The 144,179-nt window shown below is 42.6% G+C and overlaps 3 protein-coding genes across 3 annotated transcripts; 1 reads left to right on the forward strand and 2 right to left on the reverse strand.

The window, feature by feature from the left end:
* The first annotated feature begins 3,439 nt into the window (after nt 1-3,439).
* Nucleotides 3,440-64,853, forward strand: LOC147606868 (synaptotagmin-2-like). The gene is made up of 12 exons (XM_086791098.1): nt 3,440-3,648; nt 46,398-46,496; nt 46,579-46,629; nt 46,713-46,836; nt 53,347-53,465; nt 53,566-53,667; nt 53,777-53,851; nt 53,957-54,036; nt 54,181-54,424; nt 54,564-54,905; nt 54,982-55,116; nt 64,190-64,853. Exons 1-12 carry the CDS (start codon nt 3,538-3,540, stop codon nt 64,316-64,318), a joined length of 1,611 nt encoding a protein of 536 aa, XP_086647224.1. The 5' UTR covers nt 3,440-3,537; the 3' UTR covers nt 64,319-64,853.
* LOC147606869 (uncharacterized) lies at nt 39,842-40,859 on the reverse strand. Its single transcript, XM_086791146.1, has 2 exons — nt 40,574-40,859; nt 39,842-40,468 (listed from the first exon to the last, which is right to left on the reverse strand). The coding sequence occupies exons 1-2, from the start codon at nt 40,616-40,618 to the stop codon at nt 40,046-40,048; spliced, it is 468 nt and encodes a 155-aa protein (XP_086647272.1). The 5' UTR covers nt 40,619-40,859; the 3' UTR covers nt 39,842-40,045.
* A 19,863-nt stretch (nt 64,854-84,716) lies between the features above and the next one.
* On the reverse strand, nt 84,717-87,295 carry FBS4 (F-box family protein). Its single transcript, XM_086791108.1, has 4 exons — nt 86,314-87,295; nt 85,938-86,012; nt 85,700-85,809; nt 84,717-85,476 (listed from the first exon to the last, which is right to left on the reverse strand). The coding sequence occupies exons 1-4, from the start codon at nt 86,989-86,991 to the stop codon at nt 85,218-85,220; spliced, it is 1,122 nt and encodes a 373-aa protein (XP_086647234.1). The 5' UTR covers nt 86,992-87,295; the 3' UTR covers nt 84,717-85,217.
* Between the last annotated feature and the right edge of the window lie 56,884 nt (nt 87,296-144,179).

Below are 144,179 nucleotides of genomic sequence, written 5' to 3' on the forward strand. Positions count from 1 at the left end.
AACATCAACTTTGAGATATAGATATAAATACTCAATACCCTTGCCTTTAATTTCACTTTTCTCAATGTTCTCTTCTTCTCTCTAGGCCATTACTGCACATCAAATTTAGTATTATCCAAAATTGTAAAGGAGCTTTTGGCTATTCCTTCATCAAAATGTAGAGTGAAAGAATCTATGAATCTATATTCTACGATTTGAATGTGTGGTTTTGAATCTTCACATGATTGAAAGTTTTTGCCTTTATCACCCACCAACACCGTCCACTATTTCACATATGGACATGTGCCAATTTCTACGATTACGGCACAAAGTTCACAAAACAGAGTGAGAGATTTACTCTAGGATTGGCATGGTTTACACATTACATAGCATACTATGACTAGTTCACCTGAATAATAATTGGAATTTCACATATATAAACCAAACAGAGATAACAAAAATGATATTATGTTAAAAAATGGAAAGATCTACTATCATTTTTAAAATTAATATGAAGAATAAGCATCTCACCTTTAAAGGGGAAAAAATCAATGGCACGAAAACAAGAGAGGATCTCATTTGATCAAAATTAGTACATCAAAATTGAGCTTACTAAGTGTGTGTGTGTGTGTGTGTGTGTGAGAGAGAGAGAGAGAGAGAGAGAGAGAGAGAGAGAGAGAGAGAAATTCATGTCTCATTTATGTTGATGAGAGACAATACAATTTTAATGGGACATGGAAAGAGAAAAAATAAGTAAATGTGGTGACAAGACAAATTAAGGAAGAGCTTATTATCCATTTGGAAAGAGGAGGAAGGGAAAGGGCATGGATAAAGCCCCAAGTTTACCCAAGTTGCATGCCTTTTAAAATGTATACGATAAAATATGTATGCATATAGAAACTATCATGTGTAAACATCTACAAAAACTATAGCACTTGGTTTTGCATAAAAATATAACAAGTTCACGTGTATGCTAATCTTATCATTTTATATGCATGGAAATGGATCAATAAACTTGGAAATATAGCTAGTGTGCCTCCTATCCACTGTTATTGTGGGGATGTGAGAAAAAAGCAATAACTTTTACATACAAATAGTTTTTCAAAATGGAAAACATGAAATGAAAGTAGAATCTTAGAAAACGGAAAACATGAAATGAAAACAGAATCTTAGAAACTGTTTATTAGTTCACTTGAATAAGTAAAGGTAATGAAGATCATGTTAGTGCACTTTATGAGTTTATCATGGGCCTACAAGATTATATTTGCCACACTTGACATTTGACAACACCAAAAAGGCATTGATGTAAAATAGAACAACTAGAAAAATTCAAGAATTTTGACCTATTAGAATTTGACCCCACTACCTTTGTAGAACTAGTACATAGTGCTATGTAACACGATGAGAAAAGATGCTACTTAAAGATCCAAATTAAAGATCCAAGGGATTTCCACTTGTGTTCTTCGTTTGATGGGTTAATCTTTAAGGCATAAGCTTGAATTCATGAAAACCCTACTTTTACTTGTGTGCCATGCACGATCCATGATGATTTTGTTGAAGTGTACTCCTTGTAGTCACTAGCAATTAGGTTCACTCGTAAAGAGTTAAAGGGTTGTAAAGAGTTTTGAAAAAGGGGTTCATAAAGAGTTTTGAAAAAGGGGTTCATCACTTGTAAAGAGTTTTGAAAAAGGGGTTCATCACTATCAATGTTGAACGTTTGGAATTATGATGCGTGTTAAGGACGATGAGATGATGATCTAGTTTAACAAGGCATGCCGTGTTAAACTTGAATTCATGTAGTGCTAGAAACACACTATATTCTACAATGTTTACAAATGTTTACATTTTCTAAGCACCCTATGCTTCCAAATGTGTAAAGAATCACATGCTTCATTTTTTTAAGGGAATAGGTATTTCAATGTGATAGATGTCAGAAATTATTTTTTAATAAGAAATGGGTTGCTTAATGAAATCATAAATACATTCAAAAATGTCTTTTTTTAATCGATATGCATGATGCAACATTAATCACACTATACTATTATGTATACCTTGTAGTATTTTGGTATACATATGCCATTTTGATCTCTTGTGTAGATGCTCATGTGCATTGGCTATTGGCCAACGTTAATTGTTTTAAAAGAATTTCATGGAAAGGATGGGAAGTCAATATTTAAGAGTTAGTTGTATGAGTTTGAGTAGGGTACCTAAGAGGGCAAGTATTAGAACACCACATCCTTAAGGTTTAGTGGGTAAAGCTCATCTTTTTCAATGAGGAGGTTGTGGGTTCAAAGCCTCTTAGAGGACATCCCCTCTTGTAATAGGGAGATGTCGTGGCCTATATTAGGTGTCCCATGTAAAGCTTTTCTACCATCCAACCAAGAAAGAAAACTTTTAATGGCATTTTCATGAATGAAAAAGTTATTGGCACCATGCATCCTTTAATATTTTAAATTAAGGGGACTAGTGGGGTGAACTTGGCACCTATTTTGTTACTAGGTCTCTTACCCTGTATGGATCTCAATTCTCCTTTGTGTGGAGAAAGTTCGATGGGTTATGTAGTAGCTGTGGTATCATTTTATGCTGGTTGTTCGAGAATGTGAGATCTAAGCAATTGGTGGTGAGGGAGTGTGTTTTAGGGATCTAGGCTGTGCTATCATTTGATGCTAGTTGGAGAGCTGGTTTCACGTGTGTAGGTCATTCTAATGTGTTCATGACTCTTTTTAAGTGGGCTTAAGACTTCTATGTGATATTCTAGTGGTAGTACCTAGCTCCGTGTTGGAGGTTTTACAAAAGGTTTGAGAGTGAAAAAGCAAACATTTTGAAGCCATTCCAACAAGTTGACAAAACAAATGATATCTCTTTTGCAAAAACTTACGTGCACCTCATTTTTGGAAATTGGGAGAGTCAAGCAATCTCTCTCCTCTCTCTCTCTCTCCCCCCTCCCCATGTGCATGTGTGACCATCCACACAGACACACACACATATAAGAGAGAAGCATATGCAGCACAAGTGATTGCAAACGCATTATGAATGGCAAGAGAATGTGAAGTCTCTCTCTCTCTCTCTCTCTCTCTCTCTCTCTACACATGTACACACTCACACCGAGACGCATGCGTGGGTGGAAAATCTCTCTCTCTCTCTCTACTACCCACACTCAATACATGGTGGGAAAACTCCTCTCTCTCTCTCTCTTTTCAAGGCACACACACACACTAGTCAACAAGTTATCGTGTGCACTCACAACACACACACACACACACACACACACACACACACACACACTCTCTCACTCACATGAATTCTCTCTCTCTCTCTCTCACTCTCTCTCTCTCTCTCTCACACACACACACACACACACACACACACACACACGAGTCAACAAGTTATCTTTTACAAGGTCCTAGACTCTGTTGCACTTTTGTAGACAATCTAGAAACTAAAGGAAATCGCCAGCTGGCTAAACCGGGGTCCAAATTCACCTCGTTTTCTCATAAATCCATCGCTGCAAGGGGAGCATCTGTACTGCTGCATCACCATCGCTACCACTACCACCCCATGGGTTTCTTCAGCACCATCCTTGGCATCTTCGGCTTCGGTTTTGGCACAGCCATCGGCCTCATCATCGGCTATTTTCTCTTCATCTACTGGCAGCCTGCCGACGTCAAGGTGCGTTCCTTCCCATCATTTTCTTTGGTAGTTTTTGCTTTTCCTGCTTTTCTGGCAGAAGCTTCATCACATCAATAAGCCAGTTTTTGCATCAGCATCATTGCGTTCCAATTCACTGCAGAGTTTCTGCCGGGGGTGCAGCAAGGCGCCTCGCCGCCTGCTGTATCCTTTTTGTACGAACCGAAGGATCTACACTAGGTGCATGCCTGTGAAGGGATTTTCAGAATGTGGAGGCATTGGGCCTATGAGAGTGTCCGTCTTGGAGCAAGTCCAAAGAGCAGGACTGCAGCCATGACGGAGCTGCATAGGTGAGCAGGTTGGAGAGGTTTGGGAAGGGTGTCAGGCGCCCAAGGCTTGCCAGGTTTGGCACCCCTTGAAGGGATTAAAAATAGGCCAAAACCAACCTATGCTCTGACAGCAGGCCAACTAGCTTACTAATTGAAGGGGGGCTTTGTGCTTGTATAGAGAAAATATTAAGGCCATATCGCTCGACTTTTTCACCATTCATTCATGCAGAAGCCCTCTCAGCTCTCTAGAGCACATAACGGAGAGCTTGAAACAGCCTTGAAATTCTGCAAAGCACAGCAGATCTGCAGAGCTTGCAGACTACAGCAAATTTCAGCAACTTGCAGGAGGAGAAGAAAGTGCATTGCTGTGCTCTTGGCCTCTTAAGCACTGATAGAGTGCAGTGACGTAACATCAGAAACCTTTTTCCATCCTTTTTTTTTGTAACTTTTACACTCTCAAATCAATAAAGCAAACACTCCTCAGAGAGGAGGGGGCACCTTGGGGTCTCACTCCATTTCACCTACTTGTTAAGGGTATCTAAAATCAGGTCTATTTTACATGTTTGTATGTGTGCGTGCGTGTCTGCGTGCATGCATGTATGTACAGTAAGCAAGCATACATACTTTTTAGATAAATACATACTTGACACCTCCTTTTGAAGTGTGGATCCCTAATGACAAATTTTCTGCCGAGAACCCACCTTTTGCTGAACAATCCAATTCAACCCCAATAAGAGTCTAGAGTTCTCATGGGAGTTATGCAACAAATGATATAGCCCCCTTTTGGCATATGCTCTCAAATTTTGATTTGCAAAGAATTTGTAGCCTACAGGAAGCCTATTCTAACCCTTCATTATTCCCAAAACAAAGTTGGATCCCACAAAAGAAGTTTAAATACTCATGCACATGGTCATGCAGAGTGACTTTAGGATTCTCAAAATTATTGGAGCAAACTCCACAAAATAAGTTTAAATAGTCATGCAAGTGGTCACGCAGAGTGACTTCAAGATTCTCAAAATTATTGGAGTTAGCAACACATTCATGCCTTTGGGGTCAAGGGGCTAATCTCCACATGGTCTAAGGTTGCCATGATCTTCACCTAGTAATAATTCATCCTAGATGTCCAGTAATCTAGGAGTTTGGCTAGTGGATTGATACACCTATATAGCCTTAAATGTAGTCTAGATTGTTGACTATGGAGGATAGAATCATGGAGATAATCGGGGGGGGGGGGGGGGAGAAGGGGAGAATCAAGGAGCATAATCACCACCTAATCATGGATTAGGCTTGATGTAATCACATTGTATCCTCGCCTATTTAAGAGGCCTAAAATCAATGAAAAAAACACGCTTGTTGCGTCTTTCGTTTGCCTTCTCATTATATGACTAAGTGTTTATCTCTTTTCATTAGTAACTTCATTATTATATTACCATGAGCTTCTTCTCATGCTACGATCCACCATGAAACCCTAGCTTTCCAACATTTGGTATTAGAGCTTCTTAGCATCCTAGGCTAGGCAACATAGATGAATTAAGTCATTAGCTAATGAGTTATTAAATATCATTAATCACTCCCCTTAATACTATGTTTTTTTCTCCATTTTCTCACCTCTTTGCACCAACCAGCTCAAATATGGAGCTTCACTAGTTTCTATTGGAAACCAAGGTAATAGGCAGCTAGCCAAGACCTAGCTCCGCCATCTCACCAAGAGGTGACTCCATCCACTGCATGCTGAGATCCAAACAAATCCTCATTTTGTGTTAGTAGAGCTTAGTAGAGTAATTAGAGTTTTGCTGGTCGTGGGGGGGACTGTTGAGCTGGCTGACTCGGTCTGTTGCAGCCCGACATGTTTTCCTCTGCCTGCCGACTTGGTATGAGCTGGCCAACTGATGTTTTTCCCAGTCGTGAGCATATTGTTTGCTGTCGGCCTATTTTGGGTTGGTCGACCAGCAGTCTAGGGTGGTATAAATACCACCTTGCCCCCACACCCATAGTCACATGGGTCGGGGGACGGGAACGGGGACGGGGAAGGGTTTGGGGATGGAGAACGCCTGGAGGCAGGGAACGGGGATGGGGGGGTGGGACGGTACACAAAAAACGCATCCATATATCCATCAAATGTTAAGTATTTATATTACATTGGGGCTTGGGCAGCTTAGATGTGGGCCTGTGGTAGTGGCAAGAACTTGTGCTGCTGTGCAGTGACTGCACACTGCAGAGCAGAGATGGAGGAGAGGCTGAGAGCAAGTGTGCACAGGTGACGGTAGAGACGGAGGAAAGCACTCAGCAGAGATTTCTCACACAACAGCACAGACGGAGGAAAGCAGAGATGGAAGAGGAGAGACAGAGGAGAGCAAGTGTGCACACTGCACAGGTGACAGGTCACAGCAGAGACGGAGGAGTCTGGAGAGCACTCAACAGAGATCGATCGCACGACAACAGAGATGGAGGAGAGCAGAGATCGCTCGCACGACGGGCCTTTTTTTTAACAAAAAAATATAAAACGAGGCGAAGACAAAATATCCCATTTTTTTTTTCCTTCCCGTCTCCAAACAGAGCTGCGAGCTGTCCCACAAGATTAACACGTCCCCTGACAGGGGACGGCCGTCCTCTGGTGAGGGATGGGACATGGACGTCCCCCCTACAGAGGGACGCATCCCCGTGTGAAAGGGAGGCTGGAACGGCATTCCTCTGTCTCCCAAAGGCTTGGTCCCCTGTGACTATGCCCACACCTTGTTTTGTATCACTGTACTGGATCTTGTGTATAGAGCAGAGTTTATACAGCTTCTCTCTCTCTCTCTCTCTCTCTCTCTCTCTCTCTCTCTCTGCACCCATCACCTGCCCGGGCACATGGCACTCCTATGCATGCTCCCTCTTATCATATCCCCCATCAGCCACCCCTACCCCCACCAGCAGATCCCCATCCCACCACCTCCACCTTCTTCACAAAGGGCATGGTCCTCAAGGCCATTCGTAGAGTACGCAATGGGCGAGCCCAGGATCATGAGGGACTCACTGCCGAGTACCTCTTGCATGCCAATGATACTGTGGCGCCTCTACTAGCCTACATGTTCAATAGAGTCCTTTATGAAGGATTTCCACCCTCTTGGTCCACCAACACCATCACCCCCATCCTCAAAGCCGGAGATCCACTTGATCCTAATAATTATAGGACGATCATGATTGGCTGACATTGGCCAAACTCTATGGATCAGTGCTAGAGGCGGAGCTCAGTTCATTTGCAAAGAGCTAGGTGCCAGGAATGCAAAGCCTCAGGATAGGCTGGCTTTCGGAGGAGCTACTCTACCCTTGACCACATCTTCACCCTCCGTGCCATCATCGAGGAGGGTAGAGCCTTAGGACAGGCTGGCTTTCGGAGGAGCTACTCTACCCTTGACCACATCTTCACCCTCCGTGCCATCATCGAGGAGGGTAGAGCACAACATCAGAGGATTTACTGCTGCTTTGTGGATTTTCGCAAAGCTTTTGATATTGTACCCCGAGCTTGCCTCCTACACCGTCTACAGGAGATCAAAGTCCCATCTGACATGGTTTGGAGCATCATCGCCCTCTATGAGTCCGTCACTGGACGAGTGAGAGCCCCAGGAGGTACATCACATGAGATTTCCGGCACTATTGGTGTGAAACAGGGCTGCCTTCTATCACACACTCTTTTCGGCCTCTACATTGATGAGATCTCGAGCTTCATTGACGGATTAGGTGGGGCTGGTCCCACACTGGCAGGCATATTGATCCCCATACTACTTTATGTAGATGACATCGTCCTCCTCTCAGACTCAGCCGAGGGGCTTCAGAGAGAGTTGGATGCCTTACATGACTTTTGCACTTAGCGGGTCCTCTCTGTTAACCTTGGTTACTGGGAAAACCAAGGTAATGGTCTTCAATACCTTTCACCCCTTCACATCCAGATTGAGCTTCACATATAGAGGGGATCTTGTGGAGATTGTCTCATCTTATGTCTACCTTGGTGTCACTTTTAGTGGCCCACGCTTTACCATGGTTCCCGCAGCACATGCCAGAGGGACATGGGGATATGCAGCCTTGAGCGGCGGTGCTTCTAGGCACATTTCCAGGAGCCCAAGACGAAGGGCTGGCTTTTTGACACCCTCGTCACACCAGCCTTGACGTATGGAGCAGCCTTCTGGGGCCAGATTTATCCGATGAGGATTGGTAGCGAGTTGAGAGGCCCAGGTCATGATGTTCTCCCGTATGATCCGCAGCAAACCATCAGTTCCACACCAGATTACCCAGGCAGAGTTTGCTGCAGCCCCGATGGTAGTGGATGCACTCTTCCAGACAGTCACATACCTCCATCGCATTAGTCACATGGATCCCCACAGGTACCCGAGGCTTGCCCTGGAGTCCTCAAGATAGCTAGCACTTGAGGGCCACTTTGGAGTATGGTATGCACTAGTTTCCACTTGGTTCTCAGTATGTGGGCTCCGCATGGACCGCCTACCCTCCCCTTCAGTACAGTTTGGACTCCCCTTTTCTTCGACTGTCTCACGAGAATACCAAACGGGTTATCCGGTTAGATCTTCTCAGCCTCTACACCCACTGCACATGGATCACACCTCCGGAGCTCCCCACGAAGATGCACTTCTACAGAGATCACTGACGATGGATTCATCCAGCCGCCGGGCTACTTGAGTGTTAACATGTCCCATGCCATGCGGATTGCGATTGGCTAGATATGGGTTTCATCCCACCGCCTCAGAGTGGAGATAGGTAGAGCTAAGCGCATCTTCAAAGCCGGGAAGCTTATACGGAGACCCAGAGAGGAGAGAATCTGCCGATTAACGGAGGAGCATTACATATGCCGCCGCCCAGTATACTATGAGATCCGCGGGAGGTTTCACAGTCTATTTCGTGAGGGATTTGGTCCACTCTCTAGGATCATTGACTTCTAGGACCAGCGTTGCCTAGGCCTCTTCTTGCATGAGCTCCGCAGACACAAGGACTCCTTCTTGAGAGAGCTTCGGCCCCAGCCACCTCGCCAGCCAACCATCATGAGTTTCTTCTGGACCCAGGAGGTGGAGGACACCGATATAGTGGATCTTGTGGACCCTCCACGAGCTGCTGTGGACCTACCTCGCCCGAGAGGAGTTACGTCGGACCGAGCCTCCACACTCTAGCGTGCCCGACGCCCCCGGGACCCCCCCGTGGGCCACGATCACCTCATGAGCTCTAGATCTAGGATATGCTCCACCGCCATCGAGCTACCTTTCCACATGACATAGCTGAGGCAGACCTCTCGGCCATACTCATTAGCCCCATGCTTGATATTTTGGAGAGTGGTATACCATCTACTTGGAGCTGACGTTGCTCTCATGTTTCTACGTTCTTAGTATTCCATGATGAGTTTCCATGGACAGTTTTGTATCACCCAAGTGAGATAGCTATGTTTATGTTTTCTTTCTGTTTTATTTTCCATAGATATGCCATGGACATTATTGTATCATTTTGGTCTCATAGGCCCATTGGGTCTTTAGTAGACGCTTAATATATCTTTCTTTCTTTCTTTCTCTCTCTCTTCTGCGTTTTGTTCTCTATAGCAGTTGTCTCATATTTTTGATGTGCATTCCGACATGGTATCAGAGCCCCAGGTGGCTTGAAGCTTGGAGATAGTGGGAGCTTGAGGGTTTGCTGATTTGTGGTGCTGATTGGAGATTGCTTGGGCTGTTTGGGACTTTGAGATCGGGTAGAAGGCGGCCATTAGCGTTGGACAGCCACCTTGCATATTATTTGTAGCCTCTTCATTATTTTTTTTTCCACCCACCCTCTCTTCACAAGACCTTGTGAACCCTTGAGATGGCAAACTTTGCATGAGATGGTTGAGAAACACGTGAAGATCCCTACTCTCCCCACATTCCCGGTGGATTGAGTCTCCAAAGTTGGATGGGACCAACTACGGTATATGGAAGGTAATGATGGAGTCCTTCTTGGAGTCTTATGCACATCACAGGTGATTAATCATAATACATATCAAACATATGACAGTGGCAAGAGGGATTTGGCAACATTTGGCTTCTCTGTATAATAGGGTATCACCCATGAAGCGGATCTCCTTGGAAGTGCACATGTCACCATTTGGCCATCCAATTGGTCCACCCGTGCTTTCTCATCATGTATGTACATTGGACTGGTGTCCATGGCAGTTGTATGTGCAGGGGATTGATACCACTCATGTGATACTGTGGACTTGGCTTTCCGTTGAGACTTGTGCCTCTGTGTATATGCTCGGAAATGTTTGGTGGATTGGTGTTTCATTGGGTATGGTACCTCGTGTACTTGCCTGGAGCGCATCTATTTTGGTAGTCTCATGAATGGGGATTGTCCATACCAATGCTGCATTGCATAGCATCTTTATGTGCTTGCTTGCAATTGAAATTGCATGTTGTTTTCATGCTTGCTTGACCAATGTGTAGTTCCTGGTAAAAAATTATGACCAGCCCGGTGTTCACACACACTGATGTCCTGAGGTGGACAAAACCCAATGTCCACTGCCCAGACCTTATCCCCTTTGTACAAAGGGAGTATCCAACCATGTGTCCTCTCTAGTTTGCTCCACAAAGCACTTGCCTGCCACTTAGAGTGGCTCACTCCTCTTTCTAGAGGTAGGCGCCTCCTTCATGAGGGCATTTGGGCTGTATTTTCTGCACTTTCTCCTTCCCAACTCCATATCCAAGCTTGCTAAGGTGTTTCCCAAGCTTCCAAGAGCGTTTCTGGGTACTAATCACTCTCCTACACACTCCCAATGATTGAAATTCAGCAAAACAGCTCTCTTTCTTGTTGTAATTTTTGGTCTTTTTGTTGAAACTCCTAATTTCAGCCCTCCTTTCTCAAGTTGAACCATAGGGGAGGCTTTCCCAGGGTTCCCTTTATCCTCTTGAAGACTTTTATCCCGAAGAATTGCGACAAATTGAAGATTTCAACACTCCAAGCACTTCCATTGCGAAGACTTCCGCTCTCATCGACTCTACTTGCAATTGGTAAGCTTTTATGCTTAAGTAAGGAAGCAAGTAGCAAGAGGGAGAAACCGGATTACAAGATCACATACCTTGTGTAGTGTTCTCTTGTCCTACGTGCTCTCTTGCATATTGTTGCTACCATGTGTTGGTGGAATAATAGAGAGAAGATGATAGGGAACATGGGCACTTGAGAGGGTAGTGTGAGTTGCAAGTCTACACCGACAACCACTTGTTTGCAATACTATATTCATATGCATTGGCATGGAAATCTGGTCAGAAATGCCCATGACACTATGTACTTGATTCTCCCAAGATCAATATACTTTATTTGAGGAGGGGCCGGCCATTCCGGCTCATTGTGTGCCTCTTTGTCAATTCACCAAATTACTTCTTGTATTGAGCATGTGTCCATCAAATCTTAGTGTATTTAAGTGTATAGCACAATGAGGTCTTGCTACCGCATCCTGGCCGAAGCTGGCGCCTCCCAAAAGGTAAAGATGTTGTCCTGAATGCTCCGATCTTGGGCAAAACCTGTTTGAGTGTCGCGGATCAAGTCTGGGAGAGATGGCTGAAGTCGCTTGTTTTGGCCTTGGCCAAAATCTTATAGGCTGTCCCTAGAAGGGTGATGGGTTTCCATTGTCAGATGGCACTTGTGAGCATAATCTCATTGAAGGCACCACGAAGGCCACCTTCCATGAGGTCCCAATGGCAAAGAAAGAAAGAGACAGGAAGCTTGGGCATTTGCCCCTGGGTAATGCTGTCACCGCCTCCGCTAGCTCCTCTGAAGTGAAAGGGGTCAATAAGAAAGACCGAAGGGAGGGGGGAACCACCTCTCGTGTGCCTCCAAACTCTCGCGTGCATCCACCACATGTGGGGATAATGGGGCACCAGTGAGAAGAGATCGGAAGAATCCATGGCAATGGCTCTCACATCATGTGGGAGATCAGAAATAATAGCTCCATCCTGGCCACGCAGCCTGCGAATACCGTCTCTCCTCTTGTGGGGACCAGCTATCTCAAAGAAATCTCTAGTGACTTTGTCACTGGCTTGAGTCCATAATGAAGCCCTGGCATATGGTATCTATACTCCACCCTCATCTCCTCAATGGACCGAATCTCCCTGCGGCGGGTGGTAGCAATCTGACTCTCAATCCACGGACTGTCTGGGGAAGTCTTTTGAAGACGTTGTAAAGAGGCTAGGTCCCTCCTCAGACTCCTCTCCTGCTCCCGAAAACCCGGCAATCTACTCTGGGCTGCATCCTGTAAGAAAACATTGATCTCTCCCAGGCCATCATCCAAAGTGCCCACTGCAGAGCCTAGTCCCGCTCATATCTGCTCGATCCGATTGCAGATCTCGGGGTCCTGAATGAGGTTGTCTAGAATTGTGGAGCTCGCATGCCTGTCGTGCCTCCAAGGGTCCTCTAGGGACATAATAATTGGGGCATGATCTGAAAATGTAGTGCCTGCCAGAATACCAACCATGCCTCCATGACTGCAAGCCCACTCATCGATGTAAAACTTGTCTAGCCGAGAGAGGTTGGGGCCATTGCTCCGCCTATCCAATCGAGAGAAGCTAAGACTCCCAGGGCTATGCCCAAACTCTGGGAGATGCCAAGGGTCCTGTCCCCTAAGAATCAATATCATCTCCTCCCATGTAGAGTACTCCGCTCCTGTGACTGTGGCCGAGCCACCTCCAAGTCTGTCCTCTGTTGCCTCTATCATATTGAAGTCACTGCCCATGCACCAAAAATCAGCTTGGGGCAGGGCCTGTCGGATAGTGCTCCACAAGATAGCTCTACTTGCAACAGCATTTGGGGCATAAACGTTGAGGAAGCCAACTCTATGCTCACCAAGCAGAATGGTAACCCACTGGGCACGTCCTGGAACTATGACTCTTGATCCTGTCACAGACGGTAGAAGCTGCTCACTGACAGAGAGAGCCACTTCTCTCGGGCCGAAGGCTGGGAACCAAAAAGTATGACTCCTCCTTGGTAGAATCTTCCCGCAGCGGTGGGTGTGCCGCTTAGTAAAGTGATGCTCCTGGAGGAAAAGAATGTCTATAGGTCCCCCCACCATAGCTCGCTGAAGCTCTCCTCCTCTGAGGACGCCACGTCCCTGAAAGCACTGACGCCCCCCTAAACCCTGAATGTTCTATGAGACAATCCTCATATCAATCTCTGTGTGAGGTGGAACTATTGGTTGTCTTGGGTGCGGGTTTAGACGGGGAATAGTCACAATCTGTCCAGGTGCGAAGTCGCGCCAAGTGGGCGTGGATCCTGCCCTCCATGTACTACCACTTTGCCCGAGTGTGATAATATGCATACTTCGTGCTCCATCAGTCACAATGAAGATATCTATAAGAAGGGGGGAGGGGTACTGCACTAGTGGTATGTATAAACACAAAATGTAGCACCTCCAGGCCGGAGGTCACCATCTCCCCTCCCTGGTTTCTGTGGGCTGATCCGCCAAGCTCCATCCTGGCCAGAGGCCATAGATGAGTAAGAATGTTGGTGATGCGGAGATCCTGAAGATGGTGCGATAGCTCAATTGCTTGGCCCAAAATGGTAGTAGCCACCGACTGTGGATCCCACTCTGTCCCCGGGGCTGCACTCAAGGGGAAAGAGAAGATCATCGCGCCATTCTCTGGCATAGAGTGTCTGCAGCGAATAGGGGCTCCGGTCTCCTCAAATTGGTCTGTCCCTTCCGTCGGAAGACACCGGAAGAAACTATAAACCATAGGCAGTTCCAAGATTTTGGGGGGCCCGCCTGGGGACTCAGGTGGGAGAGCCCTCACGGGTGAGGCTGCAGTGGTCATCTCCACCAGCTCTGAGAAACGATGAATCAGGCGACGAATGGAACTCATCGGCTGTCTCCTCTTCGGATTAGGGGTTGCTGGGGGCCGATGAGAATTCTTTGGAGAGGCGGAAAAGAGGAGCGGGGGGGGGGGAGGGAGGAGGCAAGGGGGAGTGGGAAGGCGGAGGAGGAGGCTGCTGAGAGGTGTCCGTTGGAGAGGGACGCTGTCGGGGAAGGCTCGATGGGGAGAGGGTAGGGTCATTCGGCCCCACTGGGCACTAAGGGCTAGAAGAGGAGTCACGATGAGGAATCGACCCCGCCACATCGGAGGGGGGGGCTCGCCATGATTGGAGGGGGCCCGCCTTCTGCGGGCGGATGCTGTGATAAGTACTCGTAACGGTTCTTTGACAGAACCAAATCCTCTTGCATGTTGCCAGCCTGGCGTGCACGGCAGCGACGCTCAGTTCCGGTGCTCGGCGGGCGACCCGGGTGGGGGCCAACCGTCCGCCACTCTTCAGCTGCTGGGTCATCCATGGTCAGTACTTGGTGCTCTGTGGCCTGGGAACCTGCTCCTCCCTCGGCACCCTGGTGCGGATAGGAGCGGGAAGTAGGAGGGGGAACCATCGAGGGCGGTCTCCTAGATTGACGCTGAGGCAGGCTTTGGCCAGATGACGCATCTGCTTGCAAATGAAACATTGGCTTGGAAGGCCGCAATACTCCACTCTTTGCATAATGGGGTCGCCTTGGAGACTGGGGATAGGTATCATGTGAGGGGTGAGGCAACACAGATGCGGAGCGATGGAATCCGGTCTGTGCGTGCGAGGGCTGAGGCAGTGGTGGGGGGGGGGGATTCCATCACTCTCCCGATGGCACCACCAATCACTGGGAGAAGAGGAAGGTATTCCTTCACGAGGCTTGGAAAGTAGATTGTTACGGGAAAGCCTGAAACTCCAGCTAGAGGGTCAGATGCCGGGTCGAAGCCGTGCTACCACCGTGCAAAGAAGGCTTGGGCTGTACGCAATGCAACGGGGCTTAGTTGCATGACAAGATTAGACGCCGCTGGTGAATCGAAGTCAACCTGGTAGTAGCCACGCCCCAATGTATGAATATCTGCGATTTTTGTAGGCACACGTAGGAGGCTAGCCTGAAAGAGATCTCTAAGTTGGCCACGCGCGGGGCGGCTATCGACAATCTTGCAAAATAGAGTGGAGGCCTCTAGGGATGCAACAGTCGTAGCGAGAAGCTGTAGGTCTGCTTCAGATCCGCTTCAGAAAACGAAAGGCAGGTAACGGTAGCCTCGGTCTGGGGAGACCGAGCGGCTGCCATGGAGTCCTCTTGAGGGTGAAGACTAGAAGAGGCTGAAATTAGAGAAAAAGCCACAAGCTGAGGATGCTGTCGACGACAAAGAAAGAGAGGGGGCGACAAACGGGAGCAAAAAAGGGAGAACGCAAGGAAAAAGGGGGGGGCAGAAAGGCGGGGGGAGTTGCAGATAGGAACAGAGGGGGGGGACCAGGCGTTGTTGGTGGGCAAGATAGAGAGGAGGGAGGCGGAGTAGGTGGGAAGGAGCTAGGGTGCGAAGGCGGGGGGAGGGGTGCGTAGAAACGCTGGTGGGCAGGGGCATTGGAAGGCAGGGGGTGATGCAGGCGGGAGCAGGGGGTGATGGGAGGCGTAGGCAGCGAGGGTGGGCAAGACGGGCGATTGGAGGCGCAAGCGAAGGCGGAAGCAGGGGGCGGCGGGAGGCACAGGAGGCGAGGGTGGATGCGAGGGAGCAAGGCGACGAAGGATGAGGAGAGGGGGAGCGCAGGCAGCAACGACGGCCCGGGGGGGGGACTTCTTCCAGGCTACTACAAGCTCAAGGCTTCTACGATACAATGTTAATCGATGAAAGCAAGAACCTTAGAGGAATAACACAAAGAAATAAAGGAGTTGTGCGTGGTAGCTCTAATGTGAAGCATGTCAACAACAATATGCAGATCGGGAGTAGAGGGAAGAAGTGAAATGGTATCACAGAAAGATGAGAAAGTTTGGGGAAATTTGGCGAGAAGCCGATTAACGAAGTCTTCAGCACTAGCCTTGGTCTCCTGCTCCCTAAAGAGACCAACTGCTTCTGGATGGTAATGAACTCCGTGATGGAATCCATGATGTTGGCAGTGTTGGAGATGTTCAGGTTGGCAAGCTAATTCTCTAAGGTAGTCTTCTGAGTAGAGTTCTCTTTATGATACCTCCTTTGAATGGCATCCCACAATTCTTATGTGGTCTCATCATCATTGTCGTCAAATTGACGAGCAACAGACGGTTTAATGTTGAAGATGATGAACACATGTGCGCGAGCATTCTTATCAAGCCATGCATCAATCTCAGCTTGAGGAGAAGTTGCAGTTGGTTGGGCGTTGGCCCCAGTAACAATACCCCATAGCCAATGATACCGGAGTAAAGTCTTCATGTGCAAAGACCAATCAAGGTAGTCGGTCCCATCTAGGATGGATTCCTTGGGAAGTTGGGGAATAGATGAAGAGATGACAGTCGGTGTAGAAGCCATGGAATCCTCCTCTTGAATTTATAGTGGAAAGGCTGCAAGTAGGTACTGTCGGAATGCGCAGCGGAATATGACACACACAACTGAGAGCAAACACGTGCAGGACTCCACGCTGAACAGAGGCCCACGTAGAAGACAAACGCTAGCCTACAACAAACTGAATTGGGAGCGGAAGGAGAAAAAATGCAGACAAGAGAGTGGCTGGGTATGAACTCTGTATATACACAAGAATCCCGAATGAATGATACACCATGGCAAGGGGTGTGGGGGTCCATTTTTTATGGACTCTAGGCAGCAGTCGGCCTGCTCCAGAGGCAGCAGATAGGGACAAATCGCCACGACCAGCCCTCATAGACCAGTCGGCCAGCAAACTTGAGTCGGCCAGGTCTAACATGAAGTTGTGTACAGTCGGCCAGAAGAGATGCGCCTGCCAGCTCATGACTACCCCCCCAAGCCATGGAAAAATGGGAAAAATATGGGGAAAAATACGAGGAGTGAGGAAAAATGAGAGAACACCTACAAAGGGCGGGCACACCCACAATAGAGGCCCTGGTGTCTAAAGAAAGACAGGAGACGACTTCTAACACCCCCTCTCAGCTCCTGGTTGTGCAACCAACCACAGGGAGCTGGGGTGCCGCCTGAGCAAATCCTGAGATAGCGACTTCGTGAAGAGGTCCACCGTACTATCCTCCGTCGAACATAACTCTAGCAAGATGTCATCAACAACGATTTGTTCACGAACAAAGTGCCTTTGGATGACCATGGGTTCCTCCAGTGGAAGCCCAATCCTGCAATGCAACCTCTGCAGCCTCACCACCTCACAAGCAGCATCACAAGCAGCCCGGTACTCTGCCTCTGTCGATGACAAGGCAAAAGATGACTGCCTCTTACTGCTCCATAAAACTGCTCCTGGGCCTGAAGTAGATCTACTCGTGTCCGGATCTCCTCCCCAAACTGGGTCACTCCAACCGTGGAGTCGGACTCCATCAATCAATCCCCCTCCTGTGTAAAAGAGTCCATGATCCTTCGCATGCCGCAGAAACCAGAGGATACGCAATCCTGCCTCCCAAAGAGTCATCTGCAACCATGAGCTCAACTGCCTCATCAGGAAGCTCCCGTCCAATCTGGTGTCCATCAACCAAATCAATGAACCATTCTGCTTCTGAGTCAAAGAGGCATCACACTGCTCACAAGGATCAACACCTGTTACGGTGCAAAGCCAAGTCCTAGAAACCTGCTGAAGACCACGCAAGGCCTTCTGAAACCTACCCCCTTTGAATCCGGGACCACAAAGCCTGGAGTATGCACCTCCTTCTGCAAGTAATCAACTGCCACCTGCCTGGCTTTTCGAGAGGTCCCCGTGGAAAGAACATCCTTATCTACAGGAGTTTCTTTGTCCCGAATACTGCAAAACATCAGAGCATAAGTTAGCTTTTCAGTTTCCTCTTACTGACGAACACAAGAACCACCAATATCAGTACTGGAAAGTTCCTGCCAACTGCTGCCATCAACTGGCAAGCTATCCACCATCTGGTGCTGGAAAGCCTGCACCTACAGCGTATCCACACTTAAGTGGCCATTACCAGACTGCCACTCATCACAAACCTGAGGACCTAGGAGAGAGAGTGCTGAAAGCTTGTAAACTCCATTCTCCACTCCGCCTTCCCAAACCACCTGGCCTGTTGCTTTGTCTCGGAGAGCAACAAAATGCTCATCAAACTCCACCCGTACGCCAGTCTTGCAAACTTGATGCACTGACAACAGATGAGTGACGGAACATACAACACCCGGGAGGAATGCTTCCCCCCTTTGCCATCGGGAACTATCCCCAACCTGCCCTCACTGTGAACTGGAACAGTGGATGTATCCCTAGTAAGAATGTGACCAGAATACCTGTAGAGATCCTGCAAATTTGAACAGGAAGGAGTCATGTGCCTGGAAGCACCACTGTCTAGAATCCACTCCCGAGTATCCGTTGCGGAGAATCCTCCAACCTCTTCCCTGCCTGAAGAAAATGAAACATCGGTGTCTCGGTCTTCCGCTTAGGACACTGCCTCCAATAGTGGCCTTTCTTGCCACAATCATTACAGGTCCTCTCTGCCTTTAGTTTCTTGCGGTCAGCGACGGACTTCTTCTCACAAGACTTCTTCAATGAAGCCTTCCTTTGCCCGTGTTACGGCCTTTCGACCATTGGCTAGTTAAGGCCTCCAAACCTCCACCTTGAGGAGGGTTCGTGAATCGTTCCTCCTGGTCCAAGACCATGGGCACAAGCTCCTCCCACGTGATGTGCTGAGCCTACCACTAGTAATCAAAGACCAGTAAAATGTTAGTACTGAGAGGGCAAATGTGACAGCAACGTTATGGCCATGCCCTTTGACGATATCTCCTTCCCAGCCTTAAGAACTTCCTACTGAAGAGCCTGTAGCTCTGCATCATCAATGACTTTGCAGGGCTCATAACCTGCATCTGTACTTCCAAGGAAATCCTCTTCATGGGCAAATGCTGCCATATACCTCTGGCCAGCGTCATATGCTTTACATGATTGATTACCTGCGGTGTGCAGTTGAGGAAGATAAACGAACAAACCCTGGCGTTGACACGATCCCACATCTGTGCCTGTGCCTCCCGGTCCTTTTGGATCGACGGTAACTGCCCTTCCTCTACTTTCGGCCGTGGAACCCGAACAACGATGAAATGAGCGAGGTCGTAAGACTCCAGAACAGATTCCATCATAACCTTCCATATGCCGTAGTTGTTCCCGTCCAACTGACGGTCCACTGGGAACGTGGGGAGTGTAGGGATCTTCACATGCTTCTCAGCCATCTCAAGTAAATCTACTATTGTGGGGGGTGAACTTTGATCGTGTGAATGGGGAGGGTGAGTGGGAACAAAACCTGAAGACGAAGCTGCACTTGCTGCTCCCTACTTCGCCACGTCCCGAACGGCCCACAAGGGTCCCCAAACAGCACTAAAAACACGAAGAGTCCCGCTCCTCCGGGGGGTGAACTTGGTCTTCTGAAGGGAGGGTGGGTGGGAAACACAATGAAGATGAGGCTTGAACTGCTTACTCCTCGCTTTTCCACGTCCCGCACGGTCCACCGATGCCTTCGATCAGCACCAATCACAAACATTCCCGAATCTCCAAGTCTCCTGCAAGCTCTTCCAAAGTCTTCAAGGGCTTTAACAGTCCCACAAGCTCTCCACGTCTCCAAGATCTTCAAGCAGCCTTGTGCTCTGATACCATGTCGGAATGCGTAGTGGAATATGAGACACACAATTGAGAGCAAATACGTGCAGGACTCCACGCTGAACAGAGGCCCATGTAGAAGACAAACGCCAGCCTGCAACAAACTGAACTGGGAGCAGAAGGAGAAAAAATGCAGACAAGAGAGTGGCTGGGTATGAACTCTGTATATACACAAGAATCCCGAATGAATGATACACCATGGCAAGGGGTGTGGGGGTCCATTTTATATGGACCCCAGGCAGCAGTCGGCCTGCTCCAGAGGCAGCTGACAGGGACAAATCTCCACGACCAGCCCTCATAGACCAGTCGGCCAACAAACTTGAGTCGGCCAGGTCTAACATGAAGTCGTGTACAGTCGGCCAGAAGAGATGCGCCTGCCAGCTCATGATTGCCTCCCCAAGTCATGGAAAAATGGAAAAAATATGGGGAGTGAGGAAAAATGAGAAAACACCTACAAAGGGCGGGCACACCCACAACAGAGGCCCTGGTGTCTAAAGAAAGACAAGAGATGACTTCTAACAGGTACCTGGGGGCTGCCTACTCCTCCCTAGACACTAGGTGAGGTAAGAAAGATGTAGACTGTACTCCTACTAGAGATCAAGGCACATGGATGAAGACGGGAACGGACCTGATGCACGATGAAGTAAGGGAGGGAGAGGTTAATGGAGTAAGTGCACGGTGCTACCACTAGTCCGGCGTAGACACGGAATACAAAACACCAAAAAAAGAGAGGAGAATACAAAATGCTTTTTTTTTTGGAGAATACAAAACACATTTTTTTGGTGATTTGTGTTAAGCTGCAGGGAGAGAGGTTTGGGAAAAAAAAACGCTAGCTGATAGTCTTCTTGTGGAGCGTGAGAACTTGAGCGCTTTGATACCATGAGAGAATAGTCAAAGGCAGCAAGTGGAAGCAAAGAAGAGACTTGGAGCAACCAGCTCCAACACTTGAGCAAAAATGATGAATGAATTATATGGCAAAAAGCCTGTTCTTATATACATCATGAAGGAGCTAGTCGGCCGGCATAAAAACCCACAACTGAGGACAAAGTGCACGACTAGGAAAAACGCCTAATAAAAGGTGGGAAAAACACCCAAAAATAAAGTACCCATACTGAGAGAGGAGGTGCCAAATGAATTGAAATAGTCTTCCTCGCATTGTGGTGAGTCAATTCACCATAATACGAGGAGTCATAGGTTTTCAATTCACCATAACGTTTCTATCATGAAAAAACAAAGCAAGGAGTTCTGCAAGAATGAAACCAAAAGAACGAAATAACAAAAGAAGAAGGAAGCACAAAAGAGATAAAAATACCAGGAAAATGAATCGTATACAAACGTCGTAGGAGATGGAGATGAAGGAGGTTGTCGTTATCTTTGATGGAGATGGAGAAGGTTGGAGGTTTGTCTTTGTCGTTTGATACAGGACGATGAAGGAGGGTTAGAGGAGATAGTCGTTGATGGAGATGAAGGCCGTTGGTGGGGAGATAAATGAGAATACGACCGGATGGGTATCCTCAGCCCTCCCTGTAGAGGAGTCAAAACACAGTTTTTTTGTTTCCCTAATTTTTGTAATTTGTCCCTACGCCGGACTAGTGCTAGCATCGTGCACTTGCTCCATTAGCCTCTCCCTCCCTTACGTCATTGCGGATCGGCTTGGCTCCGGTCTTCACCCATGTGCATTGATCTCTGGAAGGAGTATAGTTCTACATCTCTCTTTCACCTCACCTAGCGTCTAGGGCAGCCCCCGGGTACCTACTTGTAGCCTTTCCATTGTAGATTCAAGAGGAGGATCCATGGCTTCAACACCAACTGGCATCTCTTGATCTATTTGCCTTTGTGTGGTAGCACCGTGCACTTGCTTCATTAGCCTCTCCCTCCCCTACTTCATTGTAGATCGGGTTGGCTTCCGTCTTCACCCATGTGTATTGATCTCCGGAAGGAGTATAGTTCTACATCTTTCTTTCATCTCACCTAGCATCTAGGGCAGCCCCTGGGTATCTACTTGTAGTCTTTCTGTTGTAGATTTAAGAGGAGGATCCATGGCTTCAACATCAACTCTCATCTCTTCATCTATTCCCCAACTTCCCAAGGAAACCATCCTAAATGGGACCAACTACCTTAATTGGTCTTTGTAGATTAAGACTTTACTCGTCGGCTATGGGGTATTGTTACTGGGGCCGACGCCCAGCCAAGTGCGACTTCTCCTCAGGTTGAGATTGATGCCTGGCTTGATAAGGATGCTCAGGCACATGCGTTTATCATCTTCAACATTAAACCATCTGTTGCTCGTCAATTTGATGACAATGAATATAAGAGCTTATGGAGTCAGATTTAGTGAGGACATTTCAAGCAACAAAGTAAGGATGCTAGTGGAGCTAACGATGAGTGAAAGGGAGGGAGGGGTTGAGTCAAGCTAAAGATGATGCCTTGATGAGGGAAGGACGTCTGCATTGTCAAATTTCTGGGCCTCAAATATATCCAATTTCAAAGTTTTAATTCCAGAACTTGCATACACTAGCATTTTGTGTAATTAATATTGACAACTTAGTTATAGCCTTTTTTTCCACCGGCATCCTTATAGGCTCTATATAGCCTTTTTCCACTAAGGATTCCAAGCCTAAGAAAACCCCTGCGGCGGAAAAGGCTCAAGCTGGCATTACTGGAGGCTATTTTCCTTTAGAGGAGCAAAGACAGTATCAGTCAGAAAACCGATGTTTTGTCTGTCATACCATTGGGCATGGTAAGAAGGATTGTCCAAAAAGGCAAGCGGAGCAAGCCTCCAAAGAGCCTTCTGCCACAGTTGCCGCAGTATCCCCTGCTTCTCCAGACCCGCTTGGTAGCACCAATGCAGTTCAGATCTTACCTTCTATGCATCCCATGCCATCTGTGGTACTTGCTGCTAAGTAGGAGGGTGAGGCAACAACCACACGGAAAAGCCTAATCCGAGCTTATGGCTCTGCCAAGGGCCGACAGTTCATAATTCTTTTTGACATGGGCAGTTCTGAGGACGCCATCTCTCCCCAGTTGGCTACCAACATGAGTTGTACCTTAGTGCCCTATCATTTGGAGGTAGACGGGTTTACGCCTAGTCTCCGCACCCACATATCTCAACAGGCACAACAGTTTTCTTTTCAAGTTCAAAAGGCCTGTGAGGATTATGTTATTAATCCTGCATATTGTGTACTAATTACTACTCAAGTAATTAACTTAGAACAAGAACCTTCAGGAGAACACTTGAGACAAGATTGAATTGACTTGTTGTTATTAAACTGAGTACAATGGGTCTCTTATATAGGAGATGAAGAGACACATTTGAAGAGGCATGTCCTTTGATGAAAGGACATGACCTTAGACGAAAGGGTACAACTTTTAGGCTAAGGGATGTGTCCAGTCGATGTAGAGGCACAACCATTCACTAAGGGATACAACCATTCGTCGAAGAGATGTGGCTATTCGATGAAGAGGTACATCCTTTGACGAAGAGTCGCAACCAGTCGAGGGTAGGGGTTCCCTTTGGCTGGTAACTCTTTGTATCTGCAACAGTAATTAGCAATGAAGAGAGAATCTGATATATAAACACGTCACAATCGTGACATTCCCTCCCATTTAAAATAAAACCCATGTGTCAAATGATAGACATCCGTTTGTCGAAGAACTCCTGAAGAAGGTTAGGGTACTGCTGCATTTCTTCATCTGTTTGCCAAGTGGAATCAGACTCATCCAAGTCCATCCACTTCACAAGAAATTCTGTAGTCAACTTTCTTCTTGTTTCCTCCTGTCTTACGTCAAGTATTACTTCTGGAACAAGGATAATATGGTCATCTTCAATTTCTGGTACATAAGAAGATAAGTTTGGAACAGGCGAATCTCCTTGAATATACTGTTTGAGCCAAGATATGTGAAAAGTCGGATGAATCTTTCCCCATGACGGTGGAAGTTCCAACTTATAACTGACAGTTGAATTTTTCTTAAGAATCTTGAAAGGCCCATAGAAGCGAGGTCGTAACTTTGGAAAAACTGACTTCACTGTTTTGTAGCGGTGAGGTGCCACATATAATAAGACCAAGTCTCCTTCTTGAAATTCTGCATGTCGACGATGCTTGTTGGCCTGTTTTTGATATTTTTGTTGCACATGGACCAATTTATCTCGAACTTGTACAAGCACATCTTGCATCTCCTGAACCAACTGATCTGCCAACGCCACTTTGTGTTGCAAAACAAAGTTTGTAGGCACAAGAGGAGTATGTCCATATGCTGCTTGAAATGGAGTTAATCCAATTGCTGAATGATGGGAATTATTATAAGCAAATTCCACGAGTGGTAAATAATCTTCCCATGATGCCAGACGGAATTGAATGTAATGTCGAATCATTTCTTCTAAAATCTGATTGACTCTTTCAGTCTGTCCATCTGTTTGAGGATGATAGGCTGAACTGAATAACAAATTCGTGCCAAGAGATTTGAACAAAGACGTCCAAAAATGTCCAGTGAACTTTGGATCTCTGTTAGAAATGATGGTCTTTGGTAAACCATGCAATTTGAAGACATGTTGCACGAATAATGACGCCACGTCTGGGGCTGAAGCAGCTTTCTTGCAAGGGATGAAATGTGCCATTTTGGAAAATCGATCAACCACCACAAGAATCTGAGCATTGCCTTTGGATGAACGAGGCAAGGTGGTGATAAAATCCATACTGATACTTTCCCATCTCTCATTGGGAACTGGCAATGGTTGAAGTAACCCTTGAGGAAGTTGTCGAGAGGCTTTCATTGTTTGACATGAATGACAAGCTTTGACAAATTTGATAACATCTTGCTGCATCTGAGGCCAGAAGTATGTAGCAGACAAAAGTCGATATGTCTTGTTGATACCAGGGTGAGCAGCATAAGGGACTTCATGATGTTCTTGAATAAGAATCTTCCGCAATGAAGTATTGTGAGGTACACAAATGCGGTCAGAGAAGAACAGCAACTCATCTATGATAATATAGGCTGCAAACAGGTTCATTTCTGCAGGACTGGGATTAGAAGATTTGAGAGCACGGAACGCATCTCCAAAATCTCTATCCGTCAAATATTCATTTTTGAAACAAGCAGGGATTTCCATTTGCACATCTGTGATGGCAAAATTAATGGCTCGAGGCATGCGACTTAAGGCATCTGCAACCACATTCTGAAGACCAGGAACATACTGAATAATCATGTGGAAATTAGCCAAGAATTCAACCCATCTGCCTTGTCGAGAGTTCATAACAGGCTGAGTGAAAATATACGTCAGAGATTGATGATCTGTACGTACAACTGAATCTGCTCCAAGAAGATAATGTCTCCATGTTCGATAAGCATGTACGATTGCCAAAAACTCCTTATCATACACAGGATACCTGCTTTGAATGGCTGAAAACTTTCTGCTGTCAAAAGCAATGACACGATCATTCTGCATCAGAACTCCACCAGAAGCACGATCGGAGGCATCTGTCATTACATCAAAGGGCTGAGTGGGATCTGCAATGGCCAAGCCCGGGGTTGTCGTCAAGGCATGCTTGAGATCATTGAAGGATTGCTCAGCTTCCGAAGACCACTGAAGTTTGTCCAGCTTTGTCAATTCTGTCAAAGGGGCAGCAATCTCCGAAAATGTATGCACCTTGTTGTGATAGAAGTTAGCAAGTCCCAAGAAAGATCGAACATCTGAAATGGTGAGGGGCAAAGGCCAATCCACAATCGCCTGAATCTTCTTAGGATCTACTGCAATCCCATTAGCAGAAATGCTGTGACCAAGATATTCCACATGGTTTTTGAAAAATTCGCTCTTCTTTTTGTTGATGTACAGCACATTGTTGCGTAGTACTTCAAAGACTATCTGTAAATGCTCTTTGTGATCGACCATAGATCGGCTAAAAACCAGAATATCATCAAGGTAAACGATCACGAACTTATCCAAGTATGGCCCAAAAATTTCATTCATCAGAGTCATGAAAGTGGCCGGGGCATTGGTTAACCCAAAAGGTATGACCAAGAATTCATAATGGCCATATTTTGTCCGAAAGGCTGTCTTGTATTCATCACCATTACGGATACGAATTTGATGATAGCCAGACTTTAAATCAATCTTGGAAAACACCTTAGCACCAAGCAGTTGGTCGAACAATTCATCGATGCGAGGTAAAGGAAATTTGTTCTTGATTGTCAGCTTGTTGAGAGCTCGGTAATCAATGCAAAGCCGCATTGATCCATCCTTCTTCTTGACAAGTAAAACCGGGGCTCCGAAGGGACTTTTGCTGGGACGGATGTGACCTTTGTCCAGCAACTCCTGTAATTGCTTTTGTATCTCCTGAGATTCAGAGTAAGAAACACGGTATGGAGCTCGGGTTGGAGGAGGTTGACCTGGGATAAGATCAATCGGGTGATCCACAGGACGACGAGGAGGCAATGTCGTCGGAAGATCATTCGGAAATAAATCCTGAAAAGGCCTGAAGAAGGGTTGCTCCAAGTAAGCAGTAGTTGATGACGAGGCTTGAGATTGCTCACTGGTTTCTGCTTCAATCTCTCGTAACATGACCAAGGATGTTGCACTGTCACGTTTGCGAACGAGACGTTTGACTTGCAGGGCAGAAACAATGGTGATGGGTTTGGCACTGAAAAGGCCATGAAGTTCCAGCTCTCGACCATTATGATATAATTGTATTGAATGGGAACGAAAGCTGATCACCGGATCATATCGATACAGCCAAGATTGTCCCAATATCATGTCATAATGTGACAACGGCATCACTGAAAAATTAAGGTGATCCTGGTAATCTTGAATCTGGAACTGGAGCTGTTGCACCTTTTGGTTACAATTAAGGAAGGAACCATCAGCAAGCTCCACTTGAAAAGCATCCACAAAATGTCGGGTTTGTAGGCGAAGCTTATGAACCAAAGAAGTGCCCACAAAATTAGTGGAACAGCCACTGTCCACCAGCACATTGATGGGATGGTCGCCAATGAAGCCAAGAAGACTAAGGACCTGTTTGGATAGATTCACCGGAGCAGGGTTGGTACTTTGGCCATTAAGCATCAGGGTACTGACAAACTCCGAAACGCGAACAGAACAAGCCATCTGTTTGTTCTTGTCTTTCACAGCAGGCGGGTCATGATCAGCATGGTGACAACTGTCCACCTGAGAATTGCGCCGAGTGTTGGAGGGTTTAGGACGCTGAGGGCATTCATACCACCGGTGATCGCCAGAACAAATTGTGCAGAGGCCTGGGCGACTAGGTTGGGATGAAGGGGCAGTTGATGAAGAGGTTTGCTGTCCTGAAGAGGGTTCTCGCTTGAAATTGCGCCGATCATTGTTGCGACGGTCCTGTCGAGACCGATCTCGGTTTCTGCTGCTGCCAGAGGATTCGGTCTGAGAGGATCCTGCATTTGACGCGGAAGTTTGCCCGGAAAATCGCGGCCGGAAGGACTGTTGTCCAGAATATGGTCGCCGAGAGTTGGGTTGTCCAGAATTAGGACGCTGGGGTTGGCTAGTCCCATTGGATCGATTTCGTTGGAAGGAACGGGCGTCGGAGGAAAAGTTCCTGGGAGGACGCCGGTAATCACTGATGCGCTCGACATACGAGATTGCTTCATCCAGGGTGGCAGGATTATACTTATGGACTTCGTCTTGGATTGTGGGTTCAAGCCCGTCAATGAAGCTGTGAAGCTGGTCAGAGGGGCTGAGTGTCTCTGTCTCCAGAGCCAATTTTTGAAACTCTGAGATGTACGCGGCCACGAAGCCAGTTTGACTCAGGCGGCGGAGAGAAGACCTGGCATGAAAATTCGCATTTGCAGGCTCAAAAGCCTTGCGAAGAGCACGCCGGAATTTATCCCACGTTGGAGTAGACTTGCCATCTGTAATCCTGCGTCGCCACCAGAGGAAGGCGGTATCCTTCAAGAGGGTACTGGCCAATGCTACTTTTTTGTTCTCGGGCAATTCAGTATTCGAGAAGTAAACCTCCATTTTGTAGAGCCAATGATCGATTAACCGCTTATCACGGCGGCCATTGTAGGGCTCAGGTAACTTGATGTCCATCTTCCGTGTTTGTGCTGTGGTCATTAATTTATATAAAAGTTTAAGTTCAGCATTGTCTACCTCGGCAGTCGGATCGGGCGGAGGTAAGGGATCGTCCTGCTGGCCCACCGAGGATGATGATGATGACTGTGGAGAATGCGAACGATGCGCTCGCTGGGACTTCCTGGATCCGTGTTGGTGCCGCTGCTGCATGTCTTCCATCTGGGATCTCATTGATGCCATTCCGTCGAAAAATGCCTTTTGCAAGTCCTCCATCTGCTGTTGGAGAGTAGTCATCAGCAAGGCTTCCATCTGAGGATCGGCGGGTGGCACGTTGTCGTGCGACGTCGACATCTGAAGCACTCAGAGAGAGTACTGTGGTGAAGCAGGAAAGGTCCACCCGAAATGGAGAATGGAAGGAACAGCTGCTGGAGAGGCAGTAATAGGGTCCTCGTATGCGAAGTCGGGATCTTCCACTTCGTCGGGATCGTCCTCCGAAGTTACTGCATTGGCTCCCTCCAAAGAACTGGGCACTGGAGATAATGGAGTATAGTCGGGGACGAAGATCTCGCAGTAAAATGTCACAGGAGGGCGCGTGGAGGAGACATTGCGTAAGCCATCCACACTGCACTCTGGAAGAAAGTGTGCCAACTGCGGGTACCGTGATAAAAAATACTCGAAGTGAGTAAGATGCAGTGGCTCGCAGGTGAGGAAAATGGTCCAAATCGCCCAAGTGTCGGGTTCGGTCACATGCGGGCTGCTGACATGAATGCGGTACACCTGAGAGGCCGGGGATGCTGGGATAGGAGAGGCTGAAAGACTTGGAATCCACCCAACATCGGCGGGTAGTGGCACTGAATCCGGAGTGAGGGCACGAGGAGGGCTGTGTTCGGGAAGAACAGCCTCGGGGATCTCGTCGATGTAACTCAGGTAAGAGATGTGCATGTCGGGTTCCTCCGGGAAGTTGTCCATGACGCATGCACGTAGGGGGCGAGAGCACACAAGATATGTGGTGTGGGCCAAGCCAGGAAAACCCACGAACAGCCAGGAAGAAGGGCGCCTATTCGCTGGAGAGACGAAGGCGAGTAAGAACTAGGCGACATCCTGACAGCCGGGTGGTGGTTTTCGAGTCGCCCACCGTAGCTATTCACACCAGAAAATCCCAAACGGGCGGCCAGCGCACGCCCAGCCGATTACGCACGTTTGTTTGGGTTTTTTTTTGAATTCCACGTGGCAGTACACTTATTAATGTTGTGTATTGGTGTTTTGTTTTTTTTTTTGAAGGTTGACGCTTCGAAGGCCGTCGCCGGGTGGAGGTGACGCTTCGTAAGCTGAATCGCCGCGTGGAGGTGACGCTTCGAAGGCTGATCGCCGAATGGGTCGCTGCGAACAGTGTTGAACCAGCATTCACTGCATATAGTAGCACACAAAGTAGGAGTGGAGGTGACGCTCAGCCACGCTCAGCATACTAGGGCGCCCGCTGGCAGCAACCAAGGCGAAGAGAGGGGGGCTCCATAGTCAGCAGCGAAGGGGGCAGTTCCTGCCATGTTGCGAACGCCACCGGCAGGGCATTCCGGAAATACTGCAGGGGGTCCCTCTCTGCTATACACACAACACGTGTATATGGGTGTGAGACCTTGTATACTTGTTTACATTACTACAAGCAAAGATTCACGCCAAGTCCACCATCGCTCTGCTTCTTCCATACAACACCGAAAGGAGAGGTGGATGAGGGAGTGCCGCGGAGAGGGTGAGGGCTTCACAACCCACGGGTAGGAAAAAATTTGCTCTGATACCACTGTGAGAATTATGTTATTAATCTTGCATATTGTGTACTAATTACTACTCAAGTAATTAACTTAGAACAAGAACCTTCAGGAGAACACTTGAGACAAGATTGAATTGACTTGTTGTTATTAAACTGAGTACAATGGGTCTCTTATATAGGAGATGAAGAGACACATTTGAAGAGGCATGTCCTTTGATGAAAGGACATGACCTTAGACGAAAGGGTACAACTTTTAGGCTAAGGGATGTGTCCAGTCGATGTAGAGGCACAACCATTCACTAAGGGATACAACCATTCGTCGAAGAGATGTGGCTATTCGATGAAGAGGTACATCCTTTGACGAAGAGTCGCAACCAGTCGAGGGTAGGGGTTCCCTTTGGCTGGTAACTCTTTGTATCTGCAACAGTAATCAGCAATGAAGAGAGAATCTGATATATAAACACGTCACAATCGTGACAAGGCCTCATTCCAGCGAGATTTCATTCTCCCCCCTCTATTGGGATGTGACATGATCTTAGGAATCTAGTGGTTTCGTCAGTATGAACCTATTCCCAATTGGGGGCAAGATACCTTTATTATCTCTAAAGGTTTTCCAGAGCCTGTCATGATTTGGGGGGATAGGAGCATTCTTGGCGTTCCTATGATTTCTCATCTCCAGGACCGACGAGCTATGTGCAAGGGAGCAGCAGGAGCATTGATTTATGCTCAGACAGCTTCTATCTCATCGATAACCGCTATCTCATCCTCTTCAGTCCCTCAGTTGGCAAATCTCCTTTCTCATTCAAACATTTTTAAGGATGATCTCCTACCCAGTATCCCACAGTTAGCAGAACCTCCTAGCAAGTTTCCCTCTTGTCTTTCCAAGACTTTCAAGGGCAAGCTAGAACAGCAGTCAGTTCTCAAACATTTGAAACCTATTCCTTATGGACACATTTTCACAGTCACCACAGACCACCAAGCACTTAAGTGGCTCCCGATGATGCCAAGTGCCCAGTGCACTAGACAAGGTCAGCTCTTCCAACAGGTTGGAGAAATGATCAAGTACATCCCTGGTCAGCATAACCCAGTAGTAGATGTTCTTAGTAGAAAGACCAGCATCCCGACCAGTGAGGAGTCTACCATTCTCAACATCTCTGGAAAAGACTTAGCAAGCATAGAAGATCAGTATGTCAATTCCGCAAAGTTTGGTACTCAACCCAGTTTGGCCCTCAATTTTGAGCCTGGCCATTATTCAGTTCACAGACAGCCTAGTAAGTTTAGACGAGATATCCACATCAAGAAAGGGGATAGGGTCTATCAGTGCATCATGAAACATAGATTGAAACAAGTGGGCAACCTTATCCCAAGCTTTCATTCCGTATTTTTGGCCCTTTTCCAATAGTCAAAAAGTTAAGTGATGTCTCCATGAAGTTAAAGCTGCCTACCAGTTGGACAATGCGTGATGTTTTCCATGTTTCTTGGCTAAAACCTATGTTGGTCCAGAAGTGTTTGACGTTTCAGATAAACAGCAGCCAGAGGTGGTAGACGAAGCAGAAGTTATTGAGCCCGAGCAAATCCTTCTTCATCGATGGAAGCATGGTTCCGGTCGACGGATACGTCAGTTCTATACGAAATTCCGAGATCGAGGTACCCATGAAGCTGTATGGTGGAAGAATACCCCCAGTTGTTGGTGGACTACTTGGAAGCCATGAACCTGCCGCCAAGCTAAGCAGGAGGGAATGTCACATGTACTTTGCACTCAGTGCATGGTGACAAACCGGCTCATCATCAGCAGTGCAACATTTGTACATTATTAAAACCCAGTAGGATGATATTTGTCGTATGCCGTGACCCCATTGTACATTCTCAGTCCTCCAGGATAAGTCAGGCACGAGCTACGTAGGTCATTTCTCAGCTTTAGCGGGTCAGTCAGTCAGTCGAGTCCCTTAACCCACTTGGAGAGAATCATTCATGCATGTAGAGTCGGTAGAAGCCTTAGGGTTTGCATCAGAAAGCACTCTGCTTTTTGCATAACATGCATTCATATGCTTATGCATCATTTAGAACATCACAAAAGCCTTAGGAAATTTACTAGGATTTATCTGGTATTTTTTCAATATTTTATGATATTTTATTAGCATTTAATGCCATTTATAAACATAAAGTTTATTAAATTATGACCAGCCAACTTGACCAACCCCTATCTAGTATAAATAGGCTTGCATAGGGCTTAGTTCTTTATTCAGTCTTCATCAGTGAGCTAGGCACCCTTCATCCTCAGCCTTAGGAGCATCCTCGCCTTCAACCCTAGACTAATCCAACACCATAGGAGCTTCTGCGTTTGCTTCTCCAGCCTTGAGAACCTGCGTTTTGCTTCAATCAGCCGTACAGCAGTACTTGTACATCAACGCAGCAGTCCAGTAGACATTCAGCAGCTCAGCAGTCCTTGCAGATCATAGGCGCAGCCGTTCAGCACTTCCACAGGTCCCAAAACAGCATATATCTCTGCGTTTCTGCATACATCACAGCCGCCTGCAGTTCAGTTCAGTCCAGCCCTGTGTTTACAGTTCCATAGCAGTCATACAATCTGCGTTTTAGTCCAGCATTAGTCCTACAACAGTATTCAGCCCTACAGACCTGCGTTTGTAGATTCCTAGCAGTTTCAGCCTTGATTCGTCAGTATCCAGCATTCAGTGCATCATCTAGACATACACCTGTCATCTGGTAAAGGTATTCTATCATTCACAAGCATTTACAGCATTCTAACATAGCTTAGAACAGTCCACCGCCTTCTTTTCTCAGCCTCAGGTGTGCAGCAGAGTGCATAGGCTCGAGATCAGTTCATTGAGGTGTTTCTACAGCCGTGTACAGTTCAGCCAGGCTTCCGATCCTCCGAGATCTTGCATTTGGCTTATCTACAGTCCACAGTCATTCTCTTTAAAGTAATAAAGCAAATACTATCTCGTTATCGGGATAGGGGGCCCTTTAGTGGGTAATTCGGGACCCAATCTGGTGTATAGTTCTCATATCTCTTTAAAGTTTGAAGTATTAAAATGGATTGCTAAACTCACGAAACTCGGGATACAGAAGACGGTGTGAGCATTTGTGTAACAGGATCCTCGAATACAAAGACTTCCGTTGCATATCACAGAGACACTAGAAGTATTAGAGTCATCATCATGTATATGATCATTGCTCGTCTTTGAAAACTTGGTCCTGGCTTGGGCTGTACCTTTGGTCTTGCAAACCTTAGCCAAATGAACCTGTTTTCTAAAAGAGTAGCAATGACACGGTTTTGTTTGTGGCATTGTAGCAAGTGCCTGATCTTGTCCACTAGAAGGGAACCTTACTTGCTCTTGAGAAACAAGAATAGATGCCTCCTCCAAGAGGGAACCCATATCCACGGCAATAGCACCCCTCTGCAAGCAAGCCTTTGTGCCAATGATGATTTGAACACTCCACAACCAATCTCCAACACTTCTCCAACAGAACGAGGTACAAGGAACAAACAGCCCCCTCCCAAAACTGAGAGAAAAAGGGGCTGGGCAGTAGCAAACAGTCCACCAAAACTTGCGAGAAAACACCCACAAAGGAGGTAGATCCATCGAAGAAGAGGCAGGCTGAAGATGCCACAAGTCTGTGACGCCAACATGCGAAGAAGAGGACCACCAACTGCTGTCTAGAGATCTGCTCCAAACGCCAACACCGTGTGAGCATAGGACCGACAGCCCCCTGTCAAGCGAAGGCAAGGCTGAAGCACACGGGAAGAAACACCTCCACTGCTGCCCAAGGCTGAAAACGCAGCTCACGCACTACCACCACCAATGGATGATGGAGATGATAGCATAGGCGGGAAAGAGTTGCTGCCACCACAAAAACGCAACCACCAAAGCTGAAGCATAGCACCCTAGAAGAAAACGTAGCCACCAATGTGAAAAATGCAGCCTTTAGGATGAAAACGCAGCAGCCAGTGGTGAGGAAAAAACGCAGCTGCCTGGAAATTTGCACAAAACGCAGCCCTCTGCTGCATATGTAGCAAAAATGCAAGCGTTCTTCTGCTCCCAAAACGCTGAACTTCTTGTAGTAAGGAAACTCACTGTAGCCGCCTTGAAGTGCCGGCCACCTAAGTGACTAATACCATGATAAAGTTGCTCAATGCAGAAGCAAAACATAGGAGAGGGGGAGAGCAAAGGAGAGAGAGAGACATGAGACAATGAACATCATGTTATGTAGCAAGAGGCTTTTACAATGGCAATATTAGCTAGCAAATGGTGTAGAACATGTGCTTGGCAAATAGGTTAGATGGATAACAAGTGAATATGGGAGGGCCCCTTTTATAGTGATGCAAGGGAGCTGGCTGACTGCCCACGACCTACTAAATAGGAAAAAAATGGATAAAACCTCATAAATAGGCAATACCCCAAATACACTGAGATGCACAATTTCTAACACTACTCACATGACCCATGACAAGTCCATTATGCATGATATTTGACCTAGCTCTTTTAAGGTGTCCATTGGCGATGCTTGCAACCTGGAGGCCTCTTGTGTGGGTAACGTGCGACTTACCTCTTCTCGTGGCCAACCTTCTACCTGAATGGGAGAGATAATTAGGGTTAGGTTTTCATGTGGGAGACATACACAGAGAGAACAAGGGAGAGAGAGAGAGAGAGAGAGTTGTGGGGATAAGTCAACTAATGATATTGAGTGTGTGACTCCCCTATCACACATGTATATTGCACTAGTACACATAGTGCACTTAGTAAATTAAAAGTACTAAGTGTACTATGTACTATAACTTATGGGCTTGTACACACTATAAGGGTGGGCATAATGCCTTTACCCCAACAACCTCCCACTTAAAGGCAAAGTGCCCTTAAATGAAGGAAAAGAAAAATCAGCATGTACATGATAATATACAAGGCCATATCAAGGTTGAAACTGGCCTCATCCAATGCCCATCAAGTGTCTGCAATGAGCAAACCGCTCCGGAGGCAAACTCTTTGTCAACAGATCAGCCGGGTTGTCATCCGTATGAATCTTAACAAGCTGAATTTGCTTGTTCTCTATCACCTCTCTGATGAAGTGATACTTCACATCCACATGCTTCGTCTTTGCATGAAAGACAGGGTTCTTTGCCAACTGGATGGCACTCTGACTGTCACAATGCAACAATGGAATATCCCCTGTATAACCCAAATCAACCACTAACCGAGATAGCCATAATGCCTCCTTGCAAGCCTCTGTGGCTGCAATATACTCGGCTTCTGTAGTAGATAAGGCAGTGCACTTCTGCATCCTGGATATCCATGACACAGCACCTCCTGTGAATGTAAACACATAACCGGTAGTAGACTTCCGGTTATCTGGATGACCGGCATAATCCGAATCCGTGTAACCATGCACTAATGCATCCTGTTTGCCAAAACAAATGCACATATCCTGTGTGCCCTTCAGGTATCTCATGGCACCTTTCACTGCTTCCCAATGCTTCTTGCCAGGGTTGGCCATGTATCTAGAAACCACTCCCACTGCAAATGCAATGTCCGGCCTAGTAGCAACCATGGCATACATGAGACTGCCACAAGCTGAAGCATACGGAATCTTGGCCATATCAGCCTTGCCACTATCTGACTGTGGGCTGTCCATGGCACTGAGTTTCACATATGGAGGCAAAGGAGTACTAGTCTTCTTCCCCCCGTCCATATTGAACCTTTGCAAAACTTTGCCAATGTATTCCTTCTGAGACAAATACAACACATGCTGATTTCTGTCCCGAAGTATCCCCATACCCAAAATGTGATTTGCATCACCCAAATCCTTCATATCAAAGGTTTGATGCAGCCTTTTCTTCAAGGTATCCATCTCCTTACGAGATCTCCCGGCAATCAACATATCATCAACATACAAGATGAGGATCAATAGACTGCCATCCAAAGCTTTCTTGGTGTATAAGCAATAATCTATGTCACTTCTCCTGAAATTTTGGGATTTCATGAATGTATCAAATTTATGATACCATTCCCTCGGTGCCTGTTTGAGCCCATAAAGACTCTTTTTCAGCTTGCATACAAGCTTCTCCTTTCCACTCACTGCATAACCCTCTGGCTGTTGCATATATATCTCCTCATGGAGATCACCGTGAAGAAAAGCAGTCTTCACATCCATCTGAATCAAGTCCAGATCATCATGCGCAACCAAAGCTAACACAGCTCTAAGTGTGGTCATTTTGACCACTGGAGAGAAGATCTCATTAAAGTCCACACCATATTCCTGCTTGAAGCCCTTAGCCACTAACCTGGCTTTGTATCGTGGCTTAGCATCTGGTGCAACTTTGAGCCTGTAAACCCACTTGCATGGCAAAACCTTCTTGCCTGCAGGCAAATGCACCAACTTCCATGTTCCATTTTTGTGCAGAGAATCCATCTCTGACTTCATAGCACGCTCCCATAGAGCCTTGTCTACCCTCTGTAAAGCCTCCTTATAACATGAGGGCTCCCCACAGTCAGTAAGCATCAAGTAGTCAACCCCTGGAACAAACCTGTCAGGGGCTTTGGAGGGTCTTGTGGACCTCCGTACCCAATGACCATCATTTGCAGGTTGCTGTCCAGCCTGCATATCACCTATTGGTGGCTCCTGTTCCATGCCATAAGGTTGAAAAATCATGCCCGGTATCTCCTCTAACTGTGGTATATCCATAGGGATATCTTTTGCCATCTCTGGCTGTCCATTTGGACCATTTTCAACACCATTTAAGGGCTGGTTTTCCTGCTGTAATGGCTGATTTACAGCCCTTGGTTGTTGTCCATGATGTCCATCATCATCAAAGATGACTCTGCTAGGCTCCTGTTGCCTTGCAGGCTCCTTATACATGCATGTTTCATAAAAAATGACATCATTGCTGCGTATAATCTTTCTATTCACGGGATCCCAAAGTCTATACCCCATTTCACCTCTGTCACCATATCCTAGGAATATGCATTTGTGAGACTTAGGATCAAGTTTGGTGCGCATTTCCCTGCGTATGTGCACGTACGCAACGCAACCAAACACTCTCAAGTGCTTGTATGACGGAGGCTTCCCTGTCCATACTTCCTCTGGCACTTTCTCACCAAGCCTCGTGTTAGGTGACCTGTTTATAAGATGAACGGCTGTCATAACAGCTTCAGCCCAAAAACCATGAGGTAATGCAGCATGTGACAACATAGAACGGACCTTCTCCTGAATGGTCCTGTTCATCCTCTCTGCTGTCCCGTTTTGTGGAGGATCATAAGGAGTAGAGAGCTCCCTCTTGATGCCTTCAGCATCACAAAAGTCCTGAAACTGTTTGGACATATACTCTCCACCATTGTCGGAACGCAAAGCCTTCAGTGTTTCGCCAGTTTGATTCTCAACATGAGCAACAAACTTCTGAAACACTGAGAATGTATCACTCTTCAAACGAAGAGGATAAACCCACATCTTGCGTGTGGCATCATCAATAAAAGACACAAAGTATTTTGCCCCTCCCAAAGAAAGCTGAGGCATCTCACATACATCTGTATGCACAAGCTCTAACTGAGCATCTTTCTGTCCAAGAGCTTTCTTGTGGGGGCACTGTAGTTGCCTACCATATATACAATGCTCACAAAACTGAAAACTTGAAAACTTTAGAGAAGGCAAGTAACCCAAACGAGACAATTGCTCCATTCCTTTGACACTCATGTGTCCCAACCGGCTATGCCACATAGAGATTTCCGGCAGCTCGGTTGCATTTACATTAGCATGGTGACAAACACCTGCATGCATGAAATAAAGAGTGTCCACCTTAGAGCCTCTGGCAACAACCAGTGAGCCCCAAGCTGTCTTCTCTTCACGAATGTTGAAAAGTAAAGTGTCTGACATAGACAACATGATAGTAGATCTTGCCAGCTCATCCTTATCTTCCCACTCTTTAGCAGTAAGAGAAGCGGGCATTACACCCCTTTCTTTGATAGGCTTGTGCTGCTTCTTCTGGAGCAACACATTATAGCACTGGGTTTGCCAAATATCATAGTTATGTGAGCCCTCAAGCTTTTTGATGTGAAGCAATGAAGAGCTCTCACATGTGGTTGCCATAGCAATATGCAACCTGTCAATGCCTGACTCCCTGCAAAATGTGCAAACACTGCACCAAAAGCACACAAAGTGCTCACAGTTGTTCTCCCAAGCTTTATCTCCCACTGCGGAAGCACAAATGCAACTCTACTCCCACTTTATGTGATGAAATCACCAAAATCTGGTTGCTGCAGATTTAGGACAGCACCTTAAATGTGCTCTGTTCCCCTTCCAAAGTATTGTACAGCAGTACTAAGTGCTCACCAATGATGTACCAAAACTGTACCGACAAGTACAACAGCTGAAATTGAGATTTTTGCTCTCTCAAATCAATGTGCAGCCATGCCAAAACTTGTACAAAGCTGTACCAAATCTGTACCAGCAAGTACAGCAGCAATAAATGCTCTCCTGGCTGTCCAAATGAGTGAAAATCAGACTTTTACAGTCCCCAACACTGCATACAACAGTCCCGAACATAAATTGGGCAAAAGCCCCTTGACTGCAAGCTGATTTCTGAGGATTAAGGCATAAAAGTCTTGCCTGCTGCTTTGCCGAGCTCAACAAGCATAAAATCTTGAAAAGCCCCTTGATTTAAGATCAATTGCTGATCATACATGGTACATTGACGCACATGAAGGCATCCAGAGTCTTCACAGTGCTTCCCCCTGGCCACATATATATCCAATACATGAAAGCCCCTTGATTTACAGGCACATTGATTGCTTGACATGCATCAACACATTGCCCGAAGCATCAAATACGAGTGCCTGCATGCAAATCAATCCAATCGGCACAAAAGCCCCCTGATTTGCACTGCAATTTGCTGCAATTTTGCCCGAATGTGCGATTTCTCACATCATACAGCATGTATGAATGCTTAATTGCACAAATACATCAAAAGTCCCAAATTTTGACATCCAAATTTCCTGCAAATTGATCTTGATTGTGACCAATGTCACCCAATTTTGCCAATTTTGCTCAAAATTTGAGCAATTTGGCACTTGACCTGCTCAATTGATGATTGTACTTGCTCAATTGCAAATTGGACATGCAAATTCCAAAAAATTGAAGCAAATACCTCAGGTAATTTGTGATTTTCTACAATTTGCAGGCTGAATGTATGATGTTGATGCTGTTGTAGAAAAGGGGGCGTCGATTTTTGCTGTTGATGCTGCTGTACACACTGACTGTGTGGATGTTGAAAGTACTGCTGATGCGCCTGCTGCTGCAGTTGTACGGATGGCTGGGCAGCCCTCTGCGCTGCCTGGTTCGGCAGTGTGGCTGCTGCTGGGCAGCCCACGTCTTCTGACTGCCTACGCCCAGCTGCTGTCACGGCTCACCGAGATGATGTGGAGCGAAGCGAATTTGCAAAGGGCCAACGCTACACGGCTCACCGAACGGGGACACGTAACGCCCACGCTCACCGCATTGCTGCCTTCGCCGTCTCTGCCTAGTAGCGCTACACGATTAGCGACCAACGCCTTGCGTGTTCGCTTGTTGTATTGACGCCCACCTGCCTAGGACTCAACTCGTCTAACGCCAGCAGCAGTTCTACACACGCAGCACTGCTGCCGTGTGTCTGGATGGCTACAAGCAGAGAAATCAGGGTACCAGCAGAGGCAAGGCGACCCTCAGATCAGAATTCAGCAGGACCAGAATTCAGCTCAGATCAGAATTCAGCATAACAGTACGACTGCTCCACTGCTGAGTTAAGCTTAAGGCTCTGATACCAGTTGAATGGGAGAGATAATTAGGGTTAGGTTTTCATGTGGGAGACATACACAGAGAGAACAAGGGAGAGAGAGAGAGAGAGAGTTGTGGGGATAAGTCAACTCATGATATTGAGTGTGTGACTCTCCTATCACACATGTATATTGCACTAGTACACAGTGTGCACTTAGTACATTAAAAGTACTAAGTGTACTATGTACTATAACTTATGGGCTTGTACACACTATAAGGGTGGGCATAATGCCTTTACCCCAACACTACCATCCAAGATGTGCTTTATGTTTCCAAGCTCTTTAGCAATCTACTCTCAATGTTTCGGATTGGAGAGAAAGGCTACGGTGTGTACTTTGACAGTTCCATTCTTGAGGTCCTTGACACTAGCACCTTGCATATTGTTGCCATAGGTGTACATGAAGGCGGTCTTTACAGGTTAAAGGACTTTGGTGGCTCTTTCAATGAGTCACAGTCTCATTTGTTACAACTTCTTCAAAGCTATCATACCTTGGTAGCTTAGGTGGATACAATGTTGTGGCATGCTCGCTACGTCAAGGTGGTAAGGTACGTAGTGTACGGTACGTTATCAGTACGTACGGAACGTACTTCTGTACGGAACAAATTTTAAGGTACGTAAACAGTACGTACCATTTGTAAACAGTCCTAGAAACCTGAATATTTTGTAGACATAGCAACCAAAATACTTAAAATAAAGAGACTGAACCTCATTACTTGAAGTTTAAATCAATTATCAGTTACCAAGCCCATTACACAATACCTCATGTTAACAGTCATAGTGATATAAGCAAGAACCATGAAAGTCATAGATAATAAAAGAGAGTACAAATATCATGTCTACAGCTGCCAGCACATGTCCTGGTCCACAAGTGCAAAAAGCAAAACAATGAAACACTACACAGTTGTCTAGACGCAAGAGTCTCAAATCTCATCATCAGATGAAGATGATGAGTCTTCTGAAGAGAGCATGCCTCCATCATTGATACCATTGCCCTCTTCATCGAACTCTGGCTCAGCAGCAACAAGCTCCAGTGCATCCTCATCATGTGCCTCGGGAATCTGAGTGTGAATGAGTTCGACAGCCTCATTTGCACGCCTCTGCTGGGTGCGACAAACTGGAAGCTTTCCCCTGCGAATGCTCTCTCGTCTCGCAGAGCCTGGATCTGGAGCTGCCGGGCGTAGAGGAATGCTGAGAGATCGTGCACGTGAGCGGGTCACACAACGATCCACGCTCTCAAGCTCTCTATGTAAAGCTCTCAAAATCTCCTCTTGCTCATCTCTAATCTGCCGATCCACAAGCTCCGGGCTGGGTTCATCTACCATTTTGAGTAGTGTTGGATCAACCTGTTTAAACATGCCACAAATTGCATATTGGACAATGGACATCCATTGAACTACAAAAAAATTTCTACTTCTAAGTTCTTATTGAGTCCAAATTTCAATGTATACCTGCTTCGGTGACCCCAAAGCATGGTAGCTTCGCACGAGCCTCATGTTAGCTCTGCAATACACCAACTTCTCTAATTGAGAAGTACTAAGGCGATTCTGAATCTTAGTGTGTATAAGGGAGTATGAGCTCCAGTTCCGCTCACATGCTCCAGCTGAGCAATCCTGTGCAAAAATGAGTGCAATGCGAGCAAATTTGTAAATCTTTCAATGCTAAAACATCAATCTTCATTTCCGAAGAGTATACTTTAGAGATTAATTACAAGTTACCTGAGATAGAACACGAAGAGCAACTTGTGAAAGGTTTGGAAGACCAACCCTTCCATAAGAGTGCCACCATGTCAAAGGGAATTTCATGGCTTCCTTCCTCAATGACACAGGTCTCGCAAATGAAGCACCAATACCACTCATGTAAGTGGTGAACTCTCTATCAATCTGAAGTTGCTCCTTCTCTGAGAACATCCTTCCCACATACTCTGACTGCTTCATGCTCAAAGCAGTATTATTCCATAGCTCTGGCGACCTGTAGAGAGGATGGAGCATGGCAGCCATCGCATGGATGGGACGGCTCATGAATGTCCACCGTTTGTCTACAATGTCCAGGATCTCACCTCGGCTGAAAATGAGAGATTGAACATACATGTCTTAGGTTATAGTGCTAAGAGAATCGAGAATCGAGAAGTCATAAAAATCAAAGAAAGAGGAAGAAATTAGAACTATTGCTTACCGTTGAGCAGTCATCATGGAGCACTGAGCAACATGGTCTTTCATTTGCATAAACAAATGAAAGACCAGCCCCAAAGTTGAGCCCTCCATGTCTGTAAGTTGGAGAAGGACATACACGGGCTTAAGTGCAACTGAAAGGCTATGAACTTGCTGCCAAAAATCATCATCCAGGATCCACCTCTGCAAGTATTTTGTAGGCTCATCCTCTGAATTATGCATCTGTCGCCACCTTGGATCCACAACTGTTGATGATAGTGAATCTCTTATCTTGTAGAGTCTATCCAAGACCAAGAACATGTAGGCAAACCTGGTCTTGGATGGTCTCACCATATCCAAAGGGCTATGGCTCCGAAAGATGGCAAGAGCCTGATGCTTCTTGCGGAAGAAGGTGGTGATCTTTACAGCGTCTGCAACAATGGGCTGCACCCAAACAAGCTTCCCAATGTCTTCCATAAGTAAATCAAGACAATGGGCAGCACATGGAGTCCACACTATATGTGGAAACTCTGCCTCGACCATTTGACCCATTGCCTTGCAGTTAGAGGCGTTGTCGGTCACCACCTGCACAACATTGTCCTCCCCAACCTCAAGGATAGCCTGTCGAATGTGGCCATAAATGAACTCCCCTGTGATCCTGTCGCCTGCTCTCCCTGCATCCACGGCACGCAAGAAATAGGTGCCCAAGCAAGATGACACAAGGATATTGATTATGTGCCTCTTGCGAATGTCTGCCCACCCATCTGAAATAATAGTGCATCCAAACTCCTGCTTTCACAGGTGTGAGCGCCTTGTCTATCAAGGCCTTCTGCTCATCCAACATGGATGTACGCATCTTCGTATACTGAAGACCTGTCCATGTCTCAGTAGGCCCTACCTGCGCAATTGCTTTCACCATTCTTTTCCATTGGTCTGTCCTTAACACATTGAAGGATATATTACACTCAATAAGAGTGCGACAAATCTCCATTTCTGCCACCCTTTGCCGCTCCTTTACCCAAGCTTGTGATGAGATACAAGAACGCAGAGTGGATTGCTTTGATGCCTCCCCTGTACCTCTCGCATCTTGTGGCAGGAGGTCCTCATCATCAGCAATACGTGCCCTCTTCCTGCCTGTGGTGGATTGGGCTGAAGGCGAAAGACTTTCACCCTCATCTACTGTACCTGAACCTGTAACATCTCCAATAAAAGCATCATGGAGAGCATCTTGCGTACTTTCACCACCTCTAACACTGCTTGCACCACCCATTGCAGGACAATTCTCCGCAATCAATTGGTCCCTCACAGCTTGTGGTATTTTATCACATGGACCACATTGATTGGTGCACCCAATTCCTGTCATGTGCTTGATGACGCGAGTTATGGTGCTAGTGTACTGCTCCCCGCAATACTTACATGCCCATAGCCGAGTACCTGACCCTTGCTGAGAAGGGGTGTTAACAACCCTCAGGACATTGGTGTGGATTGCCCAGTTCGGGTTAGTCTTGCGTGGCATGATGAAGCCTGGGCGTGAGAGAGAGCGAAGAAGAGCGAAGAAGTTACTCTGCAGAGTTTTGCAGGTACACACGATTGTGCAAGTATTCACAAATGCCCAAAATTTGGTCGCTTAATGCCCAAAATCTGGTCGCTTATCCGCAAGCACATGGTCGCCACACACGTTTCGCCACGCCACGCCATTTACTAAATTTTTTTTAAAAATCCGTACGGATCCGTACAGTACGGTACCGTACCGTACCGTACGGCTGTACCGTACTGTACGGATCCGTACGTACGTACAGAATCAACCTTGCGCTACGTACACTTGAACTATGCTTCTCTTCAGTAGCTGTCTTCTCAGTAGATGGTCGAGGGTCTTCCGTAGCTGAAACCCTCCCACTCCACTTGTGTGGCTTGTTTGCATGGCAAGCAACATAGAGAGCCTTTCCCTCATGAGGCTACTCATCAGGTTCTCACATCGTGGAGCTTATTCACATGGACTTGTGCGGTCCCATGCAAACTACTACTCTGGGTGGTGCTAGGTACTTCATGCTTATTATGATGATTTCTCACGTAAAGTTTGGGTGTACCTCTTGGCGGGAAAATCTCAGGCCTTCTCTTACTTTCAAGAGTGGGTGGCTCTAGTCAAGAATGCGACCACACAAAAGGTTTGTCAAGTCCGTTCGGACAATGGAGGAGAATTCATCTCCAAAGCCTTCCACAACTTTTGTTCCCAGAAAGGTATTGGCTGTTAGTTCTCCACACTTGGCACTCCATAGCAGAATGGTGTGGTTGAACGCAAAAATAGGACTATTCAAGAAATGGCTTGTACCATGCTTTCTTCTTCCAATCTTCCTCTCTCTTTTTTCTGGGGAGAAGTTGTGACCACTGTTGTCTACATCATCAATCGTTCTCCGACAAAGGCAATTGTTAATATGACACCGGCGGAGGCTTTTACATGACAGAAACCTTCAGTTTCACATCCCAGGGTTTTCGGCTATGATGCCTATGCTCATAGCCTTGATTCTACCATGTCCAAATTTGATCCCAAATGCAGGAAGTGTAAATTCCTTGGTTATAGCTCTCAATCCAAAGCTTACAAATTATAAGATCTGGAGAAGAAGTCCTTAGAGATTTCCCGCAATGCTCACTTTGTTGAACCCTTGTCCGATGAGTCCTGGTCTCACTCTAAGCTTACTATATTGGCATCCTCCTGCTTCTTCCTCTTCTTCCCCGGCACCCCCACCCCGCTTAGCTTCACCAGCCCCAGCTTTTCGTCCCCAAGTTTCTCTGCCCTTAGCTTCTCCTACTCCTCTTGCTTTTGTGCGACGAAGGATTGCTCCTGGCTCCCCGATGGCTGGAAGCCACTGTTCGTGACTTGCATCTCTCATATGTTGATCTTCATCAGCTTGTTGACTCCTCATAGCACCTTTGACACGGGCACGGAGATTACAGCGGCTTCATCATTCGTGTAACCTCGCCTTGATGAGTAAAGTGGTGCAGTCATATGAGCCTACTACAACTAAAGAGCTCTTGCTCTTCCCGAGTGGCGGGCAGCCATGGAGACCGAGATTGATTCCATTGAAAGGAATGTCATTGGGGTCAAGTGGGTCATTAAGACCAAGTTTCATGCCGATGGTTCTCTGGACAAACACAAAGTGAGATTGGTTGTTGCAAAGTGGTATTCTTAGATTGAGGGTATTGACTATGAGAAAACTTTTTTTCCCTACAGCCAGATACACCACTATACCAGACAGTTCTTGCTTTGTCTGCTTGTCCTCACTGGCTGGTTTATTAGATGGATGTCAAGTCTGCCGTTGTCAATGGCTACTTGCATGAGGAGGTCTGTTGAATAGCCTCCAGGTTTTTAGGTTCCTTGACCATGAGGGAAAGGCGTATAGATTGCACAAAGCCCTTTATGGTTTGAAACAAGCACCCAAGGCATGGTATGATAAGATTGATGCATTCTTTCTTTCCCTTGGCTTGTAGACAACAATCTCTAGGTCTTTGCTCAGGATGCTTTGATATGTTTGATCGTCTTATATGTTGATGATTTGTTGATCTTTGGCTCCTATCTTACCAAGATTGAACAGCTTCGGTTAGATTTAGCTCTCACTTCTTGTTATGGAGGTCTGTGAGAATCCTGATGACGTTTTCCTTAGCCAGTACAGATATCTGCAACAACTCTTGGAGACATTGGGACGATAGAGTGTTGTCCTCTTTCTTGTCCGATGGATTCTAACTCCAAGCTTTCCCGAGAAGACTCTACTCCCATCTCTGAGGTAAGTACGTAGTACTGGAGGATTGTGGGTTTTCTTTTTCACTTGATTTATACCAAGCCTGACATTTCTTATAGTGTTAGTGTTCTCAGTCAGTTCTCTTCCACTCTTCAACATTTGTCATTGGGAGGCCGCTGTCAGGGTTCTTCGATACTTATTTGGTACCTTGGACTATGGCCTCTCTTTCAAAGGAGGCATTGAGCTTGTTGGATACTCTGATGCTGATTGGGCAGGTGACCCAGATACCAGGTGGTCCACCTCTAGTTATTTCTTCACTTTGGGTTCCAGCCTCATTTCCTGGCGATCAAAGAGGCAAAATACAGTCTCAATTTCTTCTATTGAGGCTAAGTACTGGGCCTATTTGGATATTTGTTGTGAGCTATTATGGTTGATGCAGATGCTGAGTAATCTTGATGTTCTTTCGGACTCCTCTGTTCGCATTCTCAACTAGAGTGCCTTGGCGTTGGCTCGAACTTCATCTTTTCATGGCAGGACCAAACACATTGAGGTCCATTTTCCCTTTGTTCGTGAGCTGGTTGTTGATGACATCATCTCTTTGGAGTATTGTCCCTCTCAGGACAACCTAGTTGACCTCCTCACTAAACCTCTTCCTCGAGATTCTATTGATCAGCTGTTGACCCGTATGGGACTTGGTCCACCGTGTTGGAGCTGAGAGGAGGTGTTGGACTGTGTTCATCTCCAACATTTATTGCACCATTTATGCAGCATTTGCAATTCTCAATGTGCAAAGGAATACTAGTCATGAAGGCAACGAAAGGGTGGTATGCAAAGCTTGGGGGCAAATCAAGGATCAGCCCGCTCTTTTTATGTTTGATGATTGTGCCACGGATAACTTCATCTCTGAACTGCTTTTGGTATTGATGTAGGGGACTTGCGACCCTAAATTGAGGTGGAAGCTGCCTTTGTGGGAAAAGGGGTGCAGGTTGTGTGTATTCAAGAATATTTGGACCATGAGAATGTTTTGGTTGCACCACTAGATGGATGTGATGTGTTGCTTGGCAAGCCATGGCACTAGGTCCACTGCAGGCAATGTGGTTGTAGAACAAGGGGATGTCGCCATCACCACTGTTCTAGGTCCACTGCAGGCAGGCGTAGGTTCTCCCAAATTCGTAGATGCGAGGTAGGGGCCTCTGCTCCGCTTATATTTGAACCTTACTAGTGATGATATTGTATTCTTTCATCTTTTCGAATCCCTTTGTAATACTCTCGATTTTTGATACATTTCAGGAGATTTTTAAAAAAATGCATTTAGCCCTGCATTTTAATAGATTCTTCTAAGTGGCAATACGTTGTTTTTAACAGCCATTTGTTTTGGAGTTGACCATCAGGATCCCATTATAAGGCCTCTGGGTGAACTAGATTCGAAGACTCTTCAAAGCCTCCTGCCAGAGATACCACTGTGGGTCAAGAATCCAGACTATGACAGAGTATGCCTTGTTTTCTTCAACAAGTTTTGGCATGGAAATACTACAGATATTATGGTAATGATGAGCCTGTTTTCATGTGCAGGTTGATTGGCTGAACAAGTTTATACGAGACTTGTGGCCATACCTTGACAAGGTGGGTCTTTTTCTCCTCCTTTTTTCTTTAGATTCTCTCTTTGTTTCGTAAGCTTGTCTTGATAGTGAATGTATGTGATTCAGGCTATTTGCAAGATAATCAAGGAGACGACGAGGCCAATCATTGATCAATATTGTGCAAAATATAAGATTGATTCAGTTGATTTTGAATGCTTATCACTAGGCACATTACCACCAACATTACAAGGTGACAAAGTTGTGCTCTTCTTTTTGTTTACAAATTTGACAGTTTTAGTGCAATAAACGAGAGGCTTATTTTGGTTACTATCATGCCCTTGTCACTACTGATTCTTTATTCGTATGTCCTGATGATCTCCTTGAGATTATGCCCTTTTTCCAAATATATATTTCTCATAAAATGATGCATGTAGTCTCCAAGGCATTAGCCCAATGGTTTGAGCTTGCCTCTTCTAAGGTGGAGATCATGGATTAATATCATGGGGACACCACTCTATTGGACAATGTACTCATTCCTCCCTAGCATACCTACCTTCTTCTGTTTAATGTTAGAATATTGCAACACTTCAAATTCAGGGCCCTTGAATTAGGGTATCATTAACAGGGATTGTATACAACTGTTTTATGCTTGTGAGTGATGTTCACTTGAAAGAGTTCTTGTATTCAAGCTAAACAAGTGAATGTGTTTGGCCACACCTGTCTTTTAAATGTGAAAAGATAGAGATAGATAAATGGGCTGTGTTATTATTTACTTACATATGAAGAGAAGCAAGAGCTACGAAACCAGCTGGAAGCACATTTATTGACCATTGAGAAGTTGCACGCTGTGCAAAAGTTGAGAGTGGAGATGCAACCAAGTGATCATGTTTATTGTGTGAATTTGGCAGCGTGGCATGGACAGATTTGGGACCGGCGAGTTTCTCTGTTGTTTATCTCCATCCAAGATCATACTGAAGCCCTAAATTTCTTGATGCTGATGTTATTCTAGGGAAGGAATGGTTTTACAGCCATGATGTTCATGTTGATTGGAAGGCTCATACTTTGTCCCTTGTTATGGAGGGTTTCCCTATTTGTCTTGAGGATGATTTTGCCGTCCCACCCTCTACTTTTGTAAATTCAGCTGAACTTCATAATATTATTGGAAATCCAGATTATGAGGTGTATCAGTGTGTTCTTGATCCCCTTACATCTAATGTTAATTGTAGTTTGAATATGGTTAAGTTGGATGCTTGGGAGACACAGGCTTTAGAAGACATTAAGGTGGATTTTGTTGATGTCTTTCTTGCTGAATTGCACTGCCGAGTAGATTGGTAGATCATAAGATTGATTTGGTTCGAGGGTCTCAACCTGTGAGTATTGCACCTTACAGGATGAGCTAGCTGGATGAGATTGCTTGACAGTAGTCGAAATATCTTTGGATCGGATAGATCTCCAGTGCTTTTGAAGCACAAGGACCGTACTTGGTGATGTGTGTGAATTTTAAAAAGTTGAATAAAGTTACAATAAAGAATAGGTACCCTCTTCCCAAAGCAGATGATTTGATAGATAGGTTGCAAGATGCTGTCTATTTTACGAAGATTGACCTTTGTATTGGTTATCACCAGATACTTATATCCAAGGAGGATGTCTTTAAGACAGGTTTCCGTACGCAATATGGCCATTACGAGTTTCTCGTATCACCTTTTTGGTTCACGAATGCTCCTGCTACATTTTAGTAGAGGATGAATGATCTCTTTTGAGATTAGTTAGGGAAATTCATTGTAGTGTTCTTAGACGATATTTTAGTTTATAATTGTACCCTCGAAGAGCATGTTGAGCATCTTAGGGTAGTCTTGGGCATTCTGGGATGGGAACGACTATATGCTAAACTTTGTAAATGTGAGTTTTTCTGTGAGGAGCTCACATACCTAGGTCATCGAATTCCTCAGGAGCTCGCATACCTAGGTCATCGAATTTCTCATGATCGTATAAGCATTGATCTTGAGTGGATCCAAAAGGTGTTGGATTGGCCAATTCCTCAGATAATGATACAACTTTGGGCATTCTTGGGATTCATTGTCTTTCTAAAAAAGGTAGTGAAGGATTCGAATCTGACTGTTCCTTTCACGAATCTTATCAGGAGTACGTGGACGTAAGTCCAATAGTCCCATTTACCTGGAATGAGAGGATTGACGAGGCTTTCTAGACTCTCAACCTTAAGGTGAAAGAGGCACCTATATTAGCCCGAGTAGATCATGGTCAACCATTTGTGGGTGAGATTGATGCTAGTGATTATACGATTGGGATTGCCTTATTCCAGGGGGCGACCTGTGGCTTTTGAAAGCAAGAAGCATGATGGTAGCAGGTCAAGTGGCATACTCAAGAGAAAGAGTTGTATGCGGTGAGACATTATTTATTTGGATCCAAATCTGTTGTCTTGACTGACCATGAGTCGATCAAGCACATTATTTATATGGATCCAAGTTTGTTGTCTTGACTGACCATGAGTCGATCAAGTACATTGTGATAAACCTGCGTTGAGAGGAAGGCACAGTGGACAGAGCTTATGCAGGACTTTGATATGAAGATTCACTATAAGAAGGGTAGTGTCAACTTGGTTGCAGATGCTTTGAGTTGGATTAGAGAGGTGAATCTTTTGAGTTTCACCAAGTTTAGTGCTAACTTGTATGATTCTCTGAGAGGACGGCATTGGCAGTAGGTTCAGGTAGGGAGTTCCACAGTTTCAGACTAGGACTTAGGGATTGTACCATCTGTTAGGGTGGTTGGTAGTCTGTACTTGATCCAGAACGGATTATTGTTTTGGGATGTTACCTACAAGGTCAACCGTGAGAGCAAGTGATTTGGCTCAACAGTTTGTTGAGCAGTTACTCAGATTTTATGGGCCACCTTTTCTCAAAATCTTAGTTTTAAAAACCTCTCCTAATGAGCGTACGTAGTAGACTTACAAATTTTTAAGTGAATCTCTCGAGATCAAATGCTGGTGGACCAAGTGAGGCTCCCCAGGACCCTTCTCGATCTGGCTCCTCTTCAGATGCACCCACTCTAGATGCTTTCGCTAAAGGCAAGGCCAAAGAACTTAAAGCCCAATTCTCAACATTAGCTTCCCCTCCTGTCACTTTCACTTTCACCTTAACACTTGCCACTCCACCCAAGATTACACCCCCGGCCTCTCCAATGCTGCCATCTCTCCCAAACGGACCCCGCCACTTATATTCTTAGGGGATGCCCTAAATGGACTATCCAAGGCCTCCACTTTGCAAGATGACCGCAGCCCATTGATCCCACCTGGGTGTATCCATTGAAGGCAAAGTTATAGGTTTTTACATGCTTTAGACACTTCGTTTCTATGGCTGAAAATGTGTCTGCATGTAAAGTTGGCATCCTTGTACATATTGAAAGGGGGGGGGGGGAAGTATATGTCGAAGGATTTTCGTGTATATATGACTGAAAGAGGCATAAAACATCAATGCATAGTATCTTATATACTGAGCAAAATGGTGTGGTTGAGAGGAAGAACAGATCTCTCATGGAGATGACACATTGTATGGTTAAAGACCAAGATTTGCCTCATGTTTTTTGGTTAGAGATAGTTATGTGTGTCACTTGTGTGCTAAATAGATGTCCCACCAAGGCCTTGCAAACAATTACCCGTTATGAAGCTTGGAATGCAAGAAGCGCTTTCTGGCTCATTTGCGTGTTTTTGGTTGTCTTGCTTAGCTCTCGTACCTAAGCAACAACCCAATAAGCTGGATGATAAGGCGGTAAAATGTATTTTTGTGGGATACAACTCAGAAAGCAAAGGGTATAGACTCTACCATCCGGCTACAAAGTGGATTTTGGTGAGTAGAGATGTTGTCTTTGTTGAGAACTCAGTTCAACCCATGCTTTTACGTAAACCGCAGCAAAATGTATGCTCACAGAACATCTTTGAGACACACTCCTATGTTTATACAGTGCCGGGCAGCCATATGTGGAGCAAACGAATGCTCAAAGAGGTATTGTATATTGGCTCATACCGGTTGAAAATTAGTTTCTATCAATGAGGCAATTGTGGATGATGCAGTGGATGCGGAAAGGTCAGCTATACAAGTATCCAAGAGTATGCCAAAATGGTTGGTGCAGACATTGTGAGACAGCAAATTAGCTACTCCTTTACCTAGCAAGACAAGTGCAAGGTCTCATCATGCATCTTGTTCTTTTGTAGATCATGCCCTCATTGCTAGTATATGCAATAAAGGGGAATCTATTTCCTTTGAGGAAGCATAGAAAAATGATCATTGGATGGAGGCCATGGAGGATGAGTATGACCCAATCCTAAAAAATGACACTTGGTATTTAGCAGATTTGCCTTACGGTAAAAAGGTCATTGGTACGAAATGGGTTTATAAGCTTAAGTGTAAAGATGATGGTAGCCTTGATCACTACAAGGCAAAGCTTGTTGCAAACGGTTATGCTCGAGAGAAGGGCATAGATTATGATGAGACCTTTGCACCCACGTCCGTACGACTACAATCAGGTGTATTATTGCATTGGCAGCGCATCATGATTGAAATGTACATCAATTGGATATGAAGACTGCCTTCTTGAATGGTGACTTGCATGAGGAAGTTTATGTATCTTAGTCTTATGGTTTTGTTGAGAAGGGGCAGGAATCTAAAGTATGCAAGTTAAGAAAAGCTTTATATGGTCTTAAGCAAGCTCCTAGAGCATGGTATGAGAAGATATAAATGCATACTTGGTTGCAAATGATTTTATCAATAGTCCAACTGAGAGTACCTCTATGTAAAGAGGAGTAAAGATTGTTTTTTGGTTATCATTTTATATGTTGATGCCATGCTACTCACAGGTCCTAATGAGGAGAAGATTCGGCCTTCAAGGTTGAATTACATGTGTCATTTGAGATGATAGCATTATTATTTGGACATATAGTTCATGCAGCGTGATGATGGTATTGTGATGTTGCAGTCAAAGTACATACAGAGGTTGCTTACATGGTTTGGTCTTGAATATTTGTAAGCTTGTTGCTACATTGCTAGAGATAGTTACTAGGCTGTGTCTTCTCGAGGATGATGCAGGTGAATTATTTGATGCATCACTTTATCAACAAGCTATTGGATGCCTTATCTATCTATGTAATACGAGGCCAGACATTCAGCTTGGGGTCTCCTAGTTGAGCAGGTTTATGAACAGTCCCGGTAGTAAGCATTGGCTGGTTGCCAAGTCAGTATTTAGATACTTACAGGGCACTTAGTCTCTTAGCTTATTCTATGCTAAGGGGGGTATGTTCAGCTGCATGCTTTCAGTGATTCCGCTTGGGCTGGGTGTTATGACACACGAGTGTCCACTAGTGGCTTTTGTTTTTACCTTGGTGATTCATGTATGTCATGGCTTAGCAAGAAGCAGCCGATAGTGACCACTTTGAGCTATGAAGTTGAGTACAGGACAGCTTATATAGCCTTTTGGGAGATCTTGGTATTGGACAATAGTCTCTCACCTCCATCTTCAGTGACAGCCAACATGCATTGGCCGTTGCGAGGAACCCAGTGTTTCAAGCTCGCACAAAGCACATTGAGGTGCATTATCATTATGTTAGGGAGAGGATCATTGTAGGAGAGATTAGCTTGGCTTATGTCTCTACACACGACAATGTGGCAGATATGTTCACGAAGGCTCTATCACGAGAGAAGTTTGAAGCTTTTCACAAAGTTTTGGGTTTATCGCCATGTAAAGATTGATCAGCCACAGGACCTTGTACATGTTCACATCATCACTACGAGGGAGTTTTTTAGCCATTTGTATGGTAGTGATGTGTGGACGTATTCTAATAATAGACCGGGGCACTTTTTTCCTCTTTAAGAGGTTTTTTTCCCCGAGCGTATGTACACACTCTTATGAGTGTGTAAGTGATCTTATCATGTCACTTCACTTGTACTTCACTCATTCTCATCAATGTACTTTGAGTGTCGTGCTTCCATTTATCTCTCTTTGCTTCTTTGCATCTATGTGTGTTATTTCTTTTGTTGCTATGTGAATGTATGAATGGCATACAAATGTGTCATCTTGTCTTAATCCGTGCTTAATAGTTAAGATTAATTCTTTCAAACTCCTAGATGTGTTACAATATCCCATAATGTTGGGTTAGACACAGGTCCAAGTCCCACGGTGTCTAACCAAAACCCAACCATATCCATGTGAGTTTGATCCACAACCCATAGTCTCGGAGACCAAGTCCAAAGTGATGACATTTTCTAGATGTCGCATGATGGCGCCTTGTGGTCAACTAGCAGGAGGGTGCACCAAAGTGTGCAGCCTGCATCATAGGGCTGGCAGTGGTGTGTGAAGGGGGAAGTGGCACATAGAGGAAGGGTGAAGGGCGGTGCATGTGGGGGGTGTCAGGGTGGTTGTTGCATGCTTGGTTGGAAGGGTGGGAAGAGCTGCTGCTCAGTTGGAATTTGTGATATTCTTTAGGCAGTTTGACTGAAAGACAACCTTTGTTTGTTTTTTTGGTGGTGGTCAAAGGATAAGGTTTCAAGCAAATGAAAAAAGAAATCTAGGCACCTGTGGATTTTATAATGGCTCAAATGTTTTTTAAGAATTATACTGCACTAAAAACCCTTTGGAGGGGCATCTTAGGAAAATAAACATTTTGATCTCTTCATGAATGCAACTTGATTTTCAAAATGCTGCATGGGAGTGATCAATCAGATGCTTCTGACTTGGTTTTTAATGAAAATTGCAGGGGTAAAAGCATTTGACACACAAGAATCTGAAATGATAATCGAGCCGGCCCTTAAGTGGGCTGGGAACCCCAACATCCTTGTAGTAGTGAAAGCATTTGGCTTGAAGGCAACAGTTCAGGTACACTGCAACAAGAAATGGATTATGATCATGCCATGTAAAGTTTGTAACATGTGTGGTGGTGTGACTGATAATGCTATGCTCCCCATTATTACGGCAGCTTGTAGATTTGCAAGTTTTCTCCATTGCTCGATTGACCTTCAAGCCATTGGTTCCAAGCTTTCCATGCTTTTCCAAAATAGTTCTCTCTTTGATGGAGAAGGTCTGTGCCTTATCTTCATCATACTATATAAAAGAAGAATGATTGCTTGAATTTCTCTGAAAATTTGTATGAGAGAATCTTTTCTGTTGTCTGCTTTTATGTGTAATAGCCACATATAGACTTTGGCTTGAAGCTGCTGGGAGGAGACGTGATGGCAATCCCGGGATTATATGGATTTGTGCAGGTATATTTAAATCCTGGTTTTGCAACTCTATGGGTTTTTATGGGGTATTTGCTTTTTGATAAATTGAATTGCACATTCTTGAGATGGTTGAAATCTCTCCAACAGGAACTCATCAAAGAGGAGGTAGCGAAGCTCTATCTTTGGCCAAAAACCTTGGAGATAGCCATCTTAGATGACTCTAAAGCGTAAGCATCTTCCACCTTCATATGAGCCAATTTTGCAGGTGTGTGCATGCAGCAACAGTGAAGCCTATAGTTATATGCATTTCCGAATATTATATGGCTTATTTTAGCATACAAGAGACTTGGTTATATGGTTTTTTTCAACAGTGCTGTCAAGAAACCTGTGGGAATGCTTCATGTGAACGTTCTCAATGGAAGAAACTTGAGAAAGGCTGATATTATGGGAAAATCGGATCCATATGTCAAATTATCACTTGGTGAAGGGTCTCTTTCAAAGAAGACACAAGTAAAGAAGAACACCTTAAACCCTGATTGGAATGAATCACACACTCTTGTGGTGCAAGACCCAGGCTCTCAGGTCCTAGAGCTTCACGTGTATGACTGGGACAAGGCAAGTGTGCCTTCTTTTCTTTCAGTCTATGTCTAGATATCCAATGAAGATCTCTTAGCCAAGAGCATATTTGCATGGTTTTGCTTAAGATTTTTGTGCAAGGTGATTCTCAGTAGAGCATTGATTCTTCTGTGTGCAGGTATCATTTCATGATAAGCTAGGTATGCAGGTGGTCCCATTGGCATCATTGACACCTGATGAGCCCAAAACTCTAATTCTAGACTTACGGAAGAACATGGATGACAATGATCCTTCAAATCATAAGTCTCGTGGACAAATCACAGTGGAGGTTCTCTACAGACCTTTCAAAGAAGATGATCCAATCCCAGACGAGAATGATGAAGAGAGAGCCCCAGAAGGAATCCCACAAGGTGGAGGCTTACTGGTCGTCATTGTACATAAAGCAGAAGATCTGGAGGGGAAATACCGTACCAACCCTTACGCAAAAGTAGTCTTTAAAGGCCAAGAGTACAAAACAAAGGTAATCGTCTTCATTGGTTTGAAACTGGCCTTTTAAACTTCAAATATGCTTCTGAGATTGTGTTCAATATTTGCAGCCTTTGAAAAAAAACCGCAATCCAAAATGGCCGGATGGGAAGTTTGAGATCCTATGTGATGATGGGCCTCCAATCAATGACAAGATCAGAGTCGAAGTGATGAGCAAAGGCATGGGGATAGGATTGCACTTAAAGGTAACTTTACTGCATTCTTCTTTTCTGGATAGGGGTGTGTGTGTGCGCATGTGTGCATGTTGCTGTTTCTTTAGATTTACCATTTCAGTTCCAGTTTCTTAATCTCCTCTCTCTCTCTCTCTCGCTGCGCGCTTCCTCTGCATGCTCTCTCGCTGCACCTGCGCGCCCTACTTGCGCGCTTCCTCTGCGTGCTCTCTCTCACTGCGCGCTCTCCCTCTTTCGCTGCGCGCTCCCTCTCCCTAGCTACCCGCCTGCGCGCTCTCTCTTTCTTTCTTTTTCTCTTTCTCCTGCCCACCTTTCCCGTTGCCCACCTCTCCTGCTACTCACATACGCACCTGTGCACCTATTGCCCACCTGCGCACCTTAGTTGTAGGGTAGGGTTGTAACCCACCCCCAAGCAGGTAAGGGCTTGCACCTCATGGGGGTGGGGTTCGTGAAGAGCAACCTCTCAAACAGTCCAGCAGTTTGACATGGCCAGCAAGAAAACCTTCTCCGAAACCCTTATCTCCCCTCCTACCAAACCCAATGAAAAACCATCACCATGGGAGCGGTACCTCCTGAGCATGATTCAACATCTTCAGCAAACAAATTCAGCCTTGCAAAATGAACTACATCAGACAAAACAACATCTTTCAACCCTGGAGAAACAGATTAAGGAACAGCAACACGAAAAAGAAAACAGGGAGGAAATCACACAGGTAAATTTACTTGATCCACAGCCTAAAGAAATTCTCATTAAAGAAGTAATATCACAGATTAATGAAGAGAACGAGCAGCAATGGATTGCAAAAGAAATTAGGGTGGGTGGTTTGTCAGAGGGTTGGGAACAGGTGGAGGTATTGGAGGACGAGGAGATTGCGAATGATATTTATGTCCCGGAATGCGAGATTCTACAAAGAAAGCTGTGCAGAGCTATCCCTTTCATCGACATTGGAGATCCCTCAGTGGCAATCAAAGGAAAACATGTGGTTTTGAGGTACGCAGATATGAAAGACAAATTAAAGTCATGAAGCAAACAAGGTCACTTAAGGGAACGAAGGTGTGGATGGCGGATGAACTCACAGCCACACAACTAAAAAACAGGAAACAAGAACTCAATAAAGTATACGAAGCAAGGAAACAAGGAAAATGGCAGTCTACCGTAGAGGCAGAGCTGTTATTGCAGATTTCAGGACAACCAAACATGGTAGTAATGAAGAGTAGCTGCTAGAGAAATCCTTCATGTTATCTAGGATTCTCCTACGGTCATGTAGGGAATTTGAACTATTTCTAGTTTTATATCTATTTTCATTTCGTTGCCCCCGAAGTGGAATGTAATCACATGGATGTATTTGATTAGTCCTATAGGTCAGATGTGGCCTCTAAAGGACGTTAATATAGTTTTCTTTCTTTCTTTCTTTCTTTCTTTCTCTCTAGCAATTTTGGAACGCCAGTGTCACCAGGCACACTTCCAGGAGCCCCGTACTAAGGGGTGGCTATTTGATACACTAGTTACTCCAGCATTGATGTATGCAGCAGCAGTATGGGCACCAGGTTTGGCTACATCCTCATGGACACAGATAGAGCGCCCTCAGATTTTGATGCTCTCATGGATGATCCGCAGCAAACCTTCAGTACCACATAATATCCTTCGAGCGGAGTTTGCTGTACCACCTATGTTAGTAGAGGCCATGTTCCAGACTATATCTTTTATACACAGGATGTGGGAGCTCCCACTAAATCGGGTATCTTGGGCTGCTTTTGAGGCATCCAGACAGCTTGCTGGCTTGCTGAGGAGGGACATACCTGGTCATGGTACTCCCAGGTGGTACAGTGGATATCATCACACAGGATTGATATTGACAGATTACCACCCTTACAGTATGACCTAGGTGCACCACACAGACGCCTCTCTCAGACAGAGAGGAACAGAGTCATGAGACATGGCATTTGGCAGGGCCACATACAGGAGACTTGGCTATCTCCCAGTCAGCCACTCCCGACGAAGATGCTCTACTACAGAGACCACTTCTTGAGCACCTCCACAGACGGCTTCATCCAGCGACCACGATACTTGGAGGTCCACTTATCACATGGAGCCAGAGTAGCCATTGGGCGACTAAGGGTCTCATCACACCAACTAGAGATCGAGACTGGGAGAGCAGCACGCATACCTCGAGCAGAGCGCATTTGCAGATTATGCTAGACGGGTGTAGAGACAGAGGAGCATTTTGTTTGCCAGTGGTGTGCTTTGCAGGAGATCAGGGCATGCTATCCTGAGGTTTTTAGAGGGACCACATCACTTAGACAGATCTGGGAGAGATCGGACCAGAGACAGCTAGGCAGACTACTACTAGCACTACAGAGACACAGGGAGATCTTACTTTAGACACCCGCACATCATAGCGGAGGAAGACAGTCCCAGTTGACTGACTTCTTCCAGAGATTGGCACCAATAGCCCAGCCACACACATTGGGAGTGACATCTTAGCGAGCAGAGGAAATTCGAGCTAGGCGACGACCCAGACTAGCTGGCTACCAGACACCACTGCTACACCACAAAGAGATCGCGGCCATCCGGTCTCGACACCAGCAGGAGGTCTAGGAGCAGCTGGCACATTTTCGCTCTGATCCAGGACGCATGTTCCAGACATTCACGGCATCCTCAGATCGGATGTATGACATATTGTACCCAGACTATGGGATTGGATGGAGTTAGGAGTAGATAACATATTATACTTGTATCACCCCTTCAGCATATAGAGATGCATTAGTAGCCCTAGTACTCCATCCACACCCTCTCGTTCGTACACCACCATTGAGTCCCCTATGGTCGTGTTGTCATACTTGTACATTTTATTCTCACTCCACATTTTCCTCTTGATGGCTGGAGGAACATCATTGTACTACTTGTTTGTCTCATAGGCCAATTTTGGCCTTTTGCAGACGTTAATATATCTTTCTTTCTCTCTCATAGGCTCATTGGGTCTTTAGTACATGCTTAATATATCTTTCTCTCTCTTCGTTGCCCCTTCTAATTTCGCCGCCTCTTTCTCTCTCTTAGCTGCCCCAGCTGCGCCTTCTTTCTTTCTATTCACTGCCCCACCCGCCCTTCTCTTTCTTCACATTCATTCATCGTTGTGTTGTGCAGCTGCACCTCCTTTCTCTCTATTCGCTGCCCCACCTGCCCTTCTCTCTCTTCACATTCATTCATCGTTGTGTTGTGCAGCTGCACCTCCTTTCTCTCTATTCGCTGCCCCACCTGCCCTTGCTCAGGCCCCCAAGGCAGCTCTAATGGGGCTCTGAAACTGTGCCCACTTGGCTGAACATAATACCACAAAGGTCAGGGAAATGGGATGGCCTATCCCAACAGCTGAACAGTCTTATCGGTCAGATGGAAACTCACCTGAATGCATGCATGGAGAAACCAGTTCTGGGCTCACTACTCAAAGATAGCCTTAAGGCAATCCGGGACATAATGGGGATCCAAGAGGACTCCTATAAGAAAGCATTGGGGGAAAGCTTGAGAAGCTCTCCAGTGAGGTGAGCTGAATGAAAGAGCAAGTGGAATGTCTCACATACAAGCTTGAAGAATGCCAAGGCGCTATCAAGGAGGGGGAAGTCACACACATGGAAGAGCTTACCAAGAGTGTAGAGGCAAAGATTCAAGAGAGTATGGTGGCAACAAAAGAAGAACTTGTGCAGGGTCCCTAATTTTAAGGAACTAAGACTAATTTTTTTGAGGTTTAAGGAGACAAAGTCATAATGAAGCTTACTTTTGGTCCTAAAAGTAGGGGATCTCTCTAGGATTTTCACTTTAGAATTCTCTTTCTAATCACTAAAACTCTCGAAACATCATCAATCTCGTCCATATAGGGGCCCCAAAAATATTTTTTCTTAATTCAAAATAATTGTCTCAAAATAACTTTCAATCACATTTAATGCACTTTCATTGCATTTTTGAAGTTCCCTCTAAATTCCATATCAATAGTCATTAAAAGACAATCTTGTTTAATACACTTTCATTGCATTTTTAAAGTTTCCACAAATTCTAAATCAACAAGCTAAGCAGGAGGGAATGTCACGTGCACTCTGCACTCAGTGCATGGTGGCAAACTGGCTCATCATCAGCAGTGCAACATTTGTACATTATTAGAACCCAGTAGGATGATATTTGTCGTACGCCGTGACCCCATTGTACATCCTCAGTCCAGGATAAGTCAGGCACAAGCTACGTAGGTCATTCCTCAGCCGCCGCTGCGGGTCGGTCAGTCAGTCAAGTCCCTTAACCCACTTGGAGAGAATCAGTCATGCATGTAGAGTCAGTAGAAGCCTTAGGGTTTGCATCAGAAAGCACTCTGCATCTTGCATAATATGCATTCATATGCCTATGCATCATTTAGAACATCCCAGAAGCCTTAGGGAATTTACTAGGATTTATCTGGTATTTTTTCCATGTTTTATGGTATGTATTTAGCATTTAATGTCATTTATAAACATAAAGTTTATTAAAGTTATGACCAGCCAACTTGACCAACCCCTAACTAGTATAAATAGGCTTGCTCAGTGCTTAGAAGAGCATTCAGCCCTCAGAATCCAGGCACCTCATATCCTCAGCCCTAGGAGCATCCCCGCCTACAGCCATAGTCTCATCCAGCCCTTGGAGTACTTGCGTATTGCTTCAGCCAACCTTGGTTCTCCAACGCAGCAGTTCAGCAGTCCCTATAGCCATCAGGCGCAGCCATTCAGTACTTCCACAGGCCTCAAATCAGCAAACACATCTGCGTTTTCTGCATATAACACAGCCGGCCTGTGTACAGTTCACTACAGCTCTGCGTTTTCAGTCCTACAGCAGTCTACATCCTCCTATGCATCATCCATACATGCAACAGTCTTTTGGTGAAGGTAACATATCATTCATAAGCATTTTCAGCATAGTTACATAGCTTAGAACAGTTTACCGCAGTCCTTTCTTAGCCTCAGGTGTGCAGCCTTTCCTTATGCCCTTGGGAAGAGTGCATAGCCTCGAGATCAGTTCATTGAGGTGTTTCTACAGCCGTGTACAGTTCAGCCAGGCTTCTGATCCTCCGAGATCTTGCGTTTGGCTTATCTACAGTCCACAATCATTCTCTCTAAAGTAATAAAGCAAATACTATCTCGTTATCGGGATAGGGGGCCCTTCAGTGGGTAATTTGGGACCCAATTTGGTGTACAGTTCTCATATCTCTCTCTCATATCTCTTTAAAGTTTGAAGTATTAAAGTGGATTGCTAAACTCACGAAACTCAGGATACAGGAGACGGTGGGAGCATTTGTGTGACAGGATCCTTCCAATACAAAGACTTCTCGCTGCATATTACAGGTGGGCTCTGATGCGGATGCATATAGACTAAAGAAATTTGTAATGATCCTTTGAGAAGTATCGTTTGGAGTTTGCCTCTTGATATGTTGTTGTAGTACTACATCCCTATGACGTATGAGCTTCAGCATGTACATGCCTAGGCATCTTGTATCGTGCAAGTGGACCAAACCCTTCCCGGAATAGGCACTGAAATCTCCCTCGTATCTCATAGTAGGCCGGGTAGCTCAGCATGTAGTGCCCCTCATCTTCCACCAATCTTGACTCTAAGGCAGTATTCCTATCCTGAGCGCTTCTGATAGATTCTTGTGCACTAACTAGCATCTCTTGCATATCTACTAAGAAATCTCTAGTTGCATCAATCTTTATACCCTTAAGTCCCAATATAGTTATCGGAGATCTAGGTTGGTAATCGTACATGAGCATAAACGGACTGTAACCAATAGTAGCTGAATGCTTAGCACCATTGTAGGTAAACTCGACCATTGGGATGTACCTCTCCCAATCATATGGTTGCCTGGAGATGTATGCACAAAGCATATCCTCCAGAACCTGCTTCACCCTCTCCATCTGCCCATCAGACTAACGATAATCAAAGGAACTCGTACTCAATGTAGTCTCCAATTTCTGGAAAACTAGCTGCCAAAAGTGTCCACAAAACTATGAAGCCCTCTCACTTACTATGTCACAAGGCAACCCATACAACCTGAAAAGCTGCTCAACAAACTGTTGTGCCAAATCAATTATTCTCTACAGTCCGGTTCAAACTATCCTTCCTATACTCCATAAGCTTTTTCCCACCGTGCCTTCCTCCCTTTCAACTCAGGTCTATCGCAGATGTACTTGATCAACTCATGGTAATGTCTCCGAATTCTCAATGCGTGTAAAATCGCACACAATTCTTTCTATTGAGTATGCCATGTGATGTGGGTTGTGGCTATCATCAAGCTTGTTGCTTTCAAATGCAACAAGTTTGCCCCCTTGGAATAAGGTAGCCCCTATTGCGTCGTCATTGGTGTCAGTCTCAACCACAAATGGTTGGCCAAGATCTGGTAAGGCCAAAATAGGTCTCCTTCACCTTGAGCTTGAGAGTACGGGAAGCCTCGACAAAGCCTCTCGTTCTAGGTAATAGGACTTTTGGACTTTCGTCCTTGTCCTCTAAGAAGGTTCATGAAAGGGACATTCAAATTTGAATAACCCTTCACTAGCTTTTTAAGAAAGACAGTGAATCCCAAGAATGCTCGAAGTCGTCTCATTGTTCGAGGGACCGGCTAATGCAGCACCTTCTGGATCTGTTCGAGATCAATGCTCATACCATCCCGAGAAATTCAATGATAACTTCCCTAAATAATCTCGTAAGAGATCATTCACCATGTGTTGAAAAGTAACAGGAGCATTTGTGAGACTCGCGGCGGGTGCCCGGGGGACTAGGGCCTTTGACACACTTGTTGATACCATCAATGCATAATAAAACATTTAAACATGGCCATAGCCTTAACACATCCATCATCACTTTGCATAAAACATAAAAGCTGGACAAAACATCCACAAATGCTGAAAATGGATCTTGCACATGTGACACTACACAGAGGCCGGAATGGGCCGACCCCCCCTCCCCCCCCTTGGAGTATTTTATTACCCAAGGAGAATAATATCATGTACAAGCTTTGAGGGCCTTACTCTCCCCATGGGGATGCCGGATTATCCATATACAAATGCCATAACACAGTCCAACATGAGGCAACCGAGCCGGAACATAGGCTGTAGAAATGCCGAGCCAACAACATAATCCATATACCTCCGTGTGGGTACTGATTCTTCCCCAAAACCACGGGTCTTCATGCAATAGAGCTGGTACAGCAAGTACAACTCTCCATTCAGCCGGTACAACAGGTACAATGGTTGGTACAGCCGGTACAGTGGCTAGCACAACAGGTACAGTGGTTGGTACAGTCGGTATGGTGGCTGGTAAAGCAAGTACAAATGCTGGTACAGCATGTACAGTGACTAGTACAGTCGGTAGAGTGGTTGGTACAGCAAGTACAGAAGCTGGTGCAACCGGTACAATGGGTGGTATAGCAAGAATAGAAGCTGGTACAACCAGTACAAGAGCTGGTACAACAAGTACAAGGGCTAGAAATCATAATAAATGATTAAATACCCTTGCCTTCAGTATTTCTTCGCGATGGAAGCCTCCAAAACAGTTCCCAATTGTTGGTATTCTTCATGGGCAGCCTTCAAGAGAGAGAGAAAGAGAGTAGCCATCATTAGGGCAGCCTGTATCGGTGGTAGAGGCTAGTGTGCAGCATGGCTTTGACAAGTAGCGGATTGGAGTTCCCTGGCAACAGCACCAAAGATGTTAAGGAAACCCTACCCTAACGTGTCATGGGAAGTTGCCTATCCACCAAGCTCGAGCAATGCTAAAGGGCTCCACTGTATCCACTCGTCAGTGTCGTCCTCCTACACTCATTGTCACCTTGAGACGGTTGCTCTAATCCAACAGGTGATACAATCTCTTTTGCAAAGATCATGTGGGATCTCCGCGGAAGATGATCGTGTTGGTAGCCTAATCACTCAAGCAAGAGGGAGAGAGGAAGCAATAGAGAATAAGTGATTAGTACTAATCACTCCCAAAACCTAACCCTAAGCACACCACACATTCTAGATTAGAGTTACTAGAGAGAGGGAGAGAGAGAACAGGTTAGCTATTTATAGCGGCAGTTATCACTATATAAGTGATGCCTTGTATTGGGTAGTCCGTTGTGCGATGCACTTCTGATGGGTTTGTGTGTGGACTAGACCCATGCTGCCTAACACTTGCATATGGGCTCTCTTGTGGGTTCAGATACACACTTAGGTGTTTGGTGTTTGGCGCCCGCCGGCTCTTGGCCTAATACACTACTTGGACACGTGTACAATTTACAATCCAAGTGGGTTACATTTGTGTGGGACAACGCACTAGCTATTCATCTTATGACCTAAAGTGGCATCTGGCAATTGGTCCCTGCACTCTGGTTTACAGAATTCCAAGTGCTCATCTCAAATCTCCAAAAGGTTTCTGTATCCGTGCACTCTATACAAATATGGATACAGCTCTCATTTTGTGTCCCCAAGTATCCCACCCTTCATTCGTTCTATACAAATATGGACATAGCTCTCATTTTATGTCCCCAAGTATCCCACACTTCATTCGTTCCCAATTTCCCCCAAGTCCCCAAATTTCTTTAATTAAATTTTGATGTTCCATTTTTATTTTAAAAAAATGCGTTTAATTTTTTTTTCAATCAACATACCTCTCTTGATGCGTACATTTCGTACTTCTTCAGAACACATTCAAAACTTACCACCATACCTCATGTTTCTAATCACCTTGCAGCCTACTGCTGCCACACTCAAAGCCTGTTTTGACCATTCATAGGCTCACATGGGTTGTTTCTTCTGCCAAGCCCAATGCTTAACTAGCAGCCTAGCATGACACACAGATCAACAAATGAATGGGAACATCCCAGTAAGTTGATCTGTTGAGGACCATGCAATAGAGAAGGGGCAATGCAAAACTCATTATTAGATGTATGCACTCTTGACTTCATGTGCTTTCATGGCCTTCAATAGCAATGAAAGAAGTAATGTAGAGACTACTAGCCCATAACAAGGTGATAAATTAAGTCTGCATTTCTCTGCGTGGTCAGGTTTCTGTTTGAGTTTCTTGCTTTTTACTAGTGCTGTTTTTCTGCAGGAGTTGTTGGGTCATGTAGAAATTAACCTTGCGGATGTGGTGAGGAATAAGCGCATAAATGATGATTATGTGTTGGCTGATTCTAAGAACGGAAGAGTGCAAGTGGAATTGCAGTGGCTGCCAGGCTAAGGGTTCTAGTGGAGAACCAGAACTTTGTATAGTAGTTTTGGTTCTTTGGGTTGTTGATGGAGTCTACCAGCAATCTGCATTTGAGGTTTACTGTTGCAGAATATCACTTTGTACAGGCAGAAAGTCCAGTAAGTATGCTAGTGATGCTGAAGGTTGATATCTTTGCTACTGATTTGGCTTACCAGACAAAGGCATGACTACTAAAGGCTATTTAGAGGGTTTCGTGATCTCTTAGCACAGACAGAAAGTAGTTGGCTGTCACAAATTGCCATGTTAGTTTTTGGATGGTAAATGTTATACAAATTAGCAATTTTGAACAGCTTTTAAAAAAAAGCCAGGTAGATGCAGGATAAACCACTTCAAATCAGTCTGAAGCTATGTGTAAGCAGTACATGGGTGGCTTCAGATGAACGCCGCTGCCCACAACCATTTTCCGTTTTTCTGACACCATCTGATGGGTGGTAACCTGTCTTTTGCATTGTTCATAAAAAACATTTTTCTCAACAATTCAGAAAACTTGGAGCCTTCAAATTCTTAAGGTTTTTGTTGAGAATTTGCAGATTTTTTAGCTAAAATATATAACGAAAATGCCTTAAACTTTGCAGTCTTCAAAATTGAGAAATTAAAATTTAAAGATTATAGTGAGAAATCGTTGCAGGTCCATTGTATATAGTTTGTAGGTTTTTTGTGAACACTGGTCTCTTTATGAAGCTACCCTAAAATGTTCGTCCAATGATCAAATTTTAAAATTTGTCAAAGCAAACCACTAAATATCATTTTTTCAATGATACGTGACAATTTGTGCATGTTTTCTGAAGGGATTAATTCAACTATTGATGGATTCATGTTACTTCCAAATAAATGTAGAGAAGAGCTCTCATTGCTTAATAACTATATTACACAATATTATGCTTTTGCTCTATGTGAATAGAACTTTACTTCCTCTCTATTAAGAGATGAGTCTAATGCTTCAACTCACTCTCAAAATTCGCATTTCCAAGATTATTGCAAATAAGAATTTGGGTTTTTTTTAATTAAAAAATCATATGGAAATTTTGTCCATCTTCAATCTCTATCCCTGCACCCGCTCCAAGAATGAGAAAGAAAGCTCCTACTTCCTCCAAGTAAGTATAAAACCACTCATGGAGTTGAAACATTATGAACTTTTTTGACATTTTCAACTCAATGGACCCTTTTGCAAGGCACTTAAAAGACTAGTAAGTTTGGATTTGATTTGCTTATTTGAGTTGGCCCAAGAGTGTACGTGAAGGACTATCCTCAATTTTCCATTTGATCTCGAGTTTATGTATGCCATGTTGCAAGACCAATGGTGGAAATAGCTATTTAGGATTTATGCACATATCTCCTCACCCATCACATGGGGGTGTCGTCAACTTGGATGGGCAAGATTTTCACTCGGGAGCTTATGGGCGGCTAAGATGAGTCGATGGGAGGAAATCATTGTGTTAGGGATTTATGCATCTAGCGAAAAACCCTATCCACCTTGATGGCAAAATCCTACGAATGTCCGGAGATATTGCTCATCCATTTACATGGAGGGGGGGTTGTTCCCGTCCATTTCTTGAATTTCCACTAAGATGCCTGTAGGAGCTTGAGTTTCTAGCTTGACTAGTGTATAACTACCTTTAGAGTTTTCCCTTTAAGCCTACAAAACTATATGTAATGGACCTGGAACATTAAGTCTCAAGAAGAAACGTCTTCAAAATTATAAGGCTGTAAGTGTAATTTGTAGAGAAAAATGTTTTTGTGTGAACAATGCTCATTACATGGTTGAGGAATGCTTTAAGGTTTTGAAAATGATGGGGGAAACCTACATGTGGTGGCAAATGTTGATCATCATTTTGGAAAGACATTAGAATTAGAATCTATACAAATAAGTTCGCATTTCAAAAAAAATGCTAAAATAGTGATTAGGCTATGGAAAGTGTTGATTCTTATTTATGGGCCCCTATCTCTTGAGCATAGCAATGAAGTTGACAGTTGTGATGTTTAATTTTTCATAAAAAACAAAGGTTTCCAACTTTAGCAAATCAATTCTTTAACTTCCTCTGAAAATTAATTTATGATTTTGCATTTTTCACTCGTAGAGTTCTATTTGTTGTGTTGAACTTGTACTTGTCCCATTAGGTTATAATCTACCAAAATTTATGTGTCCCACCATTGGCTTGAAAATGATCGTCCCCTTGTGCACAATGGTTCTCTAGGCTTTGCAAGGGTTCGAAATGAAGCATCAAGGGGGTTGATTGCAAAACTTGGCCAACATTTTGCTTCACCATAATGACATATATTGCTCCTAAATATGTGGTGGCCAGCATATCTTGCCAAGATTTATGTTATTCATAAGTATGTTTCACGAATTGTTCTTTTGCTTTCTATAATTAAACCATAGTTATTAAAAGAGAGAAGTTATATATTTGAAATGTATTTTTTTTAAAGGAATGAAGATTAAATGTAATGTGTGTGTTTTTTGTATTATGTGTGGTTCGCTAAAATATAAAGTGGTGTGACCTTGTCAAAATAGGAAAAGTTTAAGGACTTGCTATCACATATGTGTCCCTATCTAGGTGAAGAGAGCGCTCCCCTTACCTATTCGGGAAGGAGCATTTCGGTGTGGCAACAGAGTGAGGACGTGACGGAGGACAAGCTAACACACTCACATAGGGAAGTTGTATTTATGTCTCTAAGGCTAATGCTGCGACAAGGCTAAAGTAAGCTCATGACTTGAATATATTTGGTGTCGCTAACAGGGACTAGCTTAGGGCTTAGCTCTATTCATCCATTCATTCTAAGCTATTGGGATCACCCGCCCAATGTTAATTAGGAGGTCACACTTCAAAAAACTTACAATTTTGGAGTCTTATATGTGTTAGTTTTATTGCTTTTGATTTAGTTTTGAAGTTTATTTGCATTAGGGCATCCTATTTTCATCTCTTGGAAGAACAAAATCCTGATTTCTTAGTGATTTACATGATTAATGAGCCTAGAGATATGATTATGGAGGTGTGAGTCAACAAACAAGAGTCACAACATATGTGCACCTAGAGACATGAGCCTAGAGAAAAAAAAACTAAAAAATCTTAAAATCTAAGAAAAAAAATATTTTAAAAAAGGTTTTGTTATAGCTTGAGCAGAACAGAAAACGACCTGCACTCAACAGAGTACTTCCATGTTAAGAAGGCAAAACTCCTTTGGATCCATCTCAAGCAAGGAGATTTGGGACAAGATGAGTCAACTAAACGTAGACGTCAGCGGAGAAATAACTGAACACTTGGAAACAGGAACCGCCCACAGTCCTTCGAACCTCAGATTCATCAAATGGCTCTATAAACGTCATCATAAACTTCATGAAAACAGCACTTGACCATACTATCTTTGGATAAAGCTTCAGTAAACAAGCAGGAGCAGAACTAGGAACCTAAGGTTCGCTCCCTCAAGAAGTGAAACATTTTGGTGTCAATCATGAGCTAGGCTTATCCCAAGCTAACCACGATTGATTAGTAGCTCAACAACCGTAGTTACAGCAATCAAGACATGTTTCTTTTGTTGTACCATTAGGAATGAGTGTTCCTCAAAACACGCAATAGCAACCGCACACAATGTCAATCATGAGCTAGGTTTATCCCAAGTTGACCACGATCGATTAATAGCTCAACAATGGTAGTTATAGCAATCTGCGCATGTTTCTTTTGTTGTACCATTAGGAATGAGTGTTCCTCAAAACACACAATAGCAAGCGCACACAGTGCAAGCATGATTCCTAATTTCCACATGAGCTCATTATGGAAGCGTCTTCACCACGGAACCAAGTTCCAGTTATGGAAGCATCTTCACGGAACCAAGTTTCAGTTCTTCTTCTCTATTCGAACGAGGAATTGGGAAAACGAGGTAAAGAGCCAATGTTTATGACTACCTCAAACCAAAGGGATCTACAAGGGAGTTCGGTCAGCAGCATAAGACAAGTGCCATCGGAAAACCACATAGCCCAATCCCACAGGGCAAGAATTCCCAAACCCTAAAACATAGGGTTTTGTGCAGCCACTCCCTTATGTTGCATTGTCATGTGAATATGCAAAAGACATACTTAGAATGGTATTTGAAATGGGAAGGGGGGTTGCCACAAGCATAATACCTAGAGGAGCAAAACAAATCCATTCCACATCTCAAGGATGATGACCAAAATTTAATGGAACTGGAGATTCTATTCAATATCTAGAGAAGTTCGATGGAATTTGTGAGGCCATGGGAAGGATTGATGATCCCATAAAGATCTATTCATTCGACTTTTTCCTTGAAGAGACAAGGCAAGCCAGTCAGTGGTTTAGGTCTCTTAGCCCACATGAAAAGGTTAGCTATCAGGTCATGAGATACATTTGTTGTGGGATTCTTGCCCAATGGATCCCCATTGTGCAAATCTCTATAAGAGGAGGGAGAAACAAAGTGGGACTACATTGCTAAAACTAGGTATCTCCACATGAGATACAACCCCCACTAGAGACTAGATGACGTATTGCTGTCGATTGATTTTATGATTGGTCTCAACAAGAGCAAAAGGGTTCATGGCCATCTCTATGGATCCCCATTGTGCAAATCTCTATAAGAGGAGGGAGAAACAAAGTGGGACTATATTGCTAAAACCAGGTATCTCCACATGAGATACAACCCCCACTAGAGACTAGATGATGTATTGCTGTCGATTGATTTTATGATTGGTCTCAACAAGAGCAAAAGGGTTCATGGCCATCTCTATAGGTCTAGACACTACATCTTCAATGAGTTTTGTCCGTGAGGCAATAGACCTCTAGTGAAAGACAAGGATATAGAAGTTGTCCATCTAAGCCAAGAGATAGGAGACACATCATCCAAGGGTGTAGAAGTTGTCCACCTAAGCAAGAGATAGGATACGCATCATCTAAAGACTCAACGGCTAAGGGTGCCCTAGTCAAGGACATGAGCATGGACGAGTTAGAGTCCTAGTCAAGGACATGAGCATGGACAAGTTAGCAAAAAATATGCTCAACCGTTTAGGCCATTAGTGGCAAGGCTAGCCGTAAGGGAAACCCCAAGGCTAGCCAGCTCCTTAAGTGGGACATCCACATTTATTTCCACTGAGAGATATGGTTTGGTGTGAAATTTATCACCCATAGTATCCCCACTTCTAAGGCCTAGATAACAAAGCAGTATTATACTCATTGCCAATGCCATGGCAATCATGATACAACCCATTGTTGGTACTAGGGAAACTCAACACTACTTGTCGGGCGGAATTGCAAATTTCGTGAACGATGGGATTCTCAGGAAAAATTAGAAATATTTTAACCTATGCTTCGAACGCCAAAGAAACCACTAGTCCTACTGCCATACCAAATGCTTCTCAACCAGCATATAATTTAGTGCCCATTTACGAGAACCCTATACCAAGATGTATATATAGACTAACACAAATGCCATGCCCACTAGTATTACCATCCCAACTGGTTTCTCCTGGAACTACACCAGTACATTGGCACAGCAAAATCTGAGAGTCAAGAAAAGGAGAGCTATTACCTCGCTTGAGAGTATCCCAAAGCCCATATTCAATCATAGAACTAGTATGGAAACCTCAGTGTGTACTGACAAAGACCATAGCCGAACCCATGACCATTCTTCAGAAGCCACAAAAAGAGCTACCTTTGCCTCTGGAACCAATACAACCAAATTCCAATTCACTAGATGTAGTGAAGGAGAACTCAGCAGGAGGTGAAATATCCTCAGAAGTTTGAGTCCCGATAAGTTCTCTTTGATAAGAAAATCCTCAACTTTGGAGAGACTTATCAAATTGGATAATTGGGAGCCTAAGGCCCACAAACTTGAACCTAAAGAGAATGATGATGAGTTGTGCCACACTGAGCACTCTCCTTTCATACCTGAGACAAAAGGACATCTAAAAGTGTATGTATATGTGTTAAATGGGTCGCATTTAGATAGTTTTATGGTCTCTTTTGTATCATTTGGGCGAACAAATGTGGGCTCATGCTGGTTATTGTGGCTTTTTCTGTACCCAACTCAGTTGATGCATGTGGATCTGATATGATGGGATATCGAAGTGGGGAGAGGTTTTTGAAACTAGTTTGTGTTGGGCTAGGAGGTGAGGTTTGTCGGTGTATTTCTGTTGCTGTGCTTACTAGAGTTTTTGATAACTGAAGCCTTTAGCTTCTCTTTTCTCCAGTACTTCCTAATAGGCAATTATCTCCTGGGCCCAATTCTGCTTCTAGGTGTTGCAACTCCTCCATGACACCAAATATTATTCCCCGCATCCTCTTGTTGGTTTTCTTCTTTCTACTCTTCTTGAGCTCCTTCATGATTTCCTTGGTCTCTATTAATAATGTCTGGCCTTCCTGTAACTCTCCAAAGGTGAGTGCTGGTGGTTCTACTTGCTATTCTTGTTCTTCGTGCACTAGATCTAGAAGAGGCAGCTGTGCTACATGATTCAACACCTTTGTCAATAAGTAAGGATTGTAGACCTTTGACTAGTGCATCTTTAGATAGTTTTCCATCTCCCTATGAATGTACCATTCCCAATCATCTTCTTTTTCTTCATGCACTTTGGCAATTTTGTTAAGGGGAACCCTGTTGTAGCCATCCTTTGGTTTCACCTACATTATGAGGGAAATGGCTCTGCAAGCTTTCTCTATCACCTCATCTCTGATATTGTCATATTTAGCCCCATTGAAATTGTAAGAGCTCTTCTTCAGCATTGCGTCCAAGGGCATCTACTAGAAGTTGTGAGAGTGGATCTTTATTGGTAGGACCTATGTTGTGGTTCCATCTGCTTTGGTCACATTCCCTCTCTTTGTGGCCTTGTCATAGGATTTTAGGTACTCCACTCACAATTCTGGATTGAATGTACAGGGGAGACACTCTGCCATTCTTCCTAGGCCAACTTTTTCTAGTTTGTCTGTGACTTCCGATTCATCCAAGATCTGCAAGCACTCTAGGCTGTGGTACTATAGAGCTATCTTCCCATGGGTAGTATGGACATCCTTGCTTATGATTGATTTATGGAATGCTTTTGCATATTGTCCCAAATAGCTTAATTTTGGGCCATGTGTTGGTCTCTTCTTCCTACTTATTAGTGACTCAATTGCACTGGCTTGTGTGACTGTCAAAGTCTCCTCGACTTCTGGTTCAGAAGTAGCTGAGGTCGACATCTGTAATAATGATAAGAAGGTTAGTCCTATGATTAGTGAGAGCATGTGCCCATTGCCTCTTTATCTTCTTCTTCTTCTTCTTCTTTTGGGAGTGTGTGTAAGTGTTATATTCGATGAGAAGTGTGTTAGTGGTGTGAGCAATAACAAGGTATGAGTCTATAGGCGAGAAGGTGCACACCGTGAGAATGCAGGTTTATGCATCGTGAGATAGCAGGGTACGAAACCCGTGAGGGGTTGAAACCATGAGACAGTTAATCCGTAAGGAGTTGAAATCGTGAGATGGGTTGAAACCATGAGACAGCTAATCCGTGACATGGGTTGAAACCAAGAGACAGTTAATCCGTGAGATGGGTTGAAACCGTGAAATGGTTAAAGCCGTGAGATGGGTTGAAACCATATGAGACAGTTAATCCGTGAGATGGGTTGAAACTATGAAATGGTTAGAACCGTGAGAGGCAGTTAATTCGTGAGATGGGTTAAAATCATGAAACGGTTAGAACCGTGAGGCAGTTAATCCATGAGATGGGTTGAAACCATGAAACGGTTAAAACCTAAGAGTGCAAGTTTATGCACTGTGAAATAGCAGGGTATGAAACCTGTGAAACAGTTAAAACCGTGAGAGTGCAGGTTTATGCACCGTAAAATAATAGGGCACAAAACCTGTGAAATAGTAAAAAAACCGTGAGAGTGCAGGTTTATGCACCATGAAATAGTAGGGTGTACGAAACCCATGAAACAACAGGTGCACGCACCCAATTTTATTGTACTTTTTTATCATTTTTTGAGAGTTAAATTGTGAGTGCAGGTTTATATCTTGAGTGTAGAACAAAGGATCAAATATGCGCATGCAACAATCACAATTTGGGTTTTTTTTGTAATAATTAATCATGACATGCAATTTGATTAAGTAAAAGAAGGAAAGAATTGAAAAAGAAAAAACATAAAGGCAAGGCACAAGCTCCTACCTTAACTTGAAGATGCTGATTACGTGGGCAGATGAACACTTGGAAATCAAGAGCGGCACAGAGAGGAAATGCTTTGGTGATGCACACACAATGAAGAATTACAAACGCGGAATGCACAAAAAAGGAAAAATTTTGATTTTATGGCACAGCCGTCGAACTGGGGGTGGCTGTCTTAATGAAGTATGTCATGTGGCATTCCATGATTGGTCGAAGGAAGGTGGCCGTTTCACTCCCTGAAGTAGTAAGGCGGTTCATGGCATGAACCATTTAGAACCAGTTCATGACATGAACTGTTTGGACTATTTCATGACGTGAACTGTTTTGGACTGTTTCACATGAACTATTTTATGTTGAGTGCATGCAAGGTACCTTATGTTCCTTTCATGCTCAATCATGCAATCAAAAGTTGGTTGAATGAAGTGAATGATCATGTTTCATGGCATGAATATTAAGCATTTTTACCTTGTATCCATTTTTGAGCAATGGATACCTTTGTACCTCCTTTTTGATAATTTCCACGGAAACCAAGGTGGTACTTTGACACTTCTAGGTTTTTGTTGTTGCAATCATTTTAATTCCATGTGAGAGTGCTTGATCTTTCCCTCCATCCAACTAAAGAGTGCCTCTACTGGATCTTGTTGATTTGGATTTGTCTTTGTCTCAATTGGTTGCACCTTTTCTTTTTTCTTCTCAATAACTTTTCCCAGCTCTTCTATTTTGGTGGGTGCAGTTGGTGGGAGTGCTATCTTGAGTTTATCCTATTGAATTGGCTTCTTTCTCCATGCCAATGTTTGTGCTTTCCTAGCATTTGTTTTAGCTGGGAATTGGCTTTGGTTGCTCTTACTGTCCCTTCCTGTTTTTTTGAAGGTATTTGCATCTCGAGTATCTGTTTGGCCTTGGCCTCTCTTGCCTTGGCTTCTTCCTGAGCTTGCTTAATTTTATCCTTGGCTAGCTCTTTTTATTGTTTTGATAGATGCTCTTGCATGAGCATCTCTTGTGTCAATGGTCTGAAATATTTTTTAAGCTTGCTTATATTGATAAAACCCTCCATTTGTATGCCCTCAATTGTTTCAATTCTGACTTACCCTTGCTGTGTGATTTCGAACACTCGAAAGGGTCCTAATCCTTTGTACTTGAGTTCCTTTTTTCTACTGCTTCCGACACCATACATGAGGACGAGATCCCCCGCCGTTTTCAATTCTTTTTGTTTCAGTTTATTGTCAAACCAATGCTTCCTTCATTATTTTTTGACCATAAGACCATGTGATGTAATTAGTCAAGTTTTATCAAGTTTCTCTAAGTCAACCAACCTTTCGGCTAATGCATTCTCAGTTAATCATTCTTGCACCGCAATTCACAAGCTTGGAACTAAGTACTCCATACGCATTACTGCCTCAACACCATAAGCTAGACAGAAGGGAGTATATCCCGTCGCTACCTTATACGATGTTCGATATGCCCATAGAGCTGCAGTTAACTTATATTCCCAATCCGTGTGCAACTTGCTTCTAATGTTTTTGTCAAGATAGTACACAAAATCTTATTTGTACTCTCCACTTGATTATTTGCCTATGAATAATAAGGGGATGACTTCTGGTGGACTACAAGGAATCCAACAAGTAAGTGATCAATCACCTCATTAATGAAGTGTAAACCGCAATCACTGACTAATTCTAATGGGCAACCGAATCTCAAAATGATTTTTTCATATAAGAACTCAGCTCTTGTTCGTGCATCAACTCGCTTAGAGGCTCTAGCCTCTGCCCATTTCGTGAAATATTGTGGCCACAATCACATATCGGGCTTGTGATGGATACGCAGCTGGACTAATAGGTCCAACAAAATCAATTCTCCATTTCTCAAAAGGTTGTCTTACAATAACAGGGGGTAAGTGGCATGCTGTCTCTTTGTTGCAGAATAGCAAATCGTTGATACTCTTCGCATCTTTTTACAAACTCCATGGCGTCCCCGAATAATGTCAGCAACCATAGTCACGCTTGAAGCACCTTGCAAGCTGTAATTTCCCCAGCGAAGTGTCCACCAGCTATTCCTGAGTGTGCTTCATCTAATATTATGACAAATTCATCTTCCCACACACATCTTCTTAAGACATTATCCTTACTCAACTTGTATAGGTGTAGCCAGCTTAATAAGTCGACGCATTATATCTTTGTTCAAGGATCATTCTTGTAGAAAACCATAAGCTAGATAATCTAATATTTCTTTGCTCCATTCAGGCACCATGTCGTTTGAACAAACAAGCATCTAGGAGGTCACCATCAACACCAGTTGCCAGTTTCCCATTTGGAATTCTCAACATATGATCGGCCAACACATGTGTTCCCTTTCTTACCGTGACCGTGACCGTGACCGTGAAGTCGAATTAATAGTAATAACAACCAGTGTGTGATTCTTCCTGTGGTGCAAGGCTTATTCACCAAATATAATAAGGACTGATGGTCCACAAAGAATACAAATTTGTTGGCCAATAGGTAATGTCGATACTTCTTAACAGCATAAACCATGGCCAAACCCTCCCATTCTGTGGTGGTATAATTCACCTCTACATCATTCAATTGGCGACTAGCCAAGTAGACTGGGTAGTCCAGTTTGAACTCACCAAGTTGTGCCAATACACATCCTATAGCGAAGTTCGATATATCGATGTGTACATGGAATATAAGATCCCAATTGGGTGGTCTCAGAATTGGTGCACTAGCAAGTGCTTGCTTCAATTTATCATATGCTGCTTGGCATTCTTCAGTCCATTCAAAGGCAATAAGTAACCTATATAATGGTCTGGCAATTTCAGCATAAAATACTATGAAGGGGCAATAGTACCCAACGTGGCCCATAAACAATTCCAAAATCAATTTAACTTTTCATTCGTCAGTGGAGATACCGTTCTTAGAGACAATGTGTCCCAAGATCACACCGTGTTTGACCCAAAATTGGCATTTTAAAGGGTTTAAGGATATACGATACAATCAACATTGCTCAAACACCTTTCTCAAGTAAGCCAAATGGTCTCACCACCACGGGAGTGTGCACATAGATCATCAATGAATACATCCAACCACTTTTGAAGGTTGTGCACATTAATCGTTGGAATGTTGCTGGGGCATTGGTGAGACTGAAAGGCATAACTTTGTAAGCAAACGTCCCCCACATTGTCTTGAAGGCCATTTTATGCTGGTCCTCGAGTGCTATAGACACCTGATTGTAATCTGAAAATCCGTCTAAGAAGCTGTAAGCTTCTTCACCAGCTACTCTTTCCAAAACGTGCTCTGTATAAGGCAGTGGGGGATAATGTTCCTTCCTAGTAGCTGCATTGACCTTTTTGAGATCAACATAGACTCTAAGTTTCCCATTCTTTTTTGGCACTATCACGATTGGTGATAACCAATCCGTATGTTCTATCTCGTTAGATGAAGTCTGCAGCAATGAGTATCAATTTTCCCCTTTACCAATTGTTGCATATTTAGGATTTCTCTGATATGGTTTTTGCCTGGTTGGTCTTGATCCGTCCATGATTGGGATTGTGTGTTGTACCACTTTAGGTGGTACACCCTTCATCTCTTTGTAGTTCCAGGCGCAAAACAATCCTTAAACTCCTTAAGGAGAGCAACAAGCTCCTTTTATTCAACTAGAGTCAAGTCCTTAGTGATATAAACAGGTTTGTCTTCCTCTCCTGGCTCTGCAATATCAATTTCCTTGACCTTAGCTGGGCCATCGTATGATGTGGATAAACCATCTTCCTTAACCCTTTTGGCCATCAACTAGACCACTTTTCGTTCGTCAATTGTCTATGTCTTGAAATGGTTTGGTACTGAAAGTAGTTATCCTCATCCTCTCTTTTTGTTTTAGCCATCATCTTCTTAGCCTCGCGCTCGGCTTCCGCCAAAGCCTTGTTTCATTTTTGATGGCCAGCTTTTGTAAGCTTAGGCATTTTCAGTTCTTGAAGGGTGACTTCCTCCCTATGTTTCCCTTCAAAGGGATATCTTGCTTAACTCCTCACCCCAATCTTTAGAAAACTCATCGTGTACCTTAGTATCTTTGAGGTATCTCAGCCACTGGGCATCCATGGGTTTTCTTCATAGTAGGGCATCTTGTCGAGTGATATATTGTTTCTACTTTCGCCATCTTCTAAGGCATTGGACACTGGTACGACCTTGTGATCCACTCCCTTCTATGCTTGAAGCTTCCTCCTCCTATTCCTCTTCAATGGGTTGCCAATTAACCATACAGACAGAGGTAGTGGAAATATTTCCAAATTCAACGTATTGGGTTCCTCAAGGTTGCATCACATCTATGGTGGCTAGCATATGCATCCAAATTTCAATGAAATCTGGAGGAGGTAGTGATGCATACATTTCCGCTTCCTCCTCCTCTTTTGAAAATTCCACCGTGGGCTGGCATACTTGTATGGATGTGGTTCGCTCGGTTGTGACCAAATCATTACCAAAAAGTTACCCTTCCATGGGGTGTGATTTCCATGTTCGTAGATCTATCTTTAGGATTTGTGAGTCCCTTCAAACATACACATGCTCTAATTCCCAATCGTGCACCAAGTTGGATTCCCTCATGAAGAGTCTCCCCAAGATTATGTCATATGAGTTTGGTTGGTGCAGAAAATTTACTACCTCAAATGTATAACGGTAGTGGAAATAAAGCCTAGCTTAGAATCCATCAAATTTATGAGCCCATTATCTTGCTAATCACCTAGTGAATCAGGATTAGTAGATAATCAAGTTTTTACCTCTCTTTTTCAAGAGCTTTTGTACCCCCAGCTGGTGGAGGGGCTTGATCTCCCTCCAAGCTCAACAATAAGCTTCAAGCCTTTAGCCACACATAGCCACAAGCCCCAAGCTTCAGCCCATCAAGACAAATCATCAAACCGCCGCGCAGAGCTGCAGATTTTTACGTTTTTTTAGGCATCTTTTTTCTGAAGGAAAATGGAGATCTTGTCTGCACCAAATACAATGGGTCTGATTCCTCTTGGCCCCAAGGGTTTTCAAGGGTGCTCTACAAGCTGGTGAAGATAGTTTTTGATTTCATCAAGTCTACAGTGAGATCCAAGCTCTCCATCAAATCTGCAGAGGTGACTTTGGTAAAACAGAGATTAAGCATTCAATGTTTGGTCAAATCTTGTGTTTCTTGGCTTAATCCTCTACTAGACTAATTTCTATTGATGGCCTTGAAAGGGGTTGAGCTCATTTGAACTCTAAGGCGCCCCAGATCTGGACTCCCCGCATACTCTGTTTTTTGCACACAAAATAGATGATTATTTTGCTAATCAGTGATTAATCAACACTAATCACTATATTTTGGTACAATTGAGGGTTCAAATTAACCATTGGGTATCTAATAAAGATCCTTATAACTTCATATTGCAATTCGAAGATGGTTTGATACTCCAACCATTCACTACAGATTTGTTACCCTTATTTTAATGTAATTTCTGGTGAATTTATGCTGATAAATCTGTTGTAATCATCACCTAAACACCAAATTGAGTTGTAAAAGGGTAGAAACTGTCCTTGAATCTTGAAATTGGATCTAGAGGTAAGACCCCCTTCACATCATGAGCACGGCACAAGAGATAGCCAAATTTAATGGAGAGCAGTTTTATACATGGCAAACAAAAACCATGTATTTGCTCATGAGGTAAGACCCCCTTCACATCATGAGCACGGCACAAGAGATAGCCAAATTTAATGGGGAGCAGTTTTATACATGGCAAACAAAAACCATGTATTTGCTCATGAGAAAAAATCTGTGGTGGGAGCTAGTTGAGGGAAGAGATGAATGCCCAGAGGTGAGTGGGAAAAATGAGTGGAAGAGAAGGAATGAGAAAGCATTAGGACTTATCGCACTCAGTTTAAATGATGAAATTATTCATCACATCACAGGGATACAACAATGGGCAAAAGATGCATGGGATGAACTCAATAAATTATTTGGCACTCGATACCATGTTAAATTTGCAGCAATGTGATGAGCTATGGTGGATCAAATGCTAGAATCAACATCATTAGAAAAGAGATTAGATGATAATTAAGACGTAATTAGTGAGCAATTAACTGATAGCTTAATGTAGGCATGGATAATCAAAAACCAGCAAATTCTCATTAGGCCAATGCCTCAATTTATAGAGTTTACATCCATGCATCTAATCCCACTGATCTCTCCTTGATTCACTCCACCTCTTTTACTTAATTCTCTCCACCTCTTCCCAGAATATCTCCACACCTCCTAAATCTTCTCATGCAACCCTTTATTCTCTCCCAGTAGATACTTCTCACCTTTTCACAACTTCTTACTCATTTACAGATTCTCTTTTACAGCCTCTTGCTACTAAGGGCTTGTTCCCGCACACACCCTATTCACTTGATATTTCAACATGAGCAAGATGTGTCCATTCATTCATTCCCTAGGGATGGATATGAGACGCACACATGGAAGGAACCCTCACTTGCCAGAGAGCCCACAGACATAGGCAATCTCGCAGTTGTACTATCCACTTCCGTACAAATGCCATTGGGATAACTGCTACGCAGTTCACCAACATTGTGGGCAGACATAAAAGAATGGGTAGAGGGCATACTAAAGCCAACAGCCACTGCAGAAGAGATTCAGTCACCTCTAGCAAAAAGACACTTAAAACACGCAAGGGAAAGAACGCCTAGATTTGTCAAAATATCGGTAGCACAAAGGGGGATTGTATCCATTCATTGAGAAAATACCTTATATACAATTGGCCCTTATTCACACTTGGGCGCCCAAAACTTACTAAATAAGGCCTTGGGTGGCCAATCTCTCATAATGTTACAACTTTTATAGTGCCTTTGCATGACACTTATTAATGTCCTCAAATGGAGGATCATAATTGTTAACCCTAACTGGGATTAACATGCTTTGGAATTTTCAAGTGTGTTGAAGATTCACGATATACTAGAGCACCTTCTACTACCCAGAGCAAACCATCTTTGTCCACGGTGCTCCATTTTTGTTGTGTTTTGCCAATGCTTTTTCCACAAAAGTAAATTGAAAGCTCACAACATGAGACAATTCTAAGATTGTCAGCAAGGGCAAGGCTTGATTATTGTTTACGAGTTGTAGAGATGAAGGCAAGCTAGTTGCTTTTTAGAAGACTCAAGACTTAAAACAATTAATATTTATTACACACCATATGAAAGATCCACTAGCTCGTACTCCATTAGAGGTGACAAGGGCACGGATATGGCTAAAGGAAGCAACGATGACACACAAGGAGGAGGAATTAAGTAAACATCCAAGGAATCAAATGTTGGTGCATTATGCTTAAGATTAAAACTTTATCTTATTTAGGTAACCTTAAGTAAAGAACTTTATCCTATTTAAGTAATCATTAGTAATTTTAAGATTTATCTTATTTAAGTAATCTTTAAGATAAGATAAAGTTCTAATACAAAATCTTTACAATTTTTTTTTTGAGATTTTAATGAAATGCATTGTTCCGTAATTTTTACGAGAATATATATAACACCTTTTTTTTAAAGACTAACACCTTTTAAAAAAAAGAAGTTTTAATGTAAAAGAACTTTAAACATGGAATAACAACATTTTAAAAAAATAGAAAATTTAAATATAAATGCATAAAAATTATTTAGTAAAATAACTTTAAATATTAAACATAAACAAAAAAAATTCTTAAAAAATAATTAGCCACAAAAAATTTAAACTAAAAAATAAATCATTAAAATTTATATTTAAAATTTAGAATTACCATTTAAGACATTAAAAAAATCCAATGTAAAAAATCTTTTTCTAATTATTTAACTAAAAGCTTTGCTAATGCAATAGAAACACAACCTTTTTATAATATTTCTTTGAAATAAAATTTAAAGATAATTAATTGGATAAATAACATAGAATTTAAATTTATGAGTTAAAAACTAAAAATATAAGATTAAAATATATACTTTTTCATATTGTTTTATAAAAGAACATGGTTAAATAACTAATAATACTTTAAAAATGTGACAAACTCTCACAAAATAAGAATTTAAAAATTTTGAAATAATGAGTGAAAACCTAAAAATAGGGTTGAAAAGTAAACTTTTCTAGTTAGTGAATAAAATAACATCAATATTTATAACTATAAATATAAATGTTATTTATTTAAATAAAATAAATATAACATCTGAAAATATATTAAACTACTACAATGAGGCCAACAAAGAGTTGAGCCCATGCACCCAATTGTAAATGGCCTTCTTGTTTTTTTTTTCTGTGAAAAAGGTAAGTTCATATTGGGTGTGTAAGTGGTGTGACTAGTTTTATGTTTGCATGAATATCTGGCTAAGAAATTATCCAAGAATGACTTAAATTTAAAAAAATACCGTATCACAATGATCAAACTTGCATTTAACATTGTTAACAAGAAAAAATCAAACTACTCAATGAAATCTATTGTCAAAACACACAAAACCTAATGCATTCATGTAGAGGCAACCACATCAAGGACACATTAAATGAAAGCCCCTATGATAACCCATACAACCTTGACCCACAAACTAAAAACCCTATGATGATAGGGTGGGAGCATATAAGTATCCACATGCACAAAGCTTGCATGCATACATCACAACCCTGTAGTAACACCCATAGCAAGACATGTCTACATTGCAACATACCAAACACAGACATAACACCATCAAGCAACCAGTTATGATCATGAAACATCCATGCATGAATAGCACAACACATAAAGAATCCATCATTAGAATACACCTTGAACATCATTAAGAATATTAAAGACACATAATCTCCCTATCATGATGACGACTCATTGTAAGAAATAGAAATCCAAATATACATGGAAATGGACCAATTTAAAACATTTCTCCTTTGTGAAAAATCTCTACTTTAATCAAAATGAGTGCTATGTCATTGCCTATGGGCAAGGTAAAAAGAAAACTAAAGAACTATAAAACATGTTTAAACTAACTAAACACACTTACAAAACATTCTAAAGCTAGATAGCAATGTTAATGCTAACTAAAAAGCAAACTAAACAACAATACAACATGCTAGAACTAACAAAACATACATATACAAAGAGCACAAACAACCCCCATGTAGGTTGAAAAGCCCTCCCTATAAACAAGCATGCATGACTCACGAGCACCCCTATGAGGTAAAGAGGTAGACCCCTATACGAAAGGGCAAACAACCCCTGCAATGCTAAAGATCTTTTCAAACTATGATGACTACAAAAATCAAGGCAAATTATCAACCCCCGTCTTACAGGGCCACCATTGTAAACCTGATCAGCAAACCAAAGATGACGGACACCACAAACAAGCACATTAGAGATGCCAAAAAAATGCGAAATTAATATCAATATAAAATGCCACATCAACACCCCTCGCACAAATCATGAACAACCATCAACACACAATTACTGCAAATCCAAGGTACAAACCACAGAGACAAAGCAAGCATACCAAAAATAAGCACCACAAGCATTGACCATGAAGGGCTATCAATACATGGCACAATCCACATCCTCAGGGGGGTTAACCTAAAAATATGTAATTATAGCACGTGCGTTCAAGTGAAGGAGTTTTTTAACTCAAAATTTTAAGGCCAATTTACAGAAAAACAATTATAGAAAGGGTTTTTTCAATCAATTTTGAAAAAAAAAACCGTTAGTCCTTAAATAAAAAGGGGGTCATTTTACTCATTGAAAATTCAGAGGTAAGGGGTTTTTTAAATAGCCCTTGAATGCACGTGATACATAGAGTTTCTTAGTAGTGTACCCCCTGAGCCCACATCACATCACTTGCTAGACAACAGACATGAGGAGCATGGAAGTAGCATGCCACAGCCCACACCATAAATAGACCATGATGAGACAAACACAAAAAGAGCAACAAGCGAAAAAGGTGTGTACAAAGTTGATTCTTTATCAAGAAACCCTAAACCCATTTCACACAAGATATTGCCCAAAAGCCATCTCATGATGACAACTAAACCCCAAACCACCACCCCTCCTTATTAAAGTGCATTTAATTGCATGAATATAAGTATTCCTTCTTACAAGTACTTTTTTAATTTAAAAAGCCTCATCTTTTAAAACATCTATACTCTTATTAAACACAAGCTTTCCCACTTCCACATGGCCAAAAGAGAGGAGGGAGAGGGCCAAGGGACAAAGGGGAGCGATTCAAGCTGCTTCTTTCTCAATTTTAAATTTTAAATTTTTGAAAGGAAAGCTATGCCTTCTTACCTAATGATTTCCTTGAGAGAAAAAATAGGAGCCTCTTAAAAGGTGAGCTTTATGATGAAAACTTTAACATGTAAGTCTCTCTTTCTCTCGTTATAAAGAAAAGACAAATGATATAATGTAGGAAGCATTTATTTAAGAGCAAGGACACTTCACCATAGACCTTTAAGCATTGAAATTTAATTAATTGAGATTATGTATAAATGTGTGTGTATATAAATTTATTCATATTTAATACACATATATATGTATATATAAATATATATATCTAACATAATATTATATATAATATATATTTGCATGTGTGTATGTGAGATTTTTGTGTGGTAGTATAAGAGAGGGTGTGTGTGTGTGTGTGTGTGTGTGTGTGTGCACGTGCATGTGTGAGAGATAGAGAAGACAATGTATGTTTACATTAGTGCATGTGTGTGTACATATGTATGTGTGTATGTGTGAGAGAGAGTTTCAACATTTAAGAGTATGTGTGTGTAAGAGAGTGGATGTGCATGTATGTGTGTCTGTGTGTTTGAGAGAGACAAAGAGAAACATTACATGTAAGATGCATTTATTTGAGTGAGCACACCTCACCACTACCCACCCATTAAAATTTAATTAAATTAAAATTATGTGTGCTTGTGTGTGTCTGTGTGTGTGTGTGTGTATACACACATATAAATGTATGTACAAAGATGTGTCTAAATATAATAAAATAAAATATTTTATATAATATATATTTACATGTGTATATATGTGAGTGTTTATGTGTGCATATATACATACGTGCATGAGGGAGAGAATTTCTAATGTGTGGGAGAGTGAGAAGAGAGGGAGTGCTTGTGTGAGAGAAAGAGAACGAGAGATAATGAATTTATGTGAGTATGTGTGGAGGGAGAGTGTATTTGCATTAGTGAATGTGCAACTATGTACAAGTGTTTGTGTGTGAGATATATATATATATATAAGTGTAGAGAGAGCAAATAGAGAATGAAAGTAGATTTTAATTAAATATAAATTAAATTAAATATATGTATGTACACATGTGTATTTTTAAATACCCATATAACTATTCATCTACATGTGTGTATGTACTATATCTATACTATTTATTTTACACAAGTTTTTGGGAGAAAAAGAGAACACATGGTGGTTGAAAGAGAACTAAGGAACAAAAATGTGACGAAGGAAAGAAGACACGTATTGGAATAGAGTAACGAGAGAGAGAGAGAGAGAGAGAGAGAAGTGCAAGAGTATGTTGGGAGAAAAATTAAATAAAGATTCATAATAAACAAGTATTAAATGTAGATAAAATATAAATATATATGTGAACATGTTATTAAATATGTAAACATATAATAAGTATATTTTATATATATATATATATATATATATATATACACACACACACACACACACACATAAGTATGAATTTAAAAAAATTAAAGATATATATATATTTAATAAATTAAATTATAACATAAAAATATAATATAATATTAATGTATAAATTAATATACATACCAAAATTGCATGTAATTTCAATCAATTTATTGATGGTTGAGATTGAGAAAGGAATTATTATTAAATCAAACAAATAAGATCGATTAATGTGCTCAAGACATTCCTTAGCATAGCCAATATGTACCATAACAATTTCAACATAGGTTCCAAGAGTCTGAAACTTACAAATTTGAATAATAGTTTTAAATACCTCTACTAAAAAACTAAGAAGCAAATTCACACTTGTTATGGAGAAGGTGAGCTTCAATGATTCAAATTTCTATTTGGGCTATGCAAAGTGTTTTTTTGGGATCAATAATAATTATATATATAAACTCAAAAGATGTCTAGATATATTGAAATACAGCAAAGTAAAACCTGAACTTCCCTAAAGTCTCTACAAATCACTTTTGTTTTCATTTCAAAATTTTACAAAGAAAATCTCATCTCTCCTCATCAAAAAACTAGAATGCTCCCAAGATATCTTATAACCCAGCAAGATAATAATTATACAAAGTGAATCTTAGACTTTGGCCAAAGACAAACCTCACGAACCCAAAATATGGATATAAAGATGCATATAATTTTCTGAAGCTCATTTCCCCAAAATAAGATAGTCAAAACTCTGTACAATGATGGCGATAAGACAAACCCGAACTGGCATGCAACTACCCTGTTTAGCTAGTCCTGAATGCTTGTAATCACCAGAGGCCAAAGCACATAGGATACATAAGACCCCCCTTTTGTTTTGGAACCACCATAGCAGTGATCTCTGGTGAATCAAATGGTATGCTCATAAATAGAGAGCCCAAGTAACCATGCAGCCTGCAATTGGCCTGTGGTAATGATGAAACTTAAGGTGGTGACATAATATGTTATCTATATGCCATTACAGAATCGGGGGCTCTAAATCACCATAATGGAGAAGCTTGAATGTCTGTTTTTTTTTCCCCAATTCATATGCTGTTTTGGGCAACTGCCTGACAGAGTTCCTCTTCATAGAAAAGAACTCTGTGGGAAGCCACTGCCCGGAATGCTGCACGGGAGAGGCTGGGGGGGTTTACTCTGCGGAGGCGATTCCCAGAGCTATGGAAGAGAGGTCCTGCCAGCTGCTGCATTTCAGCAAACGAGATTCTTGCCTGCAGTGGCTTCTGTGCCGGCCTGGGTGCCTTTGGAGTAGGAGGCCGTGAAGGCCCTGCCCCTGCTGCATTAGCCCTGTTTGTAGGCAAAGGGTAAAATACAATTAGATAAGACAACTATGTGCATTGTAAGAGTGTTCAATCCAAGTGCAAATGATTATAAAGAAATGATTTTAAAACAAATAGGAAGAATTAGCTCTGAGGATATGGTAAACATTAAGTGAGAAGCAAAAAAATACAGGCTTTGCAGTGGAGTAACCAGCATTAACAACCACAGGAATCTTCAAGGTTGCAATTACCTGGAAAATGGCCAGTTCAGATCTGCTCTAGGGGTGGTTATCTGCAGTGCATCTTGCCGCTCTCTGCTGGGGGTTGTGAAATCAAAATGACACTGTCTAGCAATGAGGACCTGGAGAAAATGCATGCACATCAGGAGAAATCTTAATTACAGTAGATTAAGGCTATTTTCAGGACGACCTAATTTAACACACGATGATCAAGGTCACAGTTGAAAAAATGAAACGTGGAGATACTCACCACTTGTCTGAGCCTCTTGCTGACATGAAAAGCAGGCTTTAATTGATCGTGGTGCAGATTGCAGACTATCCGTACCTGCATTCGAAAACAGGGAGGCTAGCTTGAGATTAGAAGATTAATCTAAAGCTGAAATTAATAAGGAGGAAGGCGCCATGAAGCAAAGAGACGTTTCTGCAAAGGGGATAACAGTTAAACAGTAAATTTCTGGCGCCATCAGACCAAACAAACGCTTTGAATTGTCCACTGGGTAACAAAGCAGGGATGCACCGACGGAAATGGCAAACATCCGTAGAGTGCGACGTGAGACGGAAAAACAAGCGCAACCTTTCAAGCTACAATCGGAAAAGACGACAAAATCACGGAATGCAATACTAACCAGCAGTTCGAGAGGAAGCGACTCCAGCAACGAATCGCCGCCCAAATCAGGAGAAGACGTAGTGGTTGTGCTTGCCGGAGTAACGGGGGCGGCAGGGGCAGCCGTAGGCGGAGGCGGAAGAGGGGTTCTCGGGGCCAGAAGCTTTTTGCGTTGGGGGCAGAGAGGGCCAAAAACTCTTACGGCAGGGGCGGGGGTCAAGCCGGTCATTTCCGGGATCCGAGCTTGGAGAGGCGGAAAGCCTACTCCGTCGTCTCTTCCGGCACCGCCACGGGGCAGCCGCGCTGGCTCTTGTGGCGTAGCCGCTCCCGCGTCATCGTCTTCGTCGACGGAGCTTTCAATCCGCTTTTTCTTCTTGCCATAGCAGGCGGAGAAAGATGAAGACCTCGCGCTTCTCTGCGCGTCCCTGAGCTGCGCCAAAGCCCCCGGCTTCAAGTAATGGAGCGGCATCTTGCTGTTGCTGCGGCTTCTGCTCTTGCGCTTGTGATGGCGCCTGCTGTTGTTGCCATTGCCACCTGCAGAAGAGGCAGAGGGAAGGAGCTTGGAGAGGCCGGAAGAGCGAGGGCGGGAGGATTTCCCCATCTGCTTCTGCTGCTGCTGCTTTTGAAGTAGAAGATGAATGTTAGCAAACACAAAAGGGTCGGAGGGGTCGGGAGCCATAACCGCAGAAGAAATGAGCATGTGCTACAGCAACGAAGCTCTTGACTGTTGCGAGCGCTGCTAGGTCCTGGCCATAGCGATCTCTGGCTGTGGAGAACGCTCTAAGATCCTGGCTACGGCGAGCTCTGCAAAGTTCTGCCCGTGGCGATTTCTGCAAGGAATCGGCTACGACGGACTCTGCAGGTTCTTGGCGATGGCTTGTTCTGCGAACTCGAATGTGGCGAGCTCTACGAGACCCTAAGTATGGCGAGCTCTGCAAGCCCTTGCCTGCGCCGAGCTATGAAGGCTCCTGACTATGGCGCTGTGGAGCAAGAAGAAGATGAAGACGACTTGGTATAAGGACCAGATTCAGAAAAAGGAGGGAAGACGGGAAAATATAAAAAAATATCTCAATAAAAAATAATCCCGAAGGTCCCGCATTTTTTGAAAATCGGCGGTCATTTTGGAGGGAACTTCACCCCCCCCCCTTTTTTTTAATTCCCGCCTCCTTTCCTTTTACCGCACACACGTGTGTCTATGGTCTCTTTTTTTTAGCGGACACACGTGCCACCCTCGCAGGTTTCATTACCTTGGGACTCCCAAAGTGCTTTCCTTCATACAGACCCGTCTGGATCATGTGAGTGTATTCCAAATTCCCACGAGAACACACTCTAAAGAACGAACAAGTTTCGATAGGAGCAAACGAGAGAGCAAAGAGTTCATGATCCTACCATGGTGCCACCAGGAGTGTTATTTTCTATACGACATAGGCTAGTGCAAGAATAACTCCCATCACCTCTTTGCTGAGGAGTTTGGAGGAGCCCCAACCACCCAACCTATTGGTTCCCACTGCCCTCTCCGTCCCAGCCTATGCCACTCCACCTACAATCCTAGCATCACCTAAGGACTCTCCCCCTTGCCTCCACTGCCCGAAGAGCAAGGATCACTTCACAAAGGATTGGCCCTAAGGTTGCCTCATTAACTTGCTTGGCCTGTGTAAGGGTAATGCCATTATTAAAAACGAAGTGACCCATATTGGAAAATGTAGGTTTCAAGAACAATTCACAAACAGTTGCTTTATGCTTAGGTTGACAGTTAATCACAAGTGATAGAGTGAACAACTTGTGGGAGTGAAAGCTAGAGTGAAGAACCTATGGGAGTGAAAGATATGCATTGTTCATGCCTTTGATGCATGTGAAGAAGTTTTGAAGAACCCATAACTTCATATCGATGAGGGTGCTGGAGAAGCATAAGCAGATTAGATGACTTCATGTCTGAGAAAAGCACAGGAAACCAAGTTTATATACTTGCACTAGGGTGTACATGTTAGAACCCCGATGGTGTGAAAGGTCTCACGTGATGTAATATAAGTGAGTAAACCAACGATGCCAAAGAGGTTTAAATCTCGTGTATTTATATTTGGTTTAAATCTCGTGTATTTAAACTCTATGATGTGGCATGGCAGATTTTAAGGCGATGGTTTCAAATTGGCATTGGCAAGTTCAAACTGCATTGGAATATGGTATACGGAAATGATTAACAGTGAGCAGGTTCTAAGGGTAGAGCCTCGTAAACTTCCTTGGTTAAAGTTATATAGTTTTTTGGCCCTTGTTTGTGGGGTTCTCTAGCATAATGCAAAGATCTATCTACTTTCTTCTTAATGCTGCTTTTTAATAATTTTATCCAACTCAAGATCACTTTCTTTGACATTTTCCTTATATACTTTCTTCACCATTTTTCAAGGGACTCGGCTTCCTTCAACATGTCTCCATCTGTTTTGTTTTCTTCATTATTACTATTATTATTAATGTTTTTTTTATTTTATGGTTTTTTAATGTTTTTTGTATTTTTGACATTCCCCAATATACGATATGTACCCTTAAGTTTTGTGCAAGATCATTCTCCGACCTCCATGAAATCTGTTAGAAGAGAATAGGGCAATTCTCCATCCAATCACCGGATATAGGAACCCTAGCCGGCTAAAATAGCCCTAGCCATCCACACATGTCCGAACTCCCCCGAGCCGCTCGACTCCCCCTACTCCTACCCATGTCTTGACACTACTCCCCCCTTTTGGAAGAGTTTTCGTCCTAAAAAACAAAGGTAGAATATCGGGTCTTGAGAGTACTAACGTCCTCCCAAGTTGAACCTTCTTCCAAGCTATCCTTACACTTAACTAGACATTGTTGTCTAATTCTGTGATGAGTTCGCTTCTCTTGATAATCCAAGATGCGCTCTGGCTCGTGTGGTAACACCCCGGAGACTCAATTAAATCTACAAGAATACATGTATCCACCACATTGGCATCTTCACCTAGTCGTTTCTGCATATGACTAACATGAAAAACTAGGTGAACCTTGGAATGTTATGGCAGAGCTAACTTGTAGGCAACTTCACCTACACGCTTAAGTATTGTGAAAGGTCCACAATACCTCGGCGATAACTTTGGCACTTTGCCCATCTTCAAATTTTTCGAACTCTGTGGTCTTCGTCCGCATAATGCTTGTAATGATCTTGGGCCCATTTAACATTTTCCTTAGCGATCTTCAGCATATCATGATGATCTTGCAAAAAATCTTTAACCTAGTGAATTCTTTCAGTAGCTAACCCCACAGATATTGGAGATCGGGGTTGAAACCCATATATAAGCATGAAAGGACTAAGTAGCGACATGCTTCGCACTATTGTATGCAAATTCTAAAATTGGTAAGTAATCTTCCCAATTGGTTTACTGTTTATTCACAAATGCTCTTAGCATATCCTCGAGTACTTGGTTAACCCTTTCTGTCTAACCATCACTCTAGGGGTGGTAGCCATGCTCATATTGAGCATTGTGTCCAACCTTTTGAACATTGCTTGCTAAAAGTGACTATTAAACTTTTGGTCTCTCTCACTGACTATATTGGCTAACAGCCCATAGAGTTGATAGATATTCTCAATGAAAAGCCGAGCTAGCAGTGGCGTTTTCATCGTTGTTTTAATCGGAATAAACCGAGACATCTTGGTCAACATGTCCACTACAACCGAGATGGCATCATGACCTTTGCTAGTTGTAAGTAGACCTACAATAAAATCCATAGAGATGCTTTCCCAGTTACCATCAGGGATCTCTAATGGTTGTAACAGCTTGCCTATAATTAAGACACTCAGCTTTATTGACCTGGCATTTTTGATAATGCAAAACATATTATTGGACGTCCCTATGAAGTCCAGGCCAATAGAATTGCCTTCACACTAAGGCATAGGTCTTCCTAATTCCAATATGACTTGCACTTGGAATATCATGACACTCACCTAGTGTTGGAGTTCGAGGGTACACACACTCTTCCTTTGTGTAACAAGTACCCAATTATCGATGGAAAAATGCTTCCAACGATTAAGCTCTTCCTTAGAGAGAGAAGAGGTGGGTGTGGAACTATCTCTGTAACTGCGGAGTGTGAGGGATCCCTGTGTGTAACAGCTTTCCACACATGTGCATATGACTGATCATGTTCACACTTGCCTTTGAGTGATTCTAAAAATTCACTTTTCAACTCTGTGAAACTCAACGAGTTGACTTGAGGCATGCGACTTAAAGCATCAACCATGACATTGTATCGGCCCTCGTGATACCTTAATTGAAAGTCGAATTCTTAGAGGATTTCTACCCACCAGGCTTTACAACCTTTCAAATTAGTTTGAGTTGTCAACCATTTGATACTCTCATGATGAAAGACAATCTCAAACTTAGCACTGTAGAGATAATGTCTCCACTGGCCTAGAGCATAAATGACATAAAGCTCACACTCATACGTTGAATAATTTCGCTACCGGTCTTCCTCCTTGAAGAAGGACAGCACCAACTGCATGTTCACTAGCATCCGTTTCAACAACAAATGGTTGGTTAGGATCTACTATTGCCAAGACAGGTGCAGTAGCTATGGCAGCCTTAAGGCGATTGAAACTTTGTTGTTGGTCAACACCCCAAACAAAGTTGTGACCCTTAGCCTTTAATTGGTCCATCATAGGAACCACTAACTTAAAATAATCTCAGATGAATTTATAGGAACCACTAACTTAAAATAATCTCGGATGAATTTATGATAGAACCCTACCAACCCAAGGAATATTTATAATTCCTCCAAATTGGTTGGATGAGGCCACTTAAGGATTGCCTCTACTTTCGCAAGATCCATCTGAATTCCCTCTGTCGAAATTATGTGACCCAAATAATGGATCTATGAGGCCAAGAACTAACACTTGCTCTCTTTATAATAAAGTGCAAGATTCCTTTTGAGAAGGTGAACTTGATTTAGCGTCGTTCAAGGCACTCTCCTTGAGCATGGGGTTGAGTCTAAAAATACTTCCTAACCTCGCATGTAGACATGTAAGGGTGACTCAACTTAAAGCACACCCCCTAACACAAGTCAAGGTGGTCCTCGTTATTCTGGATTAGCAAAAAAAAAGTCTTTTAATCTCTATTAGACTTGTGAATGTACTTTCACAAGTTGGAGATGCACCTTTCCATGTCAGTACATGCGTGACTAATGAGTTGGGAATGTGTGGCTTGGTCTGAGTTAGACTTGCGAATGCGCATGGGGAACTAGTAAGAATGTGCATTGTCAATAAAGATTTATGAATGAGGATTTTAAGATAGGAATGTGCATGGCTAGAAAATATAGAAACATGCATAGCTAGGTGTTTGTGGACTTATGAACACACATTTCCACTTTGGTTAGCAACCATTTTTATCATTATGGTCTCATTAATGGGAATAATATTATCCGACCTTTCCTTAATAAGAATACTATACACATCTTTTCTGTCGGATTTAGGAACATGCATTCCTACTTCTGAATATGTGTATGCATGCCCAATCGAGTGTTGATAATGCAAGCTCATCGGGATCTTGTGGATAGCGGTAGCATATGGACACCAGTTTAGTAGTGTGTGTGTGGACAATAATGGCCACATCCAACTAGCCAAGTGTGTGGACATTAGACTGGTTATTTCAATGTGAACTTATCACTAGTATAGTGTGCTGTGTTTTGTGTTGTGCAATGAAGGAAAGCTATGGAGATTCTCTATCATGTACATGCTGATGGTTTGAGATAAAGAGAGCTAATTAGGGTTTGCCTCTCTACCCTTGTGTCTATTTCATCTCTCTTTTCATGGTATCAGAGCTTGGTGCTCTCTATTAGGGTTTTGTGATGAGTGAGTGAAGAAGAGGAAAATTCTGTTTTTAGAGCTATCCAACCATTGGAACTTGGAGCTTGGAGCAAAAAGAAGCTTGAAGCACACACCTACTCAACATATCTGAAAGCTAAGGACAATGGGTAAGCAAAGCTAAACACTCTTGAGCGGATTGCAAGTGATTTGACACAAGCAAAGCAAGATTTGAGTTGCCCAAAGCAAGCAAAAATTCTATTTTACAAGCTTTAATGGAAAGCTTGAGAGCTTGAATGCAAAGAGACAAATGCATGTAATAGGTGAAGGACACGTGTATGTGGCATTGGTGAATGCAATAGCAACTCATATGCAAACCCTAGATTGATTTTGGAGCATTGTATAAGTGGGAAAATCATTGTTTTGGGAGCCTCACAAAAATAGAGAACATATGCCACAAATTGATGCCATTGGAGGTGTTTATTGCACAGATCGAAAGCATTGAGGTGTTTAGATCATAGCTAGGATCAAAGCTAAGCTATAAATGCAATCATTGGTGATCAACAAGTCTCCAAAAAGCCCTAGGAGCAAGCGACACTGATTTTTCTATGTATTGGAGCAGTTTTACACATGTTTGATGCCTCTGCTGAACTTTTATGCAAAGTGTGAGCTCATTGGAGTGTTTCGGAAAGTGGAGGACTATTTTGGATGTGTTTCTCAGATTTTGTGAGCGGAGCTAAGTTATTTTTAGCTTATGCAAACAGTGATTTTAGGTCCTGGATTTTGTCGCCACATAAAAATTCTGGAATGTGCGAATAACATTGGTGAAGAAGTACATGTATTTATGTGTGTTTGAGTTGATTGGTTGCAATACTCAGTGAGCATTATGCATAGCAAAATGAGTGACAGTCTAGACAAGATTGTTGGGGAAAAGCTTGATAGACACAACTTCCATATTTGGAAGTACCGTATATGACAAACTTTCTTAAAGGTAAAGGACTATGGAACTTGGTGACATGGGAGGAGACGGAGCCAAGGGTTCCCCCAGTGATGAATACAACACCCACCCAACTTACAACACATAGGAATTGGATAGAAAGGGCTTTCAAGGTGCTACATTATTTCTCAATTTGTGTGACAAATACCATGTTATGCCATATTGAGGACACACATAATCCCAAGGATGCATGGGATACATTAGTGAAGCTGATACGACTACACAACCACAAAAGATGCAATTGAAGCAAAAGATACATGGTGTGGTTCGAAACAACATGAGTATAAATGATTATGTGTAGGAGATCAAAGAATGTGTTGGTGCACTTGCTTCCATTGGTGCCCCCATGGAAGATTGATGACTTAGTTTCCATTACATTGAATGGTTTGGGAAAGGATTAAAAAAGCATTTGAAACCTCTCTCAAGGTTAAAGGTGGAGACTTCCCAGATTTTGACGAGCTGATTTCGTTGCTTATTGTGGAGGAGATGAAAATTGGTCTTGGTGCCTCATCTAGTACCAATGGACATGCAAGGGACCAAGCATTCTACACTCATGGAGGTGCTGGAGGCAGGGGGAGAGCTAGTCTAAGAGGACGTACAGGTGGACGTGGTTGGCATGATAGGCTACCACAATAGGATTTACAGCTATCAGTTGGTGCACGTGGTGGTAGAGGTTTTTCATGCTAGAGAGAGGTTTGGATCTTGTGGTAGAGGTCGATGGTGGCAGCCACAACAGCAAAATATGCATGACATTGAGTGCCATTATTGTGGCAAACTTGGACACATAGCTAGAGATTACTATAAAAATAAAAATGATATTCGTGGTGGTAGAGCACATCATGGAATTATGTATCATCTAGCAATAAAGGACACATAGATCATTTGTTTGCCATGAAGCATGTGATGGATACTATGACATCTTGCAAAGAGAGTGATGACACATGGTGCATGGATTCAGGAGCATCAAACCACATGACATGTCATGGAGAGTGGTTTGATAATACGATGCCAACACAAAATCAGGGTTATGTTGCTACAAGTGATGATACTCAGCATCCTATTACACATGTTGGTAGTGTGCCATTTAGGATGCATGACAGCAGGGTAAAAACAATGTCTGAGGTGTTGTGTGCCATTGATTTACAAAGAGTTTGGCATCAGTGGGACAAATGGTTGAATAAGGATTGCAAGTGATATTTGATGAACATGGTTGAGGATTTCAAGCATGGCTGCAAATTGATTGCCAAAGGTCAAAAACAATGTTTGAGGTGTTGTGTGCCATTGATTTACAAAGAGTTTGGCATCTGTGGGACAAATGGTTGAATAAGGATTGCAAGTGATATTTGATGAGCATGGTTGCTTTGTTGAGGATTTCAAGCATGGCTGCAAATTGATTGCCAAAGGTCAAAAAGAAGGGAGATTGTTCAAGCTAGATGTAAGCATACTAGAATTGAAGTCAGCCATGTTTTCTCATAATCGTGGGATAGTGCCATACATTGATATTTGGCATAAAAGGATTGGTCATGTAAACATTCAAAAGCTGAAATATATGCAAATAAAAGGCATTATTGGTGGTCTACCTAGATTCAAATATGATGGGAGTACACATATCTATGCAATTTAGGAAACAAGGAAGGTTGCCATTTCCCAGGTATAGTCAAATGAGTAGAAGACTACTTGAGGTTAGGCACAATGATATATGGAGTCCCACGCAAACCTAATCAATAAATGGGAGTAGGTATTATATAACATTTATTGATGATATCAACAGGATGACATGGATCTATTTTCTGAAAGAGAAAAGTGAAGCCTTGGGCAAGCTCAAAGAGTTTAAAGCACTTGTGGAGAAGCAATATGGTCATTGGATTAAGTGTTTGAGGATAGATGGTGGTGGTGAATACCTCTCACATGCATTCTTGAGAGATCATGGCATGCAGCTTACATGCAGGTACACTCCTCATCAAAATGGAGTTGCTGAGAGAAAGAATCGTGTGATAGGTGAAGTGGCAAGAGCACTCGTGAGAAGAGTATGCCTTTATATTTTTGGGTAGAAGCATGTGCCACAACGGTGTATGTTTTGAATAAAACACCTACAGTTGCCATACATAAGAGTACTCATGAGATGAGGATGACAAGTTTTAGGCCAGATATTGGACATCTCAAAGTTTTTGGATGTATTGCCTATGTACATGTATCAGATGAGAAGAGAAGGAAATTGGACCCAAAGGCTGAGAAGTGCATATTCATTAGTTATACACAAGATAGAAAGGCTTACAAATGTATGATCCAGAAACTAAACAAGTGCTCATTTTTAGAGATGTGGTGTTTAATGAGTTGGCAAGTTGGTACAAAAACAAAGATGATGTAATGGTGGATGACATAAATGCAGATGTGTATGTGAACTTGCCGAGAGAAAGTACTATTTCATTATTTGGGCCATGTGAAACATCAAGTGGAAGTGATAATGTAAGTCCATGGTCAGGAAGGTTAAGACATGGTAGTGTGAGCACAAGTGAAAGTGTTGTTAACAAAGGCAAAAAGAAGGTTGAAGGAATTGGTATAATAGGTTATGAGTCATCTAGCTTGGAAAGCTTAGACGAAGAACTTGGCATCCCAGCCTTACATACTCCAGGTGTGTAAGGCAAGAGAGATATGTTCCTCCACATGCTAGAGCACAGGGTGTAATAGGCTATGAGTCATCTAGCTTGGAAAGTTTAGAGGAAGAACTTGGCATCCCAACCTTACATACTCCAGGTGTAAGGCAAGAGAGATATGTTCCTCCACATGCTAGAGCACAGGGTGTACAAAGTGATCCACATGTTTTGAGAAGATCACAAAGGATTAGGTATCCACGAGTGGAGATATTTACATCAACGATAAAGCATGTGGAACCATCATGTTTTGGAGAAGCTATTGAAAAGGATGTATGGGAGAAAGCAATGGACGAAGAACTATATGCCTTGGTTCATAATGATACATGGGACTTGGTTGCATTACCAAGTGGAAAGAATGTCATTGGTTGCAAATGGGTGGATAAAGTGAAATGTAAGTCGGATGGATCAATAGAAAGGCATAAAGCAAGGCTAGTTGCAAAGGGATATGCACACACATGGTTTGGATTATGACGAGACATTTAGCCCTGTGGGGCTGAGATGGGAACAGTGAGATCTGGGATTGAATTGGCTGCATCAATGATTGGGAAATGCATCAAATGGATGTAAAGAATGCATTTCTAAATGGTGATTTACAAGAAGTGTTCATGGAGCGGCTAGAAGGCTATGTGCATCCCAAATATCCTACACATGTATGTAAGTTGAGGAAGGCCTTGTATGGATTGAAGCAAGCACCACGTGCTTGGACAGACAAGATAAGTAGGTATCTCATTAGCATTGGTTTTCATGTGGGAACATCAGATTCATCACTATATGCAAAGAAGACAACACATGGTATTGTGGTGATTGTCATCTATGTAGATGAATTGATCGTGAGACAAGTGATTCAAGCAAGGATATTGTTGATGTGAAAGCTTCATTATGTGGCAAATTTGATATGAAATACTTGGGAGAATTGAGATACTTTCTTGGCATTGAAGTGGTGAAAACAAAGAAAGGCATTTGGTTGGTGAAAAAAATAATATGCACTGAACATGCTAGCAAAGTATGGTATGACAGGTTATAAGCCAATGAGCACACCATTGGATCAAAATGTGAAGCTAAGGGCTGATTGTGGTGAAGAGATTGAGGATGTGACAATGTATAGTGTCAGTCTTGGTAGTTTGATATACATGACTACCACTAGACCGGATTCATGCTATGCGGTTGGGTTTGTGAGTCAGTTTATGCAAAGCCCAAGGAAACTACATTTGGATGGAGTGAGAAGAATCTCGAGTTATGTGAAAGCTACAACACATTATGGACTCCTTTATGAGTATGGCAAAGCTATGGATGTTCATGGATATACCAATTGGAGTTCTTACGACAAAAGATCTACTAGTGGGTATGCTTTCACATTGGGAAGTGTAGTGGTGAGTTGGAGCAACAAAAATTAACCCACAATTGCTCTATCTAGCACAAAGGTAGAGTATAGAGGAGCAGCTATGGTTGCATGTGAGGTGGTATGGTTAAAAAAGATACTTGAATATTTGGGACAAATGTGATGGGAAAGTTGTCATACATTGTGACAACATAAGCAGCATACAGTTGGCAAGCAATCCGGTCTACCATGCAAGGACCAAACACATAGAGGTCCATTACCACTTCATCGGGGAGAAAGTGTTGGATGGATAGATAGAGTTGACATATGTGAAGACTGAAGAGTAGGTTGCAGATATCTTTACCAAACCACTTGGTAAAGAGAAGTTTGAGTACTTTAGAGACAGGCTTGGAGTATATGAGATGGATATGGTGAGCTTGAGGGGGGGCGTTGAGAATGCAAGCTCATCGGGATCTGGTGGATAGCGATAGCATGTGGACACCAGTGTAGTAGTGTGTGTATGGAGAATAATGGCCGCGTCCAATTGGCCAAGTGTGTGGACATTAGACTTAGGTTATTTCAGTGTGAACTTATCACTAGTATAGTGTGTTGTGTTTTGTGGTGTGCAATGAATGAAAGCTATGGAGCTTCTCTATCATGTAGATGTTGATGGTTTGAGATAATGAGAGCTAATTAGGGCTTGCCTCTCTACCCTTGTGTCTATTTCATCTCTCTTTTCACATCGAGCATGTACATCTTTTCTGTCAGATTTAGGAACGTGCAATCCTACTTCTGAATATGCGTATGCAGGCCTAATCGAGCATGTATGTAGATAAACTAGAGAGCAATTTTTTTTGTGTTTTAGTCTAAAAATCTAGATTTTGCCCTCTGATTTCACCTTAATGGTGCATGTTTTTGGATTTTTGATTTGATAGCATAATTTAGCTTTCCCTAACTTATCTAATGATGTGTACGCAACCTAACAGTTTTTCTACAAAGATTAATGGTGAGATTAATTCATAAAATAAACAAAACTTAGAAATTTGTAAATACAAGAAGTATGAAAAATCAAAGAAAATTGAATTGAACACTTACTTGTAATCATGCAACTTGAGCCCGAAGGGTTACTCCATGCTCCATTACACTAGGTGGGCAAAATAATGCAACTTGAGCCCGAAGGGTTACTCCATGCTCCATTACACTAGTAGGTGGGCAAAATAATGCAACTTGAGCCCGAAGGGTTACTCCACGCTCCATTGCACTAGGTGGGCAAAATCAAAGAAAACTGAATTGAACACTTACTTGTAATCATGAAACTTGAGCTCGAAGTGTTACTCCATGCTCCATTGCACTATGTGGGAAATATAAGCCATAAAACAATAACAAAAAAAACTTAAACCCATAGATTTACACTACAACCGAGCTATGTCAATACTCCAAATGCAAAGTATAACAAAGGAGTCCTAAGGAAAGGCGATTCCCCGGTAGCAAGGGTTCCAAAGATGTTCACCAATTGAGAACACTTGAGTCTTGCAAGATATAGAGGAGGAGAGGAGAATGCAAGGGTCTTACTAGTTTTCACCTTAAGCCACTCTTGGTAGAGTAACTCTCTCTTGTGGAGAGCTAGGGTCCTCGACCTTGCTTCCTTCATTGTCACCACAAATGAGCTTTGCAAATGGGTGGGAAGCACAGAGAGAGAGAGAGAGAGAGAGAGAGAGAGAGAGAGAGAGAGAGAGAGAGAGAGAGAGAGAGAGAGAGAGAGAGAGAGAGCTATGGAAAGCTTAACCTCTACTTCGATGCCAAGGTGAGTGAGAGAGACTCTCTCCTATGGAGAGGTAGGATCCTCAATGGAAATCTCGGCCTCTCCTTCGATGCCATGGTGAGTGAGAACATGAGATAGTAGACAAGAGAAGGAGAGAGGGAGAATAGAATATACATCAACACCATCACTCACCTACACAATCCCTAAGCATGCATGCAACAAAGAAGAAGAGAAAGCATACAAGTAACTTCAGTCACAAGAGCAAGAAGACTCAAACTATGAGAATGGGATTCTATTCTTTCTTGTTGTTACTCAAAATGTCTTATATACAAGACTCATTTATACAATGCCCGACTGCCCAAATCATGTCTAGGCCCCAATAAGTTAATCTAGGTTAATTTCCTAGTCTAAATGTACATTACCAAGGTAGTACACGTCATAAGCTCGGTGTAACTATCTTCTAGCATTATACAAGTTGTAAGCTTAGAGATTTCCCATAATCGTTTTACATAAAGGGCATTGTGCAATACCAAAAAATATGGCTGAAGTTGTTATTGTGTGTTCGGAGTAATGTTAGTCAATGTGGTTAACGTCTGTGTTAGGGCTTAGGCATGGGCCAAACCTATGATCTCTCCTTCTCTGAAACATTCAATTCTAGGGGTGGACCTCTTTCCCTATATCTTTGTTTAGCTAAATCTCTCCTAGCATCTAGTTTTTTGTTTCCATTGGTTATAAATCTGTAATTATTTCTACCTCCATTTCAAGAAAAAAGAGTTCCCTAGTTCAGTGATACCCTTTGCATCTGTCTTAATCCTTGGAGTGAAAGAGATAAGATCTTGAGACTAGTTCAAGGTTTTCCTCTTGAAATTTTTTTGAAGGGGTGTGTTATGCACCATCCCTCTTTCTATTTGAAACCTTGAGATATTTCTCATTGAACGAGCCTCCTCGAAAAAGTGAGCCTCTTGTTTTGTATCCAACTAAATTTCAAATAATCCTTTAGCAATATTCAACAAGCCACCGGATAGTGTAGGAGAGTTAGAAACCCTCTCCTCCAGTTGCTCACATCAATAATATGAGTGTCCTCCATGGACTATTCTCACTACTAGTTTTGCTTGGATGTAGACCTCTCCAAATAAACACACTCTGATGTGTGCTCATTGAAGGGTCAAATCTAATACTCCTTTGGTATGAAGATCCCGGGTAATTTGATACACTATTATCGAAAGCAACTTCGTCTCCTATAAACTTTCATAATCTCAAGTGCATGAAAAGGGGGTTTTTATTTAGCGGGCCAAATATTAATCTTTAGGCCCAAATTTTTTTATGGACCTTCGATCACCCAAAGGTTGAGGTATATCTCAAAGGATAATCATGACGTGAAAATCAACAAATAGTCATGTGTGAAAAACCCAAGATCATTATGGCTGTGAAAAAACATTGGTCTTTCACACAACTTTTTTTAAAATTTAAATGCCAATTCACCCCACTAATGGAGTTCCAGAGCCTGTTACATTGGGGTTGGTTACCTCAAAAGTTTAAGAAACATGAAATATTTTTGGCATGAGTTTCTCAAGAAATTTACGATCATGAAAAAATCTTTAATTTTTTGCAATTAAAAAATATATATCTTTTGATCACTTGGAGTGAGTTTGAACGGTCAATTAAGTTCATGTGGACAAGTCAATATCCTCAATTTACACAAAATTTTGGTGTGTCTCTCAATAAATTCACAAGGTGATTTTTTGAGTATTTTTCACACATGAAAAAATTTAAATTTTCACAGCCATGAAAAAAGCAATCCTGTGACTTATGGCGTGATTTGGAGGAGTTTTACACTGGCGTGAAAAACTAAAAAATAGGCAATATCTCTAATTTTGCTAGAAAGTCATGTGACTTATAATATGATTTTGGGGATTTTTATCAACGTGTGAAAAACTAGAAAATTAATGAGATCTCTAACTTTTCTAGTCCAAATCTCTATTTCCCTTGCTCAAAAGGTGCAGTTTGGGCATTCCCAATGTGGGTAAGATAGTCCTACTCTTGGAATAACTCAAAAAACAATGCTTTTTTTCTTTTTTGAAAAAAGAAACAAAAGAAGAAGAAGATTGTGAAAAATAAATAAAATACAATCAAGTTCATGGGTATGTCTTCCTCCAGGTTGCCCCCAAGTACTCATACCACACTTCTTTTGCCAACAACAATAAAAGACCATCACTTTAACACACATTCTATCACTCTATTGGAACCTTATCCACATACGACTCATAACAAAACTTCAATAGAACTGTAAATAATGGTTATTAAGCATGAAAAGAAGGAGCAATAAACATAAAGAAGTTGGAGGAAGTCAGATAGTTATCCTCAACAGTTGCACCAAAAATGTTATGGCTCATTCAATAGCTTCTCCAAAAATCTCCCATTCTAATAAAAGTGAAATAAACAACAACTATTGTAGTAGGGACTTACCTTGATTCTGACTTAGGATTCATAGCCTCTAAGCTCCACTAGTGGTTTAGGTTCTCGCTCCAATGCCTTTCTCCTTGTTATTATCACCAAACGAAAGAGATACCCCACTTCCCTGCATAAAGACTCGCCTCTCTTGCTCTTATTCACTCTCACATAATGAATAAGAGACAAATGCACTAAGAATCATACATTCTACTCTCAACTCTCTCTCTCTCTCTCTCTCTCTCTCTCTCCAAGATAGAGCAAGTAGACATGTGTTGAGATTCAAGCTCGATGTCAGCATGGGCCAGTTGCACTATGTGCTAGCATGTTAGGTAGTAGCATGTGTGAGACATAAATGACCGCGTCCAGCTGGTCATAGTGTGTGGAAAATAGCTAGGGTTAGCTGTGTGTGGACACAACACAAGTAGTGTGTTGTAGCTTTTGGATTATGGCTTTATGCATTGTGTGAGATGGGACATGGCTTCCCTCTATGGTTAGGGTTTGACTTATACATTAGGGTTTGCTCCTATGTGTGTGTCTCCTCTCCCTCTTCTTGTTTTTCATCATGGTATCAGAGCCTGGTGCTCTCTATTAGGGTTTATGAGTGAGTGAGAGAAGAGGGAGAAGAAGCTGTGGAGCTGTGAAGCTTGGAGCACACCGATTTTCACCAAATCTGAGAGCTTGGCCTACCGAGTAAGGAAAACTAAACATCCTTGAGCGGATTACAGGTGCAAAAACACAAATAATATCAGATTTGAGTTGCCCAAAGCAAATAAATTTTTTTTGTTTTGCAAGCTCTCCATTGAAGCTTGATTGTAATGAATCTATGAGGCAAATGGTTGTAAATCTAGCAAAGATTCATGTATCTGGCAAATGGGAATGTGTTGGCAACTCATGTGCAAGCCCTAGAGTGAACTTGGAGCAGTTTGATGCATTGAAGTGATTGGAAAAATACTGTTTTGAAGCCCTCACAAAAATAGAGAATAGAGGTTCAATTTTGATGCAATTGGAGCCGGTCTTTTGCAAAAATCAACAAATTGGTGGCTTGGGTGCATGCCTAGGAGTGTTGGGAACTCTCATATAGCTTCAATAGCCACAACCAACTCTCCAAATCCCCCCAATAGCAGGCGGCGTAGCTTGAAGGCCAGAAACAGGGTAGAATTGCATAGTTTTGCATAGTATAGCTTCAATAGCTTCAATAGCCACAACCAACTCTCCAAATCCCCCCAATAGTAGGCGGCGCAGCTTGAAGGCCAGAAACAGGGTAGAATTGCATAGTTTTGCATAGTTGAGGTCAAACACAAGCTTGGGTGGTTGATGAACTTCACAAATCTTTTAGCAATATTGTGATACATACATAGGAGAAGGTTGCTATGTGGTTTGTTGGAGCAATTATGCATTTTGGAGCTAATTATGAGCTGATAAAAAAGGCTGTAAATAGTGATTAGTGAAACAGTGGGTCATTAATCAACTAATTACTCTCCCAACTTTTACAATTGGTCTAAATCCTTTTACATGGAGTTAGTAGACATCATTGCTAAGCTAATGAATGCCTAGTCCCTCAATTTGGACAAGAATTAAAGAAATTAGAGCACTTTTCCTATTGGTTTTATTGGTTTTTCTCAAAACAAAGAAGGGGATTTGATATTTCTGGTATGTATGCATCTTGGTTGGTGTTAATATGCAACATTGAGCTTGTTCAAGTGTCAATGCAAGTTATCCACACTTGATTGAACCACTATATTGCAATTTGAAGCATTTGGAAGCCTTGGAAAGTGCATCAAAACATGGTATTTTGGACTGCGTATGCCAGTTCAATTTGAATGCAATCAGTGTGATTTTCTACATCAACAGTGAAGTTGGTTGAGTACTTTGGAGTATCTGGAACACTTATTAGAGTGTGGTTGAGCTGAGAAAGGCTCATTTACAGAATTGGACGTGTATAGAAGGTGCATTTGCATTGAGCAAATATGTCAGACAACCCAATATAAATTATGGGTGATAAGTTCGATAGAGAACTTCTAGGCATGGAAGTACAAGATTAAAAGCTTTCTGAAAGGAAAATGATTTTGGAATCTTGTTATAGGTGTGGAGCTAGAGCCGGATCTACCCTGACAACCTACACAACAACAAGTTGTAGCTCATAAACAATGGTCAGAGAGAGCATACAAAGTTTTGCATTACTTGTCTATATGTATCTCGGATGCTATACTCATACGTATACATAATGCTGAGAATCCCAAGGATGCATGGGATACTTTGGTGTAAAGTTGTTTGATATAGATACTAGTGCTCGTCACTCGTAAGTCTCAATTGAGACAACGTAAATATTTGGAAATAAAATAATTTCAATGTTTTACTTTCCAAAAATTAAGCATTGTGCAAATATGAATCTTGTAATCTTAAAATTGTTTTTACAATGGTGGCCAAGATGACCACCCTCCACTTCCCAATGCGCTCTACACCGATACCCAGGAGAAGAAGCTCCTGCTCAAGCAAATGCAATCTCCCTCCTTTAAAGGAGAAGGTTCAAAGCTTGAGAAGGATGCTGAAGTATGGATTGAGGCGATGGACGATTATTTCTCTGATGCCGGTAGTACTGGAGTAGCAAATCAGTCTATGCTTGCACGGTTTCGCCTCATTGGAGATGCTAAACTCTGGTGGAAACAGTGGTGCCGTGAGACAAGGAAGTCACCGAGCATTCTCAAATGTGGGAAGACATCAAGCAGGCAGTGAAGGAAAGATATCTTCCTATCAATGTAGAGGTAATCCTCGTGGAAGAGGACGTTGGCAAGGCCAACCAGTATCTATGCAAAAAATGCCATTATTGTGGAAAGCTTGGTCATATGGCATGTGACTGTTACCACCGCAACAAAATGATTTGAGAGGGGGTAGAGCACAACATGGTGGAAACTTTGTACAATCTGGTGGAAATTATGCAAATGGTGGAAATTTTGCATCAAGCAGTCATGATGGTAGTGCAAATCACTTGTTTGCCATGAAACATGTTGTGGGATCTATGATGACACATGGTGACAGTGATGACACTTGGTATATAGACTCTAGAGCATCAAACCATATGACTTGTCATGGCAAATGGTTTGAACATATGAAGCCAATGGATGTGAAAGGCTATGTGGAGACAGGTGATAATTCCCAGCATGCTATCACTCATGTTTGAAGTGTACCATTGGTGATGCACAATGGTGAAACGAAGTCAATGTTAGATGTCTTGTATGTGCCTTCTATTATAAAGAGTTTGGCCTCAGCAGTTGGTCAAATGGTTGAACAAGGCTTACAGGTTCGTTTCAACGAGCATGGTTGCTTCATTGAGGATTTAAAAAATGGATGTAGAGTCATTGCCCAAGGCAAGAAAGAAGGTAGGTTATTTAAGTTGGATGCTGGGATTCCTGAGTTGAAATCGGCCATGTTCTCTAAAAGCCGAAATGTGGTACAAGACATTGAAATGTGGCATAAAAGGATTGGACATGTGAACATACAAAAGTTAAAGAACATGCAGGCAAGAGGCATTGTTGGTGGGCTGCCTAGATTCAAGTATGATGGGAATATGCATGTATGTGATGCTTGCCAGTTTGGAAAGCAAGCAAGGTTGCCATTTTCTAAAGAAGGCAACATGAGTAGTAGGCCACTTGAGATTGTTCATAAATAGCGATGTATGGGGTCCTGCACAAAACCCATCCATTAAAGGCAGCTTGTATTATGTGACATTCATTGATGATTTCAGCAGAATGACTTGGATTTACTTTCTCAAAGACAAGAGTGAAGTGTTGGGAAAGTTTATGGATTTCAAAGCTTTTGCAAAAAAAGAAGCAATATGGCTCTTGGATAAAATGTTTGAGGACATATGGAGGTGGTGAATACACTTCACATGCTTTTGAGAACTACTTGAGAAAGAATGGCATAAGAAGGCAACTAACTTGCAGGTACACACCTCAACAAAATGGTGTTGCTGAGAGGAAAAATAGAGTCATTTGTGATGTGGCTAGGGCAATGCTCAATGAAAAGAGCTTGCCAGACTATTATTGGGCAGAAGCGTGTGTCATAGTAGTGTATGTACTTAATAAGACACCCACAGCTGCCATACATGGAAGTACGCCAGAGATGCATCTTACAGGTTTTAGGCCAGATATTGGACACCTCAAAGTATTTGGTAGCATAGCTTATGTGCATGTGCCATATGAAAGAAGTAAGAAGCTAGACCCTAAGGCAGAAAAGTGCATTTTTGTTGGGTATGATTAGCACAAAGGGGAATTGTGTCTATTCATTTATGAGAAATTCACTTATATACAATGGACCCCTATCCACACTTATGTACCCAAACTTAACCCTAATCTACTAAGCGGTCATTTGGTAGGTTTTCTTACCACACTTGAGTGGTGCCCAAACTTAACCCTAATCTACTAAGCCTGGTCATTTTCTAGCTTTAATTATATACGACTAACTTTTAAAGTGTTGTTTACATGACACTTATTGGGCTACTCCCGTGTGTAGTAGGGAGGGTATTTGTTAAGCCCAAAATGGGGTTAACGTGAGTCCCCATAAGTTAACATTTACAAGGAAATTCACAACTATGGAGAGACTTATTTGACTGATAAATGGGAATTTTCATAAGGGATTATGCATAGCCCAAGCAAGTGCTCCCCTTATTGAGGCAAAAACCAAGACAGGATTACCTAAAGTGCCCACGAACAAAGAGAAAGGTGTTATGAATATTGTACTCCATGTCATGTATAAAGGAAAGCAAGTGACCATAATCTTGGGTGCTATAGCCAACATGATGAGTGCTATAGTCAACATGTCAAGAGCTATTGGAAAACCTGGGGGAGCCTTCCACTAGACATTGGTCTCATGGTAAAGCTAGCAGTTGATAGGAGGACATGGAAATCAAGACCTTCCGATTGAGTTTTCACCACTTATTTGTGGTAATGGACTATAGAGTGATTGCGACAGGAATCACATCTACATCCACAATGGTGACCACACCTTAAAAATATACTTGTTGAAATCATGGAAGACTCACCCAATGGGTCAATGTATTCTCATAGAGGAGTCTGAGGCAACACCTTAGATATCTTCGTTCACCTGTATGTCGATTAAAGTGTGTAACAAAGTTGTTTGACAATGAATATGAGAAACTATAATATGCTTATGACTCTGAGGATTGGATTCATTTTCTCGCTACCATGGGCACTCTCCCATAAAAAGTTGGAATTAAATTTGCTAGGCTAGATGGAAAAGAGATCACATCCCTATTTATGCTTAGTGCAAGTGATTGTGGAAGTGACTTGAAGCCACGAATAATAGTTTAACACAAAGTTACCTCACTAGAAGATTCTAATCCCACCATACCCATGAGCTCTTAGTACTAGAAAATGAAACCTACAACGAAGCCTAATAAGTCTGTTTTTCCCATGGAAACATACCTTCCTTCATTGGCTTTGATATGTTAAGGTTATCGACTCTAATGAGACTTACACAAAGTGTGGGAAATCGGCCTCAACTTGGTCACACTTTCAGCCAAGTTAGAATATGTTTACACATTTTGGTTTATGATTGAGGCACACATTTCATAAATGAAGTTGTGGACTTCTTGCTAAAATAATTCCTGTGATATATGGAAAGTCTACTACCCACAAGCAAATGGCACAAACAAGATATCGTATAGTAGAGGCCAGAAGAAATGATTGGAAGCAAAATTTCCCTCTGCTCTATGGGCCTACTGCTGCACACCCTTCCACAATGCACATTTATACTTGATGCAGTCATGTCAATGGAGAATTTGGTCCCAAGTCTTTGAATTACATGCAGAAACAACCTTTAACGAATTCTCCTTTCATAAAGACTCATAACCCTTGAACAATTAAATGAGCATTCCACTTTTACAAAAATGATCATGGTTGAAAAACTAGATTACAACCATCTAAAGGATAAGAACATGAAAGAAGGCAACATGGTACTCATGTATAATGTCAAAAATAGCAAACAAAAACTTAAGGACAAAGACCTAGGTCCCTTTTATGTGGTGGGAAAAAATCACTCATCAAGGAGCAATAAGGATAGAGACCCTAGATGGATATTTTGATGGTAGAAAACTGAAATGCTACTATGGACCCTCATCCAAGATATCATCTATCACATTCATAAGAAACAAAGGCTAGCGAACAAAAAATGCAAGGCTTGCCTTAAGGTGAGATTGCTTGAAAAAAGAAGGCCTAGCAAGGCCAAGCTAAGAGTATAGAGATAATTGTGCATAAATCTACCTTCAATGGTACAACCGCCTTCAAGGTTGAAGAGCCAAGAGTATAGAGATAAATATGCATAAAGCCAGTGCACAAAGCCACCTTCAAGGGTGAAACCAAAATCAAACCATCCATGAAACCTACTTATCTTGAGTTGGAGTCTTCTAGAGATACCATGTACCTAAGTAGCTAGCCTAGGTAGACATTGGGGCTAGTCACAACTTAATGTCTCGAAAACCTATTTACCTTGAGTTGGAGTTTCCCTAGAGATACCTATAGACATTAAGGCTAGTTACAACTTAATGTCATGGAAAACATGAACCTCCTTAGGCCATTCTACACTAACTCCCTCAACAACATCACCATAGTTAACAACTATCAAAACTTTGATCGTAGATTATTTTAAAATTGAATTCTCCATTAGAACTAAGGTTGTGTTTTACAAGTTTTATGTGGCCCCTGTTTTATGTCAGCCAACCTAGTTGGTGTTGTAATCTTTTGCACACGGTAATGTTGACGTTTTCTCCTATGCGCTCAGCCCTCATACCCTATAAATTCCCCCTCTCCCTTCATATTTGAGGGGCATTGGTCATTGTTGTGTTCAGCAATCAACCCCATCCCCACTCTTTTGTCCAGCCACCCTTCATCGTTCATTTGCCATGCACCCCCTCTCCTCTCGTCTCAGTGAGTGACAGAACCCTCTCTTCATAGGCAGCCACTCACCTCCGCAATTTTGCATGTTCTTGGTTTCTTCCACTGCCATAGCCAGAGTTCCCTCATTCTCGCGCCTCTGCAGCCAAGGTCAGCCACCATAGGCATAGTCAAAGCAAAGCTTTTTATATCGTGTGGCTTTCTTGCAACCCCCCCACTCCTCTTAGTTCACCCCCTCTCTAGTCACCCCCACGTAACCTCCCTCTCCAACTCCTTGAGTAGGAAGTCCACACCCTTCTCACCATCCTCACCAGGTACACCCCCCCTCTCTCTCAATCCTTGCCACCACTCTCATACTCTCTTGCTAGTGAACCCCCTCACCAACCAATCTCCCTCACCACTCACATACTTCCTTCTCCCTCCAAAACTCTTGGTCTTAGTATCTTTCTCCCTCTCTCTCTCAATCTCTAGTTCCACTCTCCCTCTCTCGGTCTCTTCTCCAACTACCTCCACCTTTTTTGTTTTCCTACTACCATATCTCTCCCTCTCGGTCATTCAAGGTCTTTCTCCATTTCTTCAATTTTCTCTAGTATGATAAAGAAAATAACTATAACTCGATTTTATGCCTGAAGACTAGTAGTTAAACTGAGGGATTGGAAGTGTGACCTCTAAGGGGTTCTCAATATATTCTAAATTAAGAGAGGATTTCCACTCAACTCCCAAGCTGTGTGAATTACTTCCCAAAAACAAGAAAAGGCTCAACCTCTACAAAGAACAATGGCTCGTGGTGGTGGACATGCAGAACACAAAATACATGGGCATCCAAGCCTAGTTAACCGTGATGAGGATATCATTGAACCTCAAATAATGGTAGCTTGCAAATGTTTCCCAACAAGGAATTGGAGTACCAACCCACCTCCTCGTAATCGCAAATATGGGATCTCCACCTCGCCGTGTAAGTGGGACCAACCCTAGAGGTTTTGATTAAGGAAAAGAGAATTTTTTGATGCATTTAATAAGGAAAAATTTTATTTAAGAAAATAGAGAAAGGATATTTCTCTCATGTGAATATGTTTGTTGCATGATTGCTACGTGAAATGTGGATACAAGCTTTCGACAAGACTGGTAACGTACTTTAAAGTTGTTGTAAAATTAAATCAAGGGATATGTTCTCTTGTGAATAACCATTCCAAAGTGATCGGTTTGGGGCAACCAACTCTTGAGAATTACCGACTTGGGGCAACTGCTTTTGATGTGGTTAAACCACCACAAAGCAGGGCTAGGGTTCCTTCCAGGGTTGTAGACCTGAGCTTGATAGGTTTCATGTTTAGTATAGGTGAGTGAGGGGACATTTCACCTTACTAATATGCGATAACTTTTTGCCACGATGGTTGCAATGCCTAGATTATATGTAACTCAGTGTGTCGAGGGATGTTTTTTTCAGATTTTGTTTAGTATAGGTGAGTGAGGGGACATTTCACCTCACTAATATGCGATAACTTATTGCCACTATGGTTGCAATGCCTAGATTATATGTAACTCAGTGCGTTGAGGGATGCTTTTTTCAGATTTTGTTGTAATCTAATTTTATGATTATATACGTTTTGATTTTAAAATGATTTGTTGGCAGTAAGGGATAAAGGAACCAGTGAAAGAAAATAAATCAAAGCATTCTATTATGTGATGCATCTGTACCAACAAATGTGCTTAGTAATTAAAAACCTCATAGTTGACCGTATCCTAAAGCTGGAAAGTAGGTGGTAGGGTGGACCCAATTAGTTGGGTACTTTTCAAAGAAGAAAAATATAGATAAATATTAGGTAAGACTCCCAAGACCATGAATGTATTCGTATATCGGATAGTCAAGAATTATCTCCCAATTAGGCGATCTTCATATAAGAAATCTTGGGGTGTTACTTACCAGTGAGATCTCTCCCTACCATGAAGGAAGGAAGGGTACGTGAGTTATCTTACAAGTGGTCTCAGAGCGATGCTAGAAGTAGAAAAATAATAATAATTAATTGAGTCAATTGAATTACAGGTACAATCCCATATGAAAATTGATCGAACAATAGAAATACTCAAATTGACTTTCGACTAGCAGTCAAAACAATTGACAAACGAAGAGCTTGGGCAAGTCACTTTTTAGACTTCTATTAATCAAAAGCATCGAGGATGAAGTTTTTACAGTTTCTCTCTACCCGTGAATGTATATTTGCTGGTAGATTCAAACTTATGAATGCTGAGTTGTGTATCCTTCAGATTTTCGAGAAGCTTAGAGTACTAAAATACTTTGTATTCTATGGGACTCTTTTCCCTGATCAAATTGTCATTGCCAATGGGGAGTCTCATTATACATCCCAACATATCTATGATCTGATCACTCAATTTATCCCTAGGAGTAGACTTTATTGTTGTGGTAGATTTCACCTAGGATTCTCAGGGAGCATTGATTCCACAAAAATCTATGCCTTGGATCTTAATAAACAACCTCCCAAGTTCATCCTAGGGATAAGAAATCTTCAAGAAAGTATTGTAAATCAGCACGTAACCTTAGTCACGATAAAAAGTGAATATTATCTTATTCACCTCTTTGGGCTTTCTTAAATTGGCATTAAAGCATGTTCTCTCTTTTCACGCCAACAGGATGACGAAGCTCAAAGAAAATTCCTACTTAAGCAGATGCAACCCTCTCCCTTCTCATGAGAAGGAAAAGATGTGGCTAAAGATGTAGAGGCATGGATAGAGTCCATGACCGACTATTTCTCTCTTGTTGGTACCGATGAAGCCAACCAATCTATGTTGCCCCATTTTCGACTAACTGGGGATGCTAGAAGCTATGGTGGAAAGAGTGGTGTAGGGAAAAGGATGTCCAAGAAAGCACTATCACCTAGGAACAAATCAAGGGAGCTGTCAAGGAAAGGTACTTGCCCTTAGACTTTGAAACTCTAAAGATGAATGAGTTCTATATCTTGACACAAATGAATTTGTCTGTGGATGCCTACTATTCCCAGTTTGTTAAACTCAAGAAGTATGCTCCAACTATGACCTTGGCTCAATCCATTAGTTGATTTGTGAAAGGTCTAAACCCTCCCCTCAACCATCAACTAGAATCCATGCGGCAGACCAGCCTTCAAGGTGCAGTTTTTTGAGCCAAACCTTTAGAAGAAGAACTAAAGGATAAAAATAGCAACAACTTTAGGAAGAGACCTTACCCTAAATCACCCAATTTAGGGAGACCTTCTGGTTTATCCTTTAACCATTCCATCAGTGGGTTAAAACTCAGGACCAATCTTGCCTCGCCTCGGAGACCCTTCAGAATGACCTATCATGGTGAAGTGGAGTATGCTACAATTGCCATCAACCAGGTCATCGCCGTGCTAAATGCCCTCATCCACCCAAGGCTCTTAACCTTTCAAAATTGCCTCCCCTAAACTTTCCCAGTAATCCTCAAGTTAATCCTAGGGGAAGAGCTACTTCCATATTCAACAACCCAATCAAGTAAGAAACGGAGTTCAAAGCCCAGCGAGACGGATATCATGGACGAGGTCGTGGAAGAGGAAGAGTTGCTATGATCCAAGCTGAAGAAGCGACCCTTGAAGATGAAGAGGAAGTTAGAGCACCAATGTAAAAAATCGATAATTTTTAGTGATCCAAACACCAGCATCTCATCATGGTAAACATTTTAAATTTCTATTCTAGAAGTACTCACTCATTCCTTTCACCAAAATGCATTAGACAACTAGGTTTTAATCAAAAACCATTCAGGAAAATGGTCATTGAGCGCTAGCTAGTGGCAAGGAAGTAATTTTTGGGCACACCATAATGGATCTAAAGTCTGATCTTAATGGTAAACCAACCAACCGTTGCTTCATGTGATGGCCCTGGGAACTTATGATGGTATTCTTGGAATGGATTGGCTAAAAGAAAAAAAGGCTTCATGTGATGGCCCTGGGAACTTATGATGGTATTCTTGGAATGGATTGGCTAAAAGAAAAAAAGGCCACTATCCATTGTGAGACTGGATAAATCTCATTCAAGGATGCCAAAAATGAAGGTCATAGCTTCGGGGAGGACTAGTAGACCCAACTTACAACTAGTAAAGGATAGTAAGTTACTAAAGGGTCTCTGAAAAAATCAAAAGGTGTTTGTAGTAAAGCTCAACAAAGTAGAGAAGGATGCTATAAGGAATGAACCTTATTGGCTGCAAGAATACAAACATATTTTTCTGGAGGAGCTTACCCAGATATGCCTCCACAAAGGGAAATTGACCACGAGATTGAGCTTATTCATGGAGCTCAATCGGTGGCAAAAAGAGCATATAAAATGTCAGTACCAGAATCAATAGAACTCAAAGAACAACTCTGACTAATGCTAGAACAAGGATTCATCAGGCCGAGTGTATTGCCTTAGGGAGTACTAGTCCTATTTCAGAAGAAAAAGAATGAAACCTTACGGTTATGCATTGACTATAGGGGTCAACTCACCGTGAAGAATAAATATCCAATTCTTAGGATCGATGAACTTTTAGATCAACTTCACGGAGCCCAAGTCTTCACAAAGATTGATTTAAAATCTGGGTACTACCAGATTAGAGTCAAGGAGGAAGACATCCCAAAGACAACATTCAACTCCAGATATGGGCATTACGAATACACCGTGATGCCATTTGGGTTGACTAATGCCCCAGCAACATTTAACAAGCTCATGCAAGACATATTCAGGAAACAGCTTGACAATCATGTCTTGGTGTTCTTTGATGATATTCTGGTCTACTCTAGGATGAGAAAGAGCATGAAGCCCAAGTTAGAGAAGTTCTAGAAATTCTAAGAGAACACCAACTCTTTTCTAAAAAGAGTAAGTGTACCTTCCTTTTACGAAAAAAATTGAATATTTGGGATTTATTGTCTCTAAGGATGGAATTTTAGTAGATCTAGCAAAGGTACAAGATATAGTGGAATGGTCTCAACCATCCAACATCAAAGAGATTCAAGGATTTCTTGGGATCACAGGGTGGTACCGTATCTTTATTCAAGATTATGCAAAGATAGCCATACTTTAACTAAACTACTTAAAAAGAATACAAAATTAGTTTGGACCAAGGAGCATCAACAAAGTTTTGATAAACTCAAGGTGGCTCTCACAACTGCACCCATCCTTCAACTACCAAATTTTTATGTAGATTTTGAAGTGATCACAGATGCTAGTGGGTTGGCTATTGGTGAAGTACTCACCCAAGAAGAGAAACCAATAGCTTACACTTCAAGGAAACTCAAGGATTATGACACTTCAAGGAAACTCAAGGATTATGAGAGAAACTATGCTACTCATGATCTAGAACTTTTGGGTGTCATTCTCTTAAGTTATGGTGACACTACTTACTAGGCGCAGCAAAAGGTTCATGCTTGCCCCACAGATGCTAGTGGGTTGGCTATTGGTGAAGTACTCACCCAAGAAGAGAAACCAACAGCTTACACTTCAAGGAAACTCAAGGATTATGAGAGAAACTATGCTACTCATCATGATCTAGAACTTTTGGGTGTCATTCTCTTAAGTTATGGCGACACTACTTACTAGGCAGCAGAAGGTTCATGCTTGCCCCACAGATCATAAGAGCTTAAAGTGGATTTTTACTCAGTTAGTCAGATCTCAACATGAGACAAAGGCGTTTGATAGAGATTTTATCAGAATTTGACTTTAAAATCAAATACAAATAGGGAAAAGATAATGTAGTTGCAAATGCATTGAGTAGGAAGTCCTTTGTGGCCGCAATCTCTATGCCAGGAAACCCTTTACTTATGGAAGTAAAGGAAAAAATAGTTTTGGATGAGTACTTTGGACACATTTAACAACTCATCACCCAAACAAATCACTCTGAGAAAGAGAGTAGGATAATCAAGGATTACACTCTTAGTGATGGATGCTTATTCTATCAACTAAGGATGTGTATAACAAACAATAGAAATCCTACATGAAGCTCATGATGTACCATCTGTCGGACAGGATATGTAAAGATGCTGAATGTTCTACAAAGGAGTTTTTTCTAGCGCCAGGATTAAAGAAGGATGTACTCACGTATGTCACACAATGTCTAGCTTATTAGAGAAACAAGGCTGAAAGGGTAAAAATGCCAAGCAAATTGCACCCGCTGGATATTCCTCAGATGAAGTGAAAATGTATTAGTATGGATTTTGTCACAAGTCTTCCTTCTGTTCAAGGGGGTTATGATTCTATCATGGTGATGGATAGATTGACAAAAGTAGCCCATCTAATTCCTATAAAAAAAAAACCTTCAAGGCAATAGACATTGTAAGAATATTCATCAAGGAGATATTTAAATTGAATGGGTTGCCAAAAAGGATTGTTATTTAGTGATAGGGATACAAAGTTTACTTCTTGGTTTTGGACCGCTTTTTTTGAGGGAATTGGAACTCAATTAAACTTCAGCATAGTCTATCACCCAGAATCAGATGGTCAAACTGAAAGGGTAAATCAAGTCATTAAAGACATACTCAAGGCTTATTGCAATCGCGAGCCAAAACATGGTTGCATTACCTACCAATGGTAGAATTTGCATATAACTTAGCACATCATAGGAGTATTGTTATGTCCCCTTTCAAGGCTTTATACGGCCAAGATTGTATAACACCATTAAATTGGTCTAATCTAATGAATAGAGTAGAGGCCTCTAAACAAATGTTGGATGACATGGATCAACAAATGAAAGTTGTCCAGAAGGAGATTAAGGCTCCCAAGATAGACAAAAGCATTATGCTGATGCTGCCAGAAGAACTCAAACGACTATTCAAAGGAAGGAGATATGGTCTTCTTAAGAGATATGGTCTTCTTAAGGGTACGTCCAAAAAGAAGCTCTATATCTCTAGGAAAGTACAAAAAGTTGAGCGCTTGCTATTGTGGACCTTATGTTATTACCAAAAAATCAATAACCAAGCCTATAAACTATTGCTACAACCTCATCTAAAAGTCATAATGTATTCCTCCATGTAAGCCTTTTGAAAGCCTATGTATCTAGTCCTGACTATATCCTAGATGATGAGCAAATCATTATGCCATCCCAAAGCATTTTGGAAATTCAACCCGATAGAATATTTAGTTCTAGAGAAAGGACTCTGAGAAATAGATTCATAAGGGAACATCTAGTTCAGTGGTGGAAAGACTTCCCAACAGAAGATGCTACATGGGAAGATGAGTCTAACTTATATCAAGATTTTCCCTACCTACTTTTGAGATGAGGACATCTAGATTTCTTTAAGGGGGAAGGATGTAAAATTCTACTCAAAAACTACAACAAGGGATTTTTTTAAATAAATAAAATTTATTTTAAAGGAGGTGGTGGCCAAAGCCGACCACCTCCCCTCCATTTATATTTTTCCTCTGCCCTCCATTTTGTTTTCGCTTCTCCCACCCGCTAATCTTCTTCCATCGCTCGATATATTCTTCTAACTGCTGGATGATTCGATACGTAAACTGCTCGTCGCCTTCTTTTATCATCTTTCGCGCAGTTTTCTCCTCCTACGCGCTCAGCCCTCATACCCCATAAATTCTTCCTCTCCCTTCATTCGTTCATATCCCCATCCTCACTAGGTACACTCACCCCCTCTCTCTCTCTCGGTCTCTTCTCCAACTACCTCCACCTTTCTTTCTTTTTTTTCTACTACCATATCTCTCTCTCTCGGTCATTCAAGGTCTTTCTCCATTTCTTCAATTTTCTCTAGTATGATAAAGAAAATAACTACACCTTGATTTTATGCCTAAAGACTAGTGGTTAAACTGAGGGATTGGAAGTGTTACCTCCAAGGGGTTCTCAAATATATTCTGAATTAAGAGAGGATTTCCACTCGACTCCCAAGCTGTGTGAATTACTACCTAAAAACAAGCAAAGGCTTAACCTCGATGCAATGGCTCATGGTGGACATGTAGAGCGCGGAATACGTGGGCATCCAAGCCTAGTTAATCGTGACGAGGATATCATTGAACCTCAAATAACGATAGCTGCAAATATTTCCCAAGAAAGTGGAGTACCAGCCCACCTCCCCGTAATCGCAACCTCACCGTGTAAGTGGGACCAACCCTAGAGGTTTTGATTAAGAAAAGAGAATTGTTCAATGCATTTAATTAGGGAAAAAATTCTTTAAGAAAATAGAGAAAGGATATTTTTCTCATATGAATATGTTTGTTGCATGATTGCTACATGAAATGTGGATGCAAGCTTTTGAGTGACAAGACTGGTAACATACTTTAAAGTTGTTGTAAAATTAAATTAAGGGACTTGTTCTCTTGTGAACAACCATTCTGAAGTTTGGGGCAGCTGGGTATTCCCCCACCCAGGGCAACCAACTCTTGAGTATTATGGAGTTGGGACAACTGCTTATGATGGTCAACCCACCACAAAGCAGGGCGAGGGTTCCTTCCAGGGTTGTAGACCTCAGTTTAATAGGTTTCATGTTTAGTATAGGTGAGCGAGGGGACATTTCACCTTACTAATATGCGATAACTTATCACCACGACAGTTGCAATGCCTAGATTGTATGTAACTCGGTGTGCTGAGAGATGTTTTTTTTCGATTGTGTTGTAATCCAATTTTATGATTATATATATTTTGATTTTAAAATGATTTGTTGGAATTAAGGGATAAAGGAACCCGTGAAAGAAATTAAATCAAAGAATTCTGTTATGTGATGCATATGTACCAACAAATATGCTTAGCAATTAAAAACCTCATAGTTGACAGTATCCTAAATTTGGAAAGTGGGTGGTAGGGTGGACCCAATTAGTTAGGTACTTTCCAAAGAAGAAAAATATAGATAAATATTAGGCAAGACTCCCAAGACCATGAATGTATTCGTATATTGGATAGTCAAGAATTGTCTCCCGATTAGGTGATCTTCATAAGAAATCTTGGGGTGTTACTTACTAGTGAGATCTCTCCCTACCATGAAGGAAGGAAGGGTACGGGAGTCATCTTACATATCATCATAAGCCTCATCCTCAAAGCAAGCCCTATCTTTGGCTCAAGTAGTCCCTATGCCTAAATAAGCTTCTTGATTTGTTGCATTGGCCACCCCCTTAAACTCCTCAAAACAAGCCTTATCTTTGGCTCAAGTAACCCCTATTTCTAAGCAAACTCCTTGTCTTATCGCATTGGCCACCCCCTAAAACTCCTCAAAATGAGCCTTATCTTTGGCTCAAGTAAACCCTGTACCTAAATAAACTCCTTGCCTTGTCGCATTGGCCCACCCCCTCAAACTCTCAAACTTGGTTCGACAAAGGTTGGTGCCTAAACCCTAGCAAGAACAACCTCACAACCCTCGATGAAGTGGGCTCCCATTCAATAATGAGTGCTAACAAGTGTCCTAGATTGCTAAGGAACTTATGATGCAAAAGCCAAAGTCAGCCAGCCCCAAGACTCACCAACAAGAAACCCCAACAACAACCGAAGTCAAAGCATTCTAAGTGAGGTCCACATTATGCTAGCGTGATCCCCAATAAAAGCCCCACTCAAACTCTAAAAAAGAAGCTCTTAGTAGCTCAAGCTACTAAAAAGGCAACCCTCTCATATGGATCCCCAAATCCAAGGCACCCTTATTATAAGCCCCTACTTCTAAGTCGAAAACTCCATTAATCGATAAACCTAAGATGGAGAAAATCGCTAATAGAGCCTAAGTAGGTGTGGAGAGTGAAAGTTATTACTTCTCTGCAAGGAGTTGGGTTTGCTATAGTGACTTGAACATTTGGTGTGCTGGTTTTTGTGATGTTGGTCTACCATTTTGGCTAATCTATTTCGTGGGTGATGCCAAATAGCCTACCAACCTCAATCCACAAGGTAGCAAAACTTATTTTGCAAGAAATGGCCCCATCAATATCCCAACCAATTATAATCATGCCACCAAGAACCCCACAAGGAATGCCTACTCCTACTGCGCCAAATCTTGCAAAGACACTCAAGGACTAGAAGAAGAACCCCTTATGCTATGCCACAACACCAACTTGCAAGCTAGAAACCCAAGGCAAATGCAATTTCACTAGCAGAGATGGTGGCAGTAGCATTAAACTATCTTATGGTGGTTGAGCAAGCGATACTCTACTATAACTCGCTATCCAAAGTACCCTCTTGAAGCCAAGTGGCATCGTAAGCCATTGAGCTTGCTTGTACATACATAATGTAACATTAAAATGTCAAGACACGGGTAGGACTAGGGGGACCTCGGGTAGCGGTTCATGGGTGTCCGGACATGTGTGGATGGCTAGGGCTATTTTAGCCGACTAGGGTTCCTATATTCGGCGGTTGAGAGTTGCCCTATTCTCTTCTAACAGAAACAACACCTCTCTTTTTCTCTCTCTTGTATCGGCGTGGAAGGAGAGAAGCATCTCTCTCTCTCTCTCTCTCTCTCTCTCTCTCTCTCTCTCTCATATCGATAGAAGGAGAGAAGTAACACAACTACTACTCTAGCACCAAGGGGTGTCCCACGAGAGCGAAGAACAATCAATAGCAAGATGAGCCGATTTTGGTCAAGTATTCATTTTCATCTTGCAATCAAATTTGATTTGTTACCATGACCTCATAAGATTCTAAGCACCTCGAGAGTCAGTAGCATGATGGCGGTCATCCATCTTTGGATACTAATATGGCTGATCTAGATGCAGGTGATCATGGGTTTGTGGATTTCCATGCACATACCTTGTTAGAATCATGCATACAACGTATTGAACAAATTTTACTTGTTCTTTCTCAAAGTTTACAGACCATGCAAGAGACTCTTAAGCAGTTGGGTCGCTAGTTCAGGGTTTCGGAGTGTCCTGGTTGATACTCTAGGGGCATCTACTCCTGGGGGGTCAACTCAAGACACCAAAACGCCTAGGAATTAGGAAGTGAGAGCTATGCTCAAGAGCATGAAGCCTCCTGTGTTTTGCGGGGAAGAGAAGGAGCGTAATAAAGATGCAGTGAACACTTTTTTACAAAAGTGGATGGACTTGCACCTTTTGAAGCGTTCTCCTGATGTTGTTCACGTGCTCGAGGCAAGTCTCACACTTGAGGGTAAGGCCTATAAGTGGTGGATGAGTCTCGGTGAGAGCGATCGACCTACAACATGGATTGCTTTTGAGGTACTTTTTTTGAAAAGAGTTCTTACCTGAGAACGAGAAGGATCGCAACTGGGATGCTTGGGAATGCTTGGAAGTTTAGAATGACCAACTTCCTAATGGGTAAAGGATTTTAGGACTATGTCAAAGGAGACAATGAGGATCCTCCAAAGTTGACTAAAGAGAATGCCACTCCAGCAGATGTAAAGGCATTCAAGGACGGGAACCAAGGTGCAAGAAAATTCATGTATTGGGTGTCAATCAATGTTACAAACATAATGATCGACACTCCAGCAATTGCATGGAAAAACCTGGTGTAGATGTTCCAGACCAACACAAAGACAAGGAAACTATAGCTAAAATAAGAGCTACATATTGTGGAGAAGAAAAGCATGTCTATCAATGAGTATGCTTTAAAGATCAATGGTATTATTGAATCCCTTGGGTCTATCAATGTATTGGTGGAAAGATAATAATTTGGTGAGCGTTCGTCTAAATAGGCTTGGCAAAGAGTACAAGACGTTCAAGACCTCCATCGTAGTTAGGGAGAATGTTCCCAACTTTTGAGACCTAGTGTCTATGCTAAATCATAGAAGAAAATTCTCTGGGTGAGGACTCTTCTTAACAAAACAAAAACACATCATAACATGCCTTATACTCCAATTTAGGTAGAGGGAGAGGTAGAGGTCGTGGTCGAGGCCAAGGTGCTGGCCGACATGGAAACTAGAATCATGGACAACAATAGTCAAATGATTCGCAGAGCAGCAACATCAATCATACACAGGTAGAAGATGCTAGTCTCAAGGAAGGGGAGCCAAAGAGGCTATGGCAATTAGAACAGACAACAATCAAGAATAGGTTCTAGAGAGTGCTATTATTGTAGCAAAGTAGGTCACTTTTCTACAAAATTAGAACAGGTTCTAGAGAGTGCTATTATCGTAGCAAAGTAGGTCACTTTTCTACAAAATTAGAATAGGTTCTAGAGAGTGCTATTATTGTAGCAAAGTAGGTCACTTTTCTACAAAATTAGAACAAAATTAGAATCGGTTCTAGAGAGTGCTATTATTGTAGCAAAGTAGGTCACTTTTCTACAAAATGTCACAACAAGAAGCAGAGTGACATGAAGAATGGAAAATTTCAACAAAACTATTATGCATCTTTAAGCAAGCAAGTTGAACATAGATATGTGCATTTATTTATTATGCAGCACATGGTAAATACAGTGATTGTGCAGATGTATCCACAAATGCCAATGATGTATGGTATGTGGACTTGAGAGCCTCTAACCACATGACCTGTCATGGGTGAGGGGTTTAGAGATGTGAAGAACTTGGAAAAACCAGGTTATGTAGAGATAGGGGATGACACAACATATTGTGAATGTGCCACTAGCTCTATAAGATGGCAACATGAAGTACTTATCTGATGTACTTCATGTGCCCAATATCACAAAGAACCTAGTTTTTATTGGGCAGATGATTGAGCGGGGTTTGCAGGTATGCTTCTTTAACCCTGATGGTGGCAGCCATGGAGGACTTCAAGAAAAAATGACGTTTGGTTGTAAAGAGAAAGAGAGTGGGCAGAATGTTTACTTTGGATGTAAGCGTGCATGAGGTCAAAGCTGCTATGTTTGCACAAGGTGCAGGTGTTGTGCCAATATAGATATTTAGCACAAACATATTGGTCATGTAAATGAGCAGCGATTAAAGTCCATGCAAAATTCTAAAATTGTTATAGATTTGCCAAAGTTTAAGGTAAATGGAATGCATAAGGTTTGCGAAGCATGTCAATTTGGGAAGCAAACAAAGAATGTATTTCCACATGACAAAAATGTAAGCAAGAGGGCACTTGATGTGGTGCACTCACATGTATGGGGGCCAATAAAGACGACATCAATGGGAGGATGTCGCTATTATGTATCACCACACAAGGAAGCTATGGGTTTAATTCATGAAAGAGAAAAGTGAATTGTCTACTCACTTTTAGAATTTCAGAATGTTGGCTGAATAACTAATAGGTTTGCCGATTAAGTGCCTGAGATCAAATGGAGGGGGATAATATTTCTCTATAATGAGCTTAATTTGTATCTAACAAAACATGGAATTTAGAGGCAATTTACATGCAGGTACATTCCGCAGCAAAATGGTGTTACTGAGAGGAAGAACATGAACATTGCAGAAGTTGCTCATGAATAAATGGCTGAGAAGAGCATGCCTTATCATTATTGGGCTGAAGTAGATGTGACTACAGTTTATATTATTAATAGAACCCCCACAACAAGCAATGCATGGTATGATTCTAAAGGAGAAGTACAATGAGCTCAACTTCATCTCTAAAACTCCAAGCATGTTGTGGAATTTGTGAAGCTTCTCAACTCCCAAGGCCTTGGTGAAAATGTCAATAACTTGCTCATCTGTGCTGACATACATGTGATCAATATCTCTTGCCCAAACCTTCTCTCCAATGAAGTGATAAAATGAACCTCTATGTGTTGTTTGGTTTGCACATGAAACACTGGGTTCCTAGCCAATTGTATGCTACTAAGGTTGTCACAATAAATGACAACCTGTCCGTCCACATGCAACCCCAAATCTCCAAGTAGCTTGTGTAACCAAGCTACCTTACATGCTGCCATCGTAACACCCGTGTACGATGCCTCTATACTTGATAAGGCAACTATTAGCTGCTTCTTGCTGCTCTAAGTAACAACACCACTCCCAAAAGAAAACATAAATATGCTAGTAGATCTTATGTCCAAGATGCTATCAGTCCAATCTGCATTAGTGTATCCATATACCTACAACTCTATACTAGCCTCATAGAAGAGACCATAATCCACTATGGACCTCACATAGCATAGTGTGTGTCTCATAGCATCCAAATGCGGTTTTTGAGGAACCTGCATAAACTGGCTCTCCAATCCAACTGTGTAGTTCAAGTCTTACTACCTGGTGATCGTCACGTAGATCAAGCTACCCACTATCTTCCTATACATAGTGGGATTCTCCAACATCTCACCTCCTGTATTTGCATTTAGCTTGCCATTTTGATCTAGTGGTACAGAAATGGGCTTACGGCCAATCATACCATATTTGGACAACATGTCCAATGCATACTATCAGTGTGAATGACAACCATGTTTTCTCAGGTGTCTTGATGCCAAGAAAGTATCTCAGCTTACCCAAATCCTTCATATCAAACTTCTTCTTGAGGAGATCGTTCACATGCTCAACTTCTTACTCATTGGTCACTGCCAACAGTCAAGTCATCCACATAAATGATAATGATGATAATTTCCTTATCACTCTTTTGCATATAGAGTGAATGATATGCATTTGTCATATAAAAACCAATGATGACAAGATACTCTGTGATTTTATCATACCATGCACTTGTGCCTGTTTCAAACCATACAATGCTTTATGCAGCCTACACACATAATCTGGGTGACTTAAGTCATAACCAAGTGGCTGGTCCAAATACACTTCTTCTTATAACTCACTATGCAAGAATGCAATATTTACAACCATCTGATTCAAAACCCAACCTTTTGATGTAGCCATTACAATTATAGCTCTCACAACTACCATCTTGGCAATGGGACTGAATGTCTCCTCATATTCAATGCCATAGGTATGAGCATAACCTTTAGCAACCAATCTCACCTTGTACATGCTAATGCTTCCATCTGAGTTGTGCTTCACTTTGTACACCCACTTAGATCCAATGTCTCCTCATATTCAATGCCATAGGTATGAGCATAACCTTTAGCAACCAATCTCACCTTGTACATGCTAATGCTTCCATCTGAGTTGTGCTTCACTTTGTACACCCACTTAGATCCAATGGCCTTTTTACCCTCATGTAAAGGCACCAATTCCCATGTTTTATTGGCATCCAATGCAACCATTTCTTCATCCATGGCTATATCCCAATTTGCATGCCCAACAACATCTTTAAAACATGTGGGTTCCACATCTCGCATAACCCACTGCCATGTATGCTTAATGGTGACCTATATAACCATCATATATCAATCTCTAAACATGGTTTTTTACCCTATTCAACCTGCATGGTCTTAGATCTGTCCTTGGTGTCCTTGGCTGCCTTAGCCTCCTTCCATACACCAGGTATCATGATAGTAGTTGGAATCCCAAACTCCTCATCGAGGCTCTGCTCTGAGCCACTAAACTCTCCATCAATGAATGAATGCCCAGTTGAAATGCCAGGCATACCACGGGGCTCATCGGCCTTCTCTTTGCCTTTACGTGATATCAAAAAGACGCACAAGCTTTGGATTTCCATATTTAAAGGGAACAAAAATTGACCAGAGTCCTAACAACCAATGAAGTTTCAAAACATGCGAGAGTTACTTGAAGACCAAAAGATGAAGGTCCAAGAAGATAGGACAAGGGGAAGACCGAGTGACAGTTCAAGAGGGATCAAGTGAGGATACAATTTCCAACATCTCTTCATCCTCTTTAGAGGAAGAATTGAATCCCCAACCTACCAGAGACTTGGAAGAACTAGTCATTGACCCTAGCAACCTACCTAAGAAGCTAATAGAATATCCTAATCCTATTGAGGGGAAAAGTAGGCTAGAAGTAGCCCAAGAATTGGTAACAGCATGCCAAGCACAAATGAACGATGCTGAAACTCCCGTAGTCCCCACTGTTGGAGAGAAAACCAATGTAGAGACCAGTTTTACCTTGCTCAAGAGAGAAGACCAGAACCAAATCCGCTTAATAAACTAAGAAAACTCAAAACAAGGATAAGGGGATGAGGACAAAAAACTTTGAGGCCATGACATCTAAACTCTTGGGTTGTGACAAAAGAATGCCACACTCAAAGGGGCCTATACACATTCCATACACCATTACCAGCTCCAAAAGCTATGTAAGTGATAAACACCTAGAGACATAGTAAGACTCATCGCCTTCCTTTCCTCCCAAGTGTAGATTTATGTTGGCTCCTTACTTCAAGGTTGTCCAAGCCTATGGAAGGACTTAAAGGATTAGATGGATGGAAAGTTAAAAGCAGGTATGGAAGAACAATTAATTCATGACTCCTCGGATGAGTCAGATAATGAAGAGCTCGCTAAGGAAGAGGCAATTCACCAAGCCTTTCCAAAGGTATCTACGCTACTTCCCATTAGAGAAACCATAATTTATGTGCATGGTGATAGAGAACAAGAGGAGACCATATACACCATTATTCATAGATATTACAGAGTTCTCCCAACAAGGAGATGTCCTCTTATTTGGAGAAATTAATGCATGGGTATAACAAGGGAATAGGTATGTGCATATAACTTCTAAAGAGGTGCTATTATCTTGTCAAAGATTGACTAGGTTAAGATGGGCCAATTAGGATATGGAGAATGCAACAATGCAGTAGTAATAAATGGTAGACACTTCTTGGAGATGGGTGTTAGCATGATTTAGTTATAAAAATAAGATGTCTAGATGGTCACAGTTAGATAGCCTTACATTTTTCATGCATAGCAGAGGTACTAGTACTATGGATTACCTCATGGGGTCTCTTGTTCTCATATCACCGTCCCTCCTCTAACCATACTAGCTAACCACACATACCTTTCTTACATGGTCTCATGCACGACCTTACCACCCACGGCCCGTTGACCACTTCTCCCCTGCCATATTTTAGGCCTAGATTTATCCTTCCTATCTCCACCACCATTACATCCCAATAGTCTTGCTTCATCATCCATAACTCCACCCATGCATTTTCCCCTATACCATGTGTTTCTTAGTGAGTGAGATCCCAACCCCAAAATGTATGGTTTGATGAAGAGTGCAAAGCCACCACACTTTGCCTTCATAGTCTCACTCATCAGAATGAAATGTGAGAGGGAAGATGGGCTAGTTTTAACATGTGATAGATGCAATGCATCCTTCACAGTCTCACTCGCCATAATGAAATGTGTGTTTTCTTTCTAGATGAGAACATAAGCTATACCAATTCTTTTTGAGTGAGGATAACTCAGAAGCTTTGTGCACTTTTGAGGAAAAAAGAACCCCTACACATACCACAAACCCTAGCCTCTATACAAGATAGCTTTAGGCTAAAATAGTCTATATCATAAATACCACTCATCCCTCACCCTACATCATCTTGGCTCTTTGATTCTCTCAATGCCACTAGGGTGCTTAAAAAGTTGAATGGGAGAGCAAAAGATCATGACGATCTATGCAAAAGACACTTTTCCCATGGGCAGCACCACATATTGGCTCCCATTCTTGCAAATCTTGTCAACAGAGGATTGCTGAAGGCTTTCCCCCCCTCTCTTCGACCACTAACACCATTGCCCCCATCGACAAAGTAGGAGACCTAGTGGACTTAGGTAATGTGGACTATCATGATTGGCCACACAATGGTTAAGATCTATATGGAGAAATACTAGAGGACACAATGGCTAAGATCTATATGGGGCAATACTAGAGGACACAGTGGCTAAGATCTATATGGAGAAATACTAGAGGACACAATGAGCTCTATGGTGATGAGCTCTATTGTAGAGAGGATGGGATAGAGCATCATGCTAGGTAGGCTCTAGGAGAAATTTCCCCCCTTTGGATCATATATTTACTTTATGGGGAGAGGCAAGGTCAAGTACGTGCACTTGATGGACTCTTGGGAAAGATATGTAGCACTATTAGGGTTAAGTATGATATGGGGGGGTGTGATGGAGTTGTTGTCATATTATATGGGGTGTGATTGGACCATATGAGGTATACTTGGCCAAGTACCTGCACCTGATGGATTTTTGGGAGTCATGTAGCACTATTGGGGTTAAGCATGATATGGGGTGTGATGGCATTATATGAGGTAATACTTGGCCAAGTACGTGCACTCAATGGACTCTTGGGAAACATATGTAGCACTATTGGGGTTAAGCATGATATGGGGTATGATGGCACTATATGAGGTAATACTTGGCCAAGTACATGTACTTGATGGAATCTCAAGAGACATATGTAGCACTATTGGGCTTAAGCAGGGTTGCCACACTCACATTTAGGAGCCTCATATACTCTAACACTTTAGTATGACCAACAACTTTGTATGGTGCAATCTTTTGGGGGCTAGTAGGCCTAGGGAAGCAGCATAGAGAGAATATAAGTGTGGTGATGCTGTCACACGATATAAGGAGAAGCTATAACAAGTGGTGGTGATGTTGTCATGCATGAGTGGAGGAGCATAGAGAGGCTATAGGTGATCATGTCATGCATAATCATGAGCAAAGAAAGGTTATAGGTGATGATGTTGTCATGTATGGTTAGGACTAAGCCATTTAAACCACATGATCAGGAGTAAGCCATTTGTACCTATTAAATTCAAGAGCTTGCCTTAACCTTACCGAAGCATGTGTCATTGGGTCTTGCCTTAGAGCTACCCTTTGTGACTTCCCTATATGGGTGCACTAGCTTTCATCTCCTTACTCCATTTTTATACCCAAATGCTCTTTGCTAGTGGGGTAAAGGGGGAGCTCTCCTTGTCTAGAAGGGAGAGCTCTCCTTGTCTAGAAGGGAGAGCTCTCCTTGTCTAGATGGAGGTAAATAGAGATGGTCCTTTACAATGGCTCTTTTTCACAAAAGGTGGGACATGAAGCTATTGTTGTAAGTAAAAAACCTACAACCAATCCTACCTATAGTAAGCATGCAAGATTTAATAGAGCACAAGCAAGCAAGAGTAGAGAAGAAGGGAACATCATTAGCATTCTATTGCATGGGAATGATTGTGAATTGCTTATTATAAAAAATATCTTATATACAAATCACTTATATTGCATGGGAATGATTATGCATTTCTTATTATAAGAAATGACTTCTATACAAGTGAGTAGTTCCCGTATACAAGGCTGACCAAACTTAAAAATGCTCCGACCTCTATTACTAGTCTTAAGAGGCAATATGTACATGAATTCTGTAGACTTTTCCTATTTGGCATTAAAAGGTAAGGTCACTTTATATAATCGGACAATGTCACCTTACAAAGGATAAGTTTCCATTTGAGGGCATAAGATGGCAAAACGGCGGTAGGAGGTTACGTGGGTGAAACCATGTAAACCTACAGACATAGCCCCTTCCTAATGGTGACCTTGCATCACCTAAATCATCGGGGTTATGAAGTTCTTTTGCCAAGATGAAAAGGTGTGTATGGCCTAGAATATGTCATGAAGTTGGCATGTAAAGTTAAGCGGTATGATTTGGAATGATCCACAACTAGACGTAGGGCAAAGTGGTGAGAGCTTTGGGTAGCCTGGTGGTTAGGCAGCTCGATGAGGACCACATGAAAGGTGATAGGGATGTAGAGGTTCTTTATGCAAGGCCTCTATGGGGGTTGTGGAATTGGCATGAACCCTTCAAATTTAAATAGTTAGTAGAAGCGGTCCACACCCTCTGATTGTGGAATAAGGGCCATGACGACCATGGAACGATTTGCATGGGGAGATGGTGTTCCGAATCTTGGTGTATGTTATGAGAGCATGTCCCGATCTCATGGTGTGATGCTTACTAGAGATTAGGCTTCTTTGTGGGTGGTGAATACATTGGCTAGGCCGAGTTTTTTTTGGGGTTGAAGTGGGGTCAAAGGTAGAGGTTACATGTATTGAAGCTCATTGTTGGAGGTACCTACAAGGTCAAGGGTTCTCTAGGCACGCGATAGGTCATATCATGGGCCAAACTTACACCTACCATGGTCCCCACATCCAAAGATGTACCTAGAGGGTTAACGTTGATAGGATTATGTTGAGACACACGTTGCATTTGGCAATGCTACATTGGTGTTATGGGTGATGGGTGAGTAAGATACACCTCGCTTATTAAGAGGGGGTGTTGAAATATGTAAGCTCGGTTTACGCATGTGTGGGAAAGCACCCTAGAGGTGCAAGATATTGTGGTAAGATAAGAATGCCACATGTAATATTGTATGGTGTATAAGTGTTGACCAAAAGAGTGGAAAAGGGAGTGCCACACATGGATGATGATGTGTAAAGTAGGATAAGGCTAGAAGGCCTATATCATTGTATGGTTCATTGAGATATGCAATAGAATAGAGTTCAAGTGTTGAGTGTGTAATCTCTCTCTCTCTCTCTAGTCATGGTGTTTTTAGTGTGGTATAACCCACCTTAATCTTATGCTTAATCTTGTGTCTATCACCATAATCAATCCCGTATTAGGACTGTTAACATGGTATTAGAGCTTGGGTGAGCTCTTGGTCATGGAATATCTATGTATGGTTTTCTTGTTTATGAGGTTGTTTGATTAAGCATTATTTTTAGTTTATTATGGAAAAAATAACACACTCATTGTCATTAGTATTGCATTTGGAGAGAGATTATGTTGGTGATTGGAGAGAGTCTTGAAGCTGCCATGGAAGCTGAAAATAGAGATTTTAGCAACAAGTATGAAGGCTATGGAGTCTTCGGTGTCAACAAGGAAGTTGCCAAGAAAAGATTTATAAATGTATTTTGTCATTTTTTGCCTCTAATTTGGTGTTTGAGCATGGAAGAATGCTCTTGTGAAGGGTTGCTCATAAGAAGGAATGTGGAATCATTCTTTGAATTCTTGCATTATGGCAAGGAGCATGTGTGGAGGTGCATGCTTTTCAAGATGATGGCAAGTGAGATGGTGAACTCAATGGAGTTCACATGTGTGTGCACATCAAGAAGAGGATGCCCTTGTGGATGTTGCTCAAGGAGATGAGCAAAGTTGTGAAAGCTATGAGAACTTTCACAATGGTTTAGCACCTTGGTTTCTTGTGGGAAACCTTAAGAGAAGCACCCTTGGAATCTATTGCATGTCAAGAGGAGGAAAATGCAAGTTGGAGATCTATGAGGAGCTATGAAGATGAGGCAAGTTGGAGAGTGCTTTAATGGGAAGCATTATGTTAATGCAAATTTTTGGTTGCTGTTTTTGATGCTCACAAATGCATGAGCAAATGGTGAGTGCTTTATGGAAGGAAGTACAAAGGAGTGCATAATTATGATGCATAAATGAAGAACCTTGGTTGCATGCAAAGAAGGGCATGCATATTGAAGTTCAATGGTGAGCTCATGTGGCTATGTTGATGGCTATGGAGAAACCTCATATTGGAGGTTTATGAAGGCAAAGAACCTACAACGACTAATGGAGTTCAATTTGGAACTCATGGAAGGCCATATCAATGGCTCATGAAACCTCATGATAGGGTTTTTGAAGAGGAAAATGTAGAGAGAGAGAGAGAGAGAGAGAGAGAGAGAGAGAGAGAGAGAGAGGGAGAGGGAGAGGGAGAGGGAGAGGGAGAGGGAGAGAGAGAGGGAGAGGGAGAGTAGCCACAATGATGATCAGTACCACAAGTATCTTGGGTTGGTTCCAGTTTCTTGAGGTGATGATCTCTCCACTACACAAGCACTGATGCGTAGGAGCACACAGTAATTCAGCAATGCAGTGATCAAAAAGGATTTCTATTATAATTTTGTTGTGTGGTGTGTGAAAATCGCCCACTTAAAAGATAAGATTCTAAAAAGTGTTAAAATGATTGGTGTAGCCCCATATAAATGGTCACTCACATGTAGTTTTTTGGGATGGTTTTGAAACGTTTTTTGAAGGAAATTCCTTCATTAGCCCTAAAAAAATGAGCAACTATCAGCTTCATGAAAGCGATGGATTTTGATCACATCTGACGGGTGCCTTGCCCTTGCCTTAATGCATAAAAAGGATTGTATTTTCTCTCACCCAGATTTATGAGGTTCCCCTGCTTGAGCTCACCAAGAAGCTCAAAATGATTGTCGTTCGTGATGTGTGCATGATCGATGCATGTGTGAGGTGCATGCACATGGGTTGGTTCCTACCCGAACTGCTATGTTCAAATCGGACTCAGTGGTTCCACTGGAGCAAGTGGGCTCAAAATGGACTTCGGTGTCTAAGATGGTAGACACTCGCACACATGTTTGTTGGCTAACACTCCAATTTCGCATTAAGAGGGAGTGTTGAGAGATGTGTTGCATTTGGCAATGCTACATTGGTGTTATGGGTGATGGGTGAGTAAGATACACCTCACTTAAGAGAGGGTGTTGAAATATGTAAGCTCAGTTCATGCGTGTATGGGAAAGCACCCTAGAGGTGCAAGATATTGTGGTAAGATAAGAATGCCACATGTAATATTGTATGGTGTGTGAGTGTTGACCAAAAGAGTGGAAAAGGGAGTGCCACATGGATGATGATGTGTAAAGTAGGATAAGGCTAAAAGGCCTATATCATTGTATGGTTCATTGAGATATGTAATAGAATAGAGATCAAGTGTTGAGTGTGCAATCTCTCTCTCTCTCTCTCTCTAGTCATGGAGTTTCTAGTGTGGTATAACCCACCTTAATCTTATGCTTAAGCTCGCGTCTATCACCATGATCAATCCCATATTAGGATTGTTAACAAATTAGTTATTGATGCATGTGTGCATACGTAGAGTGAGATGCAAGATATGAAAAAAATTTGTGATATGCATGTAGTAAAATATGTAGGTGACGTGTATGGGTAAAGGAAGTTGAGAAAAGAGGAATTTTTGGTATTTTTATTTTTATGCAAAAAGAGGAATTCCCATGATAATGGAGATCCATGTTCTAGCCTCTGGGCTCGCAACAACAAGAGGGGTTTGGTAGCACTATAGCAAGCACTAAGGATAGGGATAAGGTGGACCAAGAGCTAGTGTGGTCAAAGATGAGGTTATGGAAGGTTCTTTGCTAATTTTAGGAACATCCAAGTGATGGATTGTACCATGGACCATGCTTGCGCCCATGGTCCCCCTATCCAAAAACATATCTAGAGGGCCATCGATGATGAGGCTTGATGTAGTTCTAGAAAGAGTGGTGCCTATGTGTCTATTACATGTAGAGCCTATGTATATATTACAGGTGTCATTCATGAGCATTGGGAAAATGATGGGCCCATGTAGAAGCTTCTTCTGATGCAAACTCCAACACATTGCTTTCTTTGACCCTTTTAATTCTACTTTCTTTGGCTCTTTTTTCAGCTAGCTTGTGTGCAGTACCCCTGGGTAAGAACGTGGGCATGTAAAGGATTTTAAATGTGTATTAGATAGGGCTCAATAGGGGGGTTGAGACTTACAACTTGCATTGGTACCAAAGATATTACATGTCTCATAAAAAGACATGACAAAGGGCCTGGAGGAAAGCCATAGATCAGATTAGCGCATGATCTTAAAGGGATTGTAAAAGCCAGTATCTGGCATGTCTTCCAAAAGCTAGTATAGCACCGATTAAAAAGTGACCAGTCTATGGCCATGTTGGAAGTGTTTGACCATGCCTTAGAGATCTATCTACTGGCAAAAGCTAGGACCTTCATTGAGATTGAAGACCATCCACTCTTTGCTTGTCTATTGGTTCTCGCATTAGTTTTCGGTATCTCCTCAAGGATGAAGATAATGAGCTAGAAGAATCTGCATGTGGAAACAGTAGGGTTGGGGACCTTAGTGTAATAGAGGTCATTAAAGTTCTTCATTTGGAGCTGCATCTCCATGGTGGAGAGGTGTGGGGCCATTAATATATGGGAAGTTGTACTGGCTCTTTTCCTTCCATGTATAGGAACTTGTGCTATGACCACCTTCTTTTGATTAGCATGTACTTGGAGTTAATGAGGACTTCTTTGTGTGTAGTGGCCATATATTCCAACCACATTTGGTGATCTGATGCACCACATAGGTTTTAGTCCTATGTGACATGCGGCTTGGTAGTCCCTGGGATCAACAAAGTGCCAGCCTCCTATGGTATACTATTGGTGGTGTGGTTGGTGTTCCACTAGGTAAATAGGTGATCCATGTGTCGATTCACCAAATAGATTTTGGCCATGTTGAAGAGTGTACCCAGATGGTTATGGAAGTTGCCATGGAATGTGAGATCCCACACTATTGGTATGTGAGTTGTTGTTCATGGGCATGCAAGGACACCCCTGGGTGGTCCTTCCCATCATCTCTTCACTGGCTTCTTTTTAAGTAGTTGATGGTAGTTGGTAGTGGTTCCTTACTGAGATCTGTCCCTACGTGGATTGGGGGACAAGGTCTAGGCTTTGGGGTGCGGGTAGATTAACGAGAGGGTTATGGGTGGGGGATAGAGTTGGGTGGGTTTGGCTCTTGATGAGGATTTGCCTTTTTTCCCAAACTGTCTGAAGAGGGGGCTCGATTAGAGAGAGTTGGGTGGGTTTGGCTCCTAGGGATTTGCTTTGATTAGAGAGGGGGCTTGATTAGAGAGAGTTGGGTGGGTTTGGCTCCTAGGGATTTGCTTTGTTACCTAAACTATTCGAAGAGGGGGCTTGATTGGCTTGCATGGCTTCTTCTCTAGAAAATTTGTGCTTGCCTTAGTTTCCTTTTGAGAATTTGTCAAGGTCATTCTCCTCATCAGCAAGCTTATAGCTTTGGAAAAAGGTAAAGGCCTCTTGTGCCTTGCAATAGAGATATCCTATGGGCTAAGACACATGGATGGTATGAATGGTGGATTCACCATTGTTGAGGGCTTGTCCAAGGTAAGTGTAGACTAGGTTATATGGCTAGAGGATGCCCAATGGGTTGTATTGGTTGCTGGGCATGTTACAAAGTAGACTTCACTCTTCTTGCCAAATAAGGGTCTTCATGGCTATCATGGCCGAGTGAAGTGAGTCTACATGGATAGGAGCTGAGGCTAGGTGGTGCCATGAGTTCAAGGAAATGATCTTCCTTAGTAAAGAGTGTAGAATTCATGATAAACATGTGGATCAAGTGGTGATATTGGACGCAAGTGGATGGGATTCAATGGTGCAGTATAAGAGTGCAGTGTCAAAGAATGAGATGGCTTGGTTGAAGATGAAAAGTGTGGCAAGGATGCTAGATGTATGTATCTTGGCTCTTGAGCTCTAGTTATTGCTAGAGGATGTGATGCTTGGAAGTTTTAGCTAAATGGCCAATAAGCTTGACCCACTAGTGAGAGTGTTAATTTCTAAAATACTGGGTTTGGTGATGGATTTGGGAAGGGTGTGTGGTATTGATCGATATCGTTTGGGAATCCAAACTAGCTCGGTTGGTTTACTTTGACTGGATGTAGGGGCATCTGATCTTTCCGTTGGGGTTTCTTGTATCGTTGGCATTCATCGCAACCCTTCACAAAGAGTGATGCATCTTGGAACATAGTGGGCCACCAATACCCTGATTGTAAGATCTTTCACGCAGTTAAGTCTCTTGAGAAGTGACCACCGACTACGCCCATATGTGCCTCTTGCAAAATGTATAGATACTCATCCTCTCGGGCACAACGCCTAAGAACGTCATCCTTTCCTGTTTTATAAAGAGTCCTGGCTATCAGGCAATAGGGTTCGCATTCTTTGATCAGCTTTCGAGCTAGATCTTTACGAAGCTCCTTGGGTGGAAAGCCATTAACCAAAAAGTTAACAATCTTCTCACTCCATTCCGGCATTGTCTCCACCATGAACAAGGAAGTGTCAGGTAAGTCATCATCCACCCCCGTAGGAGCCTCACCATTAGGTATGCGAGACAAATGATTAGCCATAACATGTTTTTTGCCAGGTCTCACAATAACAGTGAAATCAAACTCAAGAAGAATCAATAGCCATCGTGTGATTCTTCCTGTGGAGCATGGTTTGTTTACCAGATACAACAATGCTTGATGATCCACATAGAAAACAAACTTGGTGGCAAGAAGGTAATAACGAAATTTCCTTACTGCATATATCATTGCCAACCCTTCTCGCTCCGTAGTGGTTTAGTTCATCTCAGCATTGTTCAACTGGCGACTGGCAAAGCTAATGGGGTAGTCTAGTTTGTGTTCTCCAGGTCAATAGCAAAGTTTGATGCATCAATATGCACATGGAAGATTAGATCCCAGTTAGGCATCCTCAAGATTGGAGCACTCACCAAGGCCTTCTTTAATAGCTCATAGGCACGGTCACATTCTTCGGTCCAAATAAACTCGATGAGAAGCTTATACAATGGTCGAGCTATCTCGGCGAAGAATAGAATAAACCTTCGATAATAACCAACATGGCCCATAAAGCGTTGGACTCCCTTATAGTTGGTGGGTGGGGGCAATTCCAGAATGACCTTGATTTTACTCTCGTCGGTGGAAATCCCATTTTTGGACACTATATGCCCTAAGAAACTCCGTGTTTAACCCAGAATTGGCATTTGAAAGGATTCAAGGAGATGCGATATAATCTACACCTTTCAAATATTTTTCGTAAACACATGAAGTGCTCGTCCCAAGAGGAATGAACACAAAGATCATCTAGAAAACTTCACAAAAGTCCCTTAGATATTCCTTAAAGGCTGTGTTTATCAATCGTTGGAATGTTGCAGGTGCATTGGTCAAGCCAAAGGCCATGACGCGAAAGGTAAACACTCCAAACTCCGTGATAAATGCTGTTTTAGCTTGGTCCTCGACTGGAATTGTGATCTGATTGTAACCCGAGTACCCATCTAAAAAGCTATATGCCTCCTTGCCTGCTACTCTTTCAAGCACATGTTCAGAATACGGCAAGGGGTAATGATCCCTTCTGCTGGCTGCATTAACCTTTTTGAGATCAACGCACACTCTGAGTTTCCCATTCTTCTTTGGTACGATGACTATCGGAGAAACCCATTCTGAGTCCTCAATAGGGTATATGAATCCACATTTTACAAGCTTTTCAATATCCTCTTGTACAATCTTTACGTATTTAGGATTCATTGGGTAGGGACGTTACTGGACTCGTTTAGCAGTGCTAATCATTGGAATCGTGTGTTGCACCACCAAGGGTGGAACACCCTTCATATCATGATATGTCCAGGTAAAATATGTCCTTGAATTCCTTAAGAAGCTTTGTAAGTGCAGCTTCTTCCGCCTTGGTGAGGTCTTGAGCAATAAAACTGGTTTAGACTCCTCACCCGGATCTGCTAAGTCTATCTCCTTAACTATCGCCGCAGGGCCATCTAGACACCGCTACTCCCATTGGTAGGCGTTCGTTGGGCTTTTGTGTAGACCACTTTACGTTCCCCTATGGTAAATGATTTGAAATGCTCGAGTGCGGGGTGTAAGTCTACTGGTTCTTGTTGTGCCAGGCTTTTTTTTTTCAATTCCGCCTCCTTTTGTTGCTGAGCCAACTCTTGGTTTTGCCGCCTTCTTACAGTACGACTTAGTTTCGGCTTCTCTTCGAGTTCTAATTGGGCGACGTCATGAGGTTGCGGAATACACCACATGACACTTTGGAGGTATTGTCCCTAATTATCCGCTAACTTCCGTTGAGCGTCAATAGCTCCTACGTAACTAAGCCATTCTGCAGTGGATCTCTCCTTGTGTATTGCAGTTCGTACATTAGCTCGATAGCGTTGTCGCTTATGTCTTGTTTTCTCCTTACCAAGTTTTTGATTTTTGTTTCTGTCAGATTCGAACTCACTTGGTCGATCTTCACTGAGCGCGTTGCTTCCACACTTGGGTGAATATTTGATTCATCCCCCCATCAGAGTCAGTTTCTTTTTTAGATTCATACTCTGAGTTGCATTGGTCAAAGTCTTCGCTACTTTCAGTGTCAGTGGAGTTTGCCGCTTTCTCGCCATTAGGAGTCAAGTGCATAACACCTATCATGTTTATTGGCACTAACGGTGGCATATCTTGCCCCTTAGGTGTTACCCAACTTGTGCCTCTATTTCCCCATGTGTCTATGGTTGCCGCTAGGTGTACCCAATCCACGTTATCCGACTCAGTCATACCCGGTAGGACATCCATATAAGGAGAATCTTTCCCATCATCTCATCATCTCAGTCTCTTTTTTGCATGTATAGCAATACCTTAATGGGGCGGAGTGAATAGTGGTATCCGATCCCGATATGCTCCCTTGATTTGGTTGCATTTGAGTAGCGATATTCTGTAGCCTATTAGGGCACTCGGCTATATGATGCGGTCCACCACAATCGTAGCATTGAAGAGGTGGTCTCCTTGCCAAGGTATTAAGGTTTTGCCATGTAAGTACCGGCATTCCTGATATGCTCCCTTGATTTGGTTGCATTTGAGTAGTGATCTTCTGTAGCCTATTAGGGCACTCGGCTACATGATGCGGTCCACCACAATCGTAGCATTGAAGAGGTGGTCTCCTTGCCAAGGTATTAAGGTTTTGCCCTCTTGTGGGGCGAGAGCAGCCGCTTGATATACAGGCTTGACTTGCCCGAAATGATCCTCCATGTAGTACTGGGGAATCATTTCAAACGTATCAATCCCATATGGAACAGTGGGTCTATCTCCTCTTCATAATCCCCACATGCACTATGTGACTCACAACCCATTTGGTTTATAGGGCTAATCCTTGGATGTGGAGGTTGTGGTCCTAGTACTGGCAGTGGTAACGGCACAGACTAGACTACATTCGGGTTCCTTGGAACTATGTGCTGTGACGGTTGCTCAACAGGTGCAGGTGGTGCAGGCATCAGCGCGGGTACTTGAGGTGTGTTTGACCAGGCTAGGGGTGCCTGATTTGCTAACATACGCTTAAGTACTAGGCAATCCTTAGATTGATGGCCATACTTACCACATGCATTGCAATTCCCATTGAATTTGACTCTGAATGTGGGACATTCACTCGTGCTATGTGGTCCTAAGCAAATTGAACACCATTGTTGCTCTCTCCTTGGGTACATATGGCTATTCTGAGGAGCTCGATTACCCCTAAAGTATTCTTGGAGAGCCTTAGTAAGGCGGTCACAGACATTTCAGATATCTTGGGCTCCTTGGTAATAGGTTTCACCGTCATTGGCTCGTGCCCAGATACTTGCGAACTAGCGGATTTTGTCTCCGAAGACACCTTTTTACTTGCAATCATCAAGTTGTCTTCTAACTGGATTGCATTGGCAGTGACTGCTTCCCACGTTGTAAGACCTCTAATGACTAGGCCATTGTATATGTCCTCGTGGCGCAATCCTCAGATGAATCTATCGAGCAGTTGGTTGTTATTGAAGCGCTCATTGGGAGTGCAGTGACCATTTAGATGCTTCAATCGACTAATAAAATCTCTCACTGACTCCCCTTCCTCACGTTCAGCTTTTTGGAGTTGAGATGCTACTCCCCAAAGCACACCCTCACGTATATATTCTTTTAAGAACAATCTCTTGAGAGTGGGGTAGTGAGTACGCTCTTCAACCCTTAAGGTTCGATACCAATCTCCGGCCTTTCCACTCAAGGTTAAGCCTAAGGCTTTACATTTATGTAGCTCATTGTGCTCTTCCAAGGAATCACACACGTGTTCAAAAACTTCAATGTGCTTCCTGACATCTTCGTTATACCACTGAAGTTTTAAGTGAGCTTAGCCACTTGGACCGCCTTGCTTCTGGGTTCTCTCTCAGGCATGCCCCGCATGTTTTCCGCAATAGATCGTCTGATCGTTTTGCTCAGACGATCGTCCGATCGTCTGAGCAAACGCTGCGAGATCACCTAGGTGAGCAGGCATAGCTGGTGGAGGTACTTCTGGGATAGCCTGGTTGATAGAAGTTGGCGTTGGTCTTGGTATGTAGACAGCTGACGTAGGATATGATATGTGACTAGGCCTAGCTCCTCTTGGATAAGGGCTATGATAAGGCGGTCGTGGAGCATACGCCATTGGCATACCAAGAGGCATAGGAGCTACATGAGCATGAGTAGCGACGATAAGTACATATGGTCGATAGGCACTGGCACGCACTGTTGTAGGTACTGTTCCACTAGGTAGCGGTGTCGTACTACCTACAGTGGTAACAAGTGTGCCTTCCGTCTCATGCTCATCATTGGGGTAGGCATTGTGGATTCCCTAATGGAAAGTTGAGCCAAGGTTGGAAAGCTAAAGTTACTGCTCGTGGGCTCAACCTGCATTGAGACTCCAGGCGAAACAACATATGAAGGGTCTATGGGACTCACCGAGGGAGTCTCTAATTGTGATAGGGTTGGTTGTTTGGCCTTGCCCGTATCCAAAAACCTCATAGGGCCAGTGGAAACTAGGTTCACTCCCCTATTTTGCCTCTCAAATTGGATAATTCTATGAATAATCTCACATATCATTTGTTGTTGCTCCTCTAGATTAGTGGCGCTAGATGTAGATCGTATGACTTCTAACCAACCTACATGGTATGTGTAACCCGTGTATAGGTCAGTTAGAGTCTCTGTGTGAAGATCATATTCCCAATTTTCATTGAGAAATATCCCATCCAGACTTGGTGTGCCAAACGGTTCTCTTGAAGTGGACGCAATGTCACTTCTTATGGATTGGCTTCTAGGGACCTCTACTTTAGGAAGAGCATCGGAAGGTGGTAGCTCAGTAGGGCCCTCATTAAACGAAGTGGGTAGAATATCCACATGGACACTCTTTGGGAGGGTAGGGTCTACATGAGATGTGAATGGCGAATCCACTACCCCTCCTTCTTCATTTACTTCTCTTGTCGCATGTTCCGAGCGTGTAGCTCTACTAAAGGTCTTTATTAGACAACTAAACATGCTAGATCCGGGTTGTGGGGCCCAAACTGGCATGTTTTGGCTTGTCTTCTCAGGGTTCTTGGTAGGGTGCACTTCCTTGGGTTCCAGCGGAAGGCCAAGATGCTAAAACGTGGAGGGATGGTGTGAGCCTGCGTAAACTGAAACGCTTTCTAGTGGCTCAGAGACTAGCACCCGACCAGAGCGTAGATGCATGTGACGTGGGTACCCTACGGGCATTGGTTACTACCCTTGAAGCCCACACAAGTGGTTTCTTAGGTGTTTCGCACCCCGTTTTTACTTATTTTTATATTGTTTTTAACCCATTTTTCACCCCCTTACTTATGGTCGAACCTGAACTAGGGCATGTGATAGCTCAAAACGAGCGTATCGTTTAAAGAGTCCTAGTGTGCTTTACAGCACCGTGTTCGCCTCTCCAGAGCTCTTGTGGTCCTCAAAACAATCTGTTTCCTTGTGGGGGAAGGGGCGAAGGCCTATTTGATTGTGGAGGAAAGGGTGAAGGCTTTATCCCACATGCTCACTTCACTCCTTGGGGGGTGGGCTACATATAGAGCTCCACTTCCTCTCACACGAAAGAAAGCTATGGAGGCTCACTCTCCTATATATATATATATCAAAAGATCGAGACCGAGGCCGGGGTCAATTGGGGGTTTTTCTTTTCAAATTTTTTTTCTCCAAATTAAAAATCTTTCCACTCCACTCCACACGTTTGGTTTTTTTCAAAAAAAAATTATTTTTTTGAATTTTATTTTTTAAAAGTTTTTTGGGATAAGTTTTCTAGGGTTTCTTTCTAGGGTTCAGACTTGGCCACGGCGCAGTTCGCACACAACGCAGCCCTGGGGATTCAGAAATCCCCCTCACACACAGAAAACCAGAGAACAGAACGCACGTCCACACGCGGAGTGAAAAAATAACAAAAGAAATAGAATTGCAGAAACAGATTGCAGAACACGAAAACACCTCAACAACAAACACACAGTCGCCTTTCCTACGGTGTAAATTTCACTTCACGCAGCAGCCCGGGCTGCAAATTGGAGCTTGGTGCAGGGCATCTCCCCGACAGCGGGGCCAAAAATGTGCGCTTTTGTCGCACGAGTCGTAGCTGGGGACTTGCCGAACACCGTATGCGAGCCACGAATGGCTACAAGCATACAACCAGGAAAGCAAGCTCAAACAGAATGCAAAGGTGTATCACTCACCGCTCTAACCACCGCCGTGAAGGATTCCCGCATCGCAGCAGTGAAGGAGGAGCCGCCGTCGCCGCTCTATCGCCGTGCCGCTACACAGTGCTCGATCGCTCTCTCACTCTTTCTCTCTCTCTCTCTCATACACGCAGGAGAAGGAAACCAAGGAGATAAGGCAAGAGCACTCTTGTATTCAACACATGAGAATGAGAGTTTTAGGGTTACATTTGACTCTTATAGGTGACTTAGCCGTTCACACATGGGCGTCCATACATGGCCGGCCGATCCTAACCCTTACCCTGCTGATATTCAAGGTGCGCCTCTCATCGGTGGCGATCACCCAATCCCTTTATCCTTAACATATGGTACCGACAAGCCCGGCCCATGACTCAGAATATTTAAATTAATGACGTAAAATATAGTAAGTCTCAATGTCCGTCATAGGTTAACACACCCCTCTATCCTAAGCGAAATGTAAACATAACTAGAATCCTAGCATCTGTCTCATCAACTTCTGGCATTGTAAACCACCATGAGTAAGACCTACGGGCACTTGGATGGTCATCATAACCTGAGTTGTAAACATAACTAGAGTTAGCATTGTCACCTTTAGTAGTAGTTGCCATTTAGGTAATGATGTGATTATCATTAATCTTCATCTTATATAGTTTTTCTTATGCAATTTTCATGAGTATGATCATGGTGTCTCTCCATCCACCCTAATTCCAATAGTGCTTGAAAATGAATAGGGGTCTAGAAGAATAGCATATATTGTATTATTATCATTGTATTAGGTCCTTACCTAGGTATATGCACATTACATTTGAAGACATGATAGACACTTCCTTCTAGACACCCCATCTGTACTTCAGGAGAACACTATGCCAGCTACTACAATCACGAAGAAATCATTATAGGTTCAAGCTTAGAGATAGGGAATTCATGCCATGAAGAAATTCAGAGGACTGAACTTATATTAGGTAGGGGGGATGTTAACCCCATTTTGGGGCACTCCCTACTAGGCATGAAAAAAAGCAGTCAACCCATGAGGCTAATGGAAAAAGATCTTCATCGTCCGTGAAAGAGAATTGGGATGTGAAAGGTTATTGAGGGGCCCCATTTGCTAGTGAGATTTGGGTTGAGGATAAAAAACTTGAGCCACCAAAAACTTCCAGTTTAGGGGGTTAGCTTTTGATATAGATTGCGTGTTTTAAATAGCCCAAACATGGCATGGTATGGTCCTTATATTCCATGTATCCACTTTGAATGAGCTTGTAGTGTAGGTTGGCATATCAAATCTCATACCTCAAATGTCATAACAATGTTTTCATGGCATGATATGGTCCTTATATTCCATGTTATCCATTTCGGATGAGCTTGTAGTGTAGGTTGGCTTATTAAATCTTATAACTCAAATGCCATAACCATGTTTTTTAGGCCATGCATAGATTTGTGTTTGTAGTGTTTTGATTTCTTTGGCTAACTAGGAAGCTTTAGGTCAAGTTTAGGCACTCGTCAATTCCTTCAAGGGATTTTGTCTTCACGCAAGTGCATTATGAAAGCCTCCTTAGGAGTTTCTAAGGTGATAGTTTTGTCTTCATGCAAGAGCATTATGAAAGTCTTTGGTGTTTCCAGGGTGATACTTTTGTCTTCATTGTAAGATCATTATGAAAGTCTTTGGTGTTTCCAGGGTGATACTTTTGTCTTTATTGTAAGATCATTATGAAAGTATCCTCCCTACTAGGAGTTTCTCATGTGATACTTTGCATGGATAATCAATCAAATACCATGTGTTACCCTTCTAGATGCCTCAAGGATGACTTCATCCTCAAGTGCATCAAGGGTTACACAATTTCACCTATTGGCAAGAATAGTTTGCTTAGCCCAAGACTACAATATACTCCCCACTAGCATCTATCACAATAATGTGCCTATGGATGATTATTGGTAGGCCCAAAGATACCCAAGTTTCCACGCACATGATATTGTGACTAGCACTGGGGCTAACTGACACTTTTTTTTCACTACATTCTTTCCCATAAGAAGATCTAGCCATACCTTGAGAGGGGTCTCAAGAGGAAACCATTTGTACTATCTACTGACTCATTTTTAGGGAATTGATCCATTGAGTAAAGTTCATCATCTTGAGTCTCTCAACATCGTCCAAGAGCATCTGTGTACAATGGAATAGATGCTTTTGAGCATCATGACTCTCAACTTTACCAAGAGCGTATGTGTACACAATGGCATCATAGGCCATCCTTACACAGACTTCTTTGGAGGCTTGTGAATTCTTTGGATGTTTACAATTAGCATGTGAGTGCTTTTCATATAGTCTCTTAGATTTCTATACATAGGACATGATTAGAACTTACGAGTGTTTTAATGGAACGCCACTTGCACTTTTGTAAGAAACATATGTTAATGTGGATAGGACCATCTTTAGTCACCGAATTTTTGGTATATGTGGCAAAGACACTGTGTTAGTCCCATATAAATCCTTAAGTTGTTGATGATTGGCGTGTTGCATAAACTCGTTCATTTGACTGTTTCCCATTGTTGACTCTTAGTTGATGTGTGGCTTGCTACATATCATCTATAGATCCTTCATTTGATTCTTTACCATGGGTTCAAGGAATGTGCTCATGTAGTTTCTCTTCCCCTTCGAAGGCAATTGGTTCTCCTCTTCTTTTTATTTTTATTTAGCTACAATTTGAATTTGGCATGTCTTGGCTTAATGATAACTAGTGACTCGATCACAACAACTCAATAATTGTAAGCACGCTCTCTAGAGCTTGCCTTTCACATTCCTCATAGGTCCACAAGTATCTTGTTCTTAGCCTTGGGTGGTGCATTGGGTTTTAATGCCTAGATTTGATTTTTAAATGCACACTAGATGAGGTACTGGACATTGTTCCATCATCTGATTCCCCTTGGATCAATAGGTTCTCATTATTCTTACCCATGCAAGGAATAAACTTTCTTTCGACCAATGTCTCATATATAGGTTTTGTTTGGTTTCCATACGAATTTTAGAGGTTGACGCTTCTACATGATGGTGTGTAGCTTTTACCTCTTTTGGTGAACCTTCTTTAGGCTTCTTTCCCTTGTCCTTACCTTTAGCCCTAGTCATCCGTAGAGACTATAGTTTATGACAATATAAAAGCAATGCAATAGTTGTCTAATTCCTTCTTTAATAGCTTTCAGCCCTTGTTTTGTTTCTTTTGGAAATCCACCTTACTTATCAATAATCACAAAAGGTTATGTGAAAGTGACTAGACCACAATTCTATGATTTTATAAGAAATCTCATGGATCCATGTTAATGGAAAATTTCACCCAATGTTATTTAGTAAGTTCACAATTTTGATATTTTTCAACTTTTTTCATGATTTCTCCCTATTCCAAGTTTAAATAGAAGTAAATGTATATGATTTCATGTGGCTATCAACTTGATTACTCTCAATTGCTTTAATTTCTACTACTTTTTAATTTTCTTAATAGTTAAAAAAACAACAAGAAAAATATAGTTTTTTTTCTCTATTCTTCTTTAACACATCTAATTATACGCGTTTTATGGATAAATCACTCTTATATTCCACATTGGGCTACTCTAAATATTGGAAAACTTTCTATGGATCGAGGTCAATCTCCACTTCTCTTTGGAAAATTGATCTTGTTACTCTCTCTCTTGTGAGCATTGTTATACCACCATGTTGGACTAAAGGCCCTTGTCCCACCTCTCACCTCACATATGTTAGCTTGCAATGGAGGTAAGCTCACAAACACACACACAATCCTCGATGATGAGATACATGAGTTGCGTAGTAAGAAGCAAATTCCAAATATCAATTGTTGTGTATCAAATCATCCACCCAATTGAAATAACTAAAGACCCGTAGTTATGAATCACCCCTAACATGGAATAGTTCAAGGTCTTCAGTTCTTTGTAAGTATTTAAAAATATGTTTAATTACCTATCAATGCTTAGTATCTAAGCAACACAGTATAGTGACATCAAATTAAATGCCCAACCAAGAGTTGCACATATGTATGAAGAATCCAATAGCTTTATTATCAATGGTTATTTCTAAAGATTTTTCAAGACCATGTAGATTAAGCTTTCCACCAAGTTTCATTGGTATAAAGGCCGGTTTGAACCTTTTACGGTGACTTGTTGCACTTGATTTGTTTAATGACTACCATCATCTTGCTATATAAATTGC

This window comes from Cibotium barometz, chromosome 56 (genome assembly GCF_041138505.1).
Source record: "Cibotium barometz isolate CiBa-2024 chromosome 56, ASM4113850v1, whole genome shotgun sequence".
In the NCBI taxonomy this organism is placed as follows: domain Eukaryota; kingdom Viridiplantae; phylum Streptophyta; class Polypodiopsida; order Cyatheales; family Cibotiaceae; genus Cibotium; species Cibotium barometz.

Bases quoted from the DNA above. Each gene is read 5' to 3' on its own strand.
- LOC147606868 (XM_086791098.1), top strand. From the start codon at position 3,538: ATGGGTTTCTTCAGCACCATCCTTGGCATCTTCGGCTTCGGTTTTGGC. The intron at 3,649-46,397 runs GTGCGTTCCTTC...GTTGACCATCAG, and splicing joins GGCAGCCTGCCGACGTCAAG to GATCCCATTATAAGGCCTCT. The intron at 46,497-46,578 runs GTATGCCTTGTT...TTTCATGTGCAG, and splicing joins AGAATCCAGACTATGACAGA to GTTGATTGGCTGAACAAGTT.
- LOC147606869 (XM_086791146.1), bottom strand. From the start codon at position 40,618: ATGAGGCTCGTGCGAAGCTACCATGCTTTGGGGTCACCGAAGCAG. The intron at 40,469-40,573 runs GTATACATTGAA...ATGTTTAAACAG, and splicing joins CTTTGGGGTCACCGAAGCAG to GTTGATCCAACACTACTCAA.
- FBS4 (XM_086791108.1), bottom strand. From the start codon at position 86,991: ATGCTCATTTCTTCTGCGGTTATGGCTCCCGACCCCTCCGACCCTTTT. The intron at 85,810-85,937 runs GTGAGTATCTCC...CATTTTCTCCAG, and splicing joins GCAAGAGGCTCAGACAAGTG to GTCCTCATTGCTAGACAGTG. The intron at 85,477-85,699 runs GTAATTGCAACC...GCCTACAAACAG, and splicing joins CTGAACTGGCCATTTTCCAG to GGCTAATGCAGCAGGGGCAG.